The 126,616-nt window shown below is 45.7% G+C and overlaps 20 protein-coding genes across 20 annotated transcripts; 11 read left to right on the top strand and 9 right to left on the bottom strand.

The window, feature by feature from the left end:
* Positions 1–7,012: 7,012 nt before the first annotated feature.
* PtA15_18A139 (uncharacterized protein) lies at positions 7,013–7,375 on the top strand (the record flags this gene model as incomplete). Its single annotated transcript, XM_053164648.1, has 1 exon — positions 7,013–7,375. One exon carries the CDS (start codon positions 7,013–7,015, stop codon positions 7,373–7,375), a length of 363 nt encoding a protein of 120 aa, XP_053028637.1.
* Positions 7,376–8,853: 1,478 nt separating this feature from the next.
* Positions 8,854–9,297, bottom strand: PtA15_18A138 (uncharacterized protein; the record flags this gene model as incomplete). The annotated part of the gene is made up of 1 exon (XM_053164647.1): positions 8,854–9,297. One exon carries the CDS (start codon positions 9,295–9,297, stop codon positions 8,854–8,856), a length of 444 nt encoding a protein of 147 aa, XP_053028636.1.
* Positions 9,298–15,696: 6,399 nt separating this feature from the next.
* PtA15_18A137 (uncharacterized protein) lies at positions 15,697–16,744 on the top strand (the record flags this gene model as incomplete). The annotated part of the gene is made up of 3 exons (XM_053164646.1): positions 15,697–16,146; positions 16,235–16,295; positions 16,410–16,744. The coding sequence occupies 3 exons, from the start codon at positions 15,697–15,699 to the stop codon at positions 16,742–16,744; spliced, it is 846 nt and encodes a 281-aa protein (XP_053028635.1).
* Positions 16,745–22,782: 6,038 nt separating this feature from the next.
* Positions 22,783–24,048, top strand: PtA15_18A136 (uncharacterized protein; the record flags this gene model as incomplete). Its single annotated transcript, XM_053164645.1, has 6 exons — positions 22,783–22,955; positions 23,045–23,237; positions 23,356–23,577; positions 23,652–23,728; positions 23,824–23,906; positions 24,020–24,048. The coding sequence occupies 6 exons, from the start codon at positions 22,783–22,785 to the stop codon at positions 24,046–24,048; spliced, it is 777 nt and encodes a 258-aa protein (XP_053028634.1).
* A 942-nt stretch (positions 24,049–24,990) lies between these two features.
* On the bottom strand, positions 24,991–26,093 carry PtA15_18A135 (uncharacterized protein; the record flags this gene model as incomplete). The annotated part of the gene is made up of 4 exons (XM_053164644.1): positions 24,991–25,323; positions 25,395–25,491; positions 25,559–25,650; positions 25,764–26,093. 4 exons carry the CDS (start codon positions 26,091–26,093, stop codon positions 24,991–24,993), a joined length of 852 nt encoding a protein of 283 aa, XP_053028633.1.
* Positions 26,094–26,293: 200 nt separating this feature from the next.
* Positions 26,294–29,675, top strand: PtA15_18A134 (uncharacterized protein; the record flags this gene model as incomplete). The annotated part of the gene is made up of 6 exons (XM_053164643.1): positions 26,294–26,589; positions 26,663–26,935; positions 28,635–28,710; positions 28,821–29,117; positions 29,228–29,446; positions 29,559–29,675. The coding sequence occupies 6 exons, from the start codon at positions 26,294–26,296 to the stop codon at positions 29,673–29,675; spliced, it is 1,278 nt and encodes a 425-aa protein (XP_053028632.1).
* Positions 29,676–33,319: 3,644 nt separating this feature from the next.
* PtA15_18A133 (uncharacterized protein) lies at positions 33,320–34,387 on the bottom strand (the record flags this gene model as incomplete). Its single annotated transcript, XM_053164642.1, has 5 exons — positions 33,320–33,451; positions 33,518–33,921; positions 34,005–34,079; positions 34,147–34,227; positions 34,306–34,387. 5 exons carry the CDS (start codon positions 34,385–34,387, stop codon positions 33,320–33,322), a joined length of 774 nt encoding a protein of 257 aa, XP_053028631.1.
* Positions 34,388–43,790: 9,403 nt separating this feature from the next.
* PtA15_18A132 (uncharacterized protein) lies at positions 43,791–47,188 on the top strand (the record flags this gene model as incomplete). Its single annotated transcript, XM_053164641.1, has 7 exons — positions 43,791–43,831; positions 43,917–43,985; positions 44,048–45,020; positions 45,108–45,273; positions 45,357–46,168; positions 46,284–46,964; positions 47,042–47,188. The coding sequence occupies 7 exons, from the start codon at positions 43,791–43,793 to the stop codon at positions 47,186–47,188; spliced, it is 2,889 nt and encodes a 962-aa protein (XP_053028630.1).
* Positions 47,189–50,387: 3,199 nt separating this feature from the next.
* Positions 50,388–51,547, bottom strand: PtA15_18A131 (uncharacterized protein; the record flags this gene model as incomplete). Its single annotated transcript, XM_053164640.1, has 5 exons — positions 50,388–50,448; positions 50,524–50,862; positions 50,940–51,002; positions 51,092–51,321; positions 51,398–51,547. 5 exons carry the CDS (start codon positions 51,545–51,547, stop codon positions 50,388–50,390), a joined length of 843 nt encoding a protein of 280 aa, XP_053028629.1.
* Positions 51,548–60,929: 9,382 nt separating this feature from the next.
* Positions 60,930–62,059, top strand: PtA15_18A130 (uncharacterized protein; the record flags this gene model as incomplete). The annotated part of the gene is made up of 4 exons (XM_053164639.1): positions 60,930–61,062; positions 61,144–61,308; positions 61,384–61,650; positions 62,031–62,059. 4 exons carry the CDS (start codon positions 60,930–60,932, stop codon positions 62,057–62,059), a joined length of 594 nt encoding a protein of 197 aa, XP_053028628.1.
* Positions 62,060–66,016: 3,957 nt separating this feature from the next.
* On the bottom strand, positions 66,017–68,547 carry PtA15_18A129 (uncharacterized protein; the record flags this gene model as incomplete). Its single annotated transcript, XM_053164637.1, has 6 exons — positions 66,017–66,155; positions 66,229–66,609; positions 66,677–67,165; positions 67,239–67,562; positions 67,658–67,877; positions 67,974–68,547. 6 exons carry the CDS (start codon positions 68,545–68,547, stop codon positions 66,017–66,019), a joined length of 2,127 nt encoding a protein of 708 aa, XP_053028627.1.
* Positions 68,548–70,245: 1,698 nt separating this feature from the next.
* Positions 70,246–71,112, bottom strand: PtA15_18A128 (uncharacterized protein; the record flags this gene model as incomplete). The annotated part of the gene is made up of 2 exons (XM_053164636.1): positions 70,246–70,505; positions 70,599–71,112. 2 exons carry the CDS (start codon positions 71,110–71,112, stop codon positions 70,246–70,248), a joined length of 774 nt encoding a protein of 257 aa, XP_053028626.1.
* Positions 71,113–72,034: 922 nt separating this feature from the next.
* On the bottom strand, positions 72,035–73,437 carry PtA15_18A127 (uncharacterized protein; the record flags this gene model as incomplete). Its single annotated transcript, XM_053164635.1, has 5 exons — positions 72,035–72,397; positions 72,498–72,609; positions 72,712–72,772; positions 72,846–73,044; positions 73,126–73,437. 5 exons carry the CDS (start codon positions 73,435–73,437, stop codon positions 72,035–72,037), a joined length of 1,047 nt encoding a protein of 348 aa, XP_053028625.1.
* Positions 73,438–73,537: 100 nt separating this feature from the next.
* PtA15_18A126 (uncharacterized protein) lies at positions 73,538–75,572 on the top strand (the record flags this gene model as incomplete). Its single annotated transcript, XM_053164634.1, has 10 exons — positions 73,538–73,677; positions 73,841–73,919; positions 74,020–74,192; positions 74,285–74,609; positions 74,701–74,760; positions 74,846–75,034; positions 75,103–75,118; positions 75,212–75,243; positions 75,325–75,409; positions 75,481–75,572. The coding sequence occupies 10 exons, from the start codon at positions 73,538–73,540 to the stop codon at positions 75,570–75,572; spliced, it is 1,191 nt and encodes a 396-aa protein (XP_053028624.1).
* Positions 75,573–85,354: 9,782 nt separating this feature from the next.
* Positions 85,355–86,845, top strand: PtA15_18A124 (uncharacterized protein; the record flags this gene model as incomplete). The annotated part of the gene is made up of 7 exons (XM_053164633.1): positions 85,355–85,584; positions 85,659–85,725; positions 85,793–85,950; positions 86,016–86,181; positions 86,255–86,287; positions 86,626–86,749; positions 86,838–86,845. 7 exons carry the CDS (start codon positions 85,355–85,357, stop codon positions 86,843–86,845), a joined length of 786 nt encoding a protein of 261 aa, XP_053028623.1.
* A 1,151-nt stretch (positions 86,846–87,996) lies between these two features.
* Positions 87,997–89,274, bottom strand: PtA15_18A123 (uncharacterized protein; the record flags this gene model as incomplete). Its single annotated transcript, XM_053164632.1, has 5 exons — positions 87,997–88,138; positions 88,228–88,456; positions 88,543–88,615; positions 88,691–89,041; positions 89,119–89,274. 5 exons carry the CDS (start codon positions 89,272–89,274, stop codon positions 87,997–87,999), a joined length of 951 nt encoding a protein of 316 aa, XP_053028622.1.
* Positions 89,275–90,342: 1,068 nt separating this feature from the next.
* On the top strand, positions 90,343–90,826 carry PtA15_18A122 (uncharacterized protein; the record flags this gene model as incomplete). The annotated part of the gene is made up of 3 exons (XM_053164631.1): positions 90,343–90,436; positions 90,512–90,583; positions 90,648–90,826. 3 exons carry the CDS (start codon positions 90,343–90,345, stop codon positions 90,824–90,826), a joined length of 345 nt encoding a protein of 114 aa, XP_053028621.1.
* A 419-nt stretch (positions 90,827–91,245) lies between these two features.
* Positions 91,246–92,816, top strand: PtA15_18A121 (uncharacterized protein; the record flags this gene model as incomplete). The annotated part of the gene is made up of 2 exons (XM_053164630.1): positions 91,246–92,661; positions 92,757–92,816. 2 exons carry the CDS (start codon positions 91,246–91,248, stop codon positions 92,814–92,816), a joined length of 1,476 nt encoding a protein of 491 aa, XP_053028620.1.
* Positions 92,817–95,935: 3,119 nt separating this feature from the next.
* Positions 95,936–96,993, top strand: PtA15_18A120 (uncharacterized protein; the record flags this gene model as incomplete). Its single annotated transcript, XM_053164629.1, has 7 exons — positions 95,936–96,033; positions 96,175–96,310; positions 96,409–96,451; positions 96,516–96,564; positions 96,641–96,676; positions 96,750–96,882; positions 96,949–96,993. 7 exons carry the CDS (start codon positions 95,936–95,938, stop codon positions 96,991–96,993), a joined length of 540 nt encoding a protein of 179 aa, XP_053028619.1.
* Positions 96,994–112,767: 15,774 nt separating this feature from the next.
* On the bottom strand, positions 112,768–115,307 carry PtA15_18A119 (uncharacterized protein; the record flags this gene model as incomplete). The annotated part of the gene is made up of 10 exons (XM_053164627.1): positions 112,768–113,043; positions 113,110–113,183; positions 113,276–113,482; positions 113,572–113,786; positions 113,899–114,148; positions 114,225–114,336; positions 114,470–114,601; positions 114,697–114,783; positions 114,865–115,055; positions 115,130–115,307. 10 exons carry the CDS (start codon positions 115,305–115,307, stop codon positions 112,768–112,770), a joined length of 1,722 nt encoding a protein of 573 aa, XP_053028618.1.
* Positions 115,308–126,616: the final 11,309 nt, after the last annotated feature.

The raw sequence follows: 126,616 nt of genomic DNA, 5'->3' as shown, positions 1-126,616 counted from the left end.
TCCCCCATCCGGGGGGGGTAAATTGGGCGCTAGATACGGTTGGGAGGTAAAATTCTTCAACGGGACTGTAGATCTAGCTCCCCTCTACAGCCCCTTTCAGTACTCGTCAAGCACACTCCAACCCCCAATAACAACAGCCAACAACACCTCAATCCAGCTTGTCAAAACAATATGCCTCCCAAGTCAACTACCAAATGCAAACAACTCCCCACCACCCAATCAAAAAAGAAAATTCCGAAGAAGCAGACTAGTACAAAAGGCTTTTTCATCATCAAATTTCCTTCCACAACAGATGAACTGATAATTTTTTACAGGCACGCAGGCTATCAAGGTCGTCAATGATGAAGCCAACAACAAACAGCTCTCAACTTCACCAAAGAAGAAAATAACAAAAAAGAAGACAAACAGTACAATTACCTCTTTCAACCAAATTTCTAGGGTTGAGAGACATGCTGACTGAAGTTTATTGCAGAAACTCGGGCTCTTGAGGATGTCGATGATGAACCAAACATCCAAAAACCACCATCTAAGAAGAAGTGCACCCGTGAGACCGACGATGATGAAAAATGTGCAAACCAGGACAACAAAGAGACCAAACGATTCCCCAACTACAAGGAGGACAAAGACGTCGAAATATGTCAGTCCTGGCTAGAAATAAGCGAAGACCCTCTGAACGGTATGAACCAGTCTGCAAATACGTTCTGGGACCGCGTTTGCGAACATTATCTAGCAAAGATTCTGACCTACAAACGCCCCTTGAAGAGCATCAAGACCCGTTGGCAGACCATTCAACGGTCTGTCAATAAGTTCAATGGATGCTATAAGCAGCTTCAGCAAGCGAACCAGAGTGGATCGAATGCCGAGGATCGGATCGGTGGTGCGCTCAAGCTCTACGCAGCAGTTGAGAAGAAGGCCTTCCTGCACCTTTGATGTTACAATGTTCTCTCTCCTTTACCCAAGTGGATCAAATACTGCGCCTCCCTAGGCGACAAGAGCAAGGATACCGAATCTGATTTACCATCATCCAGCGGTCTATTCAATCTCTCCTTGAAATCGAACTGCTCAGATGCCGCCAGCAATGTCACTGCTACTCAGTCTACAGCTCTTGTTCTTGCCTGACCTACCGGAAATAAGAAGGCAAAGGAGGCAAGGCTCCAAGAACTGAGAGATATCAAATGGAAGGATGATCTGGTCAAAGTTCAGCGCGATTTGGCCAGCAAATCACAAGCTCAGAATGCAATTCTAGCCGAGCAAAAGGACGCTATGGTCGCAATGGCTGATGAATCAATCATGCTGACCGATCCTTCAACCATCAACCCTGCTGGACGAGCTTACTTTGAATGGAAACAATCTCAAATTATGAATAAGATTATGCAACAGCAAGCCGAAGCAAAGGAAAAAGAAGAAGAAGAGAAAAAAAGGAGGAAGAAGATAAAAAAAGGGAGGCCGAACAGAAATCAAAAGAAGCAGCAATCAAGTCCGATTTGATCAACAAACCGGGGGCCAAAAAACCAACCCATGGAAGGAGGAAACGAGCTGTTATTGAGGTTGAGGTTGAGGAGGACGAGGATGACAGCGGCAAGGAGGATGACGACGGCGGGGAGGATGACAACGGCGGGGAGGATGACAACGGCGAGGAGGATGACGGTGGCGAGGTGGATGAGGATGGCGACAAGGATGAGGATGAAGACTTTGAGTAATTCCTCCCTTTTTTCTCCTATCTTTTCTATCTACTCTATCTTGTTTATCTTCTACTTTCCTTGCCTCAATTTTCTCTCAATGCAAATTGTCTCGATATTTTTTTCACATCTTGTATTTTGATTTCCAATCTAAACCAAAGAATGTGGAGTATGTTGTTTATTGGGATCAAGGAAACAAATGAAATCTAAAAGATACAAGACTCTTCAGTCAGAGCGACCTTTTAAGGACCAAAGGTGCTTGATCAGATTGTTCTTCAACATATGATGAACTGTTTTGTCACGTGGACATTGGTAATTATGGATGAATTGAGTGAAATCGACCGACTCCGTTTGAGCCGGTATCACAGCTGGAGTAGAAGATGTGATTGGATCAAACTCGAAATCTTCAGGTTCTCCGCGTTCATCTTCCACAATCATATTGTGGAGGACAATACAAGTCATCATGATCTTGTGCAGCTTGCCTCTACTCCACCCTTGGGCAGGCTTGGAAACAATTGCAAATCGTGCCTGTAGCACACCAAACGGTCTCTCAACATCCTTTCGCAGCGCCTCTTGCATCTTGGCAAAATGCTTGAATCAAATACAAATGAGCATTTTGATTTAAATTGTACATATGAGAATCAGATTATCAAACATACCTTTTGTTCAAGTCCTTGCGTCTGAGAAATTGTCTTGACCAGCACAGAGTAATCCGGGTAAATGCTGTCAGCGAGATAGTAACCTTGCTTGTAGTTGTTCCCATTGATTGTGAACTGGAATTTTGGAGCCACACCGTTGAGGAGATTTGTAAAAAGCGGTGAAACATCAAGGATGTTGATATCGTTATGGGATCCGGGGAGCCCAAAGAATGCATGCCAGAACCAAAGATCTTGAGAGACAACACCTTCAAGGACAATAGTTGCTACCTGTTTTGAGTTGTAGAACATATTAATTAATAGTTGCCACGGTGATCAAGAGATGTGATCATCACACACCTTTTCCTTCCCTTGGAATACCCCTTTCCAACCGGCTGGACAGTTCTTCCAGGGCCAATGCATCCAGTTCAACGAGCCAAGCATCCCGGGGAAGCCCCTTTTTTCGTTGATGGCCAAGATTTGTGTCAAGTCGTCCACTGTTGGGTGCCTGAGGTACTCTTTGCCATAAAGCTCCATGATTGCGGTGCAAAATTGATCTAGACTCTCAAGGGCTGTGCTTTTGGATATGTGAAGGTACTCTTTGTTTGCATCAGCAGCTCCTCCATAGGCCAGCATTCGAATTGAAGACATGATCTTTTGGAGTGGGTGTAATCCAGGCCTTCCAAGAGCATCTTTCTTTTGAACAAAGTATTGATCGTGGACTGTTATGTCGGCTACAATTCTCAAGAAAAGAGGCTTATGCATTCGGAATCGTTGACAGAACAATATTTTGGTATAGGTTGGTGACTCAGCAAAATAGTCTTTGACTAATTGCTGATAGCCAGCTTCAAAGTTGCGCGGTAGGTTGGGTGACCGACCCGGTTGCAAGCCTCCATGTTTGGGTGGAGGTTTACTGTCTTGGTCTTCTTTGGCGAGGATCATTGCTGTATCCATGATGACTGAGCGGATCACTTTTGATCGAGAGAGTATTGCTGCTTGCGAGTTTAGAATATTTTTGATGAGTGAGTGGTGTTCCATGGCTGGTACTGGGGAGTAGAGAATGTCATTCGGTACCCGTTTGGCGGTACCCGTACCGCTTTGCGGGTACCTCCGGCACCCGCCAGGGGGTGCCGTGTCCGGCTCCGGGTGCCTGCTTTCTTGGTGGAAAGCGGTGCGGTACCCGGGTACCGCCACAAGTACCGCCTACTACCTATTATGGTCCGGCAGCCAGGTAGCCTGTGACATGCAACATACACAAACCTGTCATTGAAAATTGATAGTTATGTATTCCCCCGCCTCGCACACCCCCTGTGGCTCCTAATCTCAACCAACCAACTGGTGACTAACCGGCAATAACAATGGCTCCCGACCGCAAAAGACGCAATTCCCAATCATTTGTTACATCTCCGTCCACAGAGGACATTTCAAAAAATAGCCTTGGTGGTACCCGTGGTACCTGCCTTAAGTACCGCTGGTACCCGCCAGGCGGTGTCGTGTCCGGGTCCGGGTGCCTGTTTTTTGGAAAAAACGCGAGGGTACCGGCGGTGCAACTGGTACCCGGGTCCAATTCGACATTCTCTACCGGGGAGAAATGCTGAACGGGGATACAAGGTTGCAGATTTGCAGTCCCAAATAGCTCTGCTCCGGTGGGTGACTAGCGGGCGGTTAACTTGAATTTCCAAAGTTGGGGCTGCACCCGCGGGATTTACAGCCCCAAAACTACCGCCCCTGCTGGAGATGCTCTTACTCCAGCTGTGTGTCTTGAGCCCTGAAACATGCACCAGCTGGGCCACCACAGTGGCCTCTTTCTCAATTTATGAGACTGAGGCCGTTCCCATAGGTGTGTAACTTCACAGAATTCATCTGCTTACACCTGAGGTGATCCAAGCTTGGGGTCAGCTCAACTACCTCCCCACCCACCTCTGAACTCAATGATAGCCTTTTACTTGCACTGTTTAAGGCAACTGCGCATCAAAACTTGTCAGGGGTGGTGCTGTGACTGCTCAATGTATTCTTAGAAGACACAAGAAATATGCTGTATGTATTTTGTGCTGCCTTAAAAATACATGGAGTAAAACTATGATGATATGTTGGGTTGCATGTTTATGAAGATGATTTGTATGATTTTGTGGACCTCCAAGTTGGAATAATTTTAGTTTTTTATGAAATAGGAACTACAAAAGCCCAAGAATACTTTTGAACACTAGGATGGTATAATATTCTTTCAATTCTTCAGGTGGCTGTTGGACCTGTCCCTATAAAACAAATTATCAATCCATGGGAAATAACATTTGGTTGAATATCCAGAAAATGGCTCACCATTCTAAGCATTTGGAGATGAGCATACTGTGAGCCTGTGTCACAGCTACGTAAGGCTGTATCCACCAATCCCTTGGTAATTGTACACATCATGTGAAAAGTAAGGCTCAGCATCAAGTTATGGCCCAAGCAAGTGGAATGCTCACTTGAATATGATGGGAATCAAAGACAGTTTCAAAACACCTGGATGCATCATCCATAACATGTGAGATGCATTGTGGAATGATTATCTGGTTTATTTGATTGAGTTCACGCTGCAAATCAGGATTTGGACCCAGGGTAACTTCAATGGTACAAAAAATTTCACAAAATTCTGCTGTGGGCAGGTGTTGTGACAGTCTTTGTAAGGGTTCAGGAAATTCATGAGGAACCTCTAGTGTAACTATTTCCTCAAAGTTTGGAGCATATCAAGTCACATCAGCAAAAGGGGGATCTGGAGTTGCTAAAGGGGCTTACAAATGAGATCATTTCCCTCAGCGGCACTCCCCCCCACCCTCTCCAGGCGGTTGCTCTGGTATGTAGCCTGCTGAAGAAACAGATGCAAAGACTATAAGTGGTTACACTCGTAACTTAAAACCCTCAATAAAGTCAACTTACATCTTCCAGAGCTCTCCTGATTGCATCACGAGTACCGGTGTGGATCAGTAGTTCTGAATTGATCGGTCTCGCCTGGCTATCTCCTGCAGCTCTGGATGTAGCTGCAAATCTCAGGACAATTGGTCCTGTGGGGGCCCTGATCAATTTTAGTGGATTTCTGGTAGGAATCAAGGTGAAGTGGCCAGTGCGCATAGTGACATTATGATCAGTTCTATCAGGCTGTCTCTGTTCTACGGCGTAGAGACGTATGTTAGACATGTGGTGATTGACTGCAGGCTGGTGATAATGTCTATTGAGAGCTGAAGAATTGGCTCCTTAAGTACTTGCAACCATCCAGGGGACAGCCTGCTTTTGCACAAGAAGGATCCAAACAATGCTTTGGGAGCATTGGATGGGTGCCGTTTTGCCAAACGCTTGTTGGAGAAGTTTGTGGCCCCACTGCTGACGGCCCTTGTGCACCAAGACGAGCTCAGATGTCGCTCGTTGTCCAAAGGCGTGTCTTCAGGAAGGGACAAAGGGACACGCCCCTTTCTGTTTACACATGAGGGGATGAGACACCCAATAAGATTTATGGCCCCCCCCACCCCCCTCCGACGCAGTCAAAGACTGATGAGGTGAGAGATGCATGTCTACACGGTTGTTGCGGGAGGCCGGCAAAAAGGGTGGAATTTCGGTGGTCAAATTGACTGCCCCTGAGCACCTGTGATCGCATGTGTACCATAGCGGAAAAAAAAAATCATTCTTGGGCGAGTTTCAGAACTCCCCTCATCCCCTAACTTAACTAAGTCCCTCTATTGGAGGGGGGACACCGTCCCGCAGGGACCCTCCGAAGGAGGGACTGATGCACTATGTCGACCCTGTGGCAGTAGAGAATTAGAAAAATGATCTTTTTCAATCCTCTCTGGACGCGCCATTTGTCACCAGGCAATAAAACTTTGGGCAAGCAAAATGTGCACAACATCATGGAGTTTCTTTGTACATATTTTACAAATTTTTTGGGGCCTTGGGTGCCCCATGAAGTCCTTTTTTGTGACTGACAAGTGTCCACTTCATCGTGCATTCCACATTTTGCACTGTACAGAATCTGAAATTGATAATGTTACAACTATGATTGCAGCTCAACCAGAGGAGTTGAGGATGAGAAAAAATAGTAGAAAGAAGGGGACAGCTTAAGCCATCCCAGAAATGTAAAGTAGAAAAAAAAAGGTTCAGAAACTCATGTGGGAGATTGGTTTTAAAAAAGTCCCCACCAAAATGCCTAATTCTCTACTGCCGCGGGGTCGACATAGCGCGTAAGTCCCTCCTTCGGAGGTCGCTTCGCTCCCCCGAGGAGGGAATTAGCTAAGTTAGCCTCATCCCGGCCATCGGGACCCTCCAATTGCTGACCACTCGCCCCGGCCATCAACCGGAGGGTATACATTCGACTTGATGAGCGGGATGACTGGTCATACCCGCCACTCGATGACACTGATGATGGAGTGGATTGATAGTCTTCGGACCCCAGTGGGCTGGATGGTCTTTTCTGGTTGGATATGACGTATCATCTTAGTTTTAAGGAGGCTGTTCTGAGTTTGGATGAGAGAAAGCGGAAGTCCTGAGGTGATCGAGTAGAGTGGTCAAGTGGGCTTGGGCTTGATCACAAGACACCCCAGCACTTTGTCCTTCGACCTTCCACCTGGCTCCCACCAAATTGCACATCGACCTCGACACTTTGATCTTGAACACATCCCAAACCAACGTACTATATTCGAAAGATGCCAAAAGAGGCCAAAAGTCAAAACAATGGCAAATAACATCGGCATCCATTCTAGTCTGGACTCTGGACCTGTAAGCTTCCTTCAATTCCGCCGATTTAATTGTTTTTCCATGCGACTGATCGAACATCGTTTGCCAGTTACATCTCCGACCAAGCCTATACGCTCGTACCTGGGAATGGTAACCAGAGCCAATCGCTTACCATCAATCGGAGTGACAGGTAAATTACCACTCCGAAAGCCTCTGCAGTCGCCCTCGACGCGGATGGCGCCTATGCGTACTCGGGCCAGAGCTTCTCAGTTCTTCTGCCATCTCAGCTTCAACCTCACCGAGAGCGTGGGCGGATGCAGCATGTTCTGCGCCGGCACCCCCGTCACCTTCCACAAGTGATAGCCTGATCCAGCCCCCTTGGTGGGTGTGACGTAGCTCCTTCCAGACCAGGGATGTCTGCCGCCGGCTCTGCTTCCCTCTTGCCCTGTCGCACTCGCCCTTCAGCTCGGTTCTCCCATCCATGAGGATCGTCTTCTGTCCCTGTAAGCTTTGTACGTTCCCCCAAACATCCATTCTTTGTACATACATATTCTTTTCGTAATTATCTTGCTAGCTGTCCCGTTTTTTCTTCTTGGAATTTCTTTTTTTATATGTCAGTTTCCTCGGCTTTGTCTTGATCATGGGTTGCTGTAGTTCGGGTAATTAGACACGGAAATGCATGTTGACCTACTGCTCCAAACGACTCCATTTTCTACACATATTTATTTCTTCTTGGGCCCACCGAATCAATCCACTGTTGATCAAGCCTGGGTCCCCTTTATTGTGCTCAATTACGGTCCTTGTGGCTGGACGATCTGTCCTATTTTAGTCTTCCAGTAATTCTGAATTGAGACTAGCATTACCCAGAGAAGGCTGGGCGATGGCAAAGCGCCGCATATCTTCTAGGCTCAGTTGACCGCAACAATATTGCCCCGATGGGTATGTAGGTGATTTCACCAGCTGCTTTTACCTGCGCTCTGACATGGGTTGTGTGCCTCCGTGCCAGTCCCGATTCGCGGCCGAAAAGCTCCGGCTTCCCGCATTTCCATTCTCCCAAATCCAGCGGAAGACATCGTCCGCTGATCACACTGGCGCCCGTTGTACTTAAAAACATACTTGAGCCAAGGCAGTCTGGCAACGGCCTGCATCGGACATGCGATGACACGGCTCGAGTCCAAGCCTCGGTCGGAGGGTCAGGTTGCCCGCGAACGTTGACAGTGAGAGGCACTTTCGTGGTGTGCAGAAAAAGTTGACAGTCTCTCTGCCAGTAGCAGGACCGGGTATATTGTAAGCTGTTCGTCAGCTGCCTGAAAGAATACCCTCCATTTCTAATGATTGGTGTCCCCGAACATGTGAGCTTCCAAGACAAGAAACCATCTGAACTGCCGAAATCGGGCTGCCAGGCCTCGGCATTATTGTCAGTTAAGATCATTTATGTAATGTTCACCGGCTGCAAGTGAGACTGAGTTGTGTAAGCGGAGTCTAGCGCAGACTCAGTTCATGGGAAGGATGACTTGTTGCGTGGGCCGTGGCGCATCGACGCTCCTGGGGCATAAATACCGGGCGGTTTCGGCCAGGAATAAGAGATCATCCGCAACTTACATCACCTTCAGCAACGGCACTCATAATTATTACCATCAGCCTCACTTTTTTCAATCGTGTGAGCCATGTCTTGCTCTTGATTCTTGTTCAAGCTTGATTGTAACCTTCGACTGACATCTCTTTGCACCCATGTCGCAGAGCACCAAGACTATCATCAGGATGCAGCACTTCCGCGGAATCGGTTCCCTCCTGGCTCTCCTCTTGGTCACCATTGCAGTAGTCCAATCCATCGATGTTTACGGCGACAAGGCAGGAGAGAGGAGGGTGGGGCTGCAGTCCAGGAAGAGGAGGGCGGCGGCGGGCTCGGCCTCGATGCGGGCGACGGAGCCGGGGTGGATGAGCGTGAGCTGGTCCTCGGCGGCCTGGTGGACGCAGTGGATGATGATCTGCTGGCCGGCGGGGTGGATGAGGACAACGGGGGGGTGCTTGCTGGCGGGGAAGCTTCGGCGGTGCTCGGGCCGGAACGGGGCGGCGTCGGTGTGGCCGGCGAGCAGGCCATAGTCGATCGCGGCGAGCTGGGCGGGGCTGGCGGCGGCGGCCGGGTGGAGGGTGAGCCCGGCGGGCAGGCTGTGGGCCGGCCTCGGCTGGGTGTTCCCTTGGCGGGGGTGGCTGGGATGGCTGGGCGCCCGCTTGCGCTTGGCAGCGTGTGCCGGGCGGAGCGGAGCCGGGGAGATCTCCATCACACTCCCACTACTGCTCATGACTCACTCAGACTGGACCAGATACAACTCAAGCTCAGGAGAAACAGGCGGGGGAGGAGTGAGCTGGTGGTTCCAGCTGGGACACTGGGGGGAGGCAGGGCAGAGAGAGGGCCTGCTTTTATAGACAACAGTGAGCCATTTCAGCCAGAATGATGAGCCATTTTAGCCCACTGGGGAGCCTCCATGAGCCATTTTAGCCCACTGCCCAACCCACACAATGGGGGCCCATCCAGGGGATCTCCAAGCGCACAAGCCTGTATTCTTCTCCCAGATTCTGCTCTTCCCAGACCTTCTTATAAGACACCCGCACGGGTGAATGCAAATCTGACGATAAGAAATGCGTCGCTGATCAGCTCAGGCACGCTCGGTATCGGGTCCACTCTCGGTAATTGATTACACACCTGACGATAAGAAATGCGTCGCTGATCAGCTCAGGCACGCTCGGTATCGGGTCCACTCTTGGTGAGGAAAGAGAGTGGCCGGTACCGGGCGCGCTGAGTTAGACTAGGTACAAGTGGCGTATGCATGTATCTACAGGATTGTCTACATGCATACACATGACTAAACTATGATTAGTTAAGTTTGTCACCTTGGCACCCCCGGTCTCCAACATCCCCCCCCAAGATGTCAAACTTCACGCCTTCAGCCCTATCAGTGATCTTGCTGTCGCCATTTTGTTTGGTCCTAATTTCTTGGTGAATATGTCCGCTTGTTGGAGAAGGGTACTTGTCCACTTGATTTTAATTTTATTTTCCCGTATGAAGTCGTTGATGAAATAAAATGCTCTGATTAAGTACTTAGTCTTCTTTTTTGACGCGTTATCGCCCGCAATGAGGATTGCGGCTTCATTATCGCAAAAGATGTTCATTTCGAGTTTATGATTGATGTCTTCAAGTAAAATCGAGATCCCCGCTAGATGTTGTGCTCCATCCGAAAGTGCCACGTATTCCGCCGCGCACGTCGAAAGTGCTACCACCGTTTGTCTCTTCGCCCCCCATGCAATTGAGTCTCCCAAATGCTTGATGACAAAACCCGAAGTCGACCGTTCGTGCTCGCCTCCCCAGTTCGCGTCCGACCATAAATCCAGAGAATCCCCGCCGCCTTTGATCATCAATTTCATCGAAGTCGATCCTTTCAAATATCCAATCAGAAAGTCCAATGCCTTCCAGTGTGCGTGTGACGGGTTTTGAGTGTATCTCGCCAAAAGATTCACACCGTAGGATAGGTCTGGTCGTGTCCCGGCGGCCAAGTACATCAAAGATCCGATGATGGATCGGTATTCGGTCTGGTCGACCGGTTCCCCAGCGTGAATTTCTAGTGAGTTGTCAGGCAGCGTGCTCCTTTGATTAAACATTGGCCTTGCATAGTCCGTAACAATTTGATTTGCTAGTTTCTCCTGATCGAGCTCATATGCGTCTGCCGTCATCTTGATGTTTATGCCTACGAGCTTTGCTACCTTGTCAGACCACTTAATTTTCATGTCTTTCTCCATTGCCTTCCTCAATTCCGTCATCATACCCGAGTCGGAAGCCACCGCAAAGCCGTCATCTACGTGTAACCATATTATGATGAAATCCGCACCGCGTCGGTAGATGTACAATGATTGCTCTAGTTCTGAAGCAATGAAACCAAGATTTTCCATTTTTGTCTTGAAGAATTTCCACCAACAGCGTGCCGCTTGCTTGGTGCCGTACATAGCCTTCTTGAGTTTCATTATCTTGCCTTTCAATTCGGGTCGGATTTCCACGGGCGGTTGAACGTATACTTCCTCCTCTATCGGACTATAGAGGTAAGCCGAGCTTACGTCAAAAGTAGCTATAGGGTAATGATATTTCATGGCCAACGAAATGAGGAGGCGCAACGTTACTAGAGAAGCAGTCGGGGCATAGGTCTCATTGCAGTCCCTTCCCATGACCTGATTGAATCCTTTTGCAACGTACCGTGCTCTGAATATTTCCGGATCTCCTTCGTTCACGCCGTCCTTAATCGCGAACACCCACCGGCACCCTAGCGCTTTCACTCCCGCGAACGGCTCCATAGCTTCCCAGACGTCGAGCTCGAAGAATTTGTCAATCTCATAATTTGCAGCATTGAACCATTCTTTTGAGTGTATAGTCTTCAATGCCGTTTTGATATTCAAGGGGATACGCCGGTCTTCTTGTACAGGTAGGTTCGCTACAGCCCTCTCCTCCTCTTTCGCGTTCTTCTCGGTAGCCTCTTCACCTAGCTTCAAGACAATTTGGTTGATTATGAAATCTAGGCTTCCTTTCTCCTTCTTCTTCTTCACTGGGAGTGATTGGAATTCAGGAAAAATGACAGAGGTGGAGTGTAGAATCCGGCCATCGTATGACGAGTGTACTAGCCAACCTCCGCCGGTCGCAGGATATCCTATCAGCTTGCCGACATGTGCCCGCTGCGATAGCTTGTCTCGCTTTTCTCTGGGGATGTGCACAATCGCCTCCGCGCCAAACGGGTATAGAGCATTAGGGTCGATTTCTACTCTATATAGCGCCGTGAGAGGGCATGAGTTGCTTTTTTTGTTGGGTATGCGATTATGAATATGTGCGGCCATTCTATAAGCATAACTCCAGTAAGGCCGTGGCATTTTTGATTCATGGAGCATTGTTCGAGCCATGTCTCCAAGTGTTCGGTTTACGCGCTCAGCCTCGCCATTCTGTTCGGGGCTGTATGGGGGTACTGGGGCTAGTCTGACACCAATCGGAATAAGCAATTTCTTCAAAGAAGCGGTGTATTCCGGGGCGTTGTCACATCGGATTGCTTTGGGGAATTTTCCGAAGGTGTTTTTCAAGTGCTGGAGCCATGCCATGATCTTACTTGGCACCTCACTTCTTTCAGTCATCGCATCGCACCAGATGTAAGTCGAGGCATGGTCTCTTAGTGTCAATATGTAACGTCTTCCGGACATGTCGTGGCTAAACGGTCCGGCCACGTCCGATACCAGCAAGTCCAGAGGTTCGTCTCGTGGAATTAGAGAGTTGCTTCCAGGAGATTTACGGTCAATGCTTTTTGACGTCGCGCATTGTTGACAAAAAAATGATGCCCACGACTTTCCTTCAATTTCCTCAGGATAGTGTTGCTTAAGGTAATTTCGGACTACTTCCTCAGACACGTGACCAAGTCTTCGGTGCCAGAGGAAGGGATCAAACGACGGGCGCTGGGAAACTTTATTCAGGTGTAAGGATTCATTTAGATTACTCAGGAACCAGCAGTAGTTTTTATACAATGTTCTGAAAACTATGTTATTCGGACTAGTAAGTGTCGCTTCTTGCCCATGAAAGTGTAGTTCCCACCCCGAGCTCGTCAGTCGACCGACCGATAGGATGATGCCATCGACACCCGGACAATAGTAGACGTCCTCAACTGTCACTGCGCCCTGTTTCGTTGGGATTGATATCGTCCCCTTGATGCTGACATCAACAGAGCAGTCAGCCACCGCCAGTAAAATCTTTCTAGGCTTGCTGAGTGTTTCTCTTGATGTGTAGAGATCTAGAGAACCACTCACGTGGGTTGAGGCTCCAGAGTCTAACAGGATTTTTCCGTCGCTTACTTCAGGCACGTCTAGTTGTCTGAGGCGGTTATTCTGACCGAACGGTTGATCGGGTGGCACGTAGTTTGATTGAGGCGTTCCGTGGTCTTCAGGCGGTTGTCCGATAATTCCTGCCTTAACGTCTTCCCAGAACATTCGGCAATTGTTATACCAATGGCCCGATTGTTTGCAGTAATGGCATCGAGGGCCATGGATTTGGACTAGATGATCGCTGAGTGGATAACCTCGGTATGCTGCTGCCTTCTCGATCAAAAGTTGCTGTTTCTGGGTAGGCGGGTTTTTTACGGCCTGTCCTGACTGCTGAGGGTTCCGGCGGTGGGGTGGGGCGTATCTGTTAGGGTTCGCCCGTATGGCGTTGACGGCGTCTAGATCCATTGGCGCGTAGGAATCGTCCACAACCGTGCTTGCTTTGTGTTGGGACTTCCCAGTTGCCGCTTGTATCACAGTCATCACGTCGTTCAATTCGACGGCGGCCGCGGACTCCAATTTTTGGCTAACGACGAATTCGAAGGTTTTTGAGTCGATCCCAATTGGTGCTGCGAAACTGTTCTGAAGACACAATCCACCTAGCTCTTCAAACGTAATCTTCAGTTGCGACATCTCAGCCCATACCGTGCTCCATTTCGCTAGATCAGTGTCGGTACCAGATTGGGATCGGTTCGCAATTAAATCAGCGAATTGGTTGACGAGGTCGAGTTTGTGTTGTCTGTCGGACCGATCGCATTGGCTCTTGAGGCTCTTGAAGATGACCCAAGGGTCGTCCGAGTTGTTTCCGTCGACTATGTCTAGGAGAGGGGTTTCAATCGTGGACCGGAGAAGGCAGGCAATAGCTGCTTGGTCCTTCGCCGAACGGGTCTTGAAATTCGTTTCTTGTGCCGTGAACACGTCGGCATTTTCGAAGACGTACTTAAGGGTACGGTTGATCTCTCGATCCCAGATCTTAAAATTCGCTTTCCCTTTTGCTAGTCGTGTCTTCTTGGGATTATGCATATAGTGGAGGTCTAGCGGCTTCTTGTGGAAGCTTTGGGTCACGCTATTCGCTCCATCTATCGGGGCTTGTGGGTTTTGGCGGAGAATGTTGGCGTTGTTGAGTAGGCCTTCAAGTCGTTGTAGTTCTCCTTTGAGGTGGAAGTAGTCCTCAGCGGTTGGTGCCGCTGTCATTGTTGTTGAATTTGAAGTCGATGGAACTGGTTGTTCGTTTTCTTTGTAGTATCTTCTAGATTTTTCTTCGAATTCTCGGATCGTTTCAAGTCGCTCTTTTTCTTCGATTTCTCTTTCTTTTTTCTGTTTTTCTAGCGTTTCTTCGATTGCTTTCTTTTGGATTTCTTGTAGTTTCAATTTTCCTCCTCGACCGACCATCAATTTGACGATCTCCCGAAAAATGGATGCGATCCGGAGCGCTCTTCTGAGTCGGCTTTTAACCTATAAGACACCCGCACGGGTGAATGCAAATCTGACGATAAGAAATGCGTCGCTGATCAGCTCAGGCACGCTCGGTATCGGGTCCACTCTCGGTAATTGATTACACACCTGACGATAAGAAATGCGTCGCTGATCAGCTCAGGCACGCTCGGTATCGGGTCCACTCTCGGTGAGGAAAGAGAGTGGCCGGTACCGGGCGCGCTGAGTTAGACTAGGTACAAGTGGCGTATGCATGTATCTACAGGATTGTCTACATGCATACACATGACTAAACTATGATTAGTTAAGTTTGTCACCTTGGCACCCCCGGTCTCCAACACTTCTCATCCAAACAGGGCTGTGCAGGCTGATCATGCAGTGGTGTTTGGCTGGATTTGGCAACTGGGACTGCATATCTCATGCACCTAAATCCATATCACCAACACATAACAACAGCCTAATATATAATATAACAACACACATAACAGCAAGAACAAAAGATGTCTCCAGCTGGATTTGAACCAGCATCACCACCAGGGCAGAGGGGGCAACTAACCACTACACCACTGTGCCACAAACTGTCTGGCCAGCTGGGAACATGTTGTAGGCTCACTGATTGAGGGCTTTGCCTAGGGACCCTTCAGCCTGGTCTATGTACTGGGGCTGAGAGTATATATAATGATCAAGTAGAAGATTGGGTAATCAATACAACAGCATGTAAACCACAGTTTACCTTGGCAGGACCGTTCCTCAACCAGATCACCAAGGCCCCTTTTTCAGGCTATGCACAACTGTTGTGGGAATTGTTGGCCAAATTTGGTGGACTTCTCTGAGCAGTTCATCTATCCCTTTTTTTTTTTTATTTGTAATTTTCTTGGAAGCATACAAACTTGAGGGGGTAGAGAAATGTGTATGCAAAATGGCTCCCATGAAGTTTTTGCCAATTATGTGTCATCAGAATATGGTTGTTGGTGCCTCCTCTCAATGGCACGCCTAGGTGCACCCATCCTGCACCTGCGCACCCTGGCTCATGGGCCCATAGTGGGTGCAGTAGCTCTGTGCCTTGACAGGCCTACCCACGGGAATTGGGAACGGGTCACAGGTATACCCGCCATCAGCCCCGCGGGTGCCCTGTTCCCGTTCCCGAATCCCGTGGGTAAGGCTTAGCTCAAAGTGGCCGGGTACCCCGCGGGGTCAAGCCCAACATCAGATGAAGCACCTGTGAACAGCCCCCAAGTTGGTATGTTGAGATGAAGGTCAAATCCCCCCGTAATCCCCCGAGCAAGGCCCGCGCGCACGGTCCATTTCTGCTGCGCGAAGTTTGGCCGCTGCGGCCGAGAGCTTCCAAGCGGCGACAAAAGTCGCAAGCTCGGTCGTACAATTCATTTGATTTGTCAAGCTCCAGGAAAATGGCTCGATTATTGGCCATCCCGCCCAGGACTCTTTCAGCCAGACTTCCGGTCCAAGCATCTCACGTAGCCGGGCCACCGCTGCGAGCATTCAGTAACTCGGTCGACCAGACGGTGGAGCCGAAGCCGATCTATCCGAACCACATCCATCTGAATCCCTTCCAGCGGGGCTTCCTAGCGATCGGTTCGGCCTTTGCGTCCCTGAACAATCCGTATCGCGCGGACATGATCGCCGTGCTTTCAGAGACCACTGGGGGCCCGTTTCTGGCCCGGCTGAGGGACCAGATGTTGGAGGACGAGGGCGGCCGCAGACTCTTGAGAGATCGCCCAAGGATTAACACCGCGACCGTCGACCTTGCCCTGCTCGATAAATTGCCCGAGGGAACCTTTGGGAAAGAGTACTGTAATTGGTTGCGGTGGTGTAACGTCTCGCCTGATACCAGAGAGCCCGTTGGTCCATCCTTCTAATCTCATCCACTCACCCGAGTTCCTTCCTTCAACTTGTCTGATTTCTTCGTCATATCTTGGGCTGTCTTAGGTACGCTTCATCGATTCACCCGAATTGGCGTATGTGATGCAAAGATATCGTGAATGTCATGGTAAGCAATCAATAGGTTTCCAAAACAAAGAAAAAGATACGCTCAAGTTGACTGGACAGAGGGCAAGGCAAGCTGAATGAAAACTGAGATTGTGAAATGATTGTTGGTGTGAAGATTTTTATCATGTGATTTCGGGGCCATTCCCAGTGAACATATCGGGGGAAATAGTAGTGAAATGGGTCGAGTTAGCGAACATGGGCTTACCGGTAGCAGCGCTCTCGGCGATCTTTGGTCCACTGCGGCTGAACTCGGAGAAGCGGACGGACTTGTTGAGGACCTATGTGCCTTGGGCGCTCCGCATGGGAAGCAGTTGCAAACCACTGATCTGTGTTGAATGGGAGAAGAATTGGGAAACTCCCATCAGTCAGCTCAAGCGCTCACTCGGCATCTCAGAACCTCCTGTCGATTTCAAAACTTGGACAGACCTTCATCGGAAGCAAAACTCTTAAAACCTCCCTTCCCTTTTTTCCAGACTGTTTGCAGCCGTTGCTTCTTCATCATATACCACAGCATATAACCTATTATCGCATAACGATTTGCTTCCTGCATTGGCTAGAAATGTATACATGTTAATCATAGACACGCTGATTTAAAACCAATTGATTCTGATTGTGTGTTGTAAAGCTATTTTATCAAGTGCATACACCAGAAAGAACACTGATTGAGTTTCAAAGAGAAGATGTCAAAATCTTCTGGGGTGAGTTGAGTTATTGTCTGCTGGCCTCATGCTATTGATCAATTATTTGAACAACTGGGCTAAGTTCTCCAGGAAGTGGTGTGGGAGCTGTCAGCATCTTGGGAAGAGTACCCAGCCAATTTGGGAAGTGTTGCCAAATTGAGAGCTCACAATGGCCAGCAATCTGCATAAACATAAAATCATAAGTGGCTTTTGGCTGCAATTATATAAGCATGTCCCTGCCAAAGTCACTCATGATTTTGTGTTTATGCATTTATGATTTCAATTTTGAAATGAGGAGCTGTTTAGAACACATAAATTATCATCCAGATGGAGTGCCAAGAGGTAAGTATTGGAGCTTGACAGTGAGAAAATGTATATACAATTGAATAGACAGAATGGAATGAATGAGAATATACAAGAAAGCAAAACATACTTGTATTTGTATACATGAGTTTATGTAAATACAACTAGCTGTTAAGTCGAGTAACATGGGAATGTCCCATGTCTATGGTAGGTCATGACATAATGACTACCGTCAACCACTGTAGGATGGGACGTAATGACGGATTACATATCCAGACTACAACAGTAAGGCCCCGTTTGGCAGCAATAATGTTTGATGTTGTGCACTTACCTAATGTGATGCACATCACTCTGGAATTTCATATCATTCAACATAACACAAGTGTTTGGCTGCCACTTGCGTCATACAGCTTTCCTACATAACAAGCTCCATGGCCGGTAAATACCGGCCATTGAGCAAACATACCAGCAAGGCCAATGGAGTGTTTAACTCCTCTCAACAATGGCCGGTACACGGTCATCAAAGGGAATACAGAGTCCCTTTTGGGGAACACATAGTCCCATCAATGACCATTGGTCATTGAAGGGAATATATGGTCCCTTGGATGACCAATGGTCATCGAGGAGAATATGTACACAGTCCCTTTGATGACCGATGGTCATCAAGGAGAATACATAGTCCCTTTGATGACCAATGGTCATTGGGGAGAATACAAAGTCCCTTTGATGACCAATGGTCATCAAGGGGTTGGCCCATTGATTGGAGTGTGTAATCCGCTTGGTGACCGGTACAAAGTCTGTACCAGCCGTCAAGGGGAGTAACAGAGGTATGTAGAGTTGGGGGTGTGTTGTGTAAGGGTGCCGATATCACCCCAAATACACCCCCAGGGGTACTATATTGGAAATGGCGGGGATGATGAGGAGTGATGAGGAAAGTCGTGATGACCCTCATAGCTTCTCAAATCTGCCAAACATGCGAGTGATACAATATGGGCCTTGGTGAGGCCCGGTTATAGAAAAGCAGTGGTTATTACATAACATCACTGCTGCCAAACAGGGCTCAAGCCTTCCATGAAGTTTGTGCAATTTCCTGGATGAGTCAGAAAATCAAAAACTTAAGCCAGCCACATAGTCAACCTTCCAATAAATATCAAGATTGAATTCAAGCTAACTTGGAGCATTGATGATTTGAATCAATGATTTGATTTGTTTGTGAATCATAATGGTTACAGCCTCAACCAATAAGATACAGGCTGGCTGGTCATGACAAGCTAAATCAGTCTTGTTTTTTTCCTCTTACTTGGGGATTTGTAAGGATACATGAATGAAGATGCCTTCACTCCACAATCCATTTGTCATCCAGGAAACCCTCCCAAAACTAATTTCAGTCATTTCATTTTGTTTGTCTTCCTTCCACATCCACCAGCAGCCATACTGAAAGCAGCCCCACCCAATTCTCCTGATCTTCCCTCTCATCCAGAATCAACCCAATTGTGGTGCAGAAAACACACCCAAAGAAAGAACACTGTTGGTCAGTACTGCATTTCCACTTGGTTTTATTTCTTCTGCAGCCATGCCTGACCCCCTTTGCTATTGAATATTTTAGTGGTTAGATACTGCTCATTGTCACCACACCATTGTTGCAATTTGCCTCAAAGTCATTATTCTTGCCACATCATTTGCTTGTTTGCATCTCCAAACTTTTCCAACAACACATCAACCTTTCCAAGTCCATGAACCTTGACTGGCTTATTCTTGATGATGGTATTACTTTGTTTTTGCATTTGATCAATTTCTGTTATTTCTCAATTATTGGTTTTCTTGCTGGTAACAAATTGTGCATCACCATAAACTGTTTGCTGGTATCCAGCTTCTTCCCCTCAACAGAGAATTCTGTAGCACCTCAGCAATCAGAAGCAAAACCACAGCCTTATTTCTTGCAAAGGCTGTTGTGTCAATTTTAACAGGTACCCCCACATTGATCACCTGTACATACTGCTGGTTTTACAGACTTGCACTTAGGGAGTTGTTTGATTTTTTTCCTCAGTCAGTTCAAAATCAGGATTGAGGGACTTGGGAAAATTTGGACACCCTCAGTCAGTCAAGGGACTTAAATTTGGGTACTTTGGGCACCCCCAGCCAAAGGACTCAACAATATCTTGTCAAACTTGAGCTGTGTGTGGGATTTGAAAAATGTGAGTATGCAGATAAGATGTGTGATGAATCCCAGATTGTATCCTGGGAGGGGCTAGGAGGGGTCAATCAGCCACTCTGTGGGACACTTTGACAGCTTACCACCACTCAGCCCCAGAAAACAGGTAATTATGTTCAAGTTAAGGTATTTTGTTCTTTTCTCATCCGGTCAGTTTCAATACCAAGCCAAGGATTGCAGATCAACATGGAGGAGATATTTCAAATAGCACAGGAGAAACATTGTTGCACATTTCCTAATAAAAAACACAGCAGGATGTCATCAAGTTCCCAATCTTCATTGACTTCAGCTGCATCCCAAATGGTGTTGGAGTTTATGGTCATTTTGTGCCACCTTGCAGTCTAACCACCTGTATTCACAGAGTAGCATCAGCTTGTGACAGACAGATACATTTACAAAGAATTCATCTGAGAAATACTCCCCCAGTTGCCTGCCCAAGCTGGCAAGAACTTGGCCAGGCCAGAAGATGATATCTGGGCCGCTGCAGCTGATTTCAATTCCAGACAGATGGGCTCTCCATCATATCAAATGGTGGAAGATCTAAGAGATGGTTGGCTTGCATGCCTTCAACAATACATGGCCCTTGCTGAACCCAAGATTGCAAAACACAGCAAATGAAATATCAATCCCCTAATTTGGAGATGTGAACCAAGAATGAAATATCAATCCCCTAATTTGGAGATGTGAACCAAAAAGCTTGAGAGCATGCTATTGGGGATCATAATGTTGAGCTAGACCTCTAGCCCCTTTCCGCATATGCTACATACCTGTTGCACAGGTGTCACATATAGAGGGCTATACCTGAGGAGCCTACGGTGACAGGATGGATTCCTCATCCATTCTGCTCACCACTCACTCGCCCCTCAGGTATAGTCCCATCTCACTTTCTCTTCCGGTTGTTTCCTGTCATGTCTCTGATATCTTATGCAATCTATGATCCATTCTGCTCACCACTCACTCGCCCCTCAGTCCAAGACCCCTTGTCTCGCTCATCACATAAAGAGGAAATAAAGAAAACCAAGTGGAAATGCAGTACTGACCAACAGTGTTCTTTTTTTATGAAGGGGGGGGGGGTGTTCTCTGCGCCAAGATTGGAAGACTTCCCGTAGGATCAACACCCCCCGTACAGACTAAACTTTCACAGATATAAACCATACTGGCTGGTGAAAAGTGATTGAGATCAAGTTCTCACCAGCCAGTAAGGTTTAACCTGGCCTGACAGATATGGCTTTTTAGCCCACGGGAAGTCATCCATTGGGTTGATTCTGGCACAGAGGGAGGAGAATTGGGGGGGGGGGGGGCTTCTGGCAGAGGTTGAAGGAAAGAAAAACAAACTGAGATGATGGAAAATTTTCTGGGAGGGTTTCCTTGATGGCAAGTGGATTTTGAATTGGGTTGATTTTTGAGTGGGGGGAGGAGGATTGAGCAGGGCTACTGTTGCTTTCAGAGATGGCATCAGGTACCTGCTGTCTGATTTTACTGATTTTAATGAATCTGCTTCCAAGTACTTGTGAGTAACTAAAATCAATATGTAACAGCTTCAGTCCATCAAGTACCACTTGGACTTGAGGAAAACACTCAGCTAGCCGGATAGGCCAGAACAAGTAAGATTAAATAAGTCAAATAATGTTGTACAGGTACCTGCCAACAGGTATACCTGTTGACAGGTACCTGTGCGCAGGTATTTGGCATCTGTACTTTTATGTGTGCCTTCCTAGACATTTAGCTGAGTGTCTTCCTCAAGTCCAAACTGTACTTCATGAGATGAAAGTGTTACCTATTGATGTTCTTTAATCACAAGCACTTGGAAGAAGTTTTATCAAAATCAGACAACAGGTACCTGCTGCCATCTCTAGTTGATTTTGGGTGTGTATTTACAAGATTGGAAACTTGTAAGCTGGACAGCTGACATGTTGACGTTGCATGAACTTTCCAAGCTGCTTTGGGTTTTGGGCAAAATCAAAACTCCATCCTATTAAAACACATGAATTTTGGGAACACAAAAACAGGCACTGAGGCCAAGCTTTCTTGGAAACACAATATGTAAATGGTGGGGATCCAAGGTGAATGTTGATGTTGTGCCACATGTCTATATGTAAATGGTGGAGATGTAAAGTCCACAGCTTGTACCATGGATAGTCTGTCTGTCTGTCTAACCAGGTTGGATAACTTGCGGTAACTTCTGATCCAAGGGGAGTGATCAGCCTTTGTATAAGTTCAGATGTACAAGACATGAATGGAAGCATAGAAGCTGGCCAAATACACTGGGTTTCAGCTTGTGTTGTGTGTGTGTGTGTGTGCTACAGAAGTTTGTACATACATATGCAAGTGTTAGGAGTCTTGTCTCTGTAACATATATAATTTACTTTAGAGGAAAGGAAAATGTTTCAGCTTCTCAGAAGTCAAGAGATGTATTTGCATAGGCAAGACAAAGGCTAGCTTAACAAAGCCACTCAAACGGAGGTCTGGGGGACCCGCGCGGAGCGCTCTCCGTAGCAGAGGCTTACTTGCTATCCCTCAATTTTGGCAGGAGCAGAAGGGATATTCAGTGCAAAAAATAAAAATACAGCCCTATAAATTGTAATAAAAACAATAAAAGAAAACTGAATAGACAGTCTTGTAGCCTTGATGAATGCACAAATTTTGACTCCTGTTCCAGCCTCTCAATCCAAAGATTGCACTCCCTAGTGGCAAAAGTGTTCAGGAAGTTGGTCAAGGCAGCAAAACAAAATTCCAAACCATGTCTTAAGTTTGGAAGATCCATGTGTGGATCCACATTTGGCCAGAGGGAAGCACAGTGGTGATCTTAGCTTTGTACATACAATGTGTCAATTTACATACAACCTAGAAAGCATGCAGATTTTTTGGTCCACAAGATCTACAAGCAATACAGCCTTGTGAATCCTTGTGCAGATCCATTTCTTGAGAAGTCACTTTTCAAAAATGTATTAAAAATACATTGATGGCAATACAAAAATTCTGAGGAGACAGAATTGTAGAGGAGATGTCAAAGGGTCAGAGAGCTGTGGCTCAGACCTTTGGAGGTGCTGGGGGCAGAGTTATTAAAAAGTTAAAAAACCTTACAGCCATTTGGTACTTTCTGCTCCCCTATGAAATTGGGGATAATATGCAAGTCCCTCCCCCTCCCTGCGGGAGGGGCCGCTTCGCGGCCAGCCACAGCGAGCCTCCCACCAGGGGGCTTGTTTTAAGTTAGAGACAATTAAGGGCTTTCATGTGTTGTCCAACTGGCAGCATGTTTTGGGAGGGTTTAATCTGTTTTGGCTGAGGTTTTCATGAGATGGCTGAGCCAAACTTTAAAGTTCCCCCGGCCCCCCACTCGAGTTCCCGCCGATCCTCTCCTGACCATCCAGCTTCCAACCAACCAAACACCGCAAGCTTCTTCACCCCCTCCGCACCCACAACACCCACCAGCCGCCACCCTCCCGCCTAGCCCAGAAAAGATGGCGTAAGTACGATGAGTGCAGGCCGAGAGCGAGAGAGAAGCTTACCCAGTTTGCCTTTGGATGCATGCCACCTCTCCCGATCGCCGGGCAGCTCTTCAACCCAGCATTCCGTCCAGCCCTCGGTCGACGACGACGACCTCAAGCCGTCTCAGACCGCCGGCTACAACCCCGGAGTGGCCAAGACTTTGGAGGAATACGCTAACCTGGATGCGCAAGATGAATCCTTGAGGAAGTGGAAGGAATCCCTGGGGATCGTCCCCGGTGGTGCGACTGGAAAACCAACTGTATATATATTTATATATCCTCTCCCCCCTCCCTACACTCGATCTGCACTCCCTTTTGTTTGCCAAAGCCGGCTGACTCATCCAACCACACGCATCTCCTTACTCTCCAATTATAAAGCTGTCGATCTGTTCGTTGTCGCTACACTCTCCCGAGCTCACCAAGCCGATCGTGATGGACTTGACGGACCCAGAGTTGTTACAGAAGTACAAGAAGGAGCCGCTCACGATCAAGGAAGGCGCCGAGTACTCGGTCGAGATCGCCTTCAAGGTCGAAGGCGGCGTGATCAGCGGCGTCAAATACTTGCAGATCGTCAAACGAGCCGGAGTCAAATTAGATAAAGTACCTAGCTCGCATCCCATCCCCTCCATCCTCTATCCCCTCACACTCTCTCCTAACCCGCTTTTGGTGATTAGCTCGAATCTATGATTGGCTCCTATGGCCCTTCGACCGACTTACACGTCAAACGATTCGTCAGTGAAGAAGCGCCCAGGTCGGTCTATCCACCAATCAGTCCTGACAAATATTGTATAAATATTCTCAACATTTTCAGACTGATGACGTCATTTGCCATTTTCTCTTCTATAGCGGGATGCTGGCCCGATCGGGCTCGTACACCGCGCGAAGTCGAGTGATCGACGACGATGGCCACGTCTGGGCTGATTTTGAATGTAAGAGAACTCCAAACATATGCCTCCGAGTCATCGGATACTAAACTAGCGCTCCTTGCTTGGCCTCTATCCATTCCTCTCTGCGAAATCTGCTGCTGCATCCATCGCCACAGGGTCGTTCAAAATCGGAAAGGAGTGGTAAAATGAAACCAATCAACCACCATTTGTTCTTTGATCCTTCGTTTTTTTTCGGCTTCTTTTTACTTGTTGTTGTGCTTTTTTTTGGACAACTCTCCGAGGCCATTGTGTTCAGATACGATGACAAGCCGGTCAATGACTTGGGTTCTAGGACCCGAGTCCTTCTTTCTTTTACCTTTTCTTTTTTCTCCAGTACTCTCACGCCACAGCATCTTCAGTGATCTTAAATCACTAAGAAACAAAAATGAGACGAAAAAAATGTAGTCTTTTGGTGCGATCTTTTGAACTCCACTCAATATTTGTCAGTCTTTCTATTTCTTTATCCCGAATCCTTTCCAATCACAATTAAATTATGCTTTGATATGCTCTTTTTTCATTCTTCACTTTGTTTGTTAACATTATTATGTGGGAAATGATAGTCGAGCAAGTCAGTGGGCCAGAAGCACTCTAATCCCTATCTTTGATATCTTTTGCTCCCATTTTTGTTTGCAAGTAGATTCTATTTCTCATCTGGCTTTCCCTCCAGCGACGTCGTCGCTTGGAGCACTGGATTGGACATGCGTACTTCTTCATTTGATGCATGAAAATCAATCTACTTCTGACACAGATATGAATGTCAACCATTCTACAAGAGCCCACGTGTCCTTTTTCACAGAGTCTTCTCTGTGCTCTCACGCTGTGGACCATTGCAGCTCCTTACGGCTGGGCAGATTCTATCAATACATCTCTTCACGCTCGAAAAGACCTGGAATTTTCTTTATTAATGCCCTAATAAGTAACCAAGAAAATAGCAGGTTTTCTTCTCTTTTTTCAGGATGTGACAAAAGATACAAAAGAATACAAGGAAAATAGAAATATATTACGAGAATAGTGGAACGGCGTGATATATGTAAAGAGAGAGAGAGGGTTTGCCGCAAGCAAAGAAGATTGAGAGAAAAGAGATAGATCAATCGGTACTGGAGCAGCTGCTACTGACTGAGCCGGGTCTCTGACTAAGCTCGACCAAGGCTTGCAGCATCTGTTCTCTGACGACATTAAGGAGCTCTTCAGGGGTCTGGCCCGGGAGTGGATGGACCGGTTTCAAGACTTTGAGGACCGGCCGGCCGCGCTCGAATTTGGAGTACTTGGAGCGGTAGATGCTCGAGTAGTTCTCGCAGACGACCGGGATGATCGGCAGCTTCGATTGGATCGATAGGTGGAACGCGCCCTTCTTGAACGGCAGTAGGCTCGGCTTCGTCGTGTTCGACCGCGTCCCTTCTGGAAATATGAACAGGTTTAACTGCTCCTCGATGCGTTAGCCTTCGTTTTTCATGTTGACCTTTGTTCAAAAAAAAAAACGAGATGACTCACGCCGTATTTTTTCATATCAGCTCCGACTTTCTGGAAGGTTTCCAAGGCGGTGGCCCGATTATGTCGGTCGACAAAGACCGCCCTCGACAGAGCCATACTAATGCAGAACAGTGGGGTGAATATCGCTGTGGAATTGATGGATAAGGATGAACCTTCTACCCAACTATTGACCCAAAAGCGGCGTGTATTTCAATTCTTTTTTGGCCATTACGACACATGTTTTTGGGAAGATTCGTCCAAGGTATAAGATATCGATCTTGAGGTGTGTGTGAGTGTGTGTGTGTGAGATGGAAAAGTATACGTGAATAATAGAAGGCGGTTGTGGAGGATGGTTGATGGATGACTGACCATGCTTTGATGGTTCCCGACCAACACATGAGATTGACCGCGATAACAAGGTTCGAGGAACTCCTCGCCTTCGACGATGAAGTCCCAGCCGATGAGGGGACCGACGAGATTATAGAACGTGCGAGCGACGAGCCACTGGATGTTTTTCCTCCAGCTGGGTCTGACGACGGGTACGAGGAGCCCGGCGACGACGCCGGTGAAGGAGCCGACGGCGAGTCCGATGACGTAGACGACCATGCGGAGGTAGTACCTGGATCGGGTGCTGAATGGGCTCGAGAGCAGCAGGGGACCGAGGACGAAGCCGAGGGTGGCGGTGAGACGGCTGGTTTGTGGGTGTGGTGCTGTAGTCATCTGCTGCTGCTGCTGCTGCTGCTGGGATAGCTGGAGTAGGCTGCCCAGGCCGGTGTAACGGGATAGGAAGCTGGCCATCGCTGGTTGGAGGTATGAGACGAGCAGACAGACGATTATCAGAGTGGGTGCAAGCTGCCAATAGTTGGCCATCCGGTTCTTGGAAGTCCGCCAATCGTCAGCGTTGCTCGTAAATAAGAAAGATGCGTGCTTACCTGGTCCCCTGGAGATGCGCTGCTTCTGGTTTTTTGCAGCCGAATCCTGGGGGAGAAGCTTGTCGGATCTGGCGCGGCGGAGGGAGAGGAGCACTTCTCAAATCAGGGAGTGATCACAAACTCAATCGAGCAGCATTCAGAATTCAGGACACCCAAATACGCAGATCGACCAGCCCAGACCAACACCCTCCCCCCGTCGCCTCGCCAACAATCGCCACCCCAACGACCACCCATCCTTCACCCAGCGTGTCCGCCGAGCGCCGCCAGACCTTGCCAATCCACTCGTAATCAGAGGGTGTCTGTCCATCCCCTGGCCAACGAGAGCGCAACATGCTCTGATCTGTTTTTCCGCTGCAGAAGAAACCATATCGAGCTCGCTCCCGAGAGTTTAAACTTTAAACCTCTGAACAAAAAAAGAAATATCGCGTTGTGCGGCACCCAAGGTCAAGTGACACAGACCTTGTCCCAGGAGCTTCACAATCGGATCAGAAAGTCTTCTCTTGCACACCCTCCTTCCTCGCTTGACTTCGCCTCACTCCTGGTGCTTGACAAATCTAACTCCTCGGCCTCATTGACTCACCCTCCGACGTCCTCAACTATCCTCCATTTGGGCGAGGAATTCATCAACCGGTGTCCAATTACATCCTCATTCCTTGCTCAACTGATATTTCCTTCCCCCTGTCTCTTCTGTGGAGTGTCCTTGTTCTTTGCCCTCTCTCTGATATTTTCAATTGTATTGATGTCTACCAACTATTGTGGTAAATCTTTCTCTCTGTTATAATCACATTGTCTCATCAAATCTTCTGTACTTTCTGCTTGTTTTTTTCATTTTCAGTCTGCTTCTTGGGCTTAGTAGTGTAGTTTCTAGTTTCAAGAATGAGAAGAGCATGGTAAAGTGCAACAAATGCTCAGGTAATAGTAGCTCCAATGGAAGTGGGAAGACTTGGAATTTTCCAGGAGTTTTTGTGAAGGGAACACCTTGTGAGAAAAACTTGCTCCCCTTCTACCAGTTGGCATCCAGAAATTCAAGTTTGTGTTGATAGTAATACTCAACTTCATTTCAACCTAGGTTCAATATGGCACAATCATGGTGCACATCCACAAAGAATTCACAAAATCAAAGTTATTTTGGATCAATAAAGTGTTAACACATGGCTTATGTTGGGGTTTATGAATGTGACATATGGAAACCAAGAGTTGATGGGGGAGAAAGGATGTATCACTCAATAGGTCTGAAGGGTAAAAATGAGTTTACTTCTTTTGGGTTTTAATTTTTTGTGAACAGATTTTCAAACTGGCCAAAGTGTAGCACTGCAAGAGAAATTCAAGCAACTGCAAGCAGTCAACATGTGAGAACTCCAAGCACACAGCTTGTGGTATTACACAACCCTTTGTCAAGGCTTACTGTTGATCAAGCTTCAGTGCACAGTGACTGTGCAGAAAAAGATATTTGTGGTTGGGTGGAGCTAGAACAGCAGTTCCACAGCAGTAACCCACATGTCAATTGCTAGCAGTCGGGCCAGTTTTTCTTGTAGTGTAGTCAGCCTTCTGTAGTCCGGACAGGTGACCTTACATTACTGAAGGTTCACAGACAGCAGATCAAAAAGTACACAGGTTGAATTAAGGCTTTGTTTGGAGCCAATATGTATATAGGTGATATAATCATTGGTTAATTCAATGAAAACTACAAAATTCAACATAAAGCCTCCAAATATTTTTTCTAGGCAACCTACAATACTGGTCTCTTCAATTATGAAGTCAGATTCAACTGATTCAGCCATATTCAGTACTGTAGTACCATTATATCGCATTTGACCAAAACAAAGCAATATAATGGTATTATGGTGCTGAAGATGGCTGAATCAGTTAAATCTGACTTCATAGTTGATGAGACCAGTACTGTAGGTTTCCTACAAAAAAAATTGGATTCTTTATGTTGAGTTTTGTATTTTTTATTGAATTTACAAATGATTATGTCACCTATATTTATATTGGCTCCAAACGGGGCCTAAGCCTACATAGAGAGAGCTTTGAGATCTGGAGCAAAGTGATACTAAATACAACAGTGGCAGAAGCATACACTACTACCTAGCCAACATTTTGTAGACAGGAGGAGTAATTCTTCCAGGAATTAGAGAAAAAAAATTATGCAACTTATTCCTGACAGAAAAAAATCACTGGCTGAAGCTGCATGGAGATTGGTGGAGTACATATGTTGTTTTCTGAGCTTGGCTGCGGCTGCCGGCCGCAGTTATGCAAATCAACCAAATTGCATATATACATACTCGGATTTCATCGTGATGTTCTGATCGGTCGTCGGCGTCGCCAGCAACATCGAACGACGAACACCATCTCCCTGGAATCGATCGGACCCACACGCGAAGTTTCAGCTATACCTCGTGGTCGTAACCCTCTCGACAGGAAATCCCCAGGATGGTGAATTCAGTTTCACTCTAATTCGGTAACCTCAAATTGATCAAGAACTTGCCCGTCCTGTCATATCGCATTCCTGTAGTCTCGGATAACAACAGCATGTTGCGGACTATCACGATTATCCCGTGGACCTCTCGCCCAGCCTCTCTATCGGCATATCGTACCAAAGTCGCAATCATCATCGACCTTGGGCACGTTTTCCTTTGCCACCCAGGCTCCCATTCCTAACTCGACTGCCGCTCAGAAAGCCCCAGTGGGTGCGACCAAGGCTGGATCCGATGCTGAGAAAATCAAATACACCCCAAAGATCGAAGAATTGGTTCAAACTATCAGTCAATTGAGCTTGTTGGAGGCCGCGGAATTGGTCGACGCCCTAAAAGTGAGCATCTGTAGAAGTATTGGCACAGGGAGAGAACGCACATGGCTAAAGTATCATGAGAGAGACAGAGGGAAAACTGACCTGACCGGCGATGTAATATTCATTGACAGTCAAGACTGAAAATTACCGAAGTAGCTATGCCTGTCCAAGCGGCTTCCAGTAGCGGTCCCTCGAGCGACGCTGGGGGCGCGAAGGAGAAGAAATCAGAACCTGAGAAACCCAAGGAGAAGACGGTTTTCAGTCTGACCCTAACACAAATCGATGCTACCCAAAAAGCGAAAGTCATCAAAGAGGTCAAAACTATCATGCCTAACATGAACTTGGTCGAGGTAAGATAGCTTTTCCTTGTACAAAGTCTTATTCAAATTCTCAGTTTATACCGAGCGGTGTGTGATAATATATCTACTAACGTCGATCGTCTTGTTCCCTATCATCAAACAGGCCAAGAAATTTGTGGAAAGTTTACCCAAACAGCTAAAAGAGAATGGGACGAAGGACGAGATTGAAAAGCTCAAGAAAGCCTTAGAAAGTGTCGGCGCAACTGTTAAGGTAGAATAGATGTAGATAATGTGACCAAATAGCCGAGCAATGATCTTCGACAGAAACTTCCTTATTTTTGAAACAAAAACTTGGCATAATTTCCACCCTGGAAAGGCCCCTTCACGTGAAGCTCTGGAACCTGAGCATTCCGCTTTGTTTGAGGCCTCTTTCTATACCCTACTGTCAAGACCACCTCTTGCCGCTAACTCCTTTGTCTCGCAAGTCAATCTTTTTTGTTCTCATTTCTCATATGCACCCTATCCTCGCTTACACCCACAACTGCTCGTGATATTTGGTTTTTCTTCTTCCACAAATGCTATCAACTAAACTTTGCTTCTCAAAGACTCAGTTCAATTGTTGACACTAGCACGAAATGCTTGCCTATGGAACGTTTGGTTAGATTTGATTTATTTTACAGCAGTTTCAGAAAAGGATGGCAGAGGGGTCTCAGATCCTCCATCCAGGAATTTTTACCACCCAGGCAAACTTGCTGTTAAAGTTGATGCATTATGACATCATGATGCTGACAATCCCAGCAGTTCAATATCTGAACTGCACGCCCATAACCAAATAACCAATGCTAGTTCCTAGGGATCTTTGTTGAAATAGGGATCCTGGGAATCAAATCATACCAGTGATTTGAGGGCGGATTGGCCTCATCACACTAGACATTGTCAAGGGGGGTACTGAGGTGGAAATGGGAGGGATTTAGGTGGGGCCCGGTAACAATCCTGTGTTGCTGCTGCACAGTCAAAGTTTGATGGTAGCAAATTTTTATGCATGCTGTGGGACTACTCTGAGGGAAGAATAGAGCTTGAGAGGGATTTGGTACTTGAAGGGCTGCCTCTCAGGGGAACAAGAAAAAGAATATATGTAAGAGTATGGACTCTTAAGGAAAGCTATGGAGCTTAAAAGATATTTACTTGTCTACTGATCTAATCTAATATTTGTATACCAAATATTAAGCTTGTCTAATCTGATTTATTGGCATCTTGAGGCAGGTGGGGCCTTAGAGTGAGTTATAGTGAGGGGAAAAGCCTTTGATTTTGGTGCCATATTCAGGATTGGCTTACCACACCGTGTGTCCCCGCAAGGGTTTTTTTTTCAATGTCCACCATCATGTTTGGGCAAACATGACAGTGATTTGCAAGTGACTGATGTACCCAGAATCAATGGGCACTGTGTGCTGTCATTGAGTTGGGAAAGCCTCCAAACCACTAAGTTCTAACATCACAGTCCATACTGGCCATTGATCTTGGATCTTCCAGGCCTAATGACCAGTATGTGCTGTGTAAGCTCAGATAGGCTGATGTTGATGACCAGTATGTCCTGGTCATTGAAATGGGGCTTCTACAACTTGATGGCCAGCAAAAACTGGTCATCAAGCTGGCAGAGGCTGTGCTTGGCAGCCATAATGCCCTGTTCATCAACCCACAGCCTCTCCAAAGTCAAATGCAAAGAGTAGTACCTACTGATCATCAGACCAGGCAATCACTGGACCAATGACCAGGGGATACTGGTCATTGCACCAAACTTTCTGAGCTTGGTGGGCAGTATATACTGTCCACTCAGCTTGGAAAAGTGCAGCTGGCTGGACAATATGTACTGTTCATCAAGCCACGACTTTCCCAGTGCAAGGTACATAAAATTCATACCAATCCTTCAAGCTGGGAAAGTCCCAGCTCAAAAAATAACATGTACACTGGTCATCAAGCTGGTATTTTACCGGTCCAGTGACCTGTAATTGAGTGGAGTGTGTCTCCAATTGACAGCCAGTAGACACCAGTCACTAAGTGGAGAACCTCTACACTCAATGGCAAGTAAAAAGAAAAACATGGGATGGAGAATCCCTCCACTTAATGGCATTAACAACCAGTCATCAAGTGGAAGATGTCTACACTCAATGGCTAGAAATGGTCAGGGAGTGGAAACCCCTCCCCTTGATGCTTGTCCAACATTCATTGAGTGGAGGGTATCTCCACTCAATGGTTGTACACCTCATTCATCTAGTGGAGGGTGTCTGAGCTTGATGAATGATACACACTGAGTGTTGAATCTCAGAGTGTACCAAGCATCAGGTAGAGGTACCCTCCACTCAATCAAAAGTGTTGATGCAATAGAGTGGATCAAATATCACCCTTAGTTGAACATCAACTCAAGATAAACACAAGCTTGAGTCACACATGCCAGAACAGCTGATGTCAGATAAAGTTCCCTGAGGAAAATACAATCTGGCACTCTCTGGAGAGTGCCACACATTGCCCCCTGGTGTGAGGGGGAGATCTACCAGCCAAATGGCTTGGAAATGATCTTACCCCCCCCCCCCCCCCCACCTATATTCCTTAGTAGCTCTTGGATAAAGCTCTGGGCCTTGGCACCATTAGCAGCACACTAGCTTGAGAAACCCAAATATTTCTATCCCCTCCCAAGAATCCTTTTGTAAATAAAATGACATTGTAATATATCTGGTGCTAGGTACATACATAGCTTGCGCTTGGTTAACAATTCAGAAAACAGGTGCTATGTATTTGAAAATGACATCTGCCGCCATGTACAAACTTAACTAAGTCCCTCCTGGGCGCAAAGCACCTGCCTCCAAAGGAGGGACTTAGGAAAGAACAGAGTTTTTTGGCGTGACAGGTAGGCACAAGCACAACTTCTTTGTTTGGCTGTATCTTTGCCAAAAATCATCCAAAAATCTTCATAAAATATGTATTGTGTAGCCAAGAAGCTCAGTTCCACTCTCATATTTACTTTGTATTTTTTGAGCCACTAATTGTTGAAGAAAAAAAAGCAAGGAAATGGGGGTTTCAGCCTTTTTCCACGCAGAGGCATGCTTTTTGCAGCCCTGCGCAGCCATGAAACTGGCAAAATGTTGGTCTTTGAATGCCAATTTTTTGGGGAAGGTGGTGAAGGTTGATCCCCAAAATAGATGAGGAAAAAGGTAAGACCAAGGCCTTTCCCATAATCTTTTCCATGCCAGCATAGCTGGTATAGATGAAAAGTTATTGCAGAATTTAGATTTTCTCTGCCAAATCTGAAAAACTTGTCACGCCAAAAAACTCCGTTCTTTCCCAAGTCCCTCCTGCGGAGGCGGGCGCTTCGCGCCCAGGAGGGACTTAGTTAAGTTTGCGCCATGTATCAATCAAACCATGAGAGGGAGGGTCTGTGAACAAATGACCTGAACGGCTCCCTTGGCTGTCAACCTTTACTTGGCAAAATATAAGGACATGGCTGACTACCAACTGCGAGCAACTGCTCATTCTCTGAGCCAAGAGACATGAACAGTTGCCTGAGAAGGAAGGCTATAATTCTGTTTCCTCGGAATGTGGTGCAAGGTGTTTTGTATTGTTTAAACAGCTGCCAATTGAAAAAAAGCCAAAATTCTCGACGATTTCTCGAAGTGCTCAGGCCACGCGGGCGACTGACTTAAGCCCTACGCAGTCCCTTCGGGACACCCGTTAAAGGCTTTGTTAAGCTCGCTTGACGCCGCGCCCCCCGGGAGGCCAAGGACTTGTGCCAAGGTCGCAACTATACCACAAACTCTGTTGCTCAGCTACCAGCGATTGCACGTATGTGAAGTCCAAATGGAGCTTCAAGAATTGGAATGGCTTAGTATTCCATGATAAAGATGAACTACAACGAGTATGCACGAAGTTTGTTTAAACGGAGGCTAAAGGAGTGGGTTCCTTGAATTCACCAACGACCTTCTTGCCGGCTTCGTCACCACCAGATTCGCCGTGTAGCTCAAACAATTTGTTTTGGTCGTACTTGGGAGACTTGAGGATCTTGGCCTGTGAGGACAGGTTACTGGTTTAGTACAAGAGATCTGTCAAGGCCAAAAGCTTGATGTTGCTTACCTTGCGGACATAGACGTTTTGGAGGGGGTAGATTCCTTGACAGGCTTTCTCGATCTCACGACCGATGACTTCGGGGACGAACTTGCTGACAAGTTCTTTGAGATCGCAGGTCGAGGTCTCACGGGTGATGATCTCAAACATCTTCTGTCTGATCTCTCGGATTTGGGAAGACTTGGCGTAAGTGGTCTTCTTGATTTGGTTGGGGCGACGTTTCGTGAAAGCGATCGTGAAAAGGCGGAGGAGGTATCCATCGGTGGTTCGGATGTCGATGTGAGCCTCGATCAGTGTCTGCCACTTGCGGACAAGGGATCTGAGCTTGTCAGAAGTGAAGTCCATTCCGTGGAAGTTGGTCAAGCAGTTCTTGCCCTGAACTTCGTCAACACGTAGCTTGATTTTACGGAAGGCTGGACGACGAAGGAAACACCAAAGCAATAAATGTTAGTGTTAATAAATTGCATGTTGGTAGCTGCTGGTTTATTTGGCGCACCTTGTTCCTCATCTTTGTTCAGATCGGCAAGGGAAAGTTCAATGATACGGCCTTTCAAAGAATCATTGGCGTTTTCTGGTGAGGGGGAAGTTGAAAGTTCAGCAATGCGACGGGCACTGGTGAGACCGTTGGTAGCACTGACTCATTCCGGCCGATCGGTTGGTGAAGGTCTTGCCAGCGTTTCGGTTCTCGAACATCGAAGGAGCCTTGACATCGTACCAATCTGTACAGGTTGGGGGAGGTGATCATATTGAGCGAATGCAACTCTAGTGAGACAAGAAGTGAGACAGCTTGACCCTACCTTTGCGAGTGAAGGGGTCGGCGACTTTTTTCTTGATACCCTTCTTCCCTTTCGAGAGACGTTTGTTCTTGCCGACAGCCATTGTGAGCGAATTGAACTACGGATATGGATGTCGAGTAAGTTCGCCGTATCGAATACGATTGGATGGGTCTGGCAGTGGAGCTGAGCAACTTACGGAGTAGAGCTTGACTAGGGACGATGGATCTTGAGGGGTGCGTCAGGGTCGAGCTGATTATTGGGACATGACTGACGGTGGCGTGCCAAGCTTCTACAGTTGCCGCGGTGCCCGGGTGGGGCGGGTGACGCTCCAGACGGGGGTTAGGTTTCCCAACTAGGTTTCACTACTGAATCCTGTGCGCCTCTCATCACCCCATGCTGAGCGCCCGCAGGCTACGATGCCCCAGCTGCGCGACATCATGCTGATCGATCGCGCTGCGCAGATGCGGCTGCCCGAGCTCAAGTTCTGGCGGGCCTTGGGAGGCCTTGGGCGCTATGTCCGACTAAGTCCCGATTCCCAAGGGGGGCGTATAGCTCGCAGCGAACTTAGCGTAAGTCCCTCCTCGGGCGAGCGCAGCGACCTCCGAAGGAGGGACTTGTGCCCAATGTCCCATATTTGGCTTGAGGCTGCCCAGCCAATTGTCCAAAATTCCCTTTGAACCCATGTATTACACCTGGTGCACCTCTGATTTCCTCACAGCCTCCGGTACCATTAGAATCACCTTCTCTTTCTACATGGTACTATGTATTCCATCAAGCTTACATCCCCATCCCTTGGAAGTAATTTGGATGTAAAAAACTGGCTGGGAAGGTCTGGTGGGGCCAAAACCGTGAGAACCTGGACCTGCAATTGGCGGCGGTTGGCCCTAAGGGTCCATCAAATTGCTCAGGAACAGCCCTCACAAGAATGGCTGCTGGGCGGCCAGTTTTTGATGGATTCATTTGAAAGAATATGTACAAGACAGCTGAGATTGTGGGCTACAACATGGTACATAAGGCTTTGACGTTGACACTGAGAGAGAGGAGTAAGACAGATGTAACAACAAAAACCTTGATTTTCTGCATAGAAACCCATCAGCCTCAGGACATGAATGGGACTTTAGTCCTAAGCCTCTCCTTTGGAGACGCTTTGCGCCTCTCCTTTGGAGACGCTTTGCGCCTCTCCTTTGGAGACGCTTTGCGCCTCTCCTTTGGGGACGCTTTGCGCCTCTCCTTTGGAGACGCTTTGCACCTCTCCTTTGGAGACACTTTGCGCCTCCTCAGAGAGGCTTGGTTAAGCTTGGAACTTAACACAAGTCCCTCCCTCACACCTATGCTCGGGGGGGGGGGGGCAAAGGGCCCCTGGATATCCCAATAGATATATCCAATGCTAAATGCATGAACAAGTATTACACAGGAGCCACAGTAGTACATATTTACATATTATCAATCTAGCCTTTTACCTATGTACATATCTCCCAAACTGGCTGTATTGATACAAAAACCTGTGAGAGGGGCCATGGATCAATGATCCAAATGGATCCGCATCTGTCAAAATCTACTTGCCAAAAAACCAGGGGATGATGGACTCAAAATCACAAGCCACTGGCTATTTTTAGCAAATTGTAGAGATGGCCCCAACGAGCCCGTCGCGGGTGCGGGCCCATGGTCGGCAGGTACCCGCCAGCGTGTGTGTGTTTGGGTGCAGATGCTGGATTTCTGGGAGAAATCGAGCGGGTACCTCCTCTTGTTTGGGCAGGTGGCGGCTGCCACAACAAACGGAAGGACTGGGAAGGCCTTCCTTCCGGTCAAAGAGGTTTTGTAATCCTTCTGGTTGAAGGGGTTACAGAACCAGTTGAAGAGGTTACAACGGACAAAGGGGTTACAGAACCTCTTTGGCTGGAAGGCCTTTCCAGTCAAAGAGGTTTTGTAACCTCTTTGAAGGCATTCCAGTCAAAGAGGTTACAAAAGCTCTTTGAGTGGAAGGATTCCTTCCAGTCGAAGAGGTTTTGTAACCTTGACTGGAAAGGCCTTCCAGTCAAAGAGGTTTTGTAACCTTGACTGGGAAGGCCTTCCAGTCAAAGAGGTTACAAAACCTCTTTGAGCGGAAGAATTCCTTCCAGTCCATTTTGAGGGGCAGGTACCTGCCGGTACCCGCTCTGACTTCCCCAGGCGGTGCGGGTGCGGGTGTCAAACTTGTGGCAAAAAATCTGGTGGGTACCTGCATCCAAACAGGGACCCGGGCTCACAGGGGCCATCTCTAGCCAATTGTTTCCAAAAAAAGGGAATACACCTGAGAAGCAAGGCTACAGCTTTTTCTACTCAGAATTATCTTTGAGAGGTTCTGCTTTTTTTTTGAATAGGGGTTGAGTTTAAAAAATGTGAAAATCAAGCCAATTTCTCAAAGTGCTCAGGCCGCGCGGCTGACTTTTGGTGTAAGCCTCTCCTACAGAGAGTCCCTTTGGGAGCACCATTTGAGAGGCTTTGTTAAGCTTGCTGGTAGGGGTCCCAGGCTGGACTTGAGTCTCAAGTCAAGCTTAACCAAGCCTCTCTGGAGGAGGGCCCCACAGGGTCTCTGTTGCCTCCTTTGGAGGCTTGCGCTTTGCGCAAGGGGCCCCTGCCCGCCCCTCAGAAGAGGGACTCCCACCATAGGACTTGCACCCATCTGGTGTGGATCCTGAGGTGGCAATCCACCATTTTGGTGGTGCAAATATTTGCACCCATCTCATGTATGCTTAATTTTTACCCACATCATGTGCCCTTGGGTTGTTTTGAAGCCCTTGATCTGGCCTTCAATCCTGCATGATCTTTATTATCATCACTCACCTCATCAAAAAGATACAGGCCCCTGTTTATTGAACTTCACACGTAAGGGGCTTTGAGACACCTGGCAATCCCCGCTGATTTACAAGGAAAACCTACCCCAGCCTTTGTCAACTTTGTTATTTCATCAACATCTGGTTGAAGGGGTTAGTTCTTCAAGGTTATAAGAGATAGATAGATGGTAAGATGCACAACTTGTAGGGCTATGAGCCCCTGAAAAACAACAATAAAACATCATTGAATCATTTCTTATAAGGTGTACAATGCAAAATCCACTGTTTTTGGATCAAAATCCCAGAGGATCCAGGCCCAGCCTCAGGCTTTGGGGGCAAGCCTGTATGTGAGACTGCATGACTGCCTTGTATGGGTGTCTGATTTAGGTAAAAAAGGGTGGAAGTATGGCTCCTCCTTGGAGCTCGAAATATTTTCTAGAGAGTTTATTCATGTGGAAGAAAAAATATGGGGGTTTTTGGCGCACAGTAGCTAAGGATTTGGCGGATTGCCTGTGTAGGAAGTCCGCCAAATCAGCCCCCGGCTAAACAAGGTGTCCCTGAGGTGTGCTAATGCTGTGAAGCTCAAAATATGTTTTAAAGAGTGTATTCTTATGGCAGAAAATATTTGGGGCCATTTGGAGCACCATAGATAAGGTTTTGGGGGTTTGCCTTAGTAGGAAATCCGCCAAATCAGCCCCCGGCTACACAAGGTGTCCCTGAGATGTGCCAATGCTGTAAAGGTAAAAATATGTTCTAGAGAGTGTATTATTGGTTCAGAAAAAAATTTGGAGTGTTTGGAGCATGGTAGCTAAGGTTTTGGGGGATTTCCTTTTAAGGAAATCCACCAAATTAACCCCCCTGTTCCACAAGGACTTCCTGATGGTTTCTACTGCTGTAAATGTCAAAATATTTTCTAGACAGTGTATCTAGATGTATGTAAAATTTTGGGAGCGTTTGGGTGCTCCACTGAGGAGATATGAATATTCCTTTATTTTGTGGGATTGTTTGTAAAATTAAAATCTCAACTCCTGTTTGGGATCGCAGAATTACAATTCCAACTCCCAAAACGCCCCCGGGTCAAAATTTGGTCATGAGGACCCGGGGGAGACGTCTTGAAGCGGTCCGCGCAATGTAAACTCCATTTGGGAGTCGATTTTGTAATTTATGGGAGTTGATTTCTCAACCCCCTAAAAAATACATGTAAAGTATCAGTTTCAATGTTGTTTAACCTAAACCTTGACATTTAAGTCCGCCTGGGATGTTGTAAGGACTTGAGATGTCCTTCACCAATCAGAGTGTTGAAGAAGTGGCACAAGGGACAAGGCGGAGAGCCTAGAGAGGTTCTAGGACCAAACAATGGGGGGTTGGATTACTGGCTCAAAGAGAAGAGAGTCAGTTCTCTCTATTCGAGAAAGAGAGAGGAAAGACAAAAGAAGGAAAATGGCTTACCTGGCTCAGAGAGAAGAGAGTCAGTTCTCTGCTGAGCCAAGGAAGAAAGAGGACTGGGCTAAGTAAAAGGTTCTGACAGGGCAGGTGACCTTTGGTGACACCTTGTGAACCCCAAGGGAGGAGGGGGGTTTACAGATTTCCTTGTGTAACAACCAGCCAGCACTTGTTTGGCCCATACCTGCCCCCCCATACTGCCATGTCAGAGTGAAATGGCCAATGATAATGGGCAGTGGCTGGTACTTGAGGTTGAAAAAGGCCCTCTGTCTCTAGATAATGTGACTGCAGACCCAGGTGCAAGAGGTACCTAGGTGCCACACCTGTTTCCCGTTTCCCCCAAAGAAACAAGTACATACTGAAAGATTTCAGACAACTAAGAGTTTTATTGCTGAGTTGGAGTCTGTAGATTATGCTTATATGTGTCTAGTAGCAATAATCAAAAGAGGTAATATCTTATTTACCTAAGAGCAGGCTAGAGACCACTCTCTACTAAGAATAAGAATGAGAGATAGAAAATGTGTTGATGCTGACTCGGATTGAGTAAGAGCAATCTGTGGAGCAGTGCAACACATTAGCTTTTGGAGAGTTTCTCTCATCTAAAGGCAAGGCTCTGGAGTCCTTACGCTCTTTAGCCGATTCAGGCCTTAGGGTCCGTCTGGTTTGCCTTTGGCGAAACAGCAGAGGAACTGCATGATTTTGTCTGTTAGAAGAATACTCACGCTCCTCATCAGCCTCTTGTTTCTTTTGCCTAGCTTGAACAGTGTCACTCACCGATTGTCCTCCATTCTCTTTGAGAGGAATCGGTTCGGACGGTATTTTCCTTTGCGTCTGTGACTTTAGGAATTAGGGATTCGGTGTTAGCCTGATCTGATTAACCTTGAGTTTAAACATCAGCTACTCACCTTTGGTGTTAGCTGATATTCTTGCTCTTAGTGGCTGGGGGCCGGGATTTTCCGCGAGCCTGAGTTTGCTGGTTGTTAGGATTGAATCTGCAACATCAAATTGATGTGTCAGCTTTGCAATCCCGCGGAACCAGTTTTGGACTGCGGAGATGGTTTGCTTTGCTTACCATTTTCCGCAGCTAGTGGAGATCCCGACTGCTTTCCCAATTTATGGGACTGCAGCCGTTCACCTAGGCGTGTAATCTCACACATAGCTGGCACCGCATCCGGCGCCACCCAGTGGGTGCCAACTATGTCCCAGCAGTGGACCAGTGGTAATTAGCAACTCTTTTGCATGAACATGCTGAAGTCTTACTTCTGGATTATGTGTAATCTGATGGCACAACTGCAGTGCTGCGAATGAGATTGACTACACCATGGCTCCACTAAAGTGAGTGGCTTGGTGGGAGGTATGTACCTTCTGTAAAATTTGGGTCAGGCTTTGCTGGAATTAGGGTGAGCCTCAGGTTGGCCTGACCACCTGTTGGCTCTTCTTCCTGACAGAGAGGGCAGGCAGACCTAGTCTGACCATGCCAATCCACCAGGCAGCATGGTTGGCTGGTCTTATGGGTCCCACCAACCCATCTGGCCTGTGGTTCAGCATGGTTGGCTTTCCCTCCAGGTTTTCAGCAGGTTGGCTGCACCCAAAAGTGAGCCAACCTACCTGAAAAATCATCCAACCACTCAATCTGTCCATCAGCTGAAGGTCAGATACTCACTTGAAAAAGTCATTTTTCTGAGACCACCCGTATGATCTGCCAAGCTTGTGAGGAGATTGTACATAGAAGAGAAAAAAAAAAGGTGGAATTTGAAAGAAATTTGCCTTTCTTGAGAAGTGTGGCGTATCTAGATTGAAAATTGGGGCAGTATGATAACAAAATGTTCAATATCACCAACCCAAAAGGGATGGCAATGTACACACATTGCCATGATCAATACATTGCTATTACATAGGTCTTACCACCAAGTATAACCTTGTGATAGAATCATGTAACTGAGATTTAAACTTGTTTTTACTTGGTTAACTGATCCCATCACTCCCTACTCATATTGCACATACATCCTGGAAGTGATTTTGGACAATTGTCCAAAATCACTACTGAGCACCCTGGCTCTACACTGGAATTATCCAAGTAAGAGAAGCTTTACAGCATGGCCATAAGCACATATTGCCTTTCTTTGTGGGGTGGTGCCAGGTGTTTGAGGAAAGTAAGAGGGTTGTCTCAGGAAAGTAAGAGGTGTTTTTGAGGGAAGTAAGATACATATAAGAGTTGTCTTAGAGCAATGTTAGAGCATGGCAATGTGCACTCATTGCCATCCTTTTTGGGGTGGTGTTAATGGTGCAGTGCTCATCAAGTGCCATAATGTCAAAGCCCCTGTGTGGGGTTGGAAGGGATAGCTGGATCTGCAGATTGACTCCTGCTGAGTACAATTTTTGCTGTTTAACTTTGTATGTGATAATAACCCCAGGCCCCATGGCCAACATCCAGGTAATCCCAGCTTGAAGCCTGACATGAGGGTAGAATTGATGGCCTAGCTGCTATCAGGGGCAGCCTGACCTTAAAATTTATCCTCCCAAGGTCTGCCTTGGAGGGCAGAATTGTTCTTCAGGGGCAGATAAGGGGAAGCTGGCATGAGCCCAGAAATTGGCCCGCTGTCCAACTGCACCTGTAGTGTAGCCACAGGTGGCATCAGGCTGAAGCAGGGTTGGCGGGTGCAGGATTTGCGAGCCCCAATGGGGTGTGGGGCAGGAGCCCCAACCAGCACCTCCCCCTTTCTGGGTAGCTGGGGCAGTACCTGGACAGGTACCCAGGACCGCACCTGTCTTCCCCAAAAAAACAGGCACCTGGCACCGTCTGGCAGTTGCAAGGTGGGTGTGCATGGTACCTGAAAACAGGTACTGGGTACCTGCCCTGGGGCTGCGGGCAAATTCTCTACATTTCTGGTTCTGAATATGGACTTGGTTTTTATAAGAACTCAAAGGGTAATGTGTATCTGACAAAGAGAATCATGTTGCTGATTAGCTCCACAGCTTGGTATTGGTCCAACTCTTTTAATTAATAACCTGAAAAAAATGATCATGTTTTTGATTAGCTCTGGATTGCTTTGTATTGATCCAGCTCTTGGTAGGAAGGAGCAGAACTGGTACTGGGCAACCAGAATTGACTACATACAAAATGGGCACAGCCGCAGTAGATGTTAGACATGTGGGACAATTACATAACTATCATGATGAATAAATTTATAGTTATGTCACCAGGGGAGATATGTTCCCACTCCCCAGGGAGTGCCAGAGCTGAATTTTATGTGAGTTTTGGTCGGATGTGAGCCTGATGTGGATTAGTAACTCATCCCCAAAATAGTTAATTGGATGGAGAAGTTAGTGAAAAGTCAGTCACAATTGATTTGGAAGTCAACACAATGTTGTGTGGAATTCTTTTGTTTTCTATGTACAACTGTAGGAAGAAATATGATGAAATGATATTTCACCAAAGTCCAACTCATCAATTGCTCCTGTTTACTGATTTTTAAGGATAGCAAAGCAAAATTCCCATTCTCAAAAGTAATTCCTCCAAAAAAATGGGTTTCTTGTAATTCACATTATATGCCCTGATGTACAAAATTAGACTGAAAGTCGACTTGGTATTATTGGGTTTAGATTTTTGGAATGTGGTAATGTTGCAGACATTGAAATTGAAACCCATTTTCTTGGAAATGCGGGAATTAATTTGAATTTGGCTGATAAAAATGACAAAAAAACTGTTTTAATAGGGTGAAAGTCTGAGTTAAGTCAAGGTTGGATTGCGGTGCCAATTCACTTTGGCCATATATCCTGTCCTCCTCACAAAAATGATCTAGTGAATTTTGTATTTTTTTGCTTTTCAAAATTCACATGTGCACATGCAAGTTAACCTTTTTGCACTTTGCTAATAGTCACCCTGATGTACGCGCGTACATTGAGGTGGAAATATCACAGGATGGGCCTTTCACAGCCACATGAAAAGTAAAAAATTTGTTTTGAGACACCAATTGTCCCCCTGATGTACGCGAGTACATGAGGGGGAAAAAATCACAGGCTGGGCCTTTCACATCTCCATGGCTGGGCCTTTCACATCTCCATGGAAAGGACACACTGGTCATGGAGCCAAGAAAGGACTATATTCTGGATGAGTTCTGGATGAATTATAAATGAGTTCTGGAGGATTTTTTGGCAAGTTATGGTTTATTTCAGGATGATTTCCAACTGATTTCCACGCTGACTTCCAGTCTTGTTCATACCTATTCAATATTGCTATACCAAAGGCCTCCAGCACAGTTATGGAAAAATGTTACGGTAAGGCACTCCCTGGGGAGTGGGAACATATCTCCCCTGGTGTGTAGATAAGGTTAAGATTCTCTAATTCTGTAATCTTGCACTGCAAAAGGTGTTGCATTGGTTGCAACTCCCGCAGTGAGGTCGACCGGGGGCAACAAATATAATATGGGTCTCCTGGAGTCAGACCAATCTCACATTGGCGGGGCCCACCAATTCATTACAACAAAGGGATAATGTATTGGTAGGCCCTGCCAATATAATATTGCTCTGGGTCCGGGAGACTGATCTCGCATTGGAAACCCCCAGTCAGACTCAACCTTATTGCAGGGGGTTGTCACCAATACCTTGACAGTGCAATTGGTAGTCCTAACTCCTAATGGTTTTTCTCTAACCCAACTCCCATACAACCTACTGGATGATTTTGGCTCTGGGAGTGTATTTGGCCTTAGGCCTCATCTGAAATCTTTCAAGATGCACCTTATGGAAAGGAGATGAAACACATGGACACTGCCAGCGTAATTGGCTGGTTCAACCAATTTAAAATGAGTTGATCTCAACCAATGAAATATGAACCCAAGGGGGGTACCTGGGATTTATATTTCATCAGTTGAGATCAACCAATTTTAAATTGGTTGGATGCATCCCAGTTTAACTGGGATAAATTCAGCCCACCCAATTATGTTGGCAGTGGGGGTTGACCTTGGTCAATGAAGCATTCTCCAAAAGACAATATACCACAGGTGCACTTTGTTGTCCTGGTGAACATACACAAAATAAATTCCTAGAGGCATCCAAATCAATTTCAAAAAGAAATCCACCATCACAAAAACTTCACAGCGGGTCTGCTGTGATGGCTTTTTGGTGCTTGGGGCGGCACTGGGATGTTGCCCTGGGCCCAGGGTTGCATCAGCAATCCTAAAGAGAGCCCGGGGTGTCTTTATCAAAAAAGGAAAGCTTCACCACCACCAGAGCAGTCATGAAGTGATCCGCATGAGCACTGGAGCAAGACACGGAATCCATCTGCCGCCCGGGTTGGCGGGCGGACTCCGGCCGGCTGGCGCCGACACCCGGGCCTAGTGACAGGCCTGTGACAGCTTATGACAGGTGCCGGTCAAGTGCTCTCAGCCGACTACTTCGCATCCAATTCCATCAATCCCTCACCATGCCACCATCAAACGCCGATAAGTAAGTGTCAGAGCTCCTTCCGATTCGAAATAAATCTTTGACCAACTTGTTCATTCATTCAGATATGCCTTCCTCAAGATGCAAGCTCCTCCCAGCTATGTGGCCGGATTAGGTCGTGGGGCGTCTGGATTCACAACTCGTTCTGATATCGGTCCTGCCAGAGAAGGTCCAACACCCGAAGCTATTGCTGCCGCCAAAGCCGCCAGAGGGGAAGAGGATGCTACCGTTCAAGGAGATGATGAACAGTTTCAGGACCCAGATAACGAAACCAACCTATTTGCATCCGCGCCCTACGATCAAGAAGACGAGGAAGCCGACAAAATTTACGAATCGATCGATTTACATCTTGAGCGGCGGGGTCAATCTAGACGTGATCTTCGGGAAAAGTTAGAACAGGAGCGTCTCGAAAAGGAGCGACCAAAGATTCAAACCCAATTTGCTGACTTGAAACGGTCACTCAGCAGTGTGTCAGATAGTGAATGGGAAAACTTGCCCGAGGTCGGAAATATTGCTGGTAGAGGTCACAAAAAATTGAGGAAAGAAGGAAACCTGCGTACCTATGCCATTCCCGATAGCGTACTTCTTGGTCAACGAGACCAGGTCGGCCTCGAGACAAGTCTAGATAACCGCCAAATGAATGGAGATATTACCCCTGCTGGAGAGCAATCCTCAACATCAGGCGTCATGACAAATTTTGTCGAGATCGGAGCCGCAAGAGACAAAGTATTGGGTTTGAAATTAGATCAAGTCAAGGATTCCGTTTCTGGATCAACTACCATCGACCCCAAAGGATACCTCACCCAAATGAATTCAATCGTCTTCAAGACCGAAGCTGAGATCGGGGACATCAAGCGAGCCCGAGCTTTATTGGCCAGTCTGACCAAAAGCAACCCCAAACACGCTCCTGGTTGGATCGCTGCGGCTCGAGTCGAAGTCGCTGCTGGAAAACAAGTGGCCGCACGCAAGATTATGGCACAAGGCTGCGTTGAATGCCCTCAAAGCGAGGATGCCTGGCTGGAAAATGCTAATCTCAACGTGAGTAGTTTTGGCTGAACAGTCAACAGGTACATTATTGAAAGCTCATTATGATTCAATCTTCTTATCTATCATTCCGTGTTACAGACGCAAGAGAACGCCAAGGTTGTTTTGGCAGACGCGGTTGTTCATCTCCCCCATTCAGTCAAGATATGGCTCAAAGCTGTCAGCCTCGAACATGAAATCGCTGCCAAGAAAAGGGTCTTGCGCAAGGCTCTAGAATATGTGCCCACTTCCGTTAAACTTTGGAAAGGTATGTTGGTTAACTTTAAATCCATTCGTTCAGAGTAATGATTGATCCGTAGTTGTATTGTCTCTCATAATGCTGATCGGCAGAGGCCGTCAATCTGGAGGAGAACCCACAGGACGCGCGGATTTTACTGCAACGAGCGGTTGAAGTAGTTCCGTTCTCAGACGAGCTTTGGTTAACACTGGCTAGACTGGAGTCCCCCGAACGTGCTAAACAGGTGCTGAACAAAGCTCGCCAAACAATTCCTACCAGTCATCAAATTTGGATTGCTGCATGTCGACTCGAGGAACAAGAAGGAAAGGCATTGGATCGCATAGAGGTATTGATGAGTAAGGGTGTATCAGCACTCAAGAAGAACGGCGCGGAACTACCTAGGGAGCAGTGGATCAAAGAAGCCGAAAAATGCGAATCTCAACAAAGTATCGTCACTTGTCAGGCGATCATCAAAGCAACAATCCATCTCGACGTAGAGGATGAAGACCGCAGAGATGTCTGGATCGAAGATGCCCAGAGCTCAATGGCCAACGGTTATATAGAAACGGCTCGATCAATATACTCATACGCACTGAACGTGTTCCCAAACAAGGCCGAGCTATGGAGAAAGGCGGCCGATCTGGAGAAGACTCATGGGACAAGCGCTTCCCTCCTTCAACTCCTGGAGCGTGCCGTTCATTGCTGTCCTCACTCCGAAATATTGTGGTTGATGGCTGCCAAGGAATGCTGGCAGACTAACAACGACGTCGATGGCGCTCGCAAAATCCTTGGGGATGCCTTCGAAGCCAACCCGGAGAGCGAGCAAGTTTGGTTAGCCGCCGTCAAGCTCGAGTCGGAAAATGGCCAGATCGAAGCAGCCAAACAGCTGATGAAACGAGCCAGAGACGTAGCTGGCACGGAACGCGTAAGTTTTCTTTCATGTGGGCTTGTGAACGAGTGGGCTGGGTGTGGGATACAGATCTTTTTCGCGGAATTTCTGACCCCCTTTACAATTTTTCTTCTTCATGATGCCAATGCAGATATGGATAAAGAATGCAGTTTTCGAGAGGCAACACGGTTCGGTAGATGAAGCGCTTGAGATAACGGAGAAAGCTTTGGTCAAGTTCCCAGCTTCGGAGAAATTGCATATGATCAAGGGACAGATTCTAGAGTCCAAGGAAGATGTTTCAGGTGCCCGTTCGGCTTATGCGACTGGAACGAAGAAATGTCCGAAATGTATACCGCTGTGGATCCTTTCTTCGAGATTAGAGGAGAGGGTCGGTATGACGATCAAAGCGCGAGCGATTATGGAACGGGCAAGGCACCATAACCCAAAGAATGAGGAACTTTGGTCGGAAAGTTGTTCGATCGAGGAGCGGGCCGGTGGACATACTACTGGTAGTAGTACCAATGCTAGTGCAGTCGGGATCCAGGCGAGGAATATGATGTCAAGAGCTTTGCAAGATTGTCCAAACTCCGGCTTGCTCTATTCTCAATCGATTTGGTACGAGCCTCGTCCTCAGAGAAAAACCAGAGGGGCCGATGCATTGAAGAAGTGCAACAACGATCCTCGAGTCATCGTCACTGTCGCCAGACTTCTCTGGGCCGAGAGAAAGTTAGACAAGGTTCGGAACTGGTTGGAGAAAGCGATCGCCGCTGACTCTGATTGCGGCGACTTCTTTGGGATCTATTACAAGTTTTTGAAAATGCATGGCACTCAAGTAAGTCTACTAGATTCATGCTATGTTGCCTTACTTTGTGCCTCCTTCTTACTCGACGTGTTTTTGAAACCCTGCAGGAGGAGCGAGATGCTTTGATTAGTCGATGCAAAGCCGCTGAACCTCATCATGGTCCAGTCTGGCAGGCTACGGCTAAGGATCTAAAAAATGTTGGAAAGAAAATCGAAGAGATCATCGATCTAGTCGCGGATAAGTTACAACAATGAACAATTAACATCAGCAGAATTGAATAGGTTCACCAGATCTCTCATATTACTTGTAAATCTAGACTGAGGGAAAAACACATTGACAGACGTAACTTATGAACCCCATCATTGAAATAGGGAATCAAACTGAACTGGATGCCACAACACTGACATTGAGGGTCAAGTTAAAAAATGGTATGGCCTTCTGTACAAATGAACAAGCAGATCTGAAAAATATTACATGGGTTGAGGCTGGTGTGTAAACTAGCTTGAACTTGACTAAGTCCCTGCCTGAGGCTTTGCCGGAGGGTCATGTGAGAGAACCGGATATTTCAGTCCTTGTTTTGTTACATCTGCTGTATCTCATGTAATTCTCAATCATCATTCACTAGACCAATTTTTCATAAAGCACATGCTTTTTCTCATATTATACACATTTTTCAGATTCCCAATTCTTACCTCAAAGTTATTAAACATTTTATTGAGAAAATGATTCAATAAAAACACCGCTTTGGCTGAGCGCGCTTGGACCTTTTCTGTGTGATTCAGTCCATTTCTTCAAAAATTGAGACTATTCCAAAAATAAAAGAGGGATGAAGATGGAGGCAAGGGGGTCTGGAATTATATCAGAAGGAAGGGAAAATGTAGGGGTACCATCCACCAGAAACTTAGAAACTTTGGCATTATCAGAGTTGAGCTCTGGTGGTTCAAAGAAAAACATCGCCAAAACCCAAATTTCTTTTGCACAAAGATTCCTGATAACTCATAAGTCCCTCCGGCAAAGCCTCAGGGAAGAGAGGGAATTAGTTAAGTTAAAAACTAGCTAGTCAATGATTTGTTCATCACTGATCAAAACAAGCTAGTCAATGATTTGTTCATCACTGAAAACCTGCAGCCCAAAAAGGAACCTACGTCCCTGTGGCACTGGCTTATGAGTGGTTTATCTTGGTGTTAGCAGCTTCTCAGGCCCTGTTTGGATGTCAGGTTATTCATTCTGAGCAGAAAAATGACTTCAAGGAATATGTGATCAATCACTGAAGTTGATGAAATTATGCTCCCTACAAAATGTAGTCCCCTTCTTGTGTGTGGCGAGTGCACATACCATACCACAACAAGCAAGCACAAGACCCATACAAAAGAAAAGAGAACAACTGTGGCAAACAAAAATAATCACTGGTGGAGTGGAAGATGGAGCAGGAAACCCAGTATATCAATTGGACCAAACCTTGAATATCAAACTCAGCCTCTGAAAGACCTTGGGGACCAAGTAACCAAACCTGAATTGCAAGACAGAACCTTGAATATCTCGCTCTGCCTTCCAAATTCTTGAAGCATCCATGATCCTAACTTGGCACCCGTGTGAACACCACACCAGAGTTGCCCTTCCAACAAATATGATTGCCTTCTACTTAAGGGCTCATCCCAAAACAACCTCAATCCCTCTGTTGAAATCACTACAAGAAAAACCCACTCAATTGCTAGGATTTGACATGTTGGTTACTGTTGTGGAACTGCTGTTCTAGCTCCATCCAAACATGCAAAAGCTTTTTCTTCAGTCACTATGCATGATGCACAACAGGGCATAGCACATTGAATCAAATCGATTTGAGTATTCACATTTGAATTTGATTTGAGTTGAATAATGCCTGGGCAAATTTAAGCTCGAACATTTGAAAAAATTTGAATAATGGCTCAAAGGGGCGTGTAGAGGGCCAATGCAAGCTTCTCTGGGGCCCAAAGGCCCCAGATGAGTTTGCACAGGCCCTATACCAGCCCCTTTGATGCAACACAAAAAAAATCTGCCTCTGGCACTTTGAAAAGTGCGTCCGCCACTACAATAGGTGTGTCTGCCACTATGCAAAGTGCGTCCGCCACGTTGAAAAGTGCGTCCGCCACTTTGAAAAGTGCGTCCACCACTTGGAAAAGTGTGTCTGCCACTATGAAAAGTGAGTCCGCCACTATCCAAAGTGTGTCCAGCACTCTGAATAGTGAGTCCGCCACTATCAAAATTGCGTCCGTCACTGTGAAAAGTGCGTCCGCCACTATGAAGAGTGCGTCCGGAACTATCAAAAGTGCATCCGGAAGTGAGTCCGCCACTATCAACAGTGTGTCCGCCACTATGAAAAGTGCCTCCGCCACTATGAAGAGTGCGTCCAGCACTATCAAAAGTGCGTCCGGCACTATCAAAAGTGCATCCGGCACTATCAAAAGTGCATCCGGCACTATCAAAAGTGCGTCCGGCACTATCAAAAGTGTGTCCAGAACTCTGAATAGTGAGTCCACCACTATCAAAAGTGCATCCGCCACTATGAAAAGTGCGTCCAGCACTATCAAAAGTGCGTCCGGCACTCTGAATAGTGCGTCCGCCATTATGAGATATGCCTCTGGCAATATTATAAGCGCCTTTGGCACCATTATATGTTTGAAGGATGACCCCCTCAAAATTATATGGCCCAGAAATGGGCCAAAATAAGTCAAAAACACAAAAAGGTTTTTCCGTCGAATGTCTCCAAATACTCAAATATTCGACAAATCAGTATTTGAGGGGGATGTTGATTTTTACATTGTATGTTTTACATTGCATGTGCAATGTAAAATCCCATTTATGTAAAATTGCACATACCAAGCCCGTGAACCAATTTTACATGTATACAACCAAAATAGCCACCACGTTAAAGATGAAATGTAAAGCATGCCATGTAAAAGTGCACCTGAGGGCACGCAAGGGAGGAAATTACATGCTTTTCTTTACATTCTCATGCCAATGTAAATTTTCACCATGTAAATCTTGCAAATCAGAACCAGACAATTATAATTACCCCCACCAGCCTTACACCTCACAAACAATGTAAAAGAATCCAATGTAAAATTAACAAGATTACACTCAACATTCAATTTTACACGGTGCACAAAAACATTGTACTTCAGAAACTTATGAAATAAAGCACGAGTGGGAAAAATTGGCCCAAGTTGCTTACATTTTGCCCCCTTGCATAACACTACGAGTTTACAGGACAAGAAAAATATGGACTTGCAGCAGAATATAAAGAAAAACACCGCAACAAGCCACTTACTTGTGGCAGAAAATAAGAAAATAAAACACGACAACAAGCCAATCACTTCACCGGCTTCCTTTGATTCTTCCTGCGGGTCGTTGATGAAGTTTCAGTGCTGTTTTCTCTTTTTTATTCGGTTGTAAAAACACAAATTTCTCGCAGTGTTATTGTTTTTGGCTGATTGGCTGCTCTATTTGACAGTAATACTCTTGACCAAGTTTTGGGCTAATGGGGAAGAGAGGCAGGTAAGCAATCTGAAAAAAAAGAACGGAACTCTTATTGAGGGGAAGAGAAGCTTACGGAAGTCGACGTCGACACCTCTCAAGCTTTGAAGCGCCGCGCAAAAAGAGAAGCAGATCGTTGCGGGGGAAGTGGAAAGAACAAGAGAAATAGGGCATGTACATAGTGATGCGGTAGCTGAGCAACTGCATTGGAATGATGGTCAAGTCTAAGAGGCCCTGTAAGTAGTCCACTGTTTGGGGAACTCGCAAGATCCGGGTGGAGTCGGCGGCAATCAAGCCGGTGTCGCCCTTGTTGGCGATCACAATCGGCGAGCCTTTGCGGGTGGTGAGTTGTTGGAGTGCCAATTGGACCTTCGGGTAGAGAGAGTCCTTGGTCATGATCAGGAGCACCGGCATGCTTTCGGGGACAGCAGGAAATGGTGCAAAGTCAGTCTCTCCCATCTTCTTGCCTGAGCGTTCTGTTCAATGGCTTACTTCTCGTCAATCAGAGCCAATGGGCCATGCTTCAATTCTCCGGGCAAGATACCTTCGGAATGCCTGCTCAACAGTTACAATCAGCGCTATCATAGAAAAAAAACTAAAGAAGGACAGAGAGCTGGATGCTCATCATGACCAAGGCAATGTACTGGGAGGTGTAGGCCTTGGTCGACGCCACTCCAATCTCCGGGCCGGCGTTGATGTGGAGCCCGCAATGCGTCTTGCGCGAAATTGTTGAGCCCACCACGTCGACCACTCCCACATCCAACGCGCCCCGCTCGAGGCAGTAGCGCATCGCTAGAATTGTATCGGCCGTCTCCCCGGATTGAGAGACACAGGTGTCATCTTGGAAGATTGGACATCGTTGGTAGGACGGGATCTTGTGGCGGCGGTGGGACAGGGTCTCGTGGCGGCGGTGAGGCAGGATCTTGCAGCGGGTTGGTTGAAAGCGGAACGGGTTCCTGCTTGATGCGTGCTTTACGGGCCATAGCTTGTAGGATTAATGAGGGATTGTGAAGCAAGGGTGGGGGGAAGGGGGGGTAGTGGATTGAGATATGATGGAATGGAGGTTTGGCCGTGAGGGAGAGGGGATGGTGAGCGACCATGTTGAAAGAGGTGCATTCTTGAGGGGGCCCATGGCGATGAGAGGTTGGCGGCGGCGGCGGCGGCGGCTGGTGTGATCCATAGCTCAAAGGGGGTGATGCGCGGGCGGTTGGCGGTGTCAGTGAGACTGTGCTGCCACATTCGGAGGGAGGGGTAGTTGGTTGATGACTCGATATCCTGATCCTGGGTGTGCATGGGCATGATGATCCAGACGTTGAGGATGCTGGGGGATGTAAGGCATAGTATGTAAAATTAATTTATCCTGCAGGCTTTGGCGGATTTACATGCCTCCTTACAGGGCATGTAAACTCGCAGGCTGTGAAAGTATGGCCTCAGCGCGACCAGAGCGAGTTTTGCAGGCCGTGTGTTACACGGCACGTGTTTACATGGGGTAGTTTACCATCAATCTATGTAAAATTGGTTTTGGACATGGTCAAATGCAATTTTACATGGGTATTTTTTGCATGGACGGACGGGTGTAAAACATACCATGTAAAATTAACTCACCCCGTATTTGAGGGGCCCAAAAAACGCGTCAAATACCACCGTGCTATGCCCTGATGCACAATGACTGTGCATTGAAGTTTGTTCAACATTAAGCCTTTTTCAAGGCTTATGCAATACCACAAGCTTGCTTGGAGTTCTTCCATGTCAACTTCTTGAACTTTTCAATTTCTCCTTGCAGTGAATTGTCTTCCTCTTCTTCTTTGTCATCAATTGGACCATTTTTTCCAAGATATGCCCGGGGCATAGGGCCAGTGCAAGTTTTGACCCTGTTAAAATTGCCTTAGACTTGTTTTTGAGGGGAGGGGAGGGACAGGCAGACAAGTGATGGACAATTTGAAAGCTGTTATGAGCAGTAGCGCGGGCTTCACTGTGGTGATTTATATGGGCATGCGTGGTAGAATGTCCACTCGGAGATAGCGTGGGCGGGAATGCACAGAGTGCATTCCAGTGACATAAACACTGAGGATGAAGTCAGAAAGGGCGCTAAGAAAGCTTATGGAAAGTCACGCGCGGATGGAATGCACGGATAGCCGATTTCAGATCAGGTATTTGGACCGGAGCGGAAAGGCAGGACTGGACTGCGGCAGACTACACACGTGGACTGGTAGCAGCGGTGTGTCAGCAGGTGAGCCATGGCAGCTGAAGCGGGTTCCACTAGCAGGCGGAACTGGGGCGGAGGCGGTGGTGAGAGACTGACTGACGGGGGCTAGACAGAGGACGGTGGGAGGTCAAGCATTGGAGAGGAGCGGAGTCTGGGACAATGACCTTGTGGTGATTTATATAGGCAAGCGTGGTAGAATGTCCACTCTGGGATAGCGCGGGCGGGAATGCACAGAGCAGCGCAGGCAGAGTGCTTTCCGGTGACATAAGCACTGAGGATGATGTCAGAAAAGCACGCTAGGAAAGCTTACGGAAATTCACGCGCGGACCGGAATGCATGGATTGCGGATTGGGTATTTGGATTGGAGCGGAAAAGACAGGGTTGGACTGCGGCGGACTACACACGTGGACTGGTAGCAGTGGCGCCTCAGCGGGTGAGCCACAACAGCCGAAGCGGGTTCCACCAGCGGGTGGAACCGGGGTGGAGGCGGTGGTGAGAGACCGACTGGCGGTGGTGAGAGACTGACTGACGGGGGCTAGACAGAGGACGGTGGGAGGTCAAGCGTTGGAGATGAGCAGAGTCTGGGAGAGTGACGTGCGGAGCTGGAGGACTAGTGCAGGAAAGTGTCAGACGTGCGGGATTGGGTGGGAACGGTGATGTGCGTGGAGGGAAGGACGGGAAAAAAGGGGGCTCATGGATTTTATTATCTCCTTCCTTATCCTATTACCCTATCATCTTATGGATTACTCATTATTGTACTTACAACTTACGGACGTACAAGAGTATTAGGAGATATATTCGTGACCTTATATTTACTTGCAGAGTTACTTGCGGATTCTGTGCTTACGGTGTGGTAGACGGAAAAGTGAAAAATCAAAAGTTTTTCCTTATACATATATTTAATCACCCTACGCCTCAAGATACCACCAAATAGACCTCAGAAATGGATTCTACGGCCAATTTTACCCCTAGTCACCACTGGAAGCGTCACTGGAACCCCGCTGGATTGGAAGTTACACCCTCATGGACACGGCCAGCCCCAGTCATCAACCTGTCACAACCCTCAAGTCACCTTTCCCAGTCTGACACCACTCATGCACCCCTTGCATGAAGTACCTCTTTATTTGACATGTCCCCGCTTTGTTTATGCACTCCTTGCATTAGTATGACATCATCTTTCATTTCTCACCCCACTTTTTGCCTGTATTTAGTATCTTCTGACACCACTTGTACGCAGCCCACCAGCTAAAATCCCTCATCCAGGGTTCCCCTTGTAGCTAAAATCCCTCACATTTGTCTATATAAGGAGCTCTCTCCCCCCCAGTTGTTTTTCCCTCAGTTCAGTACCCACCAGTTATACAGATATCACCCATTAGCCATTATCATCACCCTTACACTTTTATAACATACCATATCATCCCTCTTATCTGCAATAACCACTGAGCTCACTCTCATATTCTCATACTCTCATATCACTGGTTGCATATCACGCACCTGTCACGAGTTACCCGGTTCCTGGTTCAACTCCCAACTAAGACATATACCCTTCTCAGTCCAGACACTCTTCTCAACTTCTTATATCACCCTCTCAAGGACCTGTGTTCAACCCCCACCGGAAACATCAAGTCAACTTTCACCCTTTCCATCATCATAAATCCTCTCAACTCTCACATACCTGTCATCAAACAACTTCATCTGGAACTAGACCAGACCTATCACTTGATTAAAACTTGCCAAGCTTAGCTTGGTGGGTCTTGTTATCTGATAGTATAGAAGGGCAGAGTTTGTACCTCCATCATCCCCTTCTCCATTCAGCAAAAGGGTTTCACAACCACTTTTGAGTCTTACAACGGACTGCGGAGCTTTATTCACTTGCGGATTATTACACTATAGATCAGGCTCAGAGAGGAGCGCTGAAGGCTAGCGGATAGTAGCAGTGCGGAGCCGAGTCACCAACAATCACACAGCCCGGACACTGATATTCTTGAAGAAGGCGGTCAGCAGACATTTTCCACCGACTAACCAGCTTTTATTCTCACAACGTGCGGAAAGAGGGTGGAGCTGACGGACTAGTGCAGGAAAGTGTTGGATCTGCGGGATTGGGTGGGAATGGTGATGCGTGTGGAGGGAAGGATGGGGGGTGGAGGCTCACGGTTTCTCTTCTCTCTTCTTTTCTATCATCTTACTGACTACTCATCATTGTACTTACACTTATGGATGTACTAGAGTATTAGGAGAGTTTTACGTGACCTTATCTTTACTTACGGGATTACCTGCGGATTCTGTGCTTGCGGAGTGCGGAGCTTTATTCACTTGCAGATTGTTACGCTATAGATCAGGCTCAGTAAGGAGCGCTGAAGGCTAGCAGATAGTAGCAGTGCTGAGCCAAGACGACAATAATCACACAGCCCAGACACATATATTCTTAAAGAGGGCGGTTAGCCAACACTTCTACTGACCAACCAGCCTTTATTCTCACACTGCAGTGCAGACTCACATGTACATAGACTACATGTACATGTCATGGACCATACTCAAGGTTCAAGAGGCTGGAGATCCAAGCCTCTTCCTCATCCTGCAATCTACCATCTTGGATCCAGAACCCCCAGAACCCCAGACTCCATCTTCCTCTCCCTAGAACAGACCATAAAAAAACAGCCCCAGTAGCCATGTTTCTTCTTGCCAGAGTTGCTATCTGGACCTTTCTCAAAAAAGACCTGCATTGATACTTCATACACCTCATGAAGCGCCCTAGTTATTAATATTTTCCAGCCTTGAGCGCATGAGACTACAGCACTCATGCGCCATAAGGCGACCATAGAGCACCTAGCGCAGCAAGGAAAGACCTCTCCGCGCCAGGAAGAGCGCGAATTGAAGCGCAACTTGGATTCTAACTCTATTGAGACTAGCAGCTCTCAATAGAGAATAGTCATTCCCCTTACAAAACCTTTCTTATCTCCTAGGGATAAATGAAAAGGTCTAAGCGCTCAGAAGCGCGCATAAACCACTTAAAAGCCAAAGGACCTCGAAGCGAAGAGATCCTTAGATTAGATTTACCGAGAGAAAAGATTAGGATTAATTAGTGTCTTCCTACCAAGCCCAAGCTATTACGACACTAGGTCGTGATTGGGGCTTTATATTCCTTTCCTCTTTCCGTCTTCCCCTCCTTTCCCTCTCACTTCTTCATCATTGTACTCCTTTTCCTAAATCCTTCTACTCAATTAACTTTCATACTTCATATCTGTCTACCTCGAGCTCCATTCTATTTCTCTTAACTATCTTCCGAAGTCCTTGTTTACTTGAGTTTTGTATTCAGTGGTAGTCACAGAAGAGACTACCCCTGACAATATTGTTGTTGAGAGATATCTTGTTTGGTGAGTAGACTAAATGGTACTGGATTGGTTTCCAAGATTAATCCAGGCTGCAGAAGAGACAATTTCAAACTTGTTGATCCACTGGTGTGAGCTTAACCAACTTGAGATTGGAGGTGGTGTTGCAAATCAATGAGTTGTTTTGGATCATGCCTAGCACACCAAATACAACCCTGGAGCATCATCCCACAAAATCATTCTTCTTTTAAGCATCACAGATTGTTTTGAAAAGCAATTTGACTGGCTTGAGGTCCTTGTATCTTATCTCCAGGTCAGGGGCCAAGATGGTCTGATGGGGGAAGACTATTTTCACCCTGAGTTCTTGCAGACTGTTCACCTGCAGAGACCCCAGGTTAAAATCAGGGAGGAGCCACCCCTCCCCCTCCCCCCTCAGAGGTTACACTCCTCCATCAACAGATCTCAAAACATTGTAAAGTTATAAACCTTGCCTGTAAATGCAAAGGTTCTCACACACAATTTAGTAACAGAATTATTGTGGGTTTACACCATACTTGTATCACCTGAGTGCCCAATCTTGTATCAATAAGCGCTTTTATCTTTAGGTCAAACAAGAGGGTCATTTTTAAGTTACATCAGAGAGAGATTCCAAATTGGATGCAAACTCTTTGGCTTAGTAGACTCATTGAGGGCCTTGAGTTTCTGGTTGAAATCCTTGTAGTTGGTTTCTGGACAAGTAAGCCTGCTGGTAACAATTTTGTACACCCCCTAGATTTCAAAAAAAATCTTGTGCCACGCTGGAAAGGTGACTGAGTTTCTGTTGAGGACTGGAACATTCCCAATAAGAGCCTAGGTTTTTTGCATGGTTTGAGTGGGCATATTTTCAGTTTGAAGGACAATATTGAGTAAACTTTATGATATGAGAAAGATCAAATTGTTGAAAAAATGGGGAGTTGGAGATTGAGGTGAAGAAAAGTTGAAAAACCAAATTTGGAAGCAGGTTGAGCGGGGTGGTGTTCTGTGCCTGCTGCAATGTCAAAAGCATGTATTCAAAGGTGCTGTGATAGTACAGTTACAAACACTTGAAACCCATTACATGATGTTGAGGAGGAGCCAGTCTTACACAACAAATACAAAACTTACATTCATATACCGTGAAAAAAATGTAGAGGTAGTATATGTTGGTACACCTCACACCTGTGGATATAGCTCAACGGTAGAGCAACCCAGCATGCATCGGGGAGATGCGGGTTTGATTCCCCCTGTCTGCACTATTCCTTTTACTCGCTCTACAGGTTATGAGCCCAGCGCTTTAGGCAGCTGCGTACCTGGGATGAGCCTCTGGGAGGATTAGTGGGCTCTGTCACCGGTGTAGGTGTACAGGGGGTGTGTAGAGGTAGTATATGTTGGTACACCTCACACCTGTGGATATAGCTCAACGGTAGAGCAACCCAGCATGCATCGGGGAGATGCGGGTTCGATTCCCCCTGTCCGCACTATTCCTTTTACTCGCTCTACAAAAAAACTCAAGAAACTGCTGCCAGTTGACATGCAATATTAAAATGGTGCCATGATACACCCTTGAACCTAAATTTCACAGACAAATAGTTCTGTGACACTTTGGAATTGAGAATGAAAAGGTACTGTACAATGTGCACAGTGACTGTGCATGAAAGGGCATGATGTAATTATCTGGAGTTACAATGGCAGTTAAGCTGGAGTATGCCACATGTCAATGGCTGGCAGTTTCTAGAGTTTTTCTTGCAGTGTAGACTCACTCATGATTGCCCGTATTTTTTTTTGAAGCATATTTGAGCTCTCTCAATGACCGGTCAGACCTGTCATCTTGATGACCAGTACAAACACTGGTCATCAAGCAGCTTGAGTCCTTGAGATGCCGGTCATCAAGAGGGTTTGAGTCCTCCAATGATTGTGCGGTGGGAAGATGGCAAGAAAAAAACTCCCAGGGGTTCAGTTCTGTTCGGGGCAAGGTCAAAGATGGTTTTGTTTATTTGTTTTGGACTGGTTTTTCCTGATTTCCTGGACCTCCTGGAGGGTCTTGCCGGTCAGGAATCCAGGTCCACAGGAGACATTCCAGGGGGGGGGGGGGGGGGTTTCCTGGAAATTGCAACCTGGACGACTTCCTGGAGGTGGTTTGAAACCCCCTATTCTACGTACTACACACACTTTTTTGAGGAATATTGTAGTTACTGCTATACTTACTCAAATTTTGTGTATTGCTACATTGGGGAGAGTTTTTACCACCCAAAATCTTGCTTACTTGCGGAGTTTTGCTGTGCAGATGTGGAGTGTTTGGACCTTACGTAGACCAGGCAGATCATATCAGGCTCATTGTGGAGCGCTGAAGAGATATGCACATTGCGGAAGCCAAGCGCTGGTAACCATTCAAACCCAGAAGTTATCTATAAAAGAGGCGGAGCACCTTATATTATCAGGCGTCGCACTTTTATTTTGACAGCAGTCTGTAACATGTAAGTGATAGCTCTGTATATGAGTGTCCATGCTGTGCAGCCTGTGCCATGGCTCATAACATCATCCACCTTTGATTCCCAAGCCTCCCCATTTTCTACCTAACTCAATCTTGATGATCAGAAAATTACAAGACAATTTTTCCTCTTTTGGCTCTGCATTCTGTCCCTGGGCAGCATTAAAAAACTGAATGTCATTAAGAATATTTTGGCAGAGCATAATTTGTTGATGGCCTTTACTCAGGCAGAGCTCAGACTGTTGAAGGGAGTCTTATGGATTGCCATACAAAGTGGTGTCAGTAGAAACATATTCTGATATCCGCGGCTAAATTGGAAAAGCGCATTAAAGTCATACAAGAGCACGTGGAAACGGGGATCTCTGAGCAGTCAACCTCCAGCTATTCTTCCCCTGTTTTCTGTTTTTGGAAGATAAATGGAAAATTCTGTGTTTTGAATGATCTTCAGCCTCTAAATAAGGTCACCATTAAAGATGTGGGTGTTCAGCCAGAAATGGAAGAGTTTGTGGAGTCTTTTGCAGGGCAGGCCTGTTATGACCTTGTCAATATTATGGGCCACTACAATGAAATTGCTTTGGATCCCATCTCCCGCCCTCTCACGGCTTTTGAAATTCCGCTTGGTTGCTTCCAGATTTGCGCTTGCTGCAAGGCACTACAAACTCCGTCGCCATTTATCAAGTGCAAAAGATGTGGATCTTACCAGAGGAAATACCTGATCAAGCTGGTATTTTCATAGAAAAAGGGGGTATCAAGGGGCCCATTTCCAATTAAAACAATGAAGGTCTCCTTGGGCACTCCAGAGTCTACCACTTTGTATGGAAATATGCCCCAACTCTGGAGTGTAACGGTTTTGGCATCCAAGTTGGCGGATTTTGTGCCCGCACTGGAGATAGTCAAGCATGTTGTGTGCAAAGAGAGTCGGCAGATGGCTAAGAGCAAGGTCTTTCATGGCCAAAACCCATCAATATGTCGGCGGTTCGCGGGTTTCTGGGCGTAGTAGTCTACACCTGCATTGAAAATACCAGCTGTCTAATATCTGTACTGCATACCCATAACGAAATAACTGATAGTTCCTAGCGATCAAGTCTAGTGAAAATTGGATTCTGGACATCATCAAACCAATGATTTGAGGGCGGGTGGCCCTCGTCACATACAGAAACTGAAGTCAATTGGGGCAAGCAAGTTGGAAATCTGAGGGGCAAGAGAGTATTCTGGTAGGGCCCGGTAAAAATCATGTTTAGCTGCTGCACAGTCAAATTTTGACAGTGGCTATGCTTTTTTGAAACTGCTGTACATTGGGCAGGTACCGTGACCTTTTTGGCCACTCTTGGTCTTGCCCATCCGCAGCAGCTGTTTCATCTCCTGTTTTTTTGACACTAACCTTTACTTTACTGTCGTACTCGCAGGTTGAAGTTGATCTTTGACGTATGTCACGTGAAGCATAGGCGCTTCCGGGCTGAATCGCAGCCGGTAGATACACAGACAGTGAATCAACAACGAAGTTAAAGCTGTTGTTTCATGCTTGGATTCGAGTCCGACCCATCAGATTTCATTAGTTGTCCGGTAAAAATCATGTTTAGCTGCTGCACAGTCAAATTTTGACAGTGGCTATGCTTTTTTGAAACTGCTGTACATTGCGCAGGTACCGTGACCTTTTTGGCCTCCCTTGGTCTTGCCCATCCGCAGCAGCTGTTTCATCTCCTGTTTTTTTGACACTAACCTTTACTTTACTGCTGTACTCGCAGGTTGAAGTTGATCTTTTATGGTATTCAAAATTTCATATGCCACTGTTTACATAAAATCATAAAGCCAATTTTGGCTGGGAGGTGCCAGCGTGCATAAAACTTAAAGTGACATCTCCCAGCCAAAATTTCAGTTTATGATTTTATGTAAAAAAATCTTATGCAATTTTGAATACCATATTTGATGTATGTCACGTGAAGCATAGGCGCTTCTGGGCTGAATTGCAGCCGGTAGATACACAGACAGTGAATCAACAACAAAGTTAAAGCTGTTGTTTCATGCTTGGATTTGAGTCCGACCCACCAGATTTCATTAGTTGAACTTGTACAGATGTTCCAGCTCAATAACATGCAAGGTTATTTATGTATATATACATACTGGCTGGTAAAAGCCTTTGCGGCTTTCAGCAACCCTTATTTACACATTACACAGTTTATATACTTGCACACTGATAACCTCAATATAAGACATTCATTTTGATCATTGGGGGCGGCTGTTGTGCTTCTCCAGCCCCTCTTATAGAGTTTGATCACCAGCTTTTGGAGTCTTCCCACACACATTATTTTCCCTGTCCAGGGTCACTTTCATATATTCTAGAGAATTCAGAGTAACACCTTCTTTATTCACCTTACAATTGCATTGTTGAACCAAACACCAAGATAGTTCACTTCAGATCTAACACTATCTTCCCACCCAAAATGGTGGTGTTCTCAGGAAACCAAATAGTCAAACTATTTGTTCTTGCTGTGTATTCCTCAAAAGCCACTCAATGCATGGATGGATTGACAGAGAGTGGACAGCATGTACTGATCACATATCCAAGGGGAGAAAGTATGTCACTCCTCTGTTTCTTTCAAAAAAACAAAAAAACATCATATTTTTATTGGCTATCTAACACAAAAAAAAAAACAGAATTTGCAGGGATCCCAACAGAAAAGACAAAAATTCCAATGTCTGAAATTGACAGTCTACATTTGCTGCCAGAGATCAAGGACCCTTCAATGGAACAAAGAGCTGTGAAATACTCCAACTCTGTTGTGCAGCTTAGAAAGCCAGCTCCTGGAAAATACAAGGATAGTAAGCTTCAATTCACAATTTTGGGACATATAATTAATACCTCCAAGAAACTGATTTTTTATTCTCTCTCAATAGATTTGGACTATGTAATGTCGATTGAAAAGAGTGAAAGCTCAAGCTCTTCCCAAGCTATTCCAGTTGATCATTCTTACTGGGCAGCCATGCAGATAAGATCTATGTGGCAGGAGTTTGAACAGTTGGCCCAAGATCTTTTTGATCTTAAAAAGAAACTTGAAACAGTGAAACAAGGATCAAACTACAAGCATTCCTCCAAAAGCATTCGTGAAGAAACAGATCGTCTGGCTCTATTAGTATCTCCAGATTTAGAAATTGTTCACAATAGTTTGCGTGATTATATTGAGTTATGGTTGGAGGATTGGGCAACTAGAAGGAATCTTGAACTTGATGTCCTTAGTACAGGCCACAGGGGGAAGAAAAATAAGAAGATGTATGCCAAGTTTTTTTTTTTTTTTTTTTTGAATAAAAGATTACTTTCACTGCAGGAAATAAAAGCTTGGAGAGGCTTGTCCAGAAATTAGCAGTTGGTGGACTGAGTTTGCATGATGATTTCTGAAATCCAAACCCCAAACCTCATTTGACACAGTCTACCTAATAACTGCTTGGACTCATGCTGACTAAGCAGCCTTTTTCTGCAGTGTTAACCACCTGGAGGTTGCCTTAATATGCTAATATGTTCTACTTAGTCTTTTTCCTAAATTCAGATCTTCTTCTAGAGGTTCGGGAGAATTAGCAACAAAATTTGATTGAGAAGCTCTCAAGGAGTTTTTCCCCAGAGAAAAAATTGCAAAAATATCATCTCAATTGTCAAATGAATTTGGAAAGTCTGGAAAAAATCATGTTCCAGCTGTACAGAATGCCAAAAAGATTTTCATACAAACAATTGAAAAAGTTTACATGTTTGATTTGTTGGATGATAATCAGTTTAAAAACTGTTTTGCGCAGTGGTATATCGTTCATGGACATGTGTGGGAAACAATCACACCTTTTAACATGTTCCACCATTTATCCAATTTTGGGGAAGAAGACAGCCATAGCCTCTTTAAAAACAGCCGGACTCTACTGGCAAGCTGGTATCAATCACCTTATGTAAATATGTTCAAAGGTATGCCACAAATTACAGCCGTGATATTTTACTTGCAATCTACTTTATTTTTGCCTTGGTTGACTTTTTGGTTTATTTTCTTCTGAAAGTTGATCCTGAATCAAAGAAAACCATTTTGCTTCTTTTTATCCAGTTAGATCTTCAAGAGGCTTCAAAGGGAAATCATTTGATCTTTGACTATATCAAAAAATGGCATGACCGCTTTTTTGGAAATGGCAAACTTCTGACATGTTTAACAAAAGAGATTGGATCCTGTGATGATGTTACAGGTAGCCTTCGTGAATTAATTAGAATTTTCCAAGGAAATCAAAGTTGGAAAGGTGATTGGATAATTCAACGTGACTTAAGATCCATGAACCAACTTCTTGAATATATTGATAAGAATTTTCTTCAAGTTGAAGCAGACAGATCAGAACCATCAATAATTGATACTCTTCGCAATATGTTTGAAGAAACCAATGTGAGGCAAAGAATTAATCAGATGTCTTCTGGAACTGCAGCTATTTTAGAATTGGATAATATTTCAAAATACTTGGATAATGGATTTCCTCTAAATAAAATAAATGGAATCAAGCCACCATTAACACCTCTGGAGGAACTTGATCTCATTTCTTATATCCTAAAACACTCAAAAATTCAAAATGAGTACATGAAGATTCTTGGTCAAATACCTGAGAATGAGAAGGCTTGTAAAAAGGAATACCAAGATCATTTAAAGGCCTTGATAGACAAGATATTAAGATTCAGAAAACGGTACTCTCCTGGCAAACTAAATTTCATGGTAAAGAATCCATTGCATGCTCCTATTCTCCACTAAAAGTGTTGTCTGCTAGCTTTTGATGTAGCAGTATGCCATTGCAGATAAATCTCCATCAGCAATTGTGCAAAACTAGGGATATCTAACAGGAGCTAGCCATAATACCTTTTTTCAGCTGTTTAATCTGTGTGATAAAAGCAAATTATTTGTTTTGAATAATGGTTCCCAAACATGCTTTCAAGACAAAAATGTTTCTGATAAACCCCTTCTCATCAGCTGAGATCATCTCAATCATTACAATCAAAAAAAGTTGAAAATCAGCAGTTCTCTTTTTCCTTCCAACTATTTGAATTTTCCAATTACAGAATTATCATTTTATATTCTTCGATATTCCAATAAACAAATTTATAAAAAAATGCAAAACCCAGTCAAAAAACAGGATTTCTTTTTTAAAAAAAGCATGGTGTTAAACAAAAAATATCAACAAAATAAAATCTAGTTTCACTTGTATTTTGGTTTTCTTCTTAGACTCTTGGGTTTTCCATTTTTGTCTTTTCATGAAAGTTGGTTTAGATAGTTGTGTTTAGATGAATTTAGTTTTACTTTTTTTAGATTGATATAGAGAATGACATAGTATTCAATTTTTCTCTGAGATAATCCCAGGGTTACACACACCCCACTCAGAGCAAGTTTTAACTGTGCCCAGCAGTGAGCACCACTTGCACACACCGCGTGCAGGCATGGAATTTGATGGTTTTTTAATATTTAAATACATGTACTTGTATGAAAAGCACTGTAGTAACTGGGTATTGCTGCCAAGTAACACCCCAGACATGGAGCCTGCATGGTCTCTTGGGCCAAAATATTTCAACCATCTACCTTTTTCCAGCCTCAATGGCCGGGACTCAGCAGGGATTCCCTGCCAGCATATTTGGCTGGGATGAAGTCATCCTGGTTTAACTGAGATGCATTCAACCAATTTAAAATGGGTTGATCTTGACCAATGAAATACAAACCCAAGGGACCTCGGATTTGTATTTCATCAGTTGAGATCAACCAAGTTTAAATTAGTTGAGTTCATCCCAGTTTAACTGGGATAACCTTAACCCAGCCAATTATGCTGGCAGTGATTCCTCCTGGCCATGGAGACTTCACAGTTTTAATGTCTGGGATTGGGACAAAGGCCACAAATCCTCAATTTCCAGGTTGTCAAAATTGAAAAGTGACTTGAAAATCTGGGTGTGCTTGTTTGTGCAATCTACCATCTTAGCACCTGTCTCTCCCAAGCTGAGGATATAAATCTCCCAAGTACAGGCTGGTAAAAATAATCCATAGGAAAATTGAGTACTTGATTTATTGATCAGAATGATACATGGAATCTCTCATGAAACCTGCATTTGGTGAAGGTTTATGGCCATTTATGGCCTAAGAAATGTTGGAGACTGAGCAAACAACATTTTTGGCCCTGGCGCCCTAAATTTGCAGGATTTATATGAGTCTACATAACATGTCAAAAGATTATGGTAATCTACTCTAGATTTTAATCACAAAAAAAGCTTTAGCAAAGACATGGTTTCCAAAAAATAAAACTTGGTGGTGATTATGAAATTGGGCAGTAAAGGAGGAAATGAAACCAATTATATGTATGTAGCCTTATTGTACGGGTGGAAGGGTTGGATGTTTGTTGTATGAACCAATGGAGGTGCAAGGGGCAACATTTTCAGTTACTTATTTTTTCTTTGATCTGTAAATTCCAATCAAAAACCATCAGTAGTTCCATCAGCTAGATGAACAAGAAAGAACTTTTCTCTTGAGATTGGCTTTTTTCATTTTGATACAGCCAATGATTACCAATGGTTGATCCCGTGGCCAATTTTCAGCTATTTTAACCCCTTAGTAAAGTAAATGAATTTTGCTTTTGCTTCTCCCCACGCAGCTGCAGTACAATTGTTGTAGATTTTAACTTTATTGCATATGGTAAAACAACATCCCTTAACTATTATCCAGCTTAGAAATTGAATTTTGCAGTTCACAACAAAAAGTTAATTCTGAAAAACAAAAAGTAACTACCTATTGTTGCAAGTGGGATGGTGGGTCTGGCAGAAAGGTGAGTTAAGTTATATAAGGATTAGGAAGGGCCTTTGGGTCTGTTGAACCTGAACCCCAGGCAATCTTGCTTGAGCTGAACTCACGGCCAGTGGTTTATCCTCAGAGTCCTGCCTCTCCACTGTTGCACTTGCACAATCTGAGGCCCTTGGTAATCATTCTTTGCTTTTTGCTGGGAGCTTTCAACCTCACTCTTGTGAAACCCTTCAATACAGCAGTTTTGGTGTTGGGGGGTAACTACTCTAGGTCATGTTGCTGTGTCTTGTTTGAGTTTGTTAGTTTTTTTTTTTTTTTTTGCAGAAGAGAAGCCCTTAATATGTTTGTATGTTTTTTCAAAACTGAAGCAGAAAGAAACCCTTGATCTCAAATCATACGGATTTAATATAGGCTACGTACAAAGTTGATAAAGGACAACTAGAAAACAATTCCATGGAGTACTTGAAGTATAAGTGGATCCAGTGTCTGAGAAACGTCATCAAATGTACGAAAAGAGAATCACGACTACCTGTACACGCAGAATTAAATAAAAAAATGAAGGGAATGCAAAGCGGATATCTCTCAAAGGATTCATTAGCGGTGATGAATGTGAAGAAAAATGGAAAGTTTGTAAGCTTACAATGGATACTAGAGTGAAAACGGCGTGCATTTGAATACATACATAGATAAAGAAGATTCCAAAAGGAAAGAAAAAACGAAGTGAATTGGATAAAGATGAGAGAGGATCAGAGACTTAGATGTAACTTTTGCACAAAGTTCATCAAGTCGTCTTTCCGAACTTCGATGATACATTCTTCAAACCGATCGTGGCGAGCTCTGGCTCCAGAGATATGTGCCGCTTCTTGGAATACGGCGCCGAATTTACTAACAACGGGAGAATGTCAGAGGTTTTGAGGTTGAAAATTAAGGTGTCGGTCATAGTTGCCAGAAAACTCACTTCTTCCGTACATCTCCATATTGGATAGCTCCGTTAACACCCACAACTAAATAACAGTCTCTTGCATCGTCGAGGCTGGCAATAACGAACGGAAAGCTTTTGACAGGTGGGGACTTCTTGGTTGATTGGCCATTAGTATTTTTACTCTGCTGGCCGCCGGGTCCGATAAGGTCTCTAACGGCATCGACGAGCCATAGTCCGAGTCGAGTGAGAGTTGCAGGATGGTTGAAGACGTGTAAATCAGGGCCCTCTTTGATCACTGCTAGTCGGAACGAGCGTAGGGTCTTGATTGATTGTTTATCTAGCATCGATGTTCCTTGGCGGATGATCGATTTGTGTAGGGCCATGCTGAGAGGCAAGGCTGCTCGAAGAATCGATGGGCTTGATAAACAATCATTGTGATGAGCCTCGGTCGACTTGAGAGGACCAATAAAACATATGGGCTTACTCGGTGGACAGTGCATCCGATGCAATCCAAAAGTTTTGCACCCACCAGACTTCTTCTTTCTGTTTCTTTGAGGCTTCTGACGATTCTCCCGGTGGCCTACTCCCATCTGCTGCTCTATTCTCCTTTTCCATCGCCGTTTGAGGCTTAGAAGAGTTGTCGTTGAGTTCAGTCCACCGACGAACGCCTTTGCCGCCGTCCCAAAGCGTTCCAGTTTGTCCCTGGTCGTCTATCGAGACTGTCCCATGGCCTCCGTGTAGTGATTGAAAGTCGAGCTTGACCCCGGTGGCCACCTCTAAAATTGCACTGATACATTCGATGCAATCGCTGGCTGAAAGAACCGATTGATATCCATATGCACGTACGAAAGATGGGAACGAAAGCTCAAAGAGCCCATACTCTGGGGCAATCGACTCGACCTTTTCGGTCAGAGTACGCTTCAAATCCATGTCCATATGAGTATAACTTTGTTGGCACTGGAGTAGTGAAATCCTAAGCCGAGACAAATAATTTGTCAAAAAACGAATTCACCTAACGCATTGGAGAGAGAAGGATGTATCCTCACCCCATCTTTGCAAAAAACCCTTGTAAGTTCTTCCGTCCTTTTTCTCGCCATAACTTGAGTTTTCCAGCCACATAGCCACTATGAAACATGGAATCATAGAGGTTCCAGTGCCGAAATAAGGTAAATCTTAATTCCTCAGACAGGCGTATATTTCGATCGTCTGGTCCGAGTAACTTCACTTGACACGATTGGGTACTTCCTACATCTCGGGGTAAAATATTAATTCGTTCCACCTCTCGTCGGAAGAGTGTGACTTGAGCATCGTAGGTTTCACGATCAATCAAGGAAGACGTGAATTGGTAGGTGAGTCCAATGATAGCTAACCTGCAGGAAATGTGATTGCAGAGAAACATGGGTTACTAGATATCTCGCTCAACTGGGCTAAAACTCTTGGAGTGTTTTTTTTTCATTGTACACACCACAATAGTTCGTTATCCTCAGCATTTTTTAAAGTCACTAATAAGTAGATCTGTGATGCTACAGATTGGCCGAAGGAGGTGCCAGAGTCATCATATTTTTGGAGACGTGCTCGGAATCTATGTCGTTCTCGTCTGGTGAGGCCAGCTTGCTGCTTGCGTGATTTGGCGCTTTTCTTTTTCCGCTTCTGTGATCTCTCTCCATTTGATTTGATGCTACCGTCTTCGTCCGATTTTTTACCATCATCTTCTTCATCATCATCATCTTCTTCTTCTTCTTCCGCGCGACGACCGTATCCGATTCCAAGCTCATCCTCACTAGAGTCTTCATCTGAATTATCACTATCACTTTCAGGCATGTATCTGATGGCTTCGAACGCGTTTTTCTCTTCTTGCAAGTCTTCATTGACGTGACCATCGTCCCAGACCACGATTTCCGGGGCCTCTTCCGGGTCTTCGTCTTCGTTCAAAGAATCTATCCCCGACTGGAATACGTTCTCGAGGGCATAGGGTCGATGACTGTCGATGACGTGCAATCGAACACGACTGGGAAGGTTGAAGAATTCCCATAGATTGACTTGCCCACCGAGGTTGAGGAGTAGGACTTCCTTGTAGCCGCTATTCGGGTCCCTGATCTGATCGGCCACCTTCGAGAGTTCTTTCCAGCCTGAGACCGGGATGACGCGGTACTTGATCGAGTCTTGCTTGAGCAGGCACTGAAGCATCTTACATCCACACAAGGCGTCGACATCCATCGAAGAGATCAGCAAGACTGGACAAGTCGAGAGACCCTGTGTTTGGGCGATTCGCGCTGACCTCGTGATGGACTCATAGGCATGGCCATACTGTGTGGGCTTGATGCTGGGTAAACATCGGATCAACCAGCTGGACATCCGACCACGGGAAAAAGAAACAGATGTTCTGACTCACAACATCGCACCACCCTTTTGCGATCGATCAAGTTTTGGTTGTCTGTCGACACTCTGGGGGGAACCGCGTCGTGCACCCAGCTCACCCCGCGCCAATCTGAATTATGTCATCAGGTTGCGCGGTCCGAACCCCCACATTGCGCATCCACAGATTGTAACTTATCCTGTGTGCACCATAACGCCTTAAAAACATTCTTTGCAAGCAAATATGCAGATTGGATAAGCAGCTGTGTGTTTGAGATTCCCTGCAAAGGATTAAAACTGATTCTATATAAGTACCTTTAATACAACAGGAGCTGATAATGTTCATGTTGCGCCAAAACCACATGATGTACATTTTTGGCAAGGATCAATTGTGCGATCTTGCTTCCAAAGGGGGGTTGCCCATAAGCATCTTAACACTTTCTGAGAATAATGAAACACCAATGTAACCTTCAACTGCAAATTTTGCCATCAGCAATACGTGACCGCCCTACCTGTAACGTAGCAAGCAAGTTGCTCTTAACAATCAGAATTTTCTAGAGAATAAAAAATAAAATGAAAATCTCCTTTGTTTTCTTGTAGCTACCAAGGTAGCTCAGTCAGTCCTACAGCGTGATTTTAGCGTAACGGGCACAAAAAACACACTAATATGCAAAACCACTACACTAAGTAGATCTAATTTAGGCCGCGTTTGTTTATATCGCGAGCGTAATAATGCAGATTCTCGTGACACCTGAGGAAATTTTGGTGGACAGTGACTTGATCAGGTGTCACAGAGGATTTCAACCAAAATTTACATTATTGAGCTTGCAATATACCGCTTAGAAACGCGGCCTTCATCTTTTGAGCGTTGTTAGGATGCAAGATTTGAGTACCTTCAATTTCTCTTCATTTAAAATTGGTGATTGTTTTAGACTTGAAAATATTTCCTCATCCTCCGCCTGTTGACGTTTAGGATTTTCGCTGCTTGGAAATATAGATTCAATGTAAGAAAAAAAGCTTGAAGGAGTGTGGGTACGTTGGACAAAAGATGGCAAAGAAGGTGATGACCGAGGCACAACAGAAGTCCTGAAGAGAATGGGAGCAAGAGATGAGACGGATTCGGCAGTACTAATCCATGATGAAAGAAAGCAAGAAATGGACCTAAGCGAGGATGTTGAAACGAGTGAGAAAAAGTGAGATTAGGAAACCAAGACAAACGAGTGAACTGAAATTTATAAAGTATCAACTAGGTTGTGGTCTACTGCGCACGACGGCGAACAACAATGTGAGAGAAACCAGACTAGCTGGTCTAATAGAGACGTGAACTGAAATAGTCTAACATTCAACAGATTCCTTGAATGATTCTTCATTATGATTGCCCTATTTTAAAGCTGTTTAACTACGCTCTTGGCAACCACCAAGGTTCTTTTAATTTGGATTTTTTTTAAAACCCCTACCCAGTTTTATGTGATTCATTCATTTTATTTTTGAACACAGAAATATCGAGCGTAGAAGGGGAAGGGAGGTCAAGAAGCATGGTCATTAGAATTCGATAGATTCTCAAGAAAGACACTGTTCCACATTACTCTCACCTTGGTACGAATTCCTCAGCGTTTGGATTGAGGGGTTTGCTTGGGAAGAAGCCATGGGCATCAGAATTAGATAGACTCTCAAAACAGCGGATGTTCACCATTCCTCTCACCTTGGTTTGAATTCATTAGCAAATGGATTGAGATTCTGAGCTTTCGTCTGGTAGTAACCAGTACCTTTCCGCTTTTGATTCAAGAGCCCTGTATAAAATCTCATCGGACCATTCGAGTTATCGTGTAGAAATACTCCTCCCGGTAGTACTGAAATTTCAGGATATGCTCCGTGGAGATTCATGCTTTGAAATTTTTCCGCAGTCAATGATCTAACCCGGGCTTGTTGTTGGCCCATCATGTGTCCATAGTTCGATGCTGGTGGCAGATGATGAGAGATTGATTGGTTCAATTCTATGATAAGAAAGGAACTGGTTGTTTGAACTCTGCAATAGGACCGAATGCACTTACGTGGCAGTTGCAAGGGTGGCATTATCCTTGCAGATTCCTTAGAAAAGGTTCCCGGCAAAAAAAAAATGGGAGAGTTTGGGGATACGGGAACCATCACTTCTGGATTGACGTTGGAATTGGCCGGAGCGGCCAATGGAGGGTCACCGTCTGACTCTGAGCTCTTGGCTGATCGACTTTTGGATCGGTTTGAGCTCTTGGCTGATCGGCCTTTGGAACGGTTTGAGCTCTTGGATGGTTGCCCTTTGGACAGGTTTGTGCCTGAAGAGCTGGAACCATGAAGTCTTACACTGTTAGTCAAGTCCCCGTCGCTTGACAATTCGGATCCCGATGACTCCACATTTGTAGGCGAACGAATTATTTTGTAATAGCTAGTAGGTCTATTAGTTTTAGTTTTCATCGCGTTGCGAGCATCACGGATAGGTCCATCAATGCTAATCGTGGGTGAAGCATTCGTCGAGATAATCAACAAGCCTAATAGTAAAAGCAGCCAACGGTCGACTCGGAATGCGCACATTCTGTTGCACTCAAGGATGAAATGGCGGGTACTGGGAGTTTGTGGGGAGTCAAAACTAGTCCTTTAAATATCACAGCGTTGTGCCCTTTTGTTCCGATGTAAATGCAGATGGAGTGTGTTTTGCAGTGAGTTTCATGGAATGTGTTTTACGGTGAGAAGTGGTCCCTGCCGAGTTGCGAGCGGCATGGGAGATTCCTCCTGGGCCTTCCTCGACTGGTGGTACAGACCGTACCAACCCGTGCATCTCGGAGGAGTATGCTCAACTTGAGGGCTCTGGTAAAACACTGGCCGTCTCGACCTGCAACTTGTTCCAGACCTTGAAAGATGTGACCTGTGTTTTGTCATGCTGTGCTATTATCAACGGAGGGAACCAGCAGCGAGGTCACGTGCTCCATAGATGCAACGTGAAGCAACAGACCTTGGGGCGCGTCCTGGCGCGTCGCGGCTCTCCCTTCAAGACTTGAAGCACCGAAGGCAAGCTTTTCCCCCGGCGCTATTGTTCAGCCGACCGAAACCCATGGGGAAGAGCACCCAAGAGGAACAGCTACGCCGTTTGTTGAGGTGGAAAGAGCAGAGTATGCTTTCGACCAGTCCCGCATCTTTGCGACCAACGTGGGGAAAGCTTTTTGCTATACAGCTTCAGGGGGTCATCATGCAATTAAACCAACCAAAATATTCGGCTGTTTTTACATCTTGGAAAGAGGTGGCCGTTACAGCTATTTCTGGAGATCCGAAGCATTACTTTGCTGTATAACTGGCCCTTGCAATACAAAAGCAGAAAAGATGATGGTAGGGTGTTCAACTTATTTCCGACCAAAGAACTGAAGTTGGGAAAAAAAAGTCATGATAAGGGTCATTTTGCCCCGATGTGTGATGTTTTTTGCACGGGTTGGATTGCAGCAAATGTTTTACTACATAGAGTCTACTCGACGGCCTTGGTATTTTTAAGTTTACTGAGAGCGGAGAGGGAGATCTGATCGGGGAGGAGCTGTGTGGCAGATTTGGTATCGATAGTAGGAAAGGGGAGGGCCTTGATGTGTCCGGGGAGGAGGGCCTGATTATGGACGTTCCAGCCCTTCCGGATCCAATGTTGGCCGACCCTATGGACGCCCTTCTCGGCATCGGTCACCCGGACAAACGTTTTCTTGGGTCCCGGCACTTGGCCCTTCACGTAGATCAGATTCATGTCGGTATCGATCCTAGCTACTAGGAGGTTCCGCACCGTCACCGGCTGGTTTCCCATCCGTCCTGCCATCTTCTTCCCCGGCCATACTCGCCCTGGATCCTGTCACAATACAATCTCATTAATGCGTCTATTTTATCTTCCTGGTCTCTCGTTTATCGCGTGAGAATCTTTGCGTGTTACATATGTGAGGAAGACTTACTTGATGTTGTCCTGTAGAACCTGCTTTCCGATGATGCTTAGTTGACCCATGCGACGCATTTCCTCCCGCGAACCCCCATCGTTTCATCACTCCCGCAAACCCTTTCCCCTTCCTTTTTTGTAACAAACATCCAAGCAGCCGAACCGGAAGGAACATGTCGAAATATCAGTTATTGCTTCTTTTTGCACCCAGTTGGATGAGAAAAGTGACCGACGAATTTGATTTCACGTCCACAAACTGGCCGGGTACGAAATGTGCCGCAGAAATTGAAGTACCTAAAAAAATAAAAATAAAAAAGAGGGGAAACTCAACACTACCTCCCAAACACATAAAATAAAATAGACTTGCCGATAGGGGAGAAGCACTGATGATTAGAGACGACGAATTCAGTGACTTTCTGTTTGGGTGTCAAATTGAGTTGTTTATAGTATTTCAATTGGGCGTTATGAATTGAGTTTCTCGAGAATTTGTCGGTACATCCGATCTGGATTGCGTCGTAGTTGTCACGTTCCTTGTACTTGTGCCCGACCACCTGAACATCCTCTAACTGGATAAATTAGGAAATCAAGGTTGAGTTTCTCTGTCATTCTATTTTGGGGGGGTCTTTTGAAAATGGATTGACGGATACCTCTAGTACGGTCACCGGGATCCTGATTCCATCGGAGTCCCAAAAGCTGGTCATGCCGCGTTTGCGGGCGAGTACGCCAGTTCTCCGGAGACCCGGAACCCAGGGTTTTTGCGGGGGGTTGATGAGCTCGGTGATAGAGGCAGGAGTGGAGAGAGATTCGGCGGGCGCATCAGACTGGGTAGTTTCTTCTGGCCGAGTGCTCGATGATGATGATGTTGCGAGTGTTCTTATGGAGGAGGATATCGGCTGGCTTCGGATCTGCAGCTGGAGCAGGGTCGAGAGTAGGATGGGGTGGTGATGGAAGAAAGACATCCTGACTGTTGGCGGCTGGGTCGGAGATCGGCAGGGGGTCGGCTCATTGGCTGAAGCTATTTCGAGTGAGCCCACCCCATTTTGGAGTGTCCGCACCGGCATGACCAAGCCGCAGCGGGGCCTCCCGGACTCTCCCTGCTCGCTCCCGGCCCGCCGGCGATCGATCGTCACCGATTTCAAAAAACAACCATCAATAAATAGCCAAACATCAAAATGGGTGGTCTCCTCGAACTCGTACCTGTGAGTAAACATCATCAAGAACTCTCTTGGTCGGAGTACCTGTCTGATCACCCGGCTCTTCCTCTTGCCAATACCATCGTTGCTCGGTGTCTAGGCGTAAGATTTGCTTGGCTCTCTTCTATGATGACCTAATCAGTTAATACGTTCTTGTTCTTTTGAACAGTGGTGTCGTCACTGGCAAAAATCTCGTCACAGTGTTGGAATATGCCAAGGCTCACGGATTTGCCATTCCGGCCTTCAATGTGAGTATTCAACTGCTGCACACACACGCATTTATCCAATCCTGTTGGTGTTGTGCATCCTCACCAATATCTTCTCTTCTCCTTCACTTTTATTCTGTAGTGCACCTCCTCTTCGACTGTCATTGCGGCCTTGGAAGGCGCTCGAGATTCCAAAGCACCCGTGATCATTCAGGTTTCTCAAGGTGGTGCGGCATTCTTCGCAGGCAAAGGGGTCAAAAATGGCAACCAAGAAGCTTCGATCGCTGGGGCTGTAGCCGCCGCCATGTTTGTCAGGTAAGTTTTTTTTGTTCTGTTTTGATTGGTTTGACCCTGTGTAACAAGTTCATCATCAATTGAGAAAAAGAAACCGTTTGATTGCCCTATAGATCCATCGCCCCCACCTACGGAATCCCTGTGATCATGCATTCCGACCATTGTGCCAAGAAGCTCTTGCCGTGGTTCGATGGAATGCTCAAGGCAAATGAGGATTACTTCAAGGCACATGGAGAGCCGCTATTCTCGTCCCACATGCTTGACCTTTCCGAGGAATCCAAGGAAGAGAATATCGAAATCTGTTGCAAGTACTTTGAAAGAATGGCCAAGATCGATCTCTGGCTAGAGATGGAAATCGGCATCACCGGTGGTGAAGAAGATGGCGTCAACAACGAAAATGTTGATAATGCTGCTTTGTACACCCAACCAGAGGATATCGTTCGTCCTTGTATTTCTCCTGTCAATTTCTTTCTTCCCTTCAAAATTGCTGACATCAGACGGTTTCTTGATCCAATCTGCTATTGCCCAGTGGGATGTTTATTCCGCTTTCAGCAAGATCAGCCCAATGTTTTCGATTGCTGCTGCATTTGTAAGTTTAGCATCTGAACATCCGCATAGTCCCGGTGAGCAGGTAGAACTGTTTCTGAATTTGCCGTATGACTGGCTTTATGTAGGGCAACGTTCATGGTGTATACAAACCTGGAAACGTCTCTTTGCAACCCGAACTCCTTGGGAAGCATCAAGCTTACTGCAAGGAGAAACTCAAAACGGATGACCCACGACCTCTGTATCTCGTTTTCCACGGTGGATCTGGCTCTACCAAGAAGGAAATCGCAACTGCGCTCGAAAACGGAGTCGTAAAGGTATGCTTGCTCGCATTAAACCGAATTGTATATTTTGAAACACTGACTAAGCCTTTCAATTCCAACAGATGAACGTCGATACTGGTTAGTTTGAGCAAACTGAACTTTTGCTCTTGCTGAAGTGCACGTCTTGACGGGTTTTTTCATTTTATTTTTTCGTTGCCTGACCGGTTATAGATACCCAATGGGCCTACATGGAAGGCTTCCGAGTGAGTTCCCTCAATAGCCACAATCTCAGAGACCAAACATAGGTGATTGATGAGTGACGAATTGTCTACACTTTTTCGCAGAACTACTTCGAAGCCAAGAAGGATTACCTGAAAACACAAGTCGGTAATCCGGAAGGCGCTGATCTTCCTAACAAGAAATGCTACGGTCAGTAACATTTTCAACGTGTTCTAGTCCTTATCCTCGTGACTGCTACTGATACTAAATTTTTGGACTAGACCCACGAGTTTGGGTACGAGAGGGAGAAAAAACGATGGTCAAGAGAGTCATGGAAGCTTGTCAAGATCTCAAGAACGTCAACGTACTTTAAGTAATTAGTTGATCAAGTGGTTTTCTGATGTGAAGTTTACCATCTTCATAGCCGCCGCCTCATTCTACCAGTCTTCCACCCCAGTCGAATTGAGAAAATCAAACAACTCTTTAGATCTTTGGATTCTTTATCTCAACTTTCATACATTAATACAAAAGATCCGATGTAGTCACAATCATTGAAGGTTTGCCTAACAGAACATGTACATATCCAATCTGTTGACGCCAACTTGCTATACCTATGAATGATGATCTTTTTTGCTGCATCCATAAATACATAATTTGTTGAGTCGTTCAAATCGTCATGGTCAGCATCTTGAATATACTGTTGGCTTTTATATCCACGCCCTCGGCCCTGTAAGTGTTTTTGTCCCTCTGAAGCCTGATTGAATACCAAAACCGCGTAGATAGGAATACCCTAGCTTAACACAAGTCCCCCACTTCGGAGGGCCCTGGTACAGCCTGGGTTGGCGCAAAGAGGCCTCGCGCGAAGCGCGACCTCCGAAGGAGGGACTTGGGACTAATGTCCACTTTTTGGCCTGAGGGTTTGAGGCCTTTTGGTGGGTGTTTTGTGCCATTCAAATTTTGACCCTGTTCCCAAAGGGCCCCAGGCATGCCCTTTGGATCATGAAATTCATCTCACTCTTCCCTATCTTTTGCCGGTACACACGTCTCTGGAAGTCCAAGCGTTCTCCTCCCATGACCCTCCAAACTTATGGTTTTTGGGGTATTCTGGGCTGTATAACATGTGTGGATTGAAATGACCTCAGAAAACAGTATGCTCATTCGATTCAATTCCACAGGATCCAAGCTCTCCGAGCTCTGGTCAATATGCCTCGGCCAATCCAGCTCATGCATCCAATCCTCATTATGAGGACATAGATATGAAACCAAGGTGGTCAGCTATATTGACCCTTCAGGGCTTCAGCAGAGGCTTGTCAGTTTTTGCTGTGTGGAGGAAGAAAGGAAAAAAGGGCATAAAAAGCCACAAAAGCCCCAAACTCTCAGGCAAAAAGTATGTCATAAGTCATAAGCTTCTCCTACGGAGTGTCCCTTTGGGACGTGGGGTTCCCCCCCCCCCCTCCGTTTGAGAGGCTTAGTTAGGCTAGAGGAATACCTTGGTTGCCACAATTCAGGGCTTTCACTTCTTCCCTCTAGTGTCAGTCTCCACAAACTTAACCCAAGTCCCTCGCTGCTGCGGGCGTCTGGTCTTGTGAAGCAAGCCTCCAATAGCCCTTGGCAGGAGGGACTTGTGCGCTATCACCCCCTTTTGCAGAGTGTAGAATTTGAGTTTGGCTGGGTGGTTTTTCCAAACCATCACAGTTCCTTGCCCTCAAAACCTTATACCTTAAAAATTTGCTTGGCACAAAGCCTTGCTTCTTGCGCGTTGTGGAACTACTCAAAGGGGAGAATAGAGCTTGGAAGGGAAATGGATAGCAACAATAGTACTAATGTAAGCTATGCAAGGGTGCTGATGAGGCTGCCTTCCTGACTAATGCTGAGGGGATGAGAGTAACACTAAGAAAAAGAAGAAAAGGTGTGGCTGATTTCTGCTTGATCTTAGGAGCTAGTACTATGAGCTTAACTACTGACTACTGAGGGTAAGAGAGTTGGAGGAGTGATGAGAGTGAGGAATGCAATGGCAAGGTTCAATAGCAATGGGTTCAGGAGCAACTGCACTGATATCAATGGGTGATGAGTAATTTCTAACTTATAATTTCTGTATATAGAATTCTGCATGAGGTGCAAGTGAGGGGGGGAAAGACAGTTCTTATAGTAAGGAGGGATGAGCACAGACAGTGGAGGCATTCTGGCTATGGGAATAAAGGAATGTACAAATGGGGAAGAGTGATGTGAAAATAGTAACAGTATGTAATGATGAGCAATGCTGAAAGGGGAATGCTGGTTATGGGAATAAAAGAATGTACTAATGGGGAAGAGTGATGAGAACATAGTAACAACTTGTGATGATGAGCACTACAGAAAGAAGTAAGCACAGATCTAATGATGTAATGTGTACAATAGGTATAGTACATAATGAGAAATGTATGTAAAGGGTTTAGTATGTGAGAATAAATATGTAAAAGGAATGTACTGTAATGATTCAAGTAGGCTACTAATGAAGACTGTAGGTTGTCTGTAAGTCTTATATCCTCTATAACTACTGAACCTTTGAAGATAGGGGTATACTATGTATGAGTGACCATAAGTGAAATTTGATGTAGAATCTGAATATGCAATAATAATGAGGTATTTGTGAAGGGTTATGGAGAAATGCTCAATGTAATGATGAATATATGTAAAAGAAAGCAATAAAATACTACTTATGGTTTGGAATGGAGCACCACAGCGTCATCTCACACAATCTGAGGTATGTTACATCATTTCTTCAAGTTTAAATAAATTATCAAAGTCAACCAAACCTTGAAGTTTACTGAAGTCAAGTAACAGAGAAGATCCGTGCTCACATACTTATAAATATACTTTTTTTTTGTCTCCAAGCTACACCTCTCAATGACCAATCATTTGGTCATCAAGAAGGACACAACACCACAATGACTGGTCTACCGGTCATCAAAGAGGACACAACCTTTGGATGACCGGTTTGACCGGCCATCCAGAGGACTTCACCTCTTGATGACCGCTTCAACCAGTCATTGAAGAGGACAAACCCTCTTGGTCATCCTCTCAATGACCGGTCAACCGGTCATTTAAGAGGACAGACCCACTCGATGACAGGCCAACCGGTCATCAAAGAGGACATAACCTCTGGAGTCTGGATGACCGGTCATCAAGAGGTTGTGTCCTCTTTGATGGCCAGTCAACCACTTCACCTCTTGATGGCCAGTCAACAGGTCATTGAGAGGTTGTGTCCTCCGATGACCGGTTGACCGGTCACCGAGAGGAGTTGATCAGCTCTTGATGACCAATCAACCGGTCATCAAGAGCTGAAGCCCTCTGGATAACCGGTTCGACCGGCCATCCAGAGGATCCCCTTGGATGACCAGTTCAACAAGGATCCTCTTTGATGACCGATCAACCGGTCATCAAGAGGTGAAGAAGTCCTCTTTGATGACCGATCAACCGGTCATCGAGAGCTGAACGGATGACCAGTTCAACCTGCCATCCGGAGGAGTTCAGCTCTTGATGACCGGTTGCGAGGTCAAGAAGTCCTCTTTGATGACCGGTTGATTGGACATCAAGAGGTGAAGAAGTCCTCTTCAATGACCAATCAACCGGTCATCGAGAGCAGAATGCTCTTCATGGACCTTTCATCAAAGAGGAGTTCAGCTCTCGATGACCAATCAATTGGTCATCACGAGCTGAACTCCATAATCATTTTCTTGCATCTGATTTTTTGTTGCTTGTGGGTTTGTTGTAGAGATTATTGATTGTTTGATGGAGCCATGTATGGTAGCTAGTTGGGAATGATGAGTGCAGTAATAACTGGACTTGCAAGAAAAATTTATGTGGCTGCACCAAACACACATGTTATAAGTGTTGTCTTGGTTTTATTGTTTCTATGACAACTTCAACCTGGCTACATGTGTCATGTAAAGTGATACACAATTTATCATATAACATCGCGCGGCCAAACGGGGCCTAAATTGTTGGCTAGTCTCAATCAACCTATGTACAGGCTTTTGACCCGTCTGAATTTTAACAATGACATGGAATCACACTTCCGATGATGGCGGCTCGTCGACCCGGAAGGGGACTACTAACAAGAAGGGCAGCACCAGCACGACTACAGCCAACAAGTGATGACAAACCGGCGGCCGACAAGCATGATTGGGAGTGTTTTGACACACTGGGCGGGAGCACAAACAGCACCACCATTGGGGAGCCATTAGTACTATAGACAAGCTGATTGCCAACAAGGACAAGCATTGCCATTCAGCTGCCGCGCCGCCAGACTCACTGCTGCCCATTGCTTGCCCAGATACAACTACTATGAAACCCGACTCACTCGCCTCTTTTTTTTCCTTTTTGTTTAATGATTTATTGCTTTTTTCATTCATTTTATTTTATTCTCTGTATTTGTGTAAGACCCTGATGAGCAATACCAAGCAAAGATCATCCCCCCTCTCTATGCATCCACTGCGGCAGTCGGTGCCGCCCCCCCCCCCCCTGGGCCGTAGCTGAGTTGCAGGTTCTTCCCATTTTTGGAAACGTTTTCCGTAACGGCTTTGCTTTAAGCGCAACATTTTCAAAAAGCGCATAGGTTATGGAAAACGTTTAGTGAAAACTGAAAGTTCTATGTAACGTTTTTAGTTTTTGTAAACTTTTTCAATTCAGTATGCTGGTTTACAAAAAGTTTTCAAAAACCTTTCTGCCTCTGGAAACCTTTTTCAACTCGTTCAGAAAAGTTTTGGTGGTTTGCAAAAACTTATTTCCTTAATGAAAAAGTTTTGGTAAACTTTTTGAGGGATAGAAACCAAATGGTTACTGCCAGCTGGATGCCAACTCTTTGGCATAAGTTACTGAAAAAGTCTCAAATTGGTTTCCGCCGCGAACGGGACCCAACGTCCAAAGTGAATTCTATTAAAAACTTTCTTGAGTGGTTTCAAATACCACTCAAGAAAGTTTGCTTGCAGCCGTGGTGTAGAGAGTAGTGAAGGCGTGGTGACGCAAACAAGACCACTCCCAGCCAAACCTTGGATCTGGTTCACACCAGAAAGGTGTTTTAGTATGCAAGTCCCTCCCTCCGGGAGGGGTTGCTTTGCAACCAGCCAAAGCTCCACGTGCCTGCAGGACCTTGTGTCAAGTTCAACTCAACTTACCTTTCAAACCTAACTTAACATAGTCCCTCGCTGCTGCGGGTGTGTGTCTTGCGAAGCAAGCCTCTGACAGCCCTCGGCAGGAGCGACTTGCGCCCTATTGCCCCTTTTTGCGGGCGCTAGATTCTAAATTTTGGTGGGACAGATTTTCAAACCGTTACAATTCCTTGCCACAATGACTTTTGGTGGAATAAAAGATCTTGGGTGGAAGCTATGCTTCTTCCCGTCCTACCCCCAAAAACTATGAGCAATCATGACAACCCTTCTGCTCCAAATAAATTTCCCCAGAAAATCAAACTTTGGCATCCAACTGAGTCACTTGCAGAGACGGTCGGTGCTTTCCAACTTATATACATACTTTTCTTCAAAGTTACAGTTGATCAACACAGCATACATTGAACTCAGAGTATTCTCCATCCTCATCCAATCAATCCTTGTCAACAATTTTTCTAACAACAACTAAACCAACTCAACACACTCTTGCGCAACCATCCAATCCTACATACGTAAATGTCATGGCCACTCAAAACAAGAATATTCCCAACCATCTCCAACACAAGCATCAAAAAGTATTAGAAATATGGGGGGTCATGAAATCTCTCAATCTTAACCCAAAAAAGTTTTTGATGGCTTTCCTCACCAGCAGCAATATCAATTTGAGAGTCCGCCGTGGACTCTGGGGGTCTCCTGATGGATGGTCCTCAACCCGTGACGTTTTGAATGTGATCCAACACCTTGTTTGCGGTACTGGTGACAAAGGAAAAGATAATTGGAAAGAGTACATTCTTGAGGAGGTGTGTAGTTTTTCATTTTTTTAATCTTTCAAGGGTATCTTGTTGGTTCTAGAATCTCATGTGGCTTTGGTTTGATTTTAGGCAAAAATTATTCTTGCATCTGACAGACCTAAACATCACAATCAAAAGGAAAGTGTTACTTGGTTCAATGCAAACAATGTTGCACCCAATTTTTTCAGCACAGAGTCAAGACGATTGCGCAACAAACACCTCATGACAAAAGGTTCCCCATTCCTGTGTCAGCTCATCAAATTCAAACTTACGAAGCCCGACTCTACTCCGACTCACAATATCAATGGGAAAGTCAGTGATGATGTCAAAGACAATGAGACAGGCTCTCTGGTTGATTTTGAAGAAGCTGCACAGGTTAATAGTCCCAAATATGATAAAGAGACCTGTGCCGAGAGAAGGGCACATTCTGTGGGTGGTTCATTTTTTGTGTGCTTTGCTCTGAAATGTCCAGAAGGCTGATTGTAACAAAACAGATTGCATTGACAGTCTGTTCAATGGTTGGATTTGGGAACAACAGACGAAATAATGCTCTACAACTGGCAAACTCTGTGTCAATGGTGGCATGTGGCGTTTCTGAACAAGTGAATACCTTGAACTGGGTAGGATTGTCCGCTTCCCGGAAGACTGTGCACAAGGCTTTGGAATCACTTGGACAACATGCAAAGAAAAAAGTTGTTGAGAAAGTTGAAGCGGCCAAAATTCTCAGGCCACTTCTTTGCATCAATAACATTGACTTCGACAAAAGGATGCATACAAAATCAGTCGAACCATCAACTCGTACCTTTCACAGAACGTGGGGATACTTACACTCTGTCAACCCAAAAGTACTTGCCCAATTTGATCCGACTTCACAATTGACAGCTACAAGAAATCAATTGAAATTTATGCGGAAAAAACTGTCAAACCCTCTGCGTTCTTCCCCACCGCTGAACAAAGCCTCCATTTTTGTGATTTTCTCAAAAGTCAGATAGCTTTGGTCCTTTTCTCTTACATTGCTCAGATCAAAGACAAGAATTCTGTCCCAAAAGATCCACCACCAATCAATACAATCACCCCAGCAGTACCCAATATTACTATGCTCAAAATGATGATTGCCTCTGATAATAGCGCAGAGGGGATCGGGGAGGTTCTTCAAGGATTCAACAACCAAACACACAAAACTGCAACCAAGTTCTCTGAGAAACTTCAGGCAATGGAAGGCGACCTCGGCACTTATTGCAATCTTGAAAGTTTATGAGGCCTCCGACAGCCGACTGGCCACCCAGAAGAGCGTTTGGGGAATTGCTTTATGCTACTTGGAGCTTTGCATACGCTGTGGAATATTGCTCAAGCTTTATTCCTCCTCCACTACGGCAATAGTTCCAACTCTGAAGACCTAGGTGCTTGGCATACTTTGGAATCGTTGGGCATTCCAACCAAACATCCTGTTACAAAGAAAGATTTTATGCTTATGATTTCAAACATGCAAAGAGTGCATGAAGTGACAATAATCCGCTGTATACTGTTGGTGTTTACCTTCCTGATGATTCCACCCACCCGATTTATAAGTGCTTACAAAGCTTATTGTTGTATCTATGCAGTGATTTGATTGGACAGACCTGTGCCCCTAATGTTGACAATGAACTACCCCTCTGGGAATCCAGTCGGGCACAGAAGGTTATTGATCAATGCTATGACAAATTGTTTTTGCCTAATGCTTGTGAAGACACCGCAAAAAACAAGTCACCAAAGCTGTCAAATCTATTGCTTCGTCTACATGATTTTGCAACTGTCATTGAGGCCGGCCGTGCAATGAAGGCTGGTGATATTGGACGAATTCTTAATATGTGGCGCATGTGGTCGGCTATGGCACAAGGAATCAAAGGCCTCGACAAATATGCAATCCATCTCCCCCAAATGGTTATCCTACTAACCGAAGTACTTCCACCTGGTTTGGAATACATTCTTCAGCACTCAATGTTGGTTACTCCCAGTGGCAGGCCCAATCACTTTGTTCGCAAGGACTTCTTTCTAGAGTTCAAAATTACTGGCTCAAATATTTTTATAATAAGAGCGGGATCGGGACAAACATTCATACGCTGATGGATGTTTTCTCTTTCAATGTTTCCATTGTACGTGTAGCACTCCTTCTTTATAAATGATAAACGTTTTTCATCCTGCTGATTCTATCTAACCAGCTTTGAGAACTTGTACGCGACATGGCCGGTCTTTCCGGCGAAAAATATGTACAGCAGTCACACAAATGCCGCTTGACCACGAATTCAATATCTAGTTTTCTTCAAATGGCCAACCATTACAATCCCTTCTGTAAATCAACAAAAGAATATAACTTTCAATCTACTCCTATTTGAAATGTACACAAAAAGGGGGTTGCTTTCATGCAAAAAAACTTCAAGACCAGTAATTTAACTAAAAAACATCGCTTCAATCCGGCCATTTCTCTACATTACAATGATCAACCAAACAACAAAACAAATGAAGAAGAAAGCAAAAGCGAGGACTCGGACTAAATTTGATTATCCAAGGTCTCCTGTGGGTTGGTCTTTCTTCTTTTGTTAGACTGCTTGTTTGCCTCCTTGGTTGCTTTGCGCTTATCAGCATTTTCTTCCTTCCTCTTTTCTTCCTCCTCCTTTTTTTTTCAAAGTAGCCTGTTGCTTCTCCTCAGTCCTCTGCTTCTTTTCTGCATCTTCGGCGGCCTTCTTAGCCTTTTTTATTTCACGGTCGGCGGCGGTTTTCCTCTTCTTCTCTTCCGCTTCTCGTTGTTTCTTTGTCAGAGGCCTATCTCTAGTTGGTTCAGGTCTCCTTCCTTGTCCCGGATCAGACATAGATTGTAATTTTTTTGCCGAAGTTGCCCCTACCAGCTGAAGCAATGAAGGGTCTATGTTGGCGAAATTGGTGCCTTGAGTCAGATTGTCACCCGCGTGCTCAATTGTTGGTCCGTTGGGTGGTACTTGAGCATCACTGTTCTTCTTGTTCATCGCTGGTTGGCATTTTTGTGAGTTCGTCCTCTTTTTGGCTGATTCCTTTCCAAGTCGACAAAATTCTTTGTATGGTTCATTGTTTCGATACATTTTCATCTGAGCCAGTATAAAATGCTGCCCAGTAATCAATTCTCCCCCAATCGCAAGCTCGAGATGTTCCTTCAAGCCTCCTTTTTCTGTGACTAGTACAGCTGCCTGAGCATCATGAATTTTGAAAAGGTGATTGGCCTTATAATACAATACACCAGTTGCGTACTTAGGGGTAAGTCCCCCCTGACGGAGGCTCGCTTCGCGAGTTCAGCCTACCTCCCGGGGGCCCGACGTCTCGAGGGACTTTGTTAAGTTCGCTTTCAAACCGGCTAGGCGCGGCCTGTCCAGGTCCCAGCAGTCTGGCCCGGAGGCATCTACGTCGCGACAGGCCCATGAAATACACGCCCACTGCTCCCTCAACCGGCCCAGTCCAAAGTTATTGCCGATAGCCGTACAATAATCCTATATGGCTGCTATCTGGAAGAGTCTGGGTCAGGAAAATGTGAATGTCTTTTTCAAGCGCCAGTCGATAAAGCTTGATCGGAAGTATAAGTAACACCCACCTGTGGGCATAGTGCTCCACCTCCATCACCTCACCAAAATACCAACAGGCTTCGCCAGAGTTTTCCCGCATACCTCCTTTCACATAACATCAGATTGGGAACCATGTTGTTTACGCGCGCATCAACCTGGCTGTGTTTCTCAGTCATCCACATTGCGCTGCTGACACAAGGCCTTCAGGCTCTCAACTTACCATCTTCCACTTCAAAATCACTCATCTCGCGAGCCCCACAGTCGGCTTGGTGGGGATCCATGTTTAATTTTTTCCCTAACATGTGGAATAGAGGCTCACCTGAAAGAGGCCAATCGCAACTACCTTCACCCAACCCAGCACCCATTCAGCCCCAGCCCAGACCCACACCACCTGCTTCCCCACCACCGAGCCCCGTAGAAGTATCTTCCTCCACGCCTACCAGTCCCGAAACTTCTGCACCCGCAGACACAACTCCCAAACCTACATCAGTGCCTCCCACTCCTAATAAACCCCCACCGCCGCCTCCATCAGCGCCAGTTGCTCCCTCTAACCCAGCCCCCAATAACCCGACCACCGCTCCTGTGACAGATCCATCTCCAAACGCGGCGGGAGTTTGTCCCCAAATTCGCGTGCGCAGAGAATGGCGAAATATGGAGCGCGACGTCCAGAAATCATACATCTCAGCAGTCAAGTGCTTGCTCACGAAGCCTTCAAGATTGCAGCCTGGCTCAAGTCGCCGGCTGTATGATGATTTTGTCTTCGTACACGACAGATCTCGCAATTCAGTTCATTGGGTTTCCGCCTTCTTACCATGGCATAGGCATTTTATTTATCTTCAAGAGAAAGCCCTTATTGAATGTGGCTACAGCGGTAGCTTGCCGTAAGTACCATTCATCGTCATTGCCCGAGCATTCGTCAGTAGCGTTAATCCAGGAAATGATCTATCTCATCAAGTCGCTGGGACTGGACCTTGGATTCCGATAACTTCACCAAAGCGCCGGTATGGTCACCTGATCCAGAGGTTAGATTTCCGCCAACTTTCCTTTTCTTCTTTGCCATGTGGCTGACTCGATATTTCGATGACACAGACCGGATTTGGGACCAACGGCGCGGAGAACACTGCTGATCCTAATGGGCTTGGGGGTGGATCGGTTATAGACGGAGCTTTCGCCAATCTTCAATTGCGTTACCCTGATCAGCATGTCCTTGAGCGAGGTTTTACTTCACCGGCAAAATTCAATGAGGGGTACGCCCAAGAAATAATCCACTAAGTGTCACAATAATACTCATCGGTGCTTGTGCTATTTACAGAGGAAAAACTTACGGAAGCCAATATTATGATGATACGGCTATCAAGGTTGTTCAAAGCAGTCAAGACTTCTTGAATTTCCGAGTCGCGATAGAGGGGACTAATCCCTCGAGCCGTGGAGTCAGTTTACCGGGTCCTCATGGTACAATCCACATGATCATTGGAGGGGTCAGTGTTTCTTTACTCAGAGATCTTGTCACGGTTCATCAATATTGAAGCAAACAGCACATGAATTTCGTAGGACATGTCCCCCAGCTCTTACGCACCTAATGATGTAAGTTCTCAACCGAGTCATATCTTTCCATTCGTCCTAATGCTGACTGTGTGCAATAATTTCTCCATCTTGCGCTTGCGGTGCCATTGTAGCCGTATGCGAAAATTTTCCTCTATGGCGCTTGGCGTCCATCTACAAAGACCATGTACTAACAGTAAACCTGAATCCGTAGAATTTTCTTTCTTCATCATGGCAACGTCGATTATCATTGGTCAACATGGCAAGACGCCAGCCCAGAGGCCAGACTGAAGGATTATTCAGGAAATGTGAGTAGGGCTATGTTACTTTTTAAGATATTCCATGTTGACCTTGCTAATATCAATCTTATTTTATATCAGACGGTGCAAGGAAGGAACGTCAACAATGCCAAAATCACTGATATGTTAAGGTTCTTGAATTTGGGTGCCGATCTACCAGTCCAAAAGGTCATGGACACTCGCGCTTTCCCTTATTGTTACGAATGTGAGTTCAAAATTTCCGTGACCACATTCATTAACATTCAGAATCAACCGGCTAATGAACGATTCCTCCAATTTAACAACCTTCCTAGATGAATAAAAGAAAATCTTGTCATGATCCCATATGCTTGCTTTGGATTCTTATCGGGTCATCTGTCTCGTTGTTTTCTAACCATTATTGTTTCCACGCCCTCATTCCTAATCCACATTCATTGCCACCGCCCCTTGTATCTACCTATCAAACCTGTTTTTATGGCTTATATATGTGTGTAAAAAAATCCAATTTCAATCAGAGACTTCCCGTGAGATTTGCGACCCTTGCAAAGGCTCGAAACATGTTCTCGTGGTCCCTGATCTTAACAAGACGGTTCTGACAAGCTCAGATCTACATTTCTGACAAGCTCAGACCTACATATCTTGATCAAAGAACAAACCGAGACACTAACCACCGTGACTGCCAAGCAAAAACCCCAGCAACGGCTAATACTTCTTTGCCAGTTGGAATTTGTATAAACCAGAAAGCATGCGTCATGTTCTCGTGGAATTAGATAGTGGGCCATTTGCTTGCAAATCAACATACTTTTTCCCCCGTCCTCTACCAAATCATCGGATTGGGCTGTGGTGCCAGAAGTGCTTCAGAGTCCTGACAGCAATCTCATCGCATGTGCGGCACACCTCTTGCGAGGAAATAGCAAATATACTTCCCGATCACATACTAAACATCTTCAACTCACCCCCTGATGCGAGGGCGACAAGAGCTTTAGGGGTGCGATTTCCCATGTCAGTTTTTTGAACAGCGGCTGTGAAGCTTGGGGAGTGAGCATTAATTATATTCGGACCTCAACCATCGGGCCAATTGTCGCCACATTACAATACAATGAGATCTCGGCAAAAAAGATTTCAGAAAAGAAAAGGAATTCAAGGCCAAAAAGTGTAATAAAGACAGATTAGCACAACCAGCAGTTAAGTTCGAATTGCGGATCGTGGGGGAGTTAGATTTGGATTATGGGTTGCCGTCTTTGAGCTAGGTCTTCACTAAGCTCTGGATATCCAGATATCATAATGATGGTTAACGATTTAGCTGGGGAATGATACCTTAACTGCATGTTAACTACTAACGTTAGAGGAAAACAAGTACAGAGAAGGGAGCCAAGGCTGGGTCTAATGGCGTAAGCCGCCGGGGTTCAGCGGCGCAGCGACCATAAGGCTTGAATATCTGTGCATGTGATGTTTATCTATGAACAATTGGCCTCAAATGTCTTCTTCTCCGTAACGTTTCCCTGCCGACCAGTCAGTCATGTATGAGTGGACTTTTGTGTACACTTCATCTTTGCTGAAGATCTTCCCAAAAGCATCGACAAAGTTTCCATTGGGTGCCATGAGATAAAAGAATCTGCATAATTCGGAAACCGGAACATATCAGCATTTACGAGTGATCGATGTTGGAGAAAAATGACGGGAAATGGTGCTTGTTGAACTAACATTGAATGATCTACCAGATAATCCTCGCCAGGTTTGACATTCGGTGGGGTCGAGAAATACACCCGATAAACTTTGCACATCTTTTTGATGGACTCGTAGTCACCAGTCAAGCCGATCATTTTGTGATCGAATTCTTCAAGGTATTTGGATATTGCGTCCGGTGTATCCCGGTTGGGATCGACGGAGATGAAGATCGGTTGGATTGGAATTTTGATGTTCTTGTCTTCGGCTGCCGGTGATTTTGTGCCAAAAGAATTTCAAGCATATTTTTCGTTAGTTCTTATGGAGACTACGGGACTCTCAAACTTTCCTCACCAATTCTGTTAATCACGGCACACATTTTGTCTAGTTCCTCAGGACAAATATCCGGACAATTTGTGAATCCAAACTAACGGCCGAGGTCAAACATAGTCTCGTCAGACAAGGGTATCACAGGAGGGGAAGAGGAGGATAAACAACGAACATAGATCAGGTTGAACTTCCCAATGAGATCTTTTTCAGTGAATGGTTTTCCATCCTGAGCATTGATGAGCTCGAAGGGGCCACCAATCTTAACTTTTCCTACGGACTTATTGGCCCTTTCCTCGCGTTTCTTTTCCTCGACCTTGAGTTTCTCATTCTTGAAGTAGAAGTAGATTCCGACACCAGTGGTGATGAAAAGGGCCAGCGAGACCACGTTCCGATTCGGTCTGGTGCTTTTGGCTGATTGGAACGATGAGCTGGGCGGCCTTGGGGGCGATTGGGGCTCGGCTTTCGGCGGGGTTGAAGTGGAAGATGGAGCGGCTGTCCCGACGAATCTGTTCTGACTGGAACTCTTTATTCGGACCGATCAACGGGATGATCAGACCGCGAGAAACACAGAGAGGTGAAAGAAATCCAATATTCACTCACCAGTGATTGCCTCAGACTGGCAGCTACCGCCCGGGTCTGAGGGCTCGGGTATCCACTGCACCCTAATTGCAGGCAGCAACACCGGCGGAATGGCGAAAGGCTGGATTTCATCTCTCGGGAGGGGAACAACTGTATCCAAGTTGAGGTTCGAACCATCCGGTGCTTCTTGACACAAGCCTCCCCCTTGGGAGATCCCGAGCCGGGGGCGGACCGGGCGTCCGGAAGGGACCCGCCTCGCGCGACGCCCCCCGGACCTTAAAACGGGGGCCAACGCAAGAAGAGTTTTCGGGGAGTGTTCAGCAGCTGATTGGCATCTCCGCCATCATGATGTCGAGTGACTTGCTCCCAGATGCTCTGGCCGGAGTCTGAGCTTGTTCCCGACCGGCTGACAACGGTGAACCTGCTAGTAGCCGAGGTCTGGAAGCTGTCAAGGATGATGGGAATATCACCAAATCGGAAAGAATTGTGGTTCAGGTTTTGCAAATGGGTGTTACACTTTTATCTAAGAAATTCTCATGTTCGAGCCAATCTTCTCCGCTATCTTATCTGAGGGGATAATACCATGTTGGGCAATCACACGTACATAACTATTGACCCAAAGGTTATGGGGATTTAAACTGAAGAGTCGTGATCAAAATTTGCCGAGGCGGTGAAGCCGCTGGTAAACCCTCAACAGTAGTCGAATATTCAAGGCTCTTGAACAAGCTGACCGTGAACAGCTACGCACATGACATCGACCCCAGCCCCGATCCTCTTATGAGCCTTCCCACTCTCTGCTTGCATGGGCAGGGGGAACTCGCCGGTTCCCGCTTGATCCCCTTCAATTAAAACTACATTCTATGTAGTGGCCCTCTCAGCTCTATTGTTGAGAATTGAGCCATCGTAGCTACCGGGCACTTGGGGCTGTCGTAGGACTGGGCAGTACCACCAAGAAACGTGGCTCCCATTGGGTTATAACATCCATGGGGGCTCAGGGAATTTATGTCCCCCCATCCGATTCCCACTTGAAGAACCTCTAATCAGTTTCTAATTTCCTGTATTTACACATTTATTTGGTATTCTTATCTTCAACCAGGCTGAATTGGCAATGGAAACAGACCCCACCCAAGCTTTCACCCCGGCAAGTGCAACGATGGACTGGACCAAGCTTTTTTTTGACATAGTTACTCAGGTTACCAAACTTGTGATTGGTGGGTTCCCATTCCCCATTCCGCTTATAAAAGCATGCCACCCATCATTGCTTTCACCCCAAACAAGTCCAAGGAGCAACCAATCCAACCACCAATAATCTTGTTGCAGCAGCCACAAAGTAGTGCAGGTGTGTATACGAGCAATTAACATACTATGTACATATATGTTCCTGCCTTCAACTGACTTTTCTTTTCACTTGCAGGTATATTCATGTTTGTTATCCTTTTCATCATTGCGGTGTTGATGGTTGCCAATCTGTGGTTGGGCCGACTTGGTTAGTATGTTTTCTCTGATGTATGCATTTATGTAGCTACTGATCATTCTCTGTCTTTCTGAAGACAAACAGGCATCGTCGGCGCAGGTTGCTGGGATCTCGGCGCAGGTTGCTGGGGTGTCGGCGCAGGTTGCTGGGATGTCGGCGGAGCTTGCTCTGTTGGCGGGGTTGCCAGCGCAGGTCGCTGGATTATCGGCCCAGCTTGATGGACTTGCCCAAGCTGCTCGACCTGGACAATCTTAAATTTACCCGGATCCCGTCTCCCTGCTCTGTTCCGCCAGATTCTTTTTCGTGATTGTCCTGCACATTTTCTTGCAATCCTTAATGTACCCCCTTATTCTTCAATCGCACATCATTCTCTCACTTCTCTTGTTTGCAAACCATGTCCCTCCAAGGCTCCCGTGACACACACACCGGGTGATCTGGTGGTCGATGACAAGTTGTTTTGGGAGAATCGGCGGCAAGGGGCTCCTTCGGTGGGCTTCCCCCCGCCGGCGCGGAGTCAGCCCGCCACTGCCCCCCCCGCCTGCACCTCAACCACCCCACATCCAGGAGCGCACGGCCGACGAGAACCACTCACGCAGCCTGCCCAGCCGACCGCACGACGACGCCATCCAGCCAACCGCCAGCCTCAGACAAGCCAAGGACCCCGCAGATACACCATGTCTGCTGCATCAGACCTGTCCTCCGAACTCGACATCCAGCACACACCCTCCGCACAGTCGCATATCCAGAGTCTGCTCTACGCCGGCTGCCATTCGCCCAGCTCGCGCCAAAGCCCATCGGCCAACGCTCGACAGAACACACTTGACGGGAACGCGGCCCTCGACACAGCCCCCGACGAACTGCTCTCCACCCATCATGGCCAGATGCCCAGCAGCTTCGCAACCTTGTTGGCCCTCCACAACGCGCTCGAGAAGGCCCTGCTCCTCCATCTCGCAACACAGGGCGCGAATGCTGCAATGACCGTCGTCAATCCCACCCAGCCGGCCGGTCCCCCTCCAACAACCGCCCCACGGTCTCCCTCCCGACCCGACGAACGGATGAAAACGCCCGAGCCAGACCCACGCCGCTCCCGGAGAGCGACGACCCCTGAGCAAGAGGAAGAAGACATGGTCAAGACGTTCAGGCTCGAAAGCTTGGTCTCCTGGCCGGTCATCAAGCCGATCGTCGAGCGCGGATCGGGGAAACACTTCGGCGAGCGAGAACTCGCTCAGCTTCTATGGCTCTGGCAAAACGACCCCGATGACCAGCCTGATAACGAGCGGGAAGACAGACAGACCCGGAAGAGGAAGCCGAGCGCCACCCCGGATCTCGACGAGCAGCCCCTGGAGCGTAGTAGTAGTCGGAGTACCCACCCGGACCAGCTGGGAGAAGCCAAAGAGCAGGTAGGCATGGGCTTCATCATCTCGCGTGTGCGCTCGCTAGACCCATCGGGGGGCATGGAGCAGAAGCGGCTACGGTACACGTACGGGCTGGGGCTGGAGATCAAGGCGCGGGAGAACCGGCCGATGCCGAGCTACTCGCTGCAGTCGCCAGGCAAGACCAACGAGTTCCTCGAGTCGCCCTCGGCGGCGGAGAGCCGGCCCCGGAAGAGCCCGAGCAGGATCAAGGCCAAAGACGTGATGAATCTGGTGGCCTTGTGGAGCAGCAAGTCGGTCGATCGCAGGGCGGAGGTCGCCCGAAGGCTGCGCGCCTATTGGCTCGCCCGCTCCACCACCGCCGATCACAACCCTCGAGCTACTCACACTCCCTCCGCCCTCCAACGGATCTCCGTCCCCCTAGGAGTCCTCCCCAAGCTCGACCAGGCCACCCAGACCCACCCCACCCATCCCTTCACCCGCCCCGCCTCAGCCTCAACATCCCCTCATCCCCGCTCCGACCTCAAACGCCATCGACTCGACCTCACTCAAAACTCCCATTCCCCTAAACGCCCCAAAGCCCACGCCCACTCTCGCCGCCTCCCCTCCTCATCTACCCCCATAGACAGCCTCAACGCTGCTGCTGCTCCTCCCTCTTCGCTCTCCCAACCTGGCTCTGGCTCGGTCCAACACAGGGCTTTGAGCTTGCTCGAACGCGTCAGTCTTCTTTTGCTTGCTGCTCCAATCGCCAGCTCATAGACAGCGGTTCTCATCTTTTTAATAAAATAAAAAAACACCCTTGTCTTGAACAGATTAAAGCTAAAGAAGACAAACAGGCAGCGCTCATCCACCAGCAATCCATGGCCAAATAAAGGAAGAACAGTTATCGTGGATCTCGTGTTTGTTCTAACAGGAGAGAAATAACATATTTTCTACAACTTGATATAATCAGATTTTTCAGATTGTGGATTTGCAGCTTGCATCCGGGCAGGGATGCACCGGTGATGCGCGTTTGATTAACCAACAAGCGACATCTATACAACGTGCTTTAATGGAGCTCAAGTGTCGTCCTGCAAAAGCCTTGCCTTTCCAACATCCTGAAGATGCCCTACCAGATTGACGACCTTACCAGAGATCCGATCTGCGGGTCCGACAACAGCCAAAAACATATCGTCTCATGTTTCGTGTCCGTACTGCATAACAGTCTTCTTCGGTCTCGACTCAGTGAGACGATATGCTACACGTGTAGACCTCCCTCGGGGCCCGCAAGTGTTCGCAGTCTCGCCGTGGACTGGCCCGGACTGGCCATACAGGCCACCAATGGCGGCCATACAGGCCACCAATGGCCAAAGTGCCCCAAAATATCTAAACACACGCATAACTCGACAAAGCTCCTCCGAGTCCATCCTTAAGGCTGCTCACAGGGACTTGCGTTAAGATTGGGACTCGAGGGCCATCTGTAGACTGGCAGGCTTGGTCCAGATTGGATCACACACAACTTCTGGCCACTTAAACAACACACACTGCCGGGCGTTAGAAGCCCCCGATTTCCGGTCAGACCCTGAGTCTGTCATGGCCCTGGAACAAAACACCCCGCCGGGCGTTTGAAGCCCCCAATTGCCCGTCACTGTTCTGGTGTTCGAAATCACGTTTAGAAGGGTAAAGCAGTCAAGTAGGGGGGAACAACTGGGCATACAAATTAACCTACTTCTGAGACGCCCATAAAGTGTACGTTGAACATAAGCAGTTATGTTTTGAACACCAGTACTTGTGGGATCAGGTGTCTGTCTGGCATTGAAGGTTTGCCAAGCCCACAGAATCCTGCTTCAGTCAATGCTGATCGATGGATTGGTCGGAAAATAAGGTCTGTCAACGCGTTCACCTATCACGCTTGGAAGTAAGGCCAGCAGCTTCGCTCTGATGTCAGCTTGCCAAACCTCAAGCAGCTTCCGAATTCTTGCTGTTTCACATCACGATAATTCGTGCATCACATGATTGTAGCGCATGCTCCGCCAACTTAACTAATCCCCCCCTCTCCCCGTGCAAAGTGGTTGTAAATCACTGGTCACATGTTGCCGACCGGAGTGCAGGACGGCATCTCTCCTGCATTTACCGAGGGACTGAGTGGTAAGATCCTCCGATCCTTCCGACTGTTGCCAGGCCTTCGAGGCCGCCGTGACTGTCTTTGTGGTTAAAGGAAATTGTCACAAAGCATTTTGTACAGCTTTAATCGGGCCTAACCCCGAAGCATTTTTCCTCGGTCCTTCTGATAACAAACCCAGCTGGCTATCATCCTTGATCCAGAGAAACCATGAGGGGGGGAGAGCAAGAAGACTTGCGAGATTCGCCCAAATCAAAATGCACATACACATCTGATGATTGCTTGCCGCTGGAACAGGCAGCAACGCAGCGGATGAATAATGAATTTTCCCGGAGTTAACAGCGCAAGAAGGGTAGGCACCAAGGAGCACAAATCACAATGAACTTCCGTGATCTGGCCTGCGCGATACGTGACTAACTAGAATATTAATTGAGGAGAAAGATTGTGTACTCTAGGCTCAAGATTCATACTGCGGTGGCTATCACCCAGGAGCTGGCTCTGTTAGACAAGCAGTCCACAATCCTCGGAATGCTGTTACCGAGCGTGTCTCCGAGCCGACTCATAGCTAAGTTTCCCACTTTTTGACCTTCCCGTGATGAGAAGAGAAAGCCGCCTACTGCTATTCCTATCTGATGAGCAACACTCTTACTTGAAACTGAGGATTGTCTGGTCAGCATAGATGGCCGCCACAGATTTTGCAGTGCATTGGGGCCTCAGTGATCAGGACTCAAGTCATTGTCCACATCGCCTACGTAATCTCTTGTCCCGGGCCCCACCCATCCATCCTGTATACCTTGACCACATTTTTGAATGAATCATTGCTAATGTTGGAGCCGGGTAAGTATGTAGCCCTGAGGGAAGTTCAGGTTGTGAAACATGACTTGACAAAGATTTTGCTCCCCTTGAGCTTCATCTGTCATAATACCCACCACCATCGGTTGTAACATTATACAACATACTACGATTCACTCAAGCTCTGACATGTTTGAGCTGCTCCTGCTCGCCTTTTTTCCATTGCATACCGCTAGCTGATTGAACACTCCCCTCCAATCCCCAGATGTTTATGCAAGTTTACAGGTGGTGTATGCTATCAAATACAGAAATTTTGGCCAGGATCGAGACTCTCAGCAGAACTTCAACCCATAAACTTCGATTGAGGAAGACATCACGGTTTGTCCAGCCCCACTGATGCAACAGCGATCAATGGACTGCCTCAAAGCCCCACCTTTGTTCGACTTCTGAGTGAAAGCACTTCAGCAGTAGCCTGCTTCTGATCATTGTCTCTTAAATCAACTCTATGGTACCATTGAACACCCAAAAATCCTTTTGAAGGTTAGTAAATTGGATTCCTGCTTGATTGGTTGGAGACATTCGAAAATTATCAAACAGCCAGTGTCCCCCTCTCATCTCAACTGAAAGTCCTTAAAGCTTTCTGATATTTGAATCTTCAAGCAGCAGTTGACAACTCATTACGTAGAGAGCTCCGCTTCTACCTCTCGAGAACACTGTGATCTTACTCAAATTTACCTTTTTTCCCCTTCGCAGCGCCCTTCGGACAAAAGCTCCTTTGGTCAACTGGTAATATCAGACACAAAGTGCAACACGGTCAATAGGCATAAAAAAGGACGAGAGGCACAGAAAAAAACGGAAGAAACAGTCTTTAAACCCCACCGCATCTATTTCAAAACCTTGTTTATTTCTTGCCCCGCCATAGCAATCGACTTCTGAAACCACTCATGTCTGGCCCGCTTACCTGCTCGTCCTTCATAATTTGAGAACAAAATCAACGCAGACAAAAATCCATCCCCTTTCGGCTCTGAAACTGATCAAGGCTCTGAAACCAGTCGTGGACTTGGGGGATCTTAATCCTTAATCCCGACGAATTGCATCATGGTCATTCCTCCCGAAAGCTGCAGGATCCGTGGGGTTACTCCATCGGATGTTGGTGGCGCGTGGGGAGCAGCCTACGCGGTCGGCACACCCATTTCGTGAGTTCCATCCTCGACAAACTAATTCTTAAGCACCACCACGAGGATACTTACCTTTTTCAGGTTTTTAACTTGAAATCATGGCCCAACCACGGTTCCGTGACGATTATTGCAATTGGACCAATGTGACCGGATCAACAGGGCACTGGTGACAGGCATTTGTTGTGCGCTGGCGATTGAGTATTTCCAACAATTTCCACAGGACGCTACGCGAATCCGATTATCTGTGATTGTCGTTGTTGCCACATCCATCCTCGGTCTCCTTTTAGCAATGGATGTAAGTGAGCATCACTGGAGCGCCTAACAACTGGGGACCTTCATCAAACTCACTAACTGATGACTACTTATTCCACTCAATAAATAATAAACGCTTAGTTGACCTATGTGCGATTGGTGAAAAATGCAACACCACCCGGGGGTAATTTGCCTTGAGATTCTACAATACTTTTCTTGAAAGGCGGCTAAAAAAATTGCGCGCCCAGGTTTCGGTGACATTCCTTGGCAAGATGACGCAGTGGCTTTGATATGTGGGTAAGTTACAAATCCGGGTCCCCTAGAGCAATACTAGGTGCAAATCTGATTTTCATTATTTGCTTGGGGACTTCAGAGTCTGCCAACTCATTTGCAGCGCCTATTTTGCCTAGTGCGTCAAAAGATTTTTGAATATCTGTTGATTCAAATCCAGCTTAATACCGACTGACCAATTTCATATTTAGCTCGGCTTATTCCGTAGCAAGCAGGAAAAAGCTCTTGATAGTTTGGTATGGGTTGCTCATGGCAGTCATCTTTTTAAGTGCCTTCTTCAGAGCAATTCTTGGATTAACACCTACGGATTGGTCTGATGGTGCCGTGAGTGCAAAGTGATCTTGAAAAATCAATAAAATTGAGCTGATTTACTTCATATTGACGATGTAGGCACTCTGTCCCAAGATGACTTTCATGTGGCTCATGTGCGTTTGACTACAGTATCCAAGAATTTGCAATTGTGGTTGCTGAACTGTTTTTTTTTTCTTTTTTTTTTTCATTTCTCTTAGCTGCTCTCTGCTATTGGACTTGAGCATTGCCGTGACACTTTTGGCTCATCTCCGAAGAGCTGTACCAACACCTCAACTTCATACTGCCAGCTTACCAGCACCAGGATCTCTCCTCAATCATTCCAACAACCGCAAACCCCACTACTCAGCCGGCTTTTAACCACCATTTTGACATCATTTTCACTCACTGCCATCCTAATGTTTTCACTTCTGATTCTCGTGCTGGCTATGCATGGCACCGAGTTCGTCCCGCAGCTTCCCAAAGCCACGGGTATCTTTACCGCTCTTAGATTGCTAGCGACTCCAACATATGCCGTCACATTCCTTTACACCTTGAACCACAGAAATCAACAAGAGGCCGTTTACCACAGTTCAATTTTCAATGGGCAAATGACAACCATGGCACCTCGCACAAGTCACAACTCTAACTTTCCTTTTCAACATCCTGGAGCAATGAATGGTCCCACCCAGCCACTCAAAGTCCAACTACCTGGTCCGGAGACCAAACAAAATTGGACACAAATGCTTGGTACCGCAAGCACCAGATTGACTTGCACAGGAAATGGAAAAGATAATATGGCTCAAATGACCAAGTTTGATTTTTCAGAAGCTTTCAAAACCCTCTCTTCTACCCCTTTCCGCAAAAGCCAAAAGAAACCAACACCCCCATTTCCCAAACCACCGGCCCCTATCCATTTTAGCCAAGCTCAACCAGAACTCATGTGTCAAACCAATCCACAGGGTCATAATTTTGATGGCCTCAACTATTGTTACATCTCAGCTCAAATGCGCCCCCCATCTCAACATAGTAGCATTGTTCAAATTTTTCACGGGACTGCTATCTGAACCAGATTCAGAAGGAGAGCAATATCTTTTACTCCCTTTTTTTTTTCTCTTTCTTGGAAGCTCATAGCATATTAATTGAACCTTTTAGTACCATTTTTCCCTTAGTGCATATACATCATTATGAATTCATCTTGATTTCGTATCCTAATCTAGTTTTTTCTTTTTCTTTCCAGAGCTTCCAAGTGTTGTTTTTTACACAGACATCTAGAAATCTTCCCCACAAAATCATTCACATCTTTGGACGACTGTTTTGTGTACTTAGCTGAACTAGATGTACATTCTGATATTCACCTATCTATATTCATACTATTGAGAGGTTTTGTCTAACATATATATATATATATATATTATAAATCCTGAGATAAAATACATTACAAATTACCTCTTTTAAGATAGGGAGAGAACCAAAAGGATTAAAATTTGAGGATAGGCCAATTGGTGATGAGAAATTGGAGTGAGCAGTCAATCAACCTCTCCAAACTCAACCTACTACCTGCTTTCTTCCCAGCCAATGTCATCACATCAGTTCACATGTTTTCCAACTTCTTTCACAAAAACATTTGCCACTTTCTGTATTTCATCCATATAATACCAAGCAGTAGCTCCTGTATGAACCCTGCTTTTATCAGTGTCATCTTTTGCCTCTCTCAGTCTCAGTGCAATCCTTATTGTTCTCAGCTGTTTCAAAATTGATTTGCCTGTCAATGCATGCGGGAAACAATTCAACTTCATGATCTCATCTAGAGAAGGGTTAAAAACTCTTCTAGTCTTTGTAAACATACTTGAAAGACAGAGTTGATTGTAGTTTTGGATCTCAATTTCATGATCATTTATGGTATATTGGATAGTATTGTTGAGACGTGGGGTGGGCAAACTCCACAATTGGAGTACACCACCGCTCGATAAATTTTGAATCAGTGCGTGGGCCCGGCTGCGGGGTCAGGAACGAACTTAACACAAGCGTACCCTCCTCGGGGGAGCGTAGCGACCTCCGAAGGAGGGACTTGCCTCTAAAGTCGCATGTCTCGCCCTACAGGATCGAGACAAATGGCAGGGAGGACCCTACGCTCCCCCATTTTCCCCAATATCTCCCTGTTTCCTCTTGATTCATCCCGCACCCTTTGCACCATTGGAATGGCAAGCTTCTTAGCTTATTTCCCCCCACTTCAAACTCCCCCGTATCCATCCCCCCTTGAAAGAAACGTCCTGTAAATGTTGTTACATGGTGGATTTCTGTACCCAATCCCCCCCTTCAAGCCCGCGCGGGCTCAGGGAATTTCAAATTTTGAGCTCAAAAACCGCTGGATCACCTCTCCAGAACCACTTCACAGTAGGTGGAGTGGGCTAGTAATTATGTGTGTCAGCTAGGTAAAAAACTGTAAAATGGAAGCTGAGATTGCAGGCTACAAGTCTGTCTACTCAGATTTTTTTTTAAATAAAAACTACATTTTTAAAAACATTTTGAAAATAAAATATGTGTTTTTTGCCAGAAATTCTCGAGTCTGTAGGGCCAACGGTGTGACTTTAGAGGTAAGCCTCTCCTTTGGAGACGCTCCGCGCCTCCTCGGAGAGGCTTTGTTAAGCTTGGGTCAGGAACAGGTCTGGCATGACCTCTCCTCCCTGCTTTTCACAACGGAGACGCTTCGACACCGGCAATGGGTCAGAACTACGTGGGTCTGACCCATCCGACCCACATGTCAAGCCAACACCGCCGACACATTGTGTCGGCATGTCACATGGGTCGATCAGGGGTCATGGATTGCCCAGCCAACCCCATCCAGCCCTGGCGAGCACGGTGTCATCAGGTTGGACATGCCTGATTGGCTCTGTCAGCTTGATCACCTGTCAAATCCAAGTCCAACAGGACAAAGGCTTGTCTCATTGAGCAAGCCAACGCCGCCAGCTGGTTGGACCTGTGTCGAGCCTCAGTCATGATCGGCTTGCCGTCCGGGTTAGCTAAACAATCGGTCGGGCTTCTTATTTTTTTATTTTTTTTATCAAGTCACCTGGATGTGTCTCTTTCGCTGTAAGAAAGAGGCTACACAGTTCAAAATTTTACAAAGAAAAAAAAGTAAAACAAACGAACATGTCAAGAAGAAAAGCCTCCAAACTTTACAGGAATACATGCGTTGCTGTCTATATACAACAAACAGGGGAGGTTGGTACAATGCGACGTGCCGTAGCGGTTAGTGGTGGTGTTATGGCCTGGCCGAGGGTCGTGGCTGACGTTTGGGTCCCGATGAGCAAACTTTTTGATGGGCAAGCTCAATGACCAGCCAACACCCACCTGTTTTGTGCGGCCGCTGTCAGAAGGTGAGCCGACAGCTGCCCTTTCGTGGGCCCGCCGTCGGAAGATGAGACGACAGCCGCCCTTGTTGGAATTGATGGAATATGTGCTTCATGCCCAATATGTGTGGCTGAGCCTTATCATTGTATCATCCAACAGTTACCTGTAAGACCAATGTGTGTTTAGCTCACACTGCCCGCAAACAGTGTGGTGCTCCATTCCAAACCATAAGTAGTATTTTATTGCTTTCTTTTACAATATATTCATCATTACATTGCCCATTTCTCCATAACCCTTCACAAATACCTCATTATTATTGCATATTCAGATTATACATCAAATTTTACATATAGTCACTCATACATAGTATACTCTTATCTTCAATGGTTCAATAGTTATAGAGGCTATAAGACTTACAGAAACCCTACAGTCTTCATTAGTTACATTACTCATTTCATTAGTAATTTACTTGAATCATTTCATTACATTCTTTTTACAGATTTATTCTCACATACTAAACCCTTTACATACATTTCTCATTATGTACTATGCCTATTGTACATATTACATCATTAGATCTGTGCTTACCTCTTTCAGTAGTGCTCATCATTACAAGTAGTTACTATGTTCTCATCAATTTTCCCCATTAGTACATTCTTTTATTTCCATAACCAGCATTCCCTTTTCAGCATTGCTCATCATTACATACTGTTACTATGTTCACATCACTTTTCCTCATTTGTACAACCTTCATTCCCATAGCCAGAACTTTTCATTGTCTGTGCTCATCCCTCCTTACTATAAGAACTGTCTTTCCCCCTTCACTTGTACCTCATGAGAGAACTATAGGCAGAATTCTATATACAGAAATTATAAGTTAGAAATTACTTATCACCCATTAAATATCAGTGCAGTTGCTCCTGAACCCATTGCTATTGAACCTTGCCATTGCATCCCCCACTCTCATCCCTCCTCCAACTCTCTTACCCTCAGTAGTCAGTAGTTAAAGCTCATAGTACTAGCTCCTAAGATCAAGTAGAAATCAGCCACACCTTTTCTTTCTTTTTCTTAGTGTTACTCTCATCCCCTCAGCATTAGTCAGGAAGGCAGCCTCATCAGCACCCTTGCATAGCTTACATTAGTACTAGTGTTGCTATCCATTTACCTTCCAAGCTCTATTCTCCCCTTTGAGTAGTTCCACAAGTGGTGTCCCAACAGTGGCCTTTCTATACTTCAGATATCTTCAGCTCTAGTAACACTTTTACCATCAGCTACATACTACTTCACCTACACTCCTCATACTCCTCTCTTTACAAATCAACTCCCTGCTTTTAGAATCAACTTCAACCAACAGTAACACTATCAGCACCTTCATTATCAATCTTCAGATTCAGATTCAACTTACCTGTTTCAATCATGTCTGCCCAAGGATCTCCCAACGCCAATGTTGCCCCCAGTCTTTACCCTCCAGTGGATCCTTCCAGTAATGCTACAGTTCAGGACTCCACCACTTCCAACACTGGTCAGACTCAGGTTCCTCCCAATGGTCCAGGTCACCAATCTTCTTCTACTGGTCCAGGTCCTCAGGCTCCTTCCAATGCTCCAGATCCACAGGGTTCTTCTATTCCACAGGCCAACTCCAGTTCTTGCAGACCTCCTCCTAGACCTCAGACTTCCAGTGCTCCTAGATTCACAGGATACAGGGATACCAATCAGCCATCAGATGATTCAGAGGATTTAAATGTTCCACCACCCCGCTTTTCCAGATTCCAGTGCCAAAGGGATCACTCAACTCACTCTACCAGGTCCAACACCCACTTCTTGAACAGAGAACCAGCCATGCCAAGGTACCAGGATCCAGTCAGCAGAGGAGTTAAGATCAAACCCATGGACAAAGAGCTCTTCTTTGATGGAACCAACATGCCTGTGGAGAAGTTTATTAGAAGGTATGAAAGTGCTGGAAGAGATGATGGTGCTAACTCTAAAGAACTGGCTGGACAAATCATTGCTTTTATCAAAGGGTTGGACCTTAAGGATGAAGTGGAAGACATGTCAGGCCATGAAAACTTGGATTGGGAAACCCTGAAGAAACAGCTACTCACCAGGTTTGGAACTTCTCAGCCATTGGTCAGATATACCAGGGAGGATCTCAGGAAACTAGTCTACAAATCTGCCCAGGATGGAGGAATCAGCACCTTGGAAACCTTCAACACATTCAGAAACAAGTTTGAAACCATCACTCACTACTTGGTAAGGATGGGGTACAGTACTAGCCTGGAGGAATTCAGACACCTACTTTTGGAAACTCTTCACAAGGATCTGGATCAAAGAGTGACTAGGAGCTTGATGAGGGACAATCAAATGCTAGCCTCAAAGGATGGAGGTGATATCTTGCCAGACACTGAAACTCTTCTTACCTATATTCACCAGGAAGTTTACTCAAGATCAGTGGTCAACAGAAGGACTGAATGGAGGGCAGAAGAGAAATTCACTTTGGACAACTCACCTAGGATCTCCAAACCCACACCTGCTACTCAGGGAACTGCTCCTACTGCTTCTACTTCTCTGGACAAACAAGTGGAACTCCTTACCAAACAACTTGCATCTCTCACTGCTGGCAAAGGACTACCTCCCCACATGGACAAACCTGCTAGGACCTGGCCATTCAAATGCTATTATTGTCATCAGGAAACCCATGGAACCAACAGCTGCTCTCAACTTGCCCAGGACATGTCTAGTGGTGCTGTTATCAAGGATGGAAGAGATTACAGACTTCCAGACAAATCAGTTATTCCCTGGATTCCAAGCAGACCAATCAGAACCCCAGTGGAAGAGTACTCTAAAACTAAGCTCACATCTTCTTTTGGCCAACTAGAGGAGGACCCAGTCTATTATCAAGCCCATAGTTATGAAGCAGACCTTGGAAAGAGGACTAGAAACAACTCTAAGGATCAGGATGAAGAGGAATCAGTCAAGGCAGACAAAAGGATCAGGAAGGAGAAACAGGACCTAATGGACATGGATACAGAGGACTTACTTCACATGACACAGCCCCCTACTCCTAGTGCTTCCAAATCCCCTACTTCAAAAGGCTCCCCTCAAGTCAGATTCCAGGATAAGGACAAGGATTCAACTACTGCACCTAAGGACAAACCAATTAAGAAAACCTATTTGGAGAAGACTTTGGCCAAGGAGTACCCAGGAATTGAAGAGGAAGTGGCTAGTAGGATGTTGACTGCAGGAAAGATGGAGTTGGCTTTTGGAGAAATCTTTGCTATATCACCAGGAGTTCCTGACTGTATTAGGAAGAAGATAACCAACAGAAGGGTCCCATTGGATGGTGTCAAATCAGCAAACTTCACAGACATGGAGGATGGAGAAGAACCAGCACAGGAGCAACCCACTACTCACTACTCCTGCCCCCTTGGATACATCACCATCACTATTGGAGGAGAGAAACATCAAGCACTCTTGGATACTGGTTCTATGGTCAACATTATTCCTAAAACTCTTGCACATAAACTTGGATTGGTACTCACTGCTAAATCTATGAAGCTCAAAGGAATTGGAGGCCACCTTACTGATATACCTGGAATTGCTGAAGATGTGGAGGTAACCATTGGGAAAGTAGTCAGGACAGTTCATTTCTGGGTAGCCAAAGGACCAGTTCAGATGATTATTGGAAAGCCTTTCTTAATGGATGTCTCAGCTAACATCAACTACAATGGAGCCAGAGGAGAAGCACTTTCAATCATGGATTCAGCTGGTCAGACTTTTTTGGTTCCAATCATACTCCCCAGTAATCAGAAGTGGGAAACCAGCATACCTTCCAATTCTGGACTGTTAAATTTTTTAGATTGAGACCAGGTTTTCAGTTCCCCTCTCTTACAACTGCAACCCTGGAAAACAACCAAAAGCAACAAACTGTAGTCACTCATTCAGCAAAATATAAATCAACTCTAAAAAAAATAAAACCAGTAAACCAACCAATGCCATTATCTCTCAACCCCCCATTGTCAAGGCCACCACTCTCAAGAGATCCTTACCTCACTCCTTTAAGCCCTTTTCCTCCACCATTCACTCCTACCTCCAAGATTACTCAAGAAAGGCTGGACCTCATCAATTTTGGACCTCCTGGATGGCTTTCTCCTCAAGAATATCTCCTACTGGTATGGGTAATTGTGATTAGACAAGGTGCTTTGGCTTTTGTAGAAACAGAAAGAGGCCTTCTTAAACACACCTATGGACAGCCTTATATTATTCCAGTCATTCCCCATGAACCTTGGCAACAGAAACCAATTCCAATCCCTGCACCCATCAAAGACCAGGTTATAGAATTGGTAAGGGAAAGACTCAGCACTGGCCTCTATGAACAATCCTTTTCCAGTTATTCCAGCCCTATATTTTGTGTAAAGAAGCAGGATGGTAAGCTCAGAATTGTACATGACCTTCAGAAACTCAACAAAGTCACCATTAAGGACGCTGGACTACCACCAAAGACAGAGGAACTCATTGAATCATTCACTGGAAGGGCTTGCTATGGACTAGGTGATATTATGGGAGGATATGATGAAAGAGAATTAGCTCCAGAATCCAGACCTTTGACCACCTTTGAAACACCCCTTGGAAGATTTCAACTTACCAGATTACCCCAAGGAGCCACCAATTCAGTTGCAGTTTACCAGGCCCAAATGATGTGGATACTACAGGATGAATTACCTCAACATATGGGAATCTTTGTGGATGATGGAGGTATAAAAGGACCAACCTCTGACTACAATGAAGAAACTCTAAAGGACAACCCCCAGATCAGAAGATTTATCTATGAATATGCCATTACTCTGGAAAGGATTCTTTTCAGGATTGAAGAAGCTGGACTCACCATCTCTGGGAAGAAATTTGCTTGCTGTGTACCTGCTCTGGATCTGGTAGGCCATGTGGTTTGTAAGGAAGGCAGAAGGATATCCATCAAGAAGCTCAACAAAATTGAAACCTGGCCAACTCCCACCACTCCTTCAGATGTCAGAGGATTCCTAGGTATCTGTGTATATGTTAGAATGTTCATTAAAAATTACTCAACCATTACTGCTCCACTCAGAAGACTCACCAGGAAGGACTCCTCTTGGGATTGGACTGAAGATTGCCAGGATGCCTTTGAGGACCTTAAAAGGATTGTTGGAACTGATATCACCCTGAAGAAATTGGACTATGGACCTGATGCTGGCTTAATCAAACTCTCAGTGGACTCCAGTGTTATTGCTGCAGGTGCTGTTCTTACTCAACAGGATTCTGATGGATTGGATAGGCCTGTGTTATATGAGTCAGTAGTCTTTTCACCCAGGGAATCAAAGTACTCACAATCCAAATTAGAACTCTGTGGTGTTGCCAAGATCCTCAAGAAACTTCAAACCAAACTGTGGGGCCAACATTTTCAACTCAGAGTGGATGCCCAGTGCCTTATTGGAATGATCAACAACCCTTCACTTCCCAATGCCCCTATGAACAGATGGATTGGATTTATTCAGTTATTCTCCTATGACCTTGTTCACACTCCTGGAAAAACTTTCACCTTACCTGATGGACTTTCAAGAAGACCCCCTGATTCTGATGAAGATGACTGTCCTAGCTTTGATGAAGATGAAACCTGGATCAAACCTCACCCTGGATTTGGAACTAAACATTCTTCTTTTGGCCTGCTTCTGGGGACATCAGCTAAGTTGGGGGAGGGGGTAAGTAACTTGCAGCAAGGAATTTGGAAGCACCTCCAGGAATACCTTTCAACCATGAACAAACCTCCAGGATGCAGCAGCCTGGAATTCAAGCAAATTTTGCACAAATCAGCCAACTTTTTCCTTTCCAATGGAGTCTTGCACAGGATCAACAAACCATTCTCTCAGATAGTAGTCACCTCTCCTTCAGCTCAGAATTCCATCCTCAATTCCCTTCATGAATCCTTAGGCCACAGAGGTATTGCTGAAACCTACAGAAGAATTAAACTCAGATTTTGGTGGCCAGGTCTCAAGAGAGGTGTTACCAAGTGGGTCCAGTCTTGTGAAGCTTGCCAGAAGAGGAGTTCAAAATTGCCAATGGAACCCAAGAAACCTACAGGAGCAGCAACCATCTTTGGAAGAGACAGTTTGGATACAGTTCACATCAAAGCTGGCAAATGGAAATACCTGGTAATTGCAAGAGATGACCTTTCTGGATGGGTAGAAGCAGTTGGACTAGAAAAGATTCAAGCAAAGAAAATCTCTCAGTGGTTCTTGGACAACTGGATCTACAGATATGGAGCCCCTTGGTCAGTCACAGTGGATGGAGGCTCTGAATTTGGACAACAATTTCAAAAATCCCTTCTGGAATCTGGAATCAAAATCAAAGTCACCACCCCTTATTATCCTGAAGCAAATGGTATGGTAGAAAGAGGACATCAGGCAATTAAGGATACCTTGGTCAAGCTCTGTGGAAAGGAAGGCAAGAAATGGAGGAATTATTTACCTTTGGTTTTATTTGCAGACAGAATTTCCACCAAAAGATCAACTGGATACTCACCTTATGAACTAGTTCTTGGACAGCCCCCCATCTTACCCATTGACCTAGAATTGGAAACCTTCTTTGGAGTGGATTGGTCAAAGGTAGAATCAACTCAGGATCTTCTATTGGCTAGGACTCAGCAGCTTGAAAACAGGGATACCATCTTGCAGCAAGCACACCAGCAGCTTATGGATTCCAGGAAGAACTCTGTGGACTATTGGAACAAGAAGAAAACATCAAGGCAGCCACTAAAGAAAGGTCAATTAGTAGTAGTGTATAATAAATCTTTGGACTCTCAGTTTGGCAAGCTCTTTGAAAATAAATGGAATGGCCCTTACAGAATCAAAGCTCAAAACCCAGGAGGATCTTACATCTTGGAAGAATTGGATGGCACAGAATTAGCCAGAAGGTTTGCTGCAACTCATGTCAAGGAATACCACTCCAGGAAAAAACAAATAAGGAATAATCAATTCATCTCTTTTCTCTTTTCTCTTTCTCATCTTCTTACACAATAACATAACAACAAAATAAAATCAAATCTATAAACAAATCAGAAATAAATCAATATAAATCAGTCTCAAAAACACTCTCAAATAAAAATAACTAAATATAAAAATCAAAAGCTCACCTCTTCTTCTTTTATCACTACATCACCCTCTTCCATTTCACTTTTCTCCTTCTCTTTTTCCTTCTCCTTATCTAAAAATCAAAAGACATCAAAAGAAAAATTAAAGCATAACATTAGTAAAAATCCTCAATAAGGAATAAAAATAGAACTTACCCTCAGCTCTTATCCTCTCCATTTCTGCTTCTACCCTCCAACCATCTTCCTCCTCTTCCACTTGGTCCCTCACCCTTAACAACTCCAGGGCATTCTTTTCCTCAGTTTCCTCTATCATGGCATCTATTATGGAATGAGTATCCATCTAAAAATCAAAAAAGAAACAGGGAAAAATATCAGTATTATAATCAATCTTCTTTCTTTTCAAATTCTTATTCATCTACATACAGAATCCACTCGACATACATGTGCAAAGGCGTCGTGAAATCGGCTATACAACCTCAGACGTGCGTTTCGTGCGGCAACCGGGTCGTCGAGGTCCTCACGAGCAAAGGCAAGGAGTCCTTGCTGGATAAAGTGGCGCAAGGCGTAGATTTCTTCGGGTTTGAAACTGTCCCGCATGCCGGAGTTATATGCGTGGACGTTGTCTACGGCCGAGTGCGCTCGACGAATGGAAAACGGGATATCGTAAGAGGGGCTAATAACGGCTGCTTTGTCGAGTTGAGATGAAGTTATGGACGTGTTTGAAGAATAATCTAAGGAGTTATTGAGGTTTTCTTTCGGCGATGAGGGCGTGGAAGTGGCGCTGGAGGCAAACATTACGGATATTGAATGCGATAACGGAACTTTTCCGTTGGCCAACGACCTGGGGCCTTATAGATATTCATTTTTCTTCATTTTATGACGTCACTATGGACGCCTTCACCGCTCAGAATTGTGTGGCGCGGATTCTCTTTCATTTTCTTAATGTTGACTCTGGTGTTCGACCCAGTTTAATTAAATTCTTGGAATGCTTTCACGTCATTCTTTTCGCCTATAACTTTTTTCAATCGATTGGCCAGCTTCAGGAGTCTAATTGGACAGCTCCTTGGCGTTACCTTAAGAGTATTTCATCATGTATTCATCTCCCTTCAACTCCTATACAATGGAAACCGCGGAAAATCATAATAAAGCTTTAATCGCTCGAATAATCGGTCGGCCGGCTTCAAATTTAATATTGATCATTACAGTCTTCATGAATGCGATCTTGCCTTTCATTTGAACTTGGTTCTGGACGATTCTATCGAGCCGTTTAGAAGTTATAACCCCTCAAAGTTTCCCTAGGATTTACGCGGCCCCGTGGGTGCCATTCATTAAACGTTTACGGCGACCTATCGGCCGAAAGGAATCTCAATATAAATCTATTCTAGTTTCATCTCCTCCTTCCAGTATTTCAAATGAGCTCGTAATTAGAAAATTTCATCGACGGGTTTTGGAGTTATATGCAAAGGAAGATGGTCTCTTAATCTGCACGGCTTTACTACTACGCGCGCCCGCGGGTCTTGCTTGGATCTTTAACCGGCCCTAAACAATCGATACTCAACCCTTAAAAATAACCAGTATATACCATTTTAATCTGCAGAATCGCCTCTTTCGAATGAACTCGGTTTCAAGAATTTTCATCGAGCCGTTCCGGAGATACAGGTCGACCATTTTCTATTTTTCTTTTCGTCATTCCGCACGCGCGCCTCCCGCTTGGAGCCCCCGCTCAGACATCAGGACCCCTCTTTCGACAGCACGCGCGCATGGACACATGTTCCATTCCTCCTCTGTACAAAATTTAACGCTTTTTCGTAGTGGACATGGGGAAATTAAAAGGAGTTAAGTACTCAAGAATAATGGGGGGACACACACACGACACGGAGGAGAGAAGTAGAGAAGAACCATCATCATGGAAAAGGAATTCATCCTTGGATAATCACTCATTTTATCCATCCATCAATCAATCCAATCCATCATTATTCCTTACCATCTAATATCAATTATGGATCATCAATCAATCATCCATCAATAATCATTCCTTATTATCTAATAGCAATTACTGGACATCCAACCACCACAATACTGGAATTTCTTCATCATCTTCACCCTGTACTCTAGGAATTATTCAATCAACAATCCAATCACTCATTCATTCATTATTATAATCAATTTCTTCCAACACATTGCAGCTCAGAAACCACCCAACTTGAGCAAGAATATTCTTTGGACAGCTTATCAACATCTCTGGACTTCAAATTCTCTTCACTGAACTTTACATTATATACTCAGATACTCAGAAATTCAGGCATTCAATTCCAAATCATTCACAACCTTCAGAAATTACAATTATCAACCCCATCAATCAATCATCATCAATCATTGCATTCTTCCTTAGCCTCAGTTAGGCGGGAAAATTATTCTTCAGAGTGAAATTTAGTCTAATATGTGTCTGTCTCAAGGATATTGCCTTCAGCAGAGTTAAATCTTCTTAAACATTCAACCCTCATTGATAATTGGACCTTCTTTTGGATACTGGACTCTTTGGATTGGATACTGGACTATGGATACTCTGGATACATAGGACTATTGGACTTTGAATTGGACTTGGATACCTTGGACTCAGATATACTGGACTTGGATTATACTTGGATTCTAATTGGCTTTGGACACTGGACTCTGGATTTGGACTGCTACTCAGGACTTTGGATTTCACCTTTTGGAGGAAGAACACTGGACTTTGGACTTTGGACTCTTGGACTCAACATTCTTCAACTCTTTCTGGATCACTCTTCTCTTTGGTGCATTGCCTGGGGACAGACAATAAGTTGGGGGAGGATGTGGTGCTCCATTCCAAACCATAAGTAGTATATTATTGCTTTCTTTTACAATATATTCATCATTACATTGCCCATTTCTCCATAACCCTTCACAAATACCTCATTATTATTGCATATTCAGATTATACATCAAATTTTACATATAGTCACTCATACATAGTATACTCTTATCTTCAATGGTTCAATAGTTATAGAGGCTATAAGACTTACAGAAACCCTACAGTCTTCATTAGTTACATTACTCATTTCATTAGTAATTTACTTGAATCATTTCATTACATTCTTTTTACAGATTTATTCTCACATACTAAACCCTTTACATACATTTCTCATTATGTACTATGCCTATTGTGCACATTACATCATTAGATCTGTGCTTACCTCTTTCAGTAGTGCTCATCATTACAAGTAGTTACTATGTTCTCATCACTTTTCCCCATTAGTACATTCTTTTATTTCCATAACCAGCATTCCCTTTTCAGCATTGCTCATCATTACATACTGTTACTATGTTCACATCACTTTTCCTCATTTGTACAACCTTCATTCCCATAGCCAGAACTTTTCATTGTCTGTGCTCATCCCTCCTTACTATAAGAACTGTCTTTCCCCCTTCACTTGTACCTCATGAGAGAACTATAGGCAGAATTCTATATACAGAAATTATAAGTTAGAAATTACTTATCACCCATTAAATATCAGTGCAGTTGCTCCTGAACCCATTGCTATTGAACCTTGCCATTGCATCCCCCACTCTCATCCCTCCTCCAACTCTCTTACCCTCAGTAGTCAGTAGTTAAAGCTCATAGTACTAGCTCCTAAGATCAAGTAGAAATCAGCCACACCTTTTCTTTCTTTTTCTTAGTGTTACTCTCATCCCCTCAGCATTAGTCAGGAAGGCAGCCTCATCAGCACCCTTGCATAGCTTACATTAGTACTAGTGTTGCTATCCATTTACCTTCCAAGCTCTATTCTCCCCTTTGAGTAGTTCCACAACGGGTGACAAAATCCGGATTTTGTCGCGCTGACGAAATCCAAATTTTGCCCCGAGTTCGAGCCCCGGCGCTGTTGTCACCTGCCCTGGATTTCGTCACCTCCAACAGGTCACCCAGGGATTTTGTCAGCTGAGCTCTCAGCTCAACGCTCACACACCCCCTCCATGGCCGGTCAAACCGGTCATCGAGAGGAATACACATCCCCTCGGTGACCAGTCAAACCGGCCATCAAGAGGGGAACACACCCTCTTGATGGCTGGTCAAACCGGTCATTGAGAGGAATACACATCCCCTCGATGACCGGTCAAACCGGCCATCAAGAGGGGAACACACCCCCTCCATGGCCGGTCAAACCGGTCATCGAGAGGAATACACATCCCCTTGATGACCAGTCAAACCGGCCATCAAGAGGGGAACACACCCTCTCGATGGCCGGTCAAACCGGTCATTGAGAGGAATACACATCCCCTCGATGACCGGTCAAACCGGCCATCAAGAGGGGAACACACCCCCTCCATGGCCGGACATCAAGAGGAATCCTCTCAATGGCCAATCAAAAATTCGTCATTGAGAGGAATCCTCTTGATGGCCAATTGAACCGTTATGGCCGGTCATCAAGGGGATGTGTATTCCTCTCAATGACCGGTTTGACCGGCCATGGAGGGGGTGTGTTCCCCTCTTGATGGCCGGTTTGACTGGTCATTGAGGGGATGTGTATTCCTCTCGATGGCCGGTCAAACCTCTCAATGACCGGTTTGACCGGCCATCGAGAGGGTGTGTACTCCTCTTGATGGCTGGTTTGACCGGTCATCGAGGGGATGTGTATTCCTCTTGATGACCAGTTTGACCGGCCATTGAGAGGGTGTGTTCCCCTCCTGATGGCCGGTTTGACCGGTCATCGAGGGGATGTGTATTCCTCTCAATGACCGGTTTGACCGGCCATTGAGAGGGTGTGTGAGCGTTGAGCTGAGAGCTCAGCTGACGAAATCCCTGGGTGACCTGCCGGAGGTGACAAAATCCAGGGCAGGTGACAACAGCGCCGGGGCTCGAACTCGGGGCAAAATTTGGATTTCGTCAGCGCGACGAAATCCGGATTTCGTCACCCGTTTGCGGGCAGTGTCAGTGGTATTAGAGCAGCTCTCATGAATGTAGAAGGTTGTGGGTTCAAATCCCACAACACACAATTCTTTTCACTTCATTGAACATTTACAGGGCCCGCCGTCGGAAGATGGGCCGACAGCTGCCCTTACGTGGGCCCGCCGTCGGAAGATCAGCCGACAGCCGGCATGCTGTAGGCCCGCGGTCGGAAGATCCGCCGGCGAAAAACCCCGATACATCCCGCTATGAAACATTAGGTCGGCCACCCAAATTTTTGGGTGGGGTCGGGGGGGTCGGGCCGACGCAATTCATTACGTCGGCACCCAATCGACCGCAACGCGTGGTGTATAGTGGATTGATCAGGCGGGCGGGGAGGAGCAATGGATCTTTAGACATTCTAGACAACAAGTATTTCTGTACGCGCATTTTCGTGACAGATTGATTGCTTGTTTCCAACTAACCAAGTTTTTCCAAGCGATGAAAAACAAAGTACAAAGAAGAAACAGTGAAGAGAGGGGAGGGGCTACTTAGATGGCCGGAGCTGAGGAAATAGCAAACCGCCGCCGCCCTCACGGACGACGGAACCAGTACCAAGTCCGAGGGCCAAGTGAGGCCACCCCCGGCGATCTTGAGCGACGCCCAACGAGTCCAACAGTTGCCCGGCCTTGGTGGGAATGAACGGCTGGAGAAGAATGCCGGAGATCCGCAGCGATTCGGCAGATAGATGGATGGCTTGGTATGCATCGTCTGGCGTCGTCGAATCGTGCCATGGCGCTGTGTCTTGTATCAATCGATTTGCCTGGATCCACATCCTCGTCAATCATCATCCTATATCCTATACTATTTCTCAGATCGATCAACTTACGCCTGCTAGAACATCGAAAATTGATTTCAATGCTTTTGGGATTTCAAACGATTGCATATGAGCGTCCAATTCACCTAGTGACCACCGAAACATCATTGCGTATTTGACAGTAGTTAGCCCCGAAGTTAGGAATCAAATACGAACGACACTTGTTTCAATGACATACTGGGTAGTTGACGAAGAAGTCTTTGAAGTGAATCAGCTCCTTCAAGCTGCGTTGCGGATCCAGGTGGGAAGAGAATACTGGCGCCCGACCGTCTTCCGGGAGGAAGTCTATTCCACAATTTCGGTGCCGAGATCCGCGCGAGAAGATTCCCCAATTGCCCTAAAAGATCCTTCCGATAATGCTCATCTAATCGATTGGGAGCCCAATCTGAAACAAAGCAAATCATCCCAATTTCAGGCTTCGTGTCTGTAGGGAAAACAGCAGGAGCAAAGATCAAGACAGAGGAAAGAACAAACCTGAGTCACCCCATAATGAGCCAGGCGCCCGCATGAGATAATACCGAACGCCATCAACACCCCACTCGTCCATAGCTTTAAACGGATCAACCACGTTTCCAACAGACTTAGACATCTTCTCTTGGTCAATTTTCCAATGGCCATGGGCGATGATGTGTTTTGGCAAGGGAATCCCAGCAGCCATCAAAATGGCTGGCCAGTAAATCGCATGAAATCTAATGTAAAGGATAAACAGAGATGAGTGAGTAATCTTTGATTCAAATCAGTCACCGCGGCGACCAAGACTATTTGGGAGACCGAGGGTGTGGGCGTGGGGGGTTCACGTACTTGATAATATCCTTGCCTATAACGTGGACGTTGGCCGGCCACATAACATTTTCCTTTCCGGACCAAGGGTATCCAGTAGCTGTTAGATAATTTGACAACGCGTCCAGCCAAACATACATTATTTGTTGGGGATCTCCAGGAACAGGGATTCCCCAAGATAGTCTAGAAGTGGGTCTGGAGATAGACAAGTCGGCAAGATCGTGGGACTTCAGTTGGTGCATGATATCAGAGCGTTGAGAGGATATAAGGGCTTATTTGATCGATAGGAAATCAGTGTTCGTGTCCTTGGCAGAAAAAGGGCTTCGGGAAAGTTGGCCAGACTTTACCATTTGGGTTATTGTCCAACCAATCGATTAGTGCTTGCTGAAATCCGCTCAATCTGAACATGTAATTTTCTTCTTCGATCCATTCCACCGGCTTATTGGTTTCGATGGAAGTCTGATTTTTTCGGACACCACATCAAGCGAGAAAGGGGGGGGGGGGGGGGGAGGACGCGAAGAAAGACTGACAATTACACATCAATGTGATTTCAAATATCTTGAAGGAAGCGAATGAAGCAAAATTTACATACCATTCTTTCAACTCCAGTTACCGGATCCAGTTTTTTTTCGACTTGAGTAGAAGAGTAATATGTTTCATCTGACACGGAGTACCAACCTTCGTATTTACCTTTATAAATATGACCATTTTCTGACAAGATGTTCTGCAAAATAGGGCAGCGGTCAATTTTGGAGATCAATTTTTTCTGATACGATTTATCCTTTTTGAACTTGAAATTAAAGAGAAGGGCAGATTTACCCAAAGGTGTTGTGCCGCTCGATGGTGGCGAGGCTCAGTTGTCCGGATAAAGTCGTCGTATTTGACGTTTGCGGCTCGAGCCAATTGCTGTTCGGCCGAGGGGGAGATAATCAATTGTTCGATCACATGGCGGCCTTGAAAACCATGTGAACAGGATATCTTACACACTCGAAATCGATCCGAGACGGCTTCGCAGAGTTCTTGAGGGTACTGCCCATTATTTTCGGCAGCGCGCTGGACTTTGGAGCCGTGTTCATCAGTACCGGTGAGCATGAAGGATGGTGTGTCTGTTCTTAATTGTTTATAGCGCGCTAGGACATCGGCAATGACCATTGAGTGGAGATGGCCAATATGAGGAACTGTGATGGTTTCAGGTTCAATTAGTTTGGTTATTCACCCATACGTGAGAAGATAGCTAGGAGATTGTGCTGACCAGAGTTGACGTAGAATATTGGAGTTGAGACATAGAACGGTTTCTGTGCTTCAGTTGTTTTCCGAGGTGGCAGTGGTACTGATGAGGATCGGGCGTGGTTCGTGAACTTGATCGGCTGCTCGGGGAGATGGCTGAGGTGTCGGGATGATGAGGTGGCCGCTACTCTAAACTTGAACATCCTTCGATGCTTGGTGGTGGTGTTGGCTGCTGATCATAACAGTTGGCGCCTGAAAACTTGAAAGCCCAGGGGCGTGACAGCTCAGCGATCGCAGGGGACACACCTGTGACAGGGCTATGCATATCCAAAATGAGCTGCTTCCAGCCGCAGCGGACTGATACCCACATTTTGTCGGCCTCTGCATGGCCTTCGTGGCTCAGCTGGTTAGAGCGCCGGTCTCATATTTCCATGCCGAAGTGACAACATGATCGCCGTGTGGGCGAGTCATCCGGAGATCGCCAGTTCAATCCTGGCCGAGGGCATTTTTTTCTGTGAGGGTGTAATAATCAGCTACCTGGATTCTGATATACTTGGCACACAATCCCGCTGTTTTTTCGAACTTAACACAAGCGTACCCTCCTCGGGGGAGCGTAGCGAAGGAGGGACTTGCCTCTAAAGTCGCATGTCTCGCCCACCCTCCTCGGGGGAGCGTAGCAAAGGAGGGACTTGCCTCTAAAGTCGCATGTCTCGCCCTACAGGATCGAGACAAATGGCGGGGAGGACCCTACGCTCCCCCATTTTCCCCAATATCTCCCTGTTTCCTCTTGATTCATTGCGCGCGCCCTTTGCACCATTGGAATGGCAAGCTTCTTAGCTTATTTCCCCCCACTTCAAACTCCCCCGTATCCATCCCCCCTTGAAAGAAACGTCCTGTAAATGTTGTTACATGGTGGATTTCTGTACCCAATCCCCCCCCTTCGAGCCCGCGCGGGCTCAGGGAATTTCAAATTTTGAGCTCAAAAACCGCTGGATCACCTCTCCAGAACCACTTCACAGTAGGTGGAGTGGGCTAGTAATTATGTGTGTCAGCTAGGTAAAAAACTGTAAAATGGAAGCTGAGATTGCAGGCTACAAGTCTGTCTACTCAGATTTTTTTTTAAATAAAAACTACATTTTTAAAAACATTTTGAAAATAAAATATGTGTTTTTTGCCAGAAATTCTCGAGTCTGTAGGGCCAACGGTGTGACTTCAGAGGTAAGCCTCTCCTTTGGAGACGCTCCGCGCCTCCTCGGAGAGGCTTTGTTAAGCTCGCTGTTTTTTGCCCGGTGTTCATGATCAATCATCTGATTAGGCCTGACTTATCACAAGTCCCTCGCTTCAGATGGCCCTGGTACAGCCTGGGCTGGCGCAAAGCGCCCTTGCGCGAAGCGCAACCTCTGAAGGAGTGACTTGCAGGTAAAGCCAAGAATTTGGCTTGAGAGCTTTCAGTGTTTTGGTGGGAGTTTTTTCACGCTCCCCTTTCAGGGGTCTTCTCCTTGTGTATTCCTATTGCCTGTGGTGCCAGATTAAAGGCCTGATTTTTCTCTTTCTTTTGGTGTCAATCACCACTTTTCCCCCCTTTACAAACTCCTTCCATCCCCCTTTGAAGTTTGTGATTTTTTTGTGTTTGGCCAGAAGTGTGTATGCAAATTCCGAGAAGATCCATTTGGACTCAATTTAAATACAGAACTCCATCATCCATCCACCCTGACTGCTGAGCAAGGGCAACACTCTCCTTCAAGTGTAATATCACAAAAGTGACACTACATTGAAGCTGAGATGCTCAGCTATCCCGTGTACTTCAGCTCGCTGGCTCACAATGAGTGCGGGCTGTGTCATATAAATTTGATTCAAAAAGTTGGCCAAAAGCCACAAGCTCTCACACGGAAAAAAGCCGATAACTCATAAGCCTCCCATTGGGAATGGGAGATGCTTCGCATTGGGGTGCTCCGCACCCCCAGTCCCGGGAGGCTTAGTTAAGTCAGTGATTTGGCACATCTCAGAGCTCTCTTGGAGGAGTGCCGCCCTGCGCCCTAGGAGGACTTCCTGTCAATCTGGGAACTCAGACCATCCGCACAGGACCCCGGAAAGCCCCGACCAAGCCGCCTCATGTAATTTTTGCTAATTCTGGGTTTTGGATACGTGGGGAAATTGGGGTTTTCCCAATTGAACCCAGTTTGGAACATGAGGAGGATTTTTGGGAGAAAGCCCCAACAGGGCAAAATTAGACAAACTAAGTCTTTTTTTGGCCAGGAATTGAACCCAAGACCTACATAGCTGGGTTTTCTTTCCAGGCAAGCCCAAAATATACCAACAGCTACATTAGGAACATCTTGGAAAAGTAAACCAATTTAGATACTTATCCGGTGTGGTGTGCTGTGCCTGTTGCAATGCCAAAAGGAAATATGAAAAGGTATTATGATAGTACAGTTACATGCAGGTGGAACCCATTACAAGAGGAGGAGATAATCTTACACAACAGTTACAACATTTACACACATACACCCTTTGGTAGCCACAGCGGATTGGACAGAAGAATACACAACATAGATACGAGGACGCGGGAGGAGGAAGGAAGGAGGACCAGAGAGAGGCTTTGACCCCCAAATCCTGGAAAGGAGGAGTATTCTAGTTGGGTGCAGAGTGCATGGAAGGTGGCTTGGTTACATAGCAACACATTCTGAAGGATATGGAAGGTGGCTTGGGTACATAGCAACGCATGACATCAGGCAGTGCAATATATGCAGGCAGATAAGGTGTACAAATAGTGTCACTGCAGCATAATTCCCTCATTGTTTGTGTGGATGTGCAGTACAGGTGTACATATGCTGTGAAACTGAGATCCCCTGCAGCTAAATTCCCTTAAACACATCCCCCTGGAGCTAAACTCCCTCACTCTTCAATATAAAAGAAGCTCTTCTCCCCCCCATAATTTCTCTTTTTCACCATCAGCCTACAGAGGTTTGGTCACAGTAGTAGTTTAGTAGTAGTAGTTTAGCAGTAGTAGCATTGAGTAGCGTAGAGTCAGTCAGTAGAGTGTTAGTGCAGTAGTAGAATCAACAACCAACCAACCAACAATCAACAACCAACCAACCAACCAACAACCAACCAACCAACAACCAACCAACCAACAACCAACCAACCAACAACCAACCAACCAACAACCAACCAACCAACAACCAACCAACCAACAAACTATTCTCCTTATTAGCATATTAGTAGTAGTAGAAGTAGTAGAAGTAGAAGTAGTAGAAGTAGTAGTACAAATTATAACATCAACAACAGTAGAGGAACTTCACCATAACAAAACACGTTATCCTTAGTTATAACCGGTCTGAAAACACATTTAATTAGATATTTAGGTCTGATAGAGATATAAAAGTAAGAGCTATCTTGGAATCTGCCACATTTTCTTAAATATTGATTACAAGACTCTTGGTTATTTGCATAGTACTATTAGAGGGGCAGGTTTTTCAAACCACCCGTAGATTGTAATAGCCTTTCAACCTATCATACAATTTATTTACCCCTCAAAGGAACTTCAATTACCCATCCATCCCTGGAGTCCTACACCGGAGATTTACATGAGGAGCATTTTGCAAAAAAATGTCCCCCAGATACGTGTTACATGAGGCGGCTTGGTAGGGGCTCTCCGGGGTCCTATCCGCACCAGGCGCTAAGTTAGCCCAGATTAGGGCACTTAGTTTGACCCCACACCCGCATTGGGTTGGATCAACCGGGGATCAACTTGACCCAGAGCTCCGTTTGGAGCTAATGGGGTCTAAATGTAGACCCCACTAATCCTGGGACTAATCTCAAATTGAATATGCATCATTCTTGTAAGCATGAACTTTATGTGTTTAGGTGCCAAACACATAACATATAGGCACCTAAACACATAACCTCCGACAGCTCGGACCCTCTAATCCCCACCCATGCGGATGGCCAATCGGAATAGCCTATTCCAATTGTAATCCGAGCAACACTGGGTAGTCACAATACAATACGTTATTGGATGTTATTTCATCTCATAACTATGCCCGTTATGTCGGGCCACCGTTACCGTTATCAGTAACAACATGATTCCCGGCCATTCCATAACGTAAGAATTTCTATTTGACATTTTCTAAATTCTGGGTAACGTAGCGCCATTAACGCGCCATAACGCGCGGCAGCGTGTTTTGCCCCCTGCGGGAGCGTTGTGGCGCAGGCAATCGACTGCACAGTTTTACTGTCAGATTTTGCGAAATCCGACAGTACGACTGAATTGGTACAGCGTTGCGGCAAGGGCTTGTGCCCCACGTTTTGAGAGCAGCATCAACTGCACAGTTGTACTGTTGGATTTTGCAAAATCCAACAGTACGACTGAATTGGTACAGCGTTGCGGCGGCGTCATGGTGCAGGCAAGGGCTTGTGCCCCACATTTTGGGAGCAGCATCAACTGCACAGTTGTACTGTCGGAAACAGTACGACTGAATTGGTACTACTACAACTTTGTGGGAGCGTTATGGTGCAGGCAGGGGCTTGCCCTACGTTTGGGGCACAAGTACATAGTCATACGACTGAGTTGGTGCAGATTCACACTCAACATTGCAACAGTAAACCTTTTTGGTGCAGGCTGCCGGCAGGTATTGCAGCGTCTGAATGAAAAGCTGTGATACTTTTTTGCCAAATCCAGAGTAGTGACATTGGTCTTCTCAGCTATGTACACTTGATCCCTTTCATGAGAGTAAATTTTTCACCCGTGCACCCCTGTCTCTGAGTTTCACCCTCATCAGACTTGGTTTTGAAGTTCGCCTGACAGAATCAACATTAATTTTTAAATCAAATCACCCTTCACTGCAAAAAAAACTTAGTCAACTGCTTGCAGTTGACATGCAGGATACTCAAGCCAAGCTACCATTGTAACTCCACCTGAATGCACAAGTGCCTTTGTTGGCACAGTCACTGTGCAAGGTGCACAGTGACTGTGCATTGAAGCTTTGGTTGAGTCAAACCTTGGGTAAGGCTGGTGTAACACCACAAGCTTCCTCAGAGTTACCACATGTCAACTGCTCACAGTTGACACAGTTTTTTTTGCAGTGCCTTGGTTTTTTTATCACCTTGCTACCAGCAATATTGTCTTCAGCCCATCCAAAATGCCTCCCAGAACTCAGTCAGATAAAGGTCAAGACCTGGATGCTAGCGGATACGCGACTGACCAATCTCAACTCCGCCGTTGTGGAACTACTCTTGGGATGAATAGAGCTTGAGAGGGAATTGGTGCTTTAATGGGCTGCCTCTCTGGGAACAAGAAAAAGATATATAAGAGTGTGGACTCTTATGGAAAGGTGTGGCTATAGAGGATTCTTGAGATATGTCTTGAGGGTTACTTTTCTACTAATCTAATATTTTGTACACAGATAACAAGCTTTTCCAATCTGATTTATTGGCATAAGCAAGGCTAATGATAGGTGACCAGTGATCTGAATTACTTTTACAGGATCTGATGGGGAACAAATGAAGAGGAAAACAACCCAGTTTATATACACAAGAAAGAGGAGCCATGAGGAAACAAGGATAACCTGAAGGGAAGCATAGAACATTCTACTTCTATAGGATGAAACAGCCATGTGGTCAGAGTAGTGGGTCAAGGAGTCACATGATGGTGTAATAGTGGGTGGGGATGATGCCATCTTCTGGGGGCTATCTGTAACGACTCCGATTAGTTTCTATGGCTTTTTATGGTTTAAATCATTGATGATTATGTCTATTTCATTAAAGTTGTTCTGCAGGACGATTGAACTTCGGGATTCCGACTCTCCGGTTTTCATTGTTATTGTTGTTCATCATTAAATGACGTATTTCATCTTTTGTGACGTCATCGGTGTTTCTCGATCTTTGTTGTTACTTTTCTTCTTTTCCGTTTACCATTCTTTCCTTTCTCTTCTTTCCCATCGCGATATTATTTGTCACTACTATTATAACTTTACTCATCTCAATCTTCCGAGCTTGTTCTCGGAAAGCATATCAATCATAACTTTATCAAATCAAATCATGGTTATTAACTCTGAAATCTTATCTATTACTTAAGCATACGGCGAACTATCCTCTCGGATAAGTTTCATAGCTACATAGCGAATTAAGTAATAGGCTGGACTTCACACTATTGTGCAGTCTTCCTAGTTGGAGGAAGGGATATGTGAGACATAACAGGGGTAGAATATTCTATGATCTAAGATAGGAGGAGTTAGGAGTTTCAGGCAGTGTTTCAGGAAGTAATAGTCTAGGTGAGGTTTGGGGCTATGTCTAGTATAATGTGTATCATGTTGGGTTTGGAGGGTGAAGGGTTTCAAGGTTGCTTATACATCTTTGAGCACATGGTTCTAAGGAAAAACTAGAAGAAGGGGGTAACATGTGATCTAGGTAGATGTTTGAGACTAGGGAGAGGGTTTATCCAAGAGAGGGGGAGTGTGGGAATAGGAAAACTATTATCCAGGGTATGACCATTGAGTGGGGATGTTGAGGGCCTTGGGCTTTGCTGAAAAGGGGGCCAGAGGTATGGGATTTAGTCTTGAGGTGTTACAGCCTTGTGATTGATGGTTGCTGGTTTTCTGGGTAGATCAGGATTGGCTTACCACACCGTTCAAAAGGGGCATCCTTGGTGGTTGCAGAACCAAACATGGCTCCAACGGTGCCAGACTCCCGCGTCAGTTTAACCAAATCAGCCAAACAGCCGGCGGAACCTTCTTCAGAAACTGTGGTGTTAACGGCCCCATCCAAAGCTAAGGCCAAGCCCAAGAAAAAAAGGATCATTGAAGATGATTCTTCTGCAACTGAAGCAACCCCTAAAACCGTCAGAAAAAAGAAGATAAAGCCAACAAAATCAACCAAGAAGGCTGCTATGCATGTAAATCCCATTTCAATTGGTTAAAAGAGTGGGCAATTAACATGAAAGTTTTTGTAATTTTTTCATTGTTGTGATTAGGCGAATACAAATGGCGAAGACTATGACTACAGTCAGGATTTGGATGAATCTATTGAAATCCAGCCTTGGGAAGCTAAGAAAAAAAGGAAAAAGAGTTTGATCATATCCTCAAATTCTACGGCAAACCCTTTTGGAAAAAAGGCGACAAGGAAAACACTCAGATCAACTACGGATGCAAATGGTGTCAGACTCTTGTCCGCGCGCACCAGACATCCAATGCCAACTTGAAGGTCCATCGCAACGGTTTGACTCAGTCGGAAAACAAGAGTGTTGGCTGTGTCAACCAAGAGAAAGCAAAGGGAGCGGGTGCAAAATTACCACCCACAGTAGCCAAACGCAATATCGCCGAAGCTAACGGCGGGGGTGATCCTAAGCAAACCGTCATCAGCGGCTTTGTTCAAGTCAAGCCAACGTTTTTCAATCGGGTCCTCAACCAGTTGATTATGCTTTGGCAGATTTGCCAGGCGCTGCCATGGACATAAATTGAAGATCCGTACCTTCAAGCAGCTTTTCAGTATGCAAACATTAAGGCTGTTCTTTATGCGCAAAGGTGGTCTGCCAATGAGTCCAAGAAACTCTACTCAATGCTCAAAAAGAATGTGTTTGATGAGTTAAATTTACACCACTTCTGTTTGACTATCAATTAATTTTTTTTTGATACTAATATTTTGCTTTGAAGAACCTTGACACAAAGTTCACCCTCGTCCATGATGTGTGGACAACCCAGGGGAACCAATTTGAATTCATTGGTGCCGCGGTGGCTTACATCAATTCGGATTGGGAGTACACGGTGTAGGGACTCTTGTGGGACACTAAATGTTTATTTGGTGAAAATATCCTCTGAGGGGGAAATAAATTGCTAATAGGTTGAAAGGCTATTACAACTTACGGGTGGTTTGAAAGACCTGCCCCTCTAATGGTACTATGCAAATAACTAAGAGTCTTGTAATCAATATTTATAAAGATGTGGCTGATTCCAAGATAGATCTTACTTTTGTATAGTAATCTCTATCAGACCTAGATTCCTCAAATCACTATTCTTGCAGATCTGTTACAACTTCTGATGCTGGAGGGATAATGTAATCCAGTGGGATCAATTATGTAAAATACAATTGTTGTTGATGTTGGGTTGTTGATGAGAAGGTTGGTAATGATCTCTTCCTTAAGCAATCTCTTGATAAGGCACTTTAATCAATACTAGAGCTCCTGGTTGCTACTACACTACTACTACTTGTTATAATTGTTGTTGATGAAGTTGGTAATAATCTCTTCCTTAACAATCTCTTGATAAGGCACTTTAATTACTACTAGAGCTCCTGACTACTACTACTACTACTGACTCAAACTTAACACTACCACTACCACTACCACTACCACTAAAATACCACTAAACTACCACTGTAACTAAACTAACCACTGTGACCAAACCTCTGTAGGCTGATGGGGAAAAGATCTGATGAGGGGGGGAAAGAGGCCTCCTTATATATTGAAGGGTGAGGGAATTTAGCTCCAGGGGAACTCCTTGTGAGGGCTATTTTCTGCAGGGGATATCAGTTGCACAGCAAGATATGCATGTGTTGCACTGCCTGCCAAACAATTAGGTAATGGATTCTGCAGGAGGGGATATCAGTTGCACAGAAATATATGCATGTGTTGCACTGCCTGCCAAAGAATGATGTAATTGATTCTGCAGGCAGGCTCCTTGAACACCTTATCTGCCTGCATATGCTGCACTGCATGATATCATGTGTTGCTAGGTGACCCAAACAACCTTCCGTAACCTACCATATGCCTGCATGTCCAGCTGTTGCCTTCTTCCATCCAGAATATTGGGGGTCAAAGCCTCTCCTCCCACCTTGCTCCATCCTTCCTTCTTCCTCCTCCCTAATTAATACTTACATCCATATCCCATCATACTGAATCCTAGACCCTTATAAAGTAATATACCACCCTTATAAAGATAATATACCCTTACACAAGTAATATACCCTTATAACACTGCCTTACTTGATACACCACACCATCCTCCCTTCCATTCCTGGTTGAGACATGTGCTCCCAATACCTTCCACCTCTTCTATTGATAACATCCTTCCACCTCCCTGCCATCCTACCTAGTCATGGTCCTCCATTCCATCCCTGATCACGCCGTCCATCCCACATGATCCTAGTCTGCCGTTCTGTCCGTGCTAACACTATCCCTCATCCATCTGTCTGTATCTGTAATGAATCCATTCCTCCCATCAACACATACACTGCTTGTATTATATATAACTTCCTCCTCTTATAATGAATGATAGCTGTATCTATGCTGTCTCAATACCTCTGCAATGTGCTTTTGGCATTGTCACGCCAATGGAGCACCACAACGGTCCGGCATTTAACTCTCAAAATGATTCCATGGAGGCATCATGGACATTTACTTGCACAACCAATTGCAAGCCTCCTCAATAAGAAGAAGCTCTTCCAAAAACTGTTGGCACAGACCACTGACTCTGGCTCGAACAACAACACAATGGCGAGCGAGATGTATAGTTTGATATACAACAACGAGCCACCAGAGACAGACAAATGGGATGCAATGACTATGCATGTGGGTTGCTTCTGTCACAAGCTAGCATTGATTGTGAATGCTGGCCTGGCATCTTTATCAATGAAAACACTTCCCCCAGAAAAGTCCAAGGAGTTGGTTCTTGGATTCTTCCCCGTTCTAGGGAGGCTTGTTGAGGAAGACAAGGACACAGTGGAGCGTGTAGGCGCGTCAGGGGTTCCTTCAGACCCAGTGGCTATGCCGGGTACAGTGAACAATGATTGTGATTCTCAGAGCGACTATGGTAACGCCAATGATGAGCTCTCTGATACTGCGGCGGCGCAAGCTCTGGCTCCAGCTTCCGAAAGTGATCTAGACAATGAACCGGTTGCAGAAACATATGCAAATACTTCCAAGCTTCAAGGCCTTACGACAAAGCTGGATACTGTGATTAAACAAATCACCCGATCTGCTGCTCAGCGAGCAAGTTTCAATTGCATGGCCAACAAGTTGGGTGTGAAAGTTGCACCATTGATTGCGGGCTACGGTATCCGCTGGAATGTAAAATATGAAAGCCACCGGAAAGCAATTGAAGCCCGAGATGTAATTGACAAACTCCTCAAGGAAGATCAAGCGCAGGACAAGACCGGGGTATTCAACAATGTTTGTTTTGCACCTTGAGATTGGTTTTGGATTGATAAGTTAAACCAGGAACTGGAGGTGGGTTTTTTTGGCTACATATTCTAATTAATCAGATTGTTACTGACCATACCAACATTGTCAGGTTTTTGTTAAACTCACCTCTCAAATGGAAGGGAATCAGCCCACCGGTGCGCACGTAATCCCCAAATATCTAGAACTCAAGGAGCAGCTATCTGGGAAGCTGGATCAATCAGAAGAAACGGACCCGTTGTATCCAATGTACTATGCCATGCTTGAGCGGGTTGAGAAGTACCTGGCGGAGGCTATGTGTTGGAATTCACTTAACCCTCTTAAGAGGAGTACAACCGGTGAGTAGTACCTTGAGTACACTCACTAAAACCAAAGCATAATGAATATTCATTTTGTTTTGTTAAACCTGTGACAGATACCCTGTCCAAGCCAACTCACAAGAAGTCTTGTACTCTTGTGTCGATCAGTGACGCAATCAACACCACTGCTCAGTACTCAAGTGATCTTTGATCACTCAGCTCATTGTGAGTAAAAACGATTGTTTTCTTAACCTTTCCGATTGATCGATAAGCTAATTGCTTATCGTTTCTTTCAGATCAAAACCCGAAAACGAACAACTCAGCCAATTGCAAAACAGTCAAGTAGTCACGAATCACTCGTGAGTACAATGACGTTTTCTCAATCAAGATCGAAGAAGAAGTTTATGCTAAAACTCTTCTTCACATATCATCCTTAGTCTTTCGAGTCTTACGAACCGAATAACCTTGCCAATTGTCGACAAGCGTATAAGCAAGACTAGCTAAGAAGAACTCTACTCAATCATAGTCTAACAACTATCGTCTATCAAAGTAGAGTCCAATCTCCTTCTTTCAAACTAAAACAACAGCTAGCTTTGACAAACAAAACTAACTTAAGATTTATGGTTTGTTCTCTCTAAAAGAATAATAACTTTTAGTTATTCTAAAACCGAACGATTCAGTCTTATTGTCAGGTCAACAGTCTAGTATTAGTCCAGCAGATTTCTATCTGCCTTCAGGTAAATCTAATACTAAAAACTATTATGGTCATAAAACTTGTATTTCTTATTTTAAATACTTATAAGAAATATACTTCAGTTTTCCTATTTCTCTCAGATTTACAGTCTCAAGACTTAAACCACGATCTCAATTTGGAAATCTTCGAAGGCAGATTCAAATCGACTAAATATTAGCGATGGATGCATTTAATCAAAAAGATGCTATGGACGATAAAGGCCTTAGCAATATTCCAACTCTTACAGGCGATAACTATACTCTGTGGAAAAATAAATTGAAATTCTTTCTCGATGCCCAACAACTTTGG

This window comes from Puccinia triticina, chromosome 18A (genome assembly GCF_026914185.1).
Source record: "Puccinia triticina chromosome 18A, complete sequence".
In the NCBI taxonomy this organism is placed as follows: domain Eukaryota; kingdom Fungi; phylum Basidiomycota; class Pucciniomycetes; order Pucciniales; family Pucciniaceae; genus Puccinia; species Puccinia triticina.
The sequence above is the reverse complement of the archived record's forward strand: the minus strand, read 5'-3'. Positions and strand labels throughout refer to the sequence as shown.